The sequence below is a fragment of the Gossypium raimondii genome, chromosome 13, assembly GCF_025698545.1.
Source record: "Gossypium raimondii isolate GPD5lz chromosome 13, ASM2569854v1, whole genome shotgun sequence".
NCBI lineage: Eukaryota > Viridiplantae > Streptophyta > Magnoliopsida > Malvales > Malvaceae > Gossypium > Gossypium raimondii.
This window is the reverse complement of record NC_068577.1, coordinates 58450001-58586575: the sequence shown is the minus strand read 5'-3', so window position 1 is coordinate 58586575 and position 136575 is coordinate 58450001. Positions and strand designations below refer to the sequence as shown.

General features: G+C 33.9%; 23 protein-coding genes and 1 pseudogene across 36 annotated transcripts in view; 11 read left to right on the top strand and 13 right to left on the bottom strand.

Moving 5' to 3' along the window:
* LOC105782717 (ran-binding protein 1 homolog a) overlaps positions 1–1212 on the bottom strand; it is a 2486-nt gene extending 1274 nt beyond the window's left edge. Inside the window, exons 1-3 of the mRNA XM_012607648.2 lie at positions 931–1212; positions 676–827; positions 452–577 (exon numbers count right to left, since the gene is read on the bottom strand). Coding sequence (XP_012463102.1) covers positions 452–577; positions 676–827; positions 931–1085 — 433 coding nt within the window. The 5' untranslated portion in view covers positions 1086–1212. The remainder of the gene's footprint in view (positions 1–451; positions 578–675; positions 828–930) is intronic.
* A 3821-nt stretch (positions 1213–5033) lies between these two features.
* On the bottom strand, positions 5034–6625 carry LOC105782715 (mitogen-activated protein kinase kinase kinase 18). Its single transcript, XM_012607645.2, has one exon. It carries the CDS (start codon positions 6474–6476, stop codon positions 5034–5036), a length of 1443 nt encoding a protein of 480 aa, XP_012463099.1. The 5' UTR covers positions 6477–6625.
* Positions 6626–9772: 3147 nt separating this feature from the next.
* Positions 9773–11423, bottom strand: LOC105782716 (probable protein phosphatase 2C 25). Its single transcript, XM_012607647.2, has 3 exons — positions 10838–11423; positions 10415–10756; positions 9773–10317 (listed from the first exon to the last, which is right to left on the bottom strand). Exons 1-3 carry the CDS (start codon positions 11291–11293, stop codon positions 9973–9975), a joined length of 1143 nt encoding a protein of 380 aa, XP_012463101.1. The 5' UTR covers positions 11294–11423; the 3' UTR covers positions 9773–9972.
* Positions 11424–18275: 6852 nt separating this feature from the next.
* On the top strand, positions 18276–20632 carry LOC105783273 (probable glucuronoxylan glucuronosyltransferase IRX7). The gene is made up of 4 exons (XM_012608631.2): positions 18276–18928; positions 19026–19390; positions 19469–19719; positions 19836–20632. Exons 1-4 carry the CDS (start codon positions 18697–18699, stop codon positions 20299–20301), a joined length of 1314 nt encoding a protein of 437 aa, XP_012464085.1. The 5' UTR covers positions 18276–18696; the 3' UTR covers positions 20302–20632.
* A 7627-nt stretch (positions 20633–28259) lies between these two features.
* LOC105781918 (transcription factor RAX2) lies at positions 28260–30426 on the top strand. Its single transcript, XM_012606442.2, has 3 exons — positions 28260–28447; positions 28527–28656; positions 28814–30426. The coding sequence occupies exons 1-3, from the start codon at positions 28312–28314 to the stop codon at positions 29439–29441; spliced, it is 894 nt and encodes a 297-aa protein (XP_012461896.1). The 5' UTR covers positions 28260–28311; the 3' UTR covers positions 29442–30426.
* Positions 30427–31167: 741 nt separating this feature from the next.
* Positions 31168–34308, bottom strand: LOC105783636 (lactoylglutathione lyase). Of its 2 annotated transcripts, XM_012609208.2 has the most exons (9): positions 34112–34306; positions 33904–34026; positions 33753–33814; positions 33538–33598; positions 33295–33374; positions 33120–33190; positions 32314–32403; positions 32074–32201; positions 31168–31402 (listed from the first exon to the last, which is right to left on the bottom strand). In XM_012609208.2, exons 1-8 carry the CDS (start codon positions 34232–34234, stop codon positions 32101–32103), a joined length of 711 nt encoding a protein of 236 aa, XP_012464662.1. In that variant the 5' UTR covers positions 34235–34306; the 3' UTR covers positions 31168–31402; positions 32074–32100. The 2 variants fall into 2 exon arrangements, with proteins under 2 accessions (XP_012464662.1, XP_052482092.1); XM_052626132.1 differs by lacking the exon at positions 31168–31402 and having other exon boundaries at positions 32073–32201; positions 34112–34308.
* Positions 34309–34999: 691 nt separating this feature from the next.
* LOC105783644 (probable CoA ligase CCL7) lies at positions 35000–37946 on the top strand. The gene is made up of 6 exons (XM_012609216.2): positions 35000–36108; positions 36449–36638; positions 36865–37010; positions 37310–37377; positions 37469–37571; positions 37641–37946. Exons 1-6 carry the CDS (start codon positions 35092–35094, stop codon positions 37752–37754), a joined length of 1638 nt encoding a protein of 545 aa, XP_012464670.1. The 5' UTR covers positions 35000–35091; the 3' UTR covers positions 37755–37946.
* Positions 37947–41372: 3426 nt separating this feature from the next.
* Positions 41373–44118, top strand: LOC105784315 (uncharacterized). Of its 3 annotated transcripts, none has more exons than XR_008192695.1 (4): positions 41373–41530; positions 41621–41777; positions 42034–43229; positions 43630–44118. XR_008192695.1 is itself a non-coding variant. In XM_052626264.1 (3 exons), exons 2-3 carry the CDS (start codon positions 41628–41630, stop codon positions 42322–42324), a joined length of 498 nt encoding a protein of 165 aa, XP_052482224.1. In that variant the 5' UTR covers positions 41373–41530; positions 41621–41627; the 3' UTR covers positions 42325–43339. The 3 variants fall into 3 exon arrangements, 1 of the variants encoding a protein (XP_052482224.1); XR_008192694.1 differs by having other exon boundaries at positions 41977–43229; XM_052626264.1 differs by lacking the exon at positions 43630–44118 and having other exon boundaries at positions 41977–43339.
* LOC128031975 (uncharacterized) lies at positions 42593–44105 on the top strand (annotated as a pseudogene).
* Positions 44119–46823: 2705 nt separating the features above from the next.
* LOC105781826 (protein SMALL AUXIN UP-REGULATED RNA 51) lies at positions 46824–47472 on the top strand. The gene has a single exon (XM_012606344.2). It carries the CDS (start codon positions 46917–46919, stop codon positions 47337–47339), a length of 423 nt encoding a protein of 140 aa, XP_012461798.1. The 5' UTR covers positions 46824–46916; the 3' UTR covers positions 47340–47472.
* Positions 47473–50328: 2856 nt separating this feature from the next.
* On the bottom strand, positions 50329–55206 carry LOC105784019 (dolichol kinase EVAN). Of its 2 annotated transcripts, XR_008192478.1 has the most exons (15): positions 54926–55206; positions 54680–54792; positions 54379–54585; positions 54137–54241; positions 53977–54047; positions 53800–53880; positions 53510–53724; positions 53183–53372; positions 52995–53060; positions 52644–52732; positions 52445–52559; positions 51656–51707; positions 51449–51549; positions 50683–51133; positions 50329–50550 (listed from the first exon to the last, which is right to left on the bottom strand). XR_008192478.1 is itself a non-coding variant. In XM_012609767.2 (14 exons), the coding sequence occupies exons 1-14, from the start codon at positions 55108–55110 to the stop codon at positions 51020–51022; spliced, it is 1704 nt and encodes a 567-aa protein (XP_012465221.1). In that variant the 5' UTR covers positions 55111–55206; the 3' UTR covers positions 50589–51019. The 2 variants fall into 2 exon arrangements, 1 of the variants encoding a protein (XP_012465221.1); XM_012609767.2 differs by lacking the exon at positions 50329–50550 and having other exon boundaries at positions 50589–51133.
* Positions 55207–56258: 1052 nt separating this feature from the next.
* Positions 56259–59000, bottom strand: LOC105784112 (SNF1-related protein kinase regulatory subunit beta-3). Of its 3 annotated transcripts, XM_012609907.2 has the most exons (4): positions 58694–58913; positions 58442–58469; positions 56843–56931; positions 56259–56757 (listed from the first exon to the last, which is right to left on the bottom strand). In XM_012609907.2, exons 3-4 carry the CDS (start codon positions 56867–56869, stop codon positions 56431–56433), a joined length of 354 nt encoding a protein of 117 aa, XP_012465361.1. In that variant the 5' UTR covers positions 56870–56931; positions 58442–58469; positions 58694–58913; the 3' UTR covers positions 56259–56430. The 3 variants fall into 3 exon arrangements, with proteins under 3 accessions (XP_012465361.1, XP_052482066.1, XP_012465360.1); XM_052626106.1 differs by lacking the exons at positions 58442–58469; positions 58694–58913 and adding an exon at positions 58935–59000; XM_012609906.2 differs by lacking the exon at positions 58442–58469 and having other exon boundaries at positions 58694–58912.
* A 486-nt stretch (positions 59001–59486) lies between these two features.
* On the bottom strand, positions 59487–64459 carry LOC105783967 (P-loop NTPase domain-containing protein LPA1 homolog 2). The gene is made up of 8 exons (XM_012609694.2): positions 64211–64459; positions 63965–64109; positions 62871–63199; positions 62294–62375; positions 61771–62196; positions 60955–61689; positions 60762–60872; positions 59487–60183 (listed from the first exon to the last, which is right to left on the bottom strand). Exons 2-8 carry the CDS (start codon positions 64106–64108, stop codon positions 59872–59874), a joined length of 2139 nt encoding a protein of 712 aa, XP_012465148.1. The 5' UTR covers position 64109; positions 64211–64459; the 3' UTR covers positions 59487–59871.
* A 1762-nt stretch (positions 64460–66221) lies between these two features.
* Positions 66222–68082, top strand: LOC105781743 (uncharacterized). The gene is made up of 3 exons (XM_012606251.1): positions 66222–66278; positions 66357–67030; positions 67614–68082. The coding sequence occupies exons 1-3, from the start codon at positions 66222–66224 to the stop codon at positions 68080–68082; spliced, it is 1200 nt and encodes a 399-aa protein (XP_012461705.1).
* Positions 68083–74922: 6840 nt separating this feature from the next.
* LOC105782695 (ruBisCO large subunit-binding protein subunit alpha) lies at positions 74923–78259 on the bottom strand. Its single transcript, XM_012607617.2, has 8 exons — positions 78044–78259; positions 77760–77943; positions 76950–77071; positions 76620–76827; positions 76393–76538; positions 76004–76310; positions 75464–75915; positions 74923–75381 (listed from the first exon to the last, which is right to left on the bottom strand). Exons 1-8 carry the CDS (start codon positions 78095–78097, stop codon positions 75094–75096), a joined length of 1761 nt encoding a protein of 586 aa, XP_012463071.1. The 5' UTR covers positions 78098–78259; the 3' UTR covers positions 74923–75093.
* Positions 78260–80194: 1935 nt separating this feature from the next.
* On the top strand, positions 80195–83854 carry LOC105783170 (RNA polymerase I termination factor). Its single transcript, XM_012608453.2, has 3 exons — positions 80195–80350; positions 80454–80538; positions 81449–83854. Exon 3 carries the CDS (start codon positions 81507–81509, stop codon positions 83589–83591), a length of 2085 nt encoding a protein of 694 aa, XP_012463907.1. The 5' UTR covers positions 80195–80350; positions 80454–80538; positions 81449–81506; the 3' UTR covers positions 83592–83854.
* Positions 83855–85784: 1930 nt separating this feature from the next.
* On the top strand, positions 85785–86593 carry LOC105781863 (uncharacterized). The gene is made up of 2 exons (XM_052627182.1): positions 85785–86328; positions 86370–86593. The coding sequence occupies exons 1-2, from the start codon at positions 85785–85787 to the stop codon at positions 86591–86593; spliced, it is 768 nt and encodes a 255-aa protein (XP_052483142.1).
* Positions 86594–89341: 2748 nt separating this feature from the next.
* On the bottom strand, positions 89342–93084 carry LOC105784050 (OVARIAN TUMOR DOMAIN-containing deubiquitinating enzyme 10). 3 transcript variants are annotated; one of them, XR_008193002.1, is made up of 9 exons: positions 92993–93084; positions 92834–92888; positions 92461–92535; positions 92262–92336; positions 92133–92181; positions 91776–91876; positions 91276–91334; positions 90564–90678; positions 89342–90163 (listed from the first exon to the last, which is right to left on the bottom strand). XR_008193002.1 is itself a non-coding variant. In XM_052626974.1 (9 exons), exons 4-8 carry the CDS (start codon positions 92294–92296, stop codon positions 90600–90602), a joined length of 300 nt encoding a protein of 99 aa, XP_052482934.1. In that variant the 5' UTR covers positions 92297–92336; positions 92461–92535; positions 92834–92888; positions 92993–93019; the 3' UTR covers positions 89342–90163; positions 90564–90599. The 3 variants fall into 3 exon arrangements, 2 of the variants coding, with proteins under 2 accessions (XP_052482934.1, XP_012465278.2); XM_052626974.1 differs by having other exon boundaries at positions 91776–91853; positions 92993–93019; XM_012609824.2 differs by lacking the exon at positions 89342–90163 and having other exon boundaries at positions 90444–90678; positions 91776–91853; positions 92993–93020.
* A 16-nt stretch (positions 93085–93100) lies between these two features.
* On the bottom strand, positions 93101–93731 carry LOC128031982 (OVARIAN TUMOR DOMAIN-containing deubiquitinating enzyme 10-like). Its single transcript, XM_052627181.1, has 2 exons — positions 93428–93731; positions 93101–93330 (listed from the first exon to the last, which is right to left on the bottom strand). The coding sequence occupies exons 1-2, from the start codon at positions 93729–93731 to the stop codon at positions 93101–93103; spliced, it is 534 nt and encodes a 177-aa protein (XP_052483141.1).
* Positions 93732–97732: 4001 nt separating this feature from the next.
* Positions 97733–99109, top strand: LOC105784392 (uncharacterized). 4 transcript variants are annotated; one of them, XM_052625989.1, is made up of 3 exons: positions 97733–98410; positions 98447–98533; positions 98606–99109. In XM_052625989.1, exons 1-3 carry the CDS (start codon positions 97877–97879, stop codon positions 98969–98971), a joined length of 987 nt encoding a protein of 328 aa, XP_052481949.1. In that variant the 5' UTR covers positions 97733–97876; the 3' UTR covers positions 98972–99109. The 4 variants fall into 4 exon arrangements, with proteins under 4 accessions (XP_052481949.1, XP_052481950.1, XP_052481947.1 ...); XM_052625990.1 differs by having other exon boundaries at positions 97733–98362; positions 98507–99109; XM_052625987.1 differs by having other exon boundaries at positions 98447–99109.
* Positions 99110–108447: 9338 nt separating this feature from the next.
* LOC105783278 (lysM domain receptor-like kinase 3) lies at positions 108448–110129 on the top strand. Its single transcript, XM_012608637.2, has one exon. It carries the CDS (start codon positions 108644–108646, stop codon positions 109985–109987), a length of 1344 nt encoding a protein of 447 aa, XP_012464091.1. The 5' UTR covers positions 108448–108643; the 3' UTR covers positions 109988–110129.
* Positions 110130–110541: 412 nt separating this feature from the next.
* On the bottom strand, positions 110542–114887 carry LOC105783277 (uncharacterized). Its single transcript, XM_012608634.2, has 10 exons — positions 114755–114887; positions 114606–114656; positions 113961–114077; positions 113338–113658; positions 112488–112921; positions 112305–112404; positions 111763–111822; positions 111585–111677; positions 111390–111503; positions 110542–110939 (listed from the first exon to the last, which is right to left on the bottom strand). Exons 1-10 carry the CDS (start codon positions 114821–114823, stop codon positions 110625–110627), a joined length of 1674 nt encoding a protein of 557 aa, XP_012464088.1. The 5' UTR covers positions 114824–114887; the 3' UTR covers positions 110542–110624.
* A 1561-nt stretch (positions 114888–116448) lies between these two features.
* On the bottom strand, positions 116449–124304 carry LOC105783276 (ABC transporter G family member 28). Of its 3 annotated transcripts, none has more exons than XM_052626287.1 (15): positions 124126–124304; positions 122428–122575; positions 121391–121467; positions 121007–121288; positions 120827–120890; positions 120594–120740; positions 120438–120472; positions 120110–120183; positions 119007–119899; positions 118529–118825; positions 117942–118436; positions 117500–117648; positions 117130–117419; positions 116921–117054; positions 116449–116838 (listed from the first exon to the last, which is right to left on the bottom strand). In XM_052626287.1, the coding sequence occupies exons 1-15, from the start codon at positions 124133–124135 to the stop codon at positions 116682–116684; spliced, it is 3252 nt and encodes a 1083-aa protein (XP_052482247.1). In that variant the 5' UTR covers positions 124136–124304; the 3' UTR covers positions 116449–116681. The 3 variants fall into 3 exon arrangements, with proteins under 3 accessions (XP_052482247.1, XP_052482248.1, XP_012464087.1); XM_052626288.1 differs by having other exon boundaries at positions 122428–122572; XM_012608633.2 differs by lacking the exon at positions 124126–124304 and having other exon boundaries at positions 122428–122720.
* Positions 124305–126998: 2694 nt separating this feature from the next.
* LOC128036237 (glycine-rich cell wall structural protein-like) lies at positions 126999–132864 on the bottom strand. Its single transcript, XM_052627180.1, has 3 exons — positions 132742–132864; positions 128015–128585; positions 126999–127915 (listed from the first exon to the last, which is right to left on the bottom strand). Exons 1-3 carry the CDS (start codon positions 132862–132864, stop codon positions 127134–127136), a joined length of 1476 nt encoding a protein of 491 aa, XP_052483140.1. The 3' UTR covers positions 126999–127133.
* Between the last annotated feature and the right edge of the window lie 3711 nt (positions 132865–136575).

The following is a 136575-nucleotide window of genomic DNA, read 5'->3' as shown; positions in this document are numbered from 1 at the left end:
ACATGCAATTACCCATAAAGGAACAAAAGGAAATTTTCAATAAACCTTTCTAGCACTCTATAACCACAAACAAGACCATCTAGAACAGCTATTTTTATGTTCTCCTAACACAGCCATATGGAGAAATAGAGGGGAAAAAATCAGCAAGAATCTGCCTCAAAGTTTTTCACTTCATCAAATATAATTTTAAATTTCAATTGCTTGGAATTGAAGTATACACCTTAGAATTTTGTTAAACCAAGCACTCAAACAATCAATAAGAGAAAATGCTAGTCACTAGCTACTTGAAGAATATACCAATGCTCGACTCTCAAACATTCTCGAGTTACTAAAAACCTAACTTGCAGCTCCAGATCTTAGAGTAAAACAAATAATTGAAACAAAATCCATTCGATTTCATTTTGCAAACAAAAGGAAGCAAAATGGTTTACTGTAAAAAAAATATACATACTTTCCACAGATGCAAAACGAATGCAGAACAGTTCATCTTTCAATTCACCATCAGCGTAGTCAGAAGCGTGCCACAGGCACGATTTGTCGTTCCCTGCGTGCTCCTGCACCGTCATAGTCGGCAACACTGGACAAATATTTTAGTTAATAAACATTATGAAACAAGTAAGAAAAGAAATCTAAGCAGACACCGAATCGAGGAAGAGAAAAACAAAGAGAACGAACCTAAATGATTGGCGCAGATCTTGAGAGTCTTAGATTGCCTCATAACAAGGCGAACTTTTCCAGTCTCTTTGTGCTTCAACAGCTTCACGGTACCAGCGCCTCTCTCTTTCCATTGATTGCCTTCTTTATCAAATCGGTAGAGCTTCGACTTCCTAATCAATAAAATAAATATATTCAGATCGTTGGAATTTGTAGAAAAATCGGAGAACGTTTGAATCGGAAATACAAATATAAGTAAAAGAGAAGAATACAGACAGATCGAGCATCGGATCTTCGTTTTCCTCGCCGGTGCTGACGGCGACTTCCTCGAGCTTGATGATAGGGGCGATTTGAGCTCCGGTGTCTTCTTCCTCGGCGGGGGCGGCATCCTCGTCTTCTCTGTGCTCGTGATCTGGTTCTTTGCTTGCCATGATTGCTTTGTTCAGAGTGAGGCGTTGGAGGTTTGCTGGCGGTAGAATATTTTGGGGTATAGGGTTTTTTATATATATTAGCGATAAGGAAGTTGTTTGATGGTAAAATTCTTTTTTGATGAATTCAGTGTAGTTTAATAGTTTATTAACCTCTCAACTCAAATCGCCTCTTTCATTTCTTTTAAATTATTATTTAAAAACAAATTTAATTAATTAATTATTTGATTTAAACTCCTTAACAAGTAAGAAATGAGTCACTAGTCTAGAAAGCGCCATCTTTTCTTTCGCGCCACCTCCATGCCACTTTCTTTCTCCGCCGGCGCCGCCCCCTATGACACTAATAACACACTAAAATTACACCGATCAATTCGAATTATTCATAAAAGTCGACAACTCGTAGCCACTTAATTCTTTCGGCCAAAATATCACCCTAATCCTGACTACAAATTATCGAAACAACTTGAAATGACTTCAGTCTAGTCAAAAATGATCGATCTAGAAAATTTGAAATTTTCAAACTGCAAAAGAACTCTCTCGAAGCGATTCAATCTACATTAATTCGATCCAATATCAACAATTTAAGAATAAAAAGGACAAGATTTTGCTTCCAGAATGACAAATTGTTCAACTTCTATTCCGCTCGAAATTTCATCGTCATTTTCGTTTTCACCCATACTAATTTGTAAATCATTTTTTTATATTTTTAAAAGTTCGGGTTAAAAAGCACTTACAATTGAAAATTAAATACCATTATGAAATCATAATTATATAAAAGTAAAATGATCGAACAAATTTACAAATGGAGAAAATGTCAATAAAAAAATAGAAAAGCGTTTATAATTTTACTTTTTAATGCGAATTGAGAAAAGCAAAAGTCACAAGTGTATATCAAACCTGGGGAATGGGGAGACAAATAACGAAGAGCTTAGCGGAGAGTGAAAATGAAGAAGACGAGAGAGAAGAAAAAAAGATAGTATAGATAACAACAATAGAATAATCCTTTTTCAATCTTATTCAATAATAAAAACTTCATCCACTTTAACTCAACCTATACTCAATCTCAGTGAAAGACTAAGAAAACATGTCTATCACCACAACCCATTTACTCAAATGGAACAAGAAATCAACAAAAACATATAACTAAATCAAAAGATAATTTGAGGGACACATTAGTTCCTTATTGCATCCTTTACCTTTCCTAGAACTGCCACTTCCTCAGCAGTCTGTGGATAATCCATATTAACCAATTTATCATCTAATGCATTCAAAAGTCGATAGTGTGACACGAATAGCATAAACCCAATCATCAACATTGTCAAGTTTTAATCGAATAAGAGTAATAAAATCATCGGGTCAATCTTGAGTACCCAAGTAAACGGAGAGTTATGTTCAATTTTATTGAGAACAATAAAAAAAATTATTGTGTTAAAAAGCAGGCGATAGTCAGCCTAGAGGTTGATACTACCGCGTACGCAAAATAAAAGATAAGAAGCAAACAATTTGGAAAAGAAAAAACAAAAATAGAGTAATCCCTTTCAATTTTATTCATACACTTTAAAGAGTATTCATAATGTTTATACTGTCATTGTCACGCAGAAATAAGAAAGATATATAATATATTCCTAAATATCTGAAAAATATATAATATATTCTTAAATATATGCCTAAAAGATATATAATATATTTAGATATTTTTAAAAGATCTGTAAAAATTTAAAAAAAGAGTAAATTACAAAAATAATCATTTTTGTTTGCTTCAGATTATATTTTAGTCACTTATGTTTGAAATATTACGTTTTAATCTCTTATATTATCATTTTGTTACGAAGTGGTCACTCTATTGTTAAGCTCTGTTACCTCCCTAACAATGGTCCTACATGGTAGTCCAAATTAAATTTATTCCATTAAAAACCTGTTTTCATCCTAGCAACTGAACATCCAAGTTGGCATTTAAAGTCCATTTGGACTGTCACATAGAAGTGTCTTTAAGGAGGTAAGAAAGTTTAACAGTAGAGTGACTACTTCGTGACAAAACGATAACATAAGTAACTAAAATGTAATTTGAGGCAAACAAAAGTGACTATTTGTATAATTTACTAAAAAAAAGGGATTTTTTTGAAATCTTAATTGTTAAGCCATCAATTTAAAAATTAATAATAATTTGCCTAATTTTCAAGGAAATGGGGGCAATGCTCAATTTGTCTAATTCAAATTTAATAGGGACCTAAGAGACGCTTAAACCAAAAAAGCTAGGGGGGCAATGCTCAAATTGTCTAATTTGAATTTGGCAGTGACCTAAGAAATAGTTAAACCAAAAAGAGTTAGGAGGGTCAAGGCCCCTCCCACCGTTCATGGCATTACAGCAAGACCATGAAGCCAGATTAAGTCGATAGAGAACCATTTTTAGTGGAATTAAATTGAGAATTTACCATCTTATAATTTCAAAACTTTTAAAAAGATTATAAAGCAATTTTACCATACTGGGGGCAGTTATCTCTGCTTTCAGTGATAAAAAAGTAGAATGAAAAAGACTACGTACAAGAAGCTCAGGAAGACGAGTCGCATATTTACAGAGCCGAACAAAAGAGAGACTCTGTACAAGTCTAGTATCATTATTATATCTGAAACCTGCCCTTATCAATAAATTAAAAATAAAAGGTAGCCTTATCTTTACTACAATTAACAACGAACCTTCCAACACTAGACCCAACAGCCATTTTATATTAAAACTAATCCATGTAAGAAACAGAGAACAAAGTCGTGGGAACCTTCAAATGCAAACGAAGAAAAGAATCTAACATTGTACGTACATGCAGTGATTTTATTTTATATATATATATATATATGATAATCTATTTATTAGTTGGCAATTTCTTAATTATATGGGAAATCTCCGATGTTGTCTGTTACCAGACACCATAATCTTCCTGGCCAGACAGTGAAGAGGGGATGTTTCGACAGCAAGAAGCATCCAATCCAGCTTCCATTTAAGTGTTCAATTACTTTGGAAATAGTACCTACCATGAACCTCTATGTGGGAAGAATACAGACTCATCGTTTAGTTCCAAACCAATGTTTTGTCTGTTCTTTGACTTTTGTTAATCTCTCTTCTTACCATTGTTTCTTGACAACCAACCATATCTTTATTTCTTAATATTTTAGTAAATTGTCAACTTCAGACTATATAATTGGCGAGTTGTTGAATAAAAAGAAAGATTATCATCCCACATCGTAAGCAACTTGTACCTTGAACCTAGTTTTATCATAACAGCATTCCAACAGCCAAGGTCGCAACACACTAATAATTAATCACTCTACTTTATAAAAATTGAGAATATATTTTTCTTATTTTAAACAAAAATCAACTATTCAACCACCAAATTAGCAAAGACTAATTTCTCAAGTTTTATAAAATACAGGGTTGAAATTTAAATTAAACCCTCCTAATAATTTATATTTTGGTTACTCAACTTTAAGATGTTATAAAATGGTTACTGAACTATTCAAAAGTTTCTTTTTAAGTACTCATCAGTACAATGCATCAGTACTCATCGACAAGTAGAATAACATACCATACATCCAAGTTGATCTGATGGCTAGTGTCAAAGATTAAAAAAAAGAAATTATTCGGATTTTGGTTCACAAATTCGTAATATTCAAGGTTGTTTTATGAAAAAAATTATACTGTAGAAGAGAAGGAGAAGAGCTTTTGATTGATACAAGTGGTGCATACAATAGTGATTTTAACATCCTATTAATGAAAACTTTCGAATAATTCAATGACCATTTTGTAATTTTTTAAAATAAAGGAGAGAGGGGTTAGGTTTGTGCATGAATCTTTGAATCCTTGACCAAAACTTGTAATTAACAGAATATTTTTTGCTACTTAACTATAGTGACTAAATTGAATAACTAGCAACAATACTATTACTCATTAAGTAAGGGGTTTTATGCTTGTGTTGACTGCGAAAGTTTGGGATTAATTAAATTACTCAAAAATAGTTGTAACAAAGCAGTAATTAGAACAAATATAAAATATAAAATATATCTGAATATTCTTAAATTACTTAAAAATAATTGTAATAACAGATTACAATATCTGTAGAACCTGAACTCTCCCTTATCCACCGCTAACTCCACATTTTCTGACCTATACCCATGGCTCCTAAGGGCGGAGAAGTCGCACCTTAGCCCAACACTTGACGATTTTAACCCTCTAACATCCTCGGAGTTACCACACTGCCACTCAACTGAATTACTAACATCAAAACAATCGGGAAATTCCAAACCTGTCCTCATCGACTCTAGATATTCCGTATTTATCCCTTCCTCACAATTCACACTCGATGCACGAAGGAAACTCAAACTCCTTACCGCCATCCACCCATCAGATTCCCAAACTACCCCTCTTACAGTCGCTAATTTACAAATCCTCTCCCTCGCTGAATCGTCAACATTCTCTGTATTTTCGTCCTCTTCGAAATCCGAGTTGGCGAAATCAAGCACGCAACGTGGAGATGATCCCTTGGTCGTATTCGGCGGCGAAGCCGATGCTAAAAATGGATGCTGCAGCAGCTGATCGCAGCTCCACCTTTGATTCCGATCCCTTCTCAAACACTTCTTTACGAAATCCTTACCGAGTTCAGATAACTGAGTCGGTAACTCAGGCAATTCATCCGAGTTAGCAATTCGACTCAGTGAATTAAACCCCTGGTCCTCCCAAGCTGGTTTCCCTGTGACCATCTCGATGACGGTGCATCCTAAAGACCAAACGTCACTCTCCGGCCCTTGATACTCGCCGCGAATCACCTCCGGTGCCATCCATAGAGGGCTTCCTCGTGGCGTGATCAGGGACATACACCTGTTTCCCGCGCTTTCCCTTTTAACATCAACCGCCGAGCCGAAATCCGCAAGCTTTACAGTAGCCAAATCGGAGCCCACCAAAGCATTCTTCCCTTTCACGTCACAGTGTACAATGCCTTGACCGTGCACGTATTTCAAAGCCGAAACCAAGCACCGTGTTTGCCACCGTAAAATCCGCTCGTCCACGTCAGCCAACCGGCGTTTAAATGCCCCAAAATCAACAACGGTGCCACCTTGTAAGTACTCCATGTGAAGATTCCGGTAAGACGTCGTCAGAAACTCATAACTAGTAACGTCATCGCCGAGATACTCAACGACAAAAGGAGAAGAAAACGAACGGAGGATCCTAATTTCATTCTCCAAAGACTCCAACTGGTTTGGTAAACACGTTGCTAAATCAACACATTTTACTGCAAAAACAGACCCATCTAATTCATTAATCGCCAAGCTTACAGTACCAAAGGAGCCTTTACCTAAACACTTCCCTTTAGTCCAAGAAATTTTCTGGGTATTGCTCTGTTTCCCCATTTTTGAAACTCAAAAACCTTGTTTTTTTTTTTCTTCGATTCACTTTAGCTTGTTCTTTTGAGGGCCCAAATGGGTATTTAAGTAGGTGTGGAATATAGAAATGGATAATTGGGTAAACTGTTTGATAATGTCAGTATAAAGATATTACTAAACTTGTTTGTGGGGGGGGGGGGATGATTCTGGGTTTTATCCTTATCTGAGGGCGGGGGAGCAATTATTTACTTGCAAGATTTGTTCTTGCCATTGATTGGTTGTTGTTAGGGACAGTGGGAGCGTGTAGCTGTCATGTCATGGCATTAGCTCACACGATTCATGGAAAACCAAAAATTTATATGAAAACCATGCCTAAAACGTGTCCGAATCATTTGTTTACTTGTATAAAATTGGCACGCAGGCAATTTATTATACTCTGCTTAAGAAATGAGTTGTTATCCTAAAAGAAAAAAGAAAAAGGTAAATTACACCCCCAAATTCTTTGTAAATTTATATTTCGATTATTTAATTTTAAAAAATTACAAAATAATCAATGAATTATTAAAAGTATTTATTTAAGTCACTGGATTTTTTTTTTAAGTTTGGCTAGCAAGATTCAAACGACGCTTCAATGATTAGTATCTAATAACAAATAGGAGAACATATTTTAGATCTAAGTCGATCTGACGATCAATATCAAATATCGAATAAAAAAATATTTAAATTTTGGTTTGTAAATTCATGGTGTTTAAAGTTGTTTCATGAAAAAATTGAACTGTAAAAAAAAAGGAGAATAGAGAGTTTTGATTCGTACAGATTATACAAATAGTACAAGTCATACAACAACGATTTCAACCATTTAGAGATTTAAAATAATTGAGTGACAAATTTATAATCTTTTAAAGTTAAATAATCAAAACATAATTTAGTCACATTAGTCGTAATTTATTAAAAAATTAAAGACACGTGGTTGTGAAGGGAAACAATGGGACAAAAATGGGAAAAGGACAAAGTCCAGTGCAGAGATGGTTAGTTTGGTGTTGGGAACAAAAATATATAAATGTAGGGTGTAACGACCAGTTTACGTGGCAGAAAATGGTGGGTACACGTTGTAAAACCAAAGAACTTGAGGTTGTTAGTGGTTAAAGAGAGGGACAAAGATCCCCAAGCTGTCTCGATCTTGCTATGAGGCTGCCGTTTTGCGCTTTGTAGCGAGAGTTTTGAGTAGAAGTCTGTGTCTGTTGACGTGCACCCACCAGCTTCAATTAATTAATTAATTTATTTTATTTTATTTTATTTTATGTTAATAGAATATTATTAAAAAAGGAGAGTAAAATATTTCGTAAATGACAACTCTATGTCACAAGGCCATATCTCCATACGAATCTTTACAAAGATGAGTAGTTTTGGGACACCCTTACGTGACAGTCACAAACTTCCTTAAATATAATCATCAATTTGGCCCATTTGTTATAGGGATTAGGATAAGATTTTATGACCAGAAAAATGGTACTTATTGGGAACTTCACACTAAATTTCAAGTATGGATATTAATATATATATATGGGTAAAAGATTATTTAAGGGTAAATCGATTATTTTTATCTATTTGTACTATTAAAACGTGCATGATTAACGAAATAACTATACAATGACACGTATGCCTTATGTTGATATGCAATAACCGATTTTTAATAGTAAAATGGGTGAAATTTTAATGAATAATAAGTTTTAACATATTTTGTTTAAAGTAAAAGTACCATGAAGGCATTTGCATTAGGAGTTATATTACATTTTACCTCTACTCAAAAAATGAGTAAATTAATCTCTATCGTTAACAATTTTCATCTATTTGTACTGTTAACATTTAATGTGGTTAATAGAATAATCATACAGTGATATGTGACTAATTTTTAACAGAATAAATAGTTCCTCCTTGATCTAACATATATAGATTAATTTACTCATTTTAAAATAAATATAACAAAATACAACCCGATTCATAAAATTGAGTCTTTAATACTTTTACCTTATTCAATTGATTTAAGTAGGTAATCACGCTTACATAATGGGTTAGAAGTCTAATATGGTTTCAAAATTGCGATTGGATAAGCTTAGAGCAATTACCTTTCACAAAGGGAGAAAATGAAGTATTTTTTACGTAAAAGGTAAAGCTGAATGGGGAATAACTTTTGGTTACTAAAAATGAATGTATGGCTGAAATCTGATGTTTTGTTCATTGAATCTCTGTATGTACGTAGAAGACATATATTATAGATATAAAATATAGATGTTGGAGTTTAGGAAGTGCCTTTCTCTAAGTTAATATCACGAATCTCCCTAACCCCATCAAGCCTTTTCGTGTCTCACGATTTATTTGCGCACGTGATAGTAGTTGTTCCAAGGCTAATATATATATATATATATATATGGGGTGGTCGGCAGTAGTTTATGGTTGCATGCATCTTCCATTTGGTGTGGTTGGCTCTGTTGAGTTTCATATTAAAATATTAGTTGTTGTTGGTTCATGGGAAGTGCATGTAACAAAGATGAAACCAAGTCCAATGGATCTTCTTGTCCTTTCATTTACTTTGCATGTGTTTTGGTTTTAAGACAAACATGAATGATGCGATACCAACAAACCCCAACTTGCTCTTTCCACCATGTTTCCAGGAAGATACGACAAAACAAAAGACACAGTACTGGACACTAATTTTGGTCGTTTCATGTGTTATTTGAGTGAGTCAAATCATTGAAAGGGTCCTAATTGGACAGCTGATAACAAACTTAACTGGAGGAATTGACATGATTGAAAATATATTACATGACACATAACACATGTACCAAGCTTGCAAGGACTGAAACAGTAAGAAGATGGTTGACACCGTCAAAGTGGTCAACAATATTTGTTTTATTCCAATTATATAATGGATTAGGTAAAAACACCTTCCCAATCCCTCTTGGTTAATTTATCCATTTTAAAATAACTAACGAGAATTAACCAAAACGTTAATATTTTAAGTTAATTGTATATAATTTTGATTTTTATAATAATTATCTTTATACAATGGATTAGTACGGTGGATAGAACAATTATTTTTTTAATTTCATAAATGGACTTAAAAGATTATCATGTGTTGAGCCTCGTTTGCTGACTTGATGGTCAAGGTATCCACCGCCTCAAGTGTACTCTAAGTTTGAGTCGTGCTACTCACCTTGTTATTAAAATTTTGTTATGAGATTTTATGAGACACTTTTCATTACCTTAACCCTATTTGTTGAGTATAAAAACTCAAATATAATTATTATTTTTAGATAAGTGTGTGATACTCCATTGAAATTTCATTTTATGAAGAATTTCATGATATACAACCCTATGAATAAAGAATGTGATACATATAAACAAGTTTACAACTGAGGCTCCGTAATCTCTTCTTCAGCCGTAAGTACAAAAATGATGCAAGTAAGCATGAGGGTGGCGACACTATAAGGCCAAAGCCAATGGTTGGAATTGAATGGGAGAATCAAATATAGTTCCTCAGCTGAATGAGCATGACACTGATATCATCCGACGAGCCTCTTGAAACAGAAAGTTGTACAAGTTTTTTACAGGCAACCAATGGATCAATTGTCTTGTTGATAGCTAAACCTGTTGGACGAGCAATGTCAACTGCTTCTTGATTGCTAACCTTGTCCCATAAGCCATCGGAGGCTAATATTAAGAACTCGCAATCGGATTCTATGTTAATGATGTTTGTCTCCGGTTCAGCTATTACCCATTGTTTAAGATGCTTGTCTCCTATCCCTCTAGACACAGCTAAACAACCTTGAATTCTCCAAGAACCATGGCATAAATCCACATACCCACCCTGTAAGAAACAAATTCCACACAATATGGCATCAGTCAAAATGTTCAGAACAAGTTCCTAAAGGATCCATCATTTGGTTTATTGAGAAACTGCTTACCCAAGTCTCGATTCGGTCCTTCTCGTCTTCCCTTGAAGGTCGGTGATCGGAGGTGAGAGGTTCCGCGACACCGGCTCTGCTCAAAACGGCACGACAATCACCGGCATTGGATACAATAAGGTTACCATTTTGTATCAAAGCTGTCACACAGCATGTGCCACCGGCTACATCTTGTTTAAGAAATTCAGCATCTGTCTTCAAATAACCTTGTTTAACAGCTTCCTTTATCATTGTTTTGTCTCTTTTTCTATCAACTTCATCTAATATGTTCCTCCTCAGTTTCTGGGCTGCGAATTCTGCAGCTTTAGCTCCTCCATGTCCATCAAAAACACCAAAAAATGCCTGCAAAATCATCATATTCAATCAGACAAACCATTCAAGTTAAGACATGATTTGAAACAAAGAAGCTGTAAAAAAATTTACCTGTTTGGAGTCTCCTTGGAGTTCAACAGAAGCTGAGAACCTATCTTCCATGGCTTCTTTCCTTCCTCTTTTACAGTAAACAGAAAACCCATCTCCCTCACTCTCCAACTCTCTCCTCACTTCACACGGCGTCTTCGGAGCTCCAAAACTCGTCGTCGTTTTCGCCACCGGTATGTCCAGCTTCGCCGGCCTCTTCCTCTTCAATATAGTCTCAACTGTTCCCGCTCCCATACATGCTGTTGGCGACGTCGAAACAGATGATGATGATAACAAAGACCCAGTCGGCGGTTTTTGAAGCCGGAGCATGAAAGGCGATGACGGAGAGGGAGATGGCGGATAAGACGACGGAGGTATAAGGTGAGTCAACTTCAAATTCAAGGCATCGTGAGACGGACAGAAAAGAGGCGACGACGGAGAAAACACCGGCGAGTTGGATACGGCGACGGAACACGACATCGTATTTTCCCTCAGTTTTCTCTTTTGTTCTTCCCTTTTGATGTTCTTCTGGAACAAGTTACAACGTAAGATTTTGGGTTTTGCTTGTTTTGGTTTTTGGTTTTGCGGTTGTTGTAATGAAATATGAAGTGTATATATAAAGGGCGGAGCGTGGAAGGTTCTTGGCTAGCGTGTTAATGGCGGATTGTAGTTAAGGTTTAGATATATTGACCACATCGCGTTTGATTTTGGGGGCACTCCTTTGATATTTGTGGAATGTGTCCTTAGCCAATTACACATTTTGTTTTTTAAGATTATTTTTGCTCCCATTTTTAGACTTTATGAAACCATAATAAAAAACAACATTATCCAATGTCTAGTTGTTACCTAATATTTCTAAATATATATATTTTAAACTGATTTTAGAATTATTAATTTTTTATGATTAAAAATATTCGATTTAGTTCTCGGTTGAGTCTTAACTAGATTGACATCGACATTGTTATTAGTGCAGGAGGACATGGGTTCGAGTATGCTAAATCATATTATACTTTTATTTTAAGGGTTGAGAAAGAACTATGAGTAGAACAAATATAATAAAAAACTATAATGAAACTAATATTTTTATATGCATAATAATGACAAACATTTGAAAAATAAGGAATTAACTTTTCATAACATTCCTTCAAAGAAAAAACTTTTAATCACATCTAATATTTAACTAGATTAAAGAAATATGGGAAGAAAAAGAATGGGGCAAAAGAGTAAATAATAAAAAATGAAGGCGTGGTGGGAGGGGCGAGATGGTGAGTGTCCCCATGAAGTAATAAAAGGTCGAACACGTAATAGACTAGTACGTTGACTCCATAATTCTAGATATGTTCAAATTTTGCTATTATTCGTTAATTCATGGATTTAATCTTTGTATTCTGATTTAGTATTTTTTAATATTTATGCTTATTAAATTTTGAATAATATTGTTTGAATCGAATTAGTTGATCGGATTATTTGGATCAAAAAATGAGGAAGAGTATCGATTTTCATGAGATGTAAAAGAATTGTTTAACCCACAGATCGTTATAGGTGGATTGAACCGGACAAAAACTCAATCAAATTACCTAAATCTATTTCTATGATTCTTTGAATTTTTAATAATTTATTTGCATTAAACCATCCAAACTGATCAAATCAAAAATTAATGGTCCAATCGGTTCAGCTATCAATTTTTTGATCATCAAAAATATTGATTTTAAACTCCAACCCTGAACAAATGATATCCAATAAATTTTTTAAATCAATTTTTATTATTCAATGTCAACTTATTATTTTTTACATAATACTTACAAAAAATCATATCGTTGAGCCAATACTAAAGATTTTAAAAATATAATTAAAATAGGTGATTAAATCCGTAACGTATATAAAGCATGTGTAAAGAGTGTGGGTTGAGTGTTGAGTCGACTGAGGTGTTAATGGGTAAGAAAAGAAAAAGCTGACGTGGTCATATGGTAGAAGTTTCGGTGGCAAAGACACATTCCCACATGATACGTTGCGGCGCTAAATGGAATGGCTATTACGGCGGCCGCACCCGGTTTGCACCATGTCAAGAAAAGCATGCACATTTGATCTTACCATTTCTTTAATGGCTGGCTGCACTGACTACTTCTACTTCTACTCCAACTCCATTCATCCGCATCTTTCTAGTAACAATAGCTTCTTCTAACTTGGACTTCATCATCATTTAACTCTAATTTTTTATTAAAATTTATATGGATTTTCTTATCTCTATATTTGATAATATTTCTTAATTAAATTAATTTAAAGAGGTCTAATAACGCCCAAATACAAATACTACATAGTTGAAATCAATTTCACAAGGTTTGAATGTATGCTTTATAAACACCTCAACTATATTTTTTTTTTAAAATTATAAGGGGAAAGTAAAATAGTAACAGCGACTAACACGACTTAAATCCAAGCCACATCTGAGACGGTAAATACCCAACTATTATATCAGTCATTTACCCATAAAATAGATTTTAAAAACACTAACATCAATTCAACACTTCAATCCTTCCATCAAATTAAACTCTCATTCCCCATTACCATTGTTATATATTCACAAGGTTAAGAGATGTGACATTAAATTGGTCTTTCTGTTAAAAATTCTATCTATTTTTGGATCCTTGTACATCAGCATGAGGTACACATGGCACGCCATGTGTAATTATCTAATTATTTCGTCAACCATGCTAGTTTTTAACAATATAAATGGATGAAATTTTTAATAGAAAGGATCAGTTTACTCTTAGATTAAACATTAAGGACTAATCTGCCCATTTTTTGAGTAAACAAGAAAAATACAATTTGACTCTTAATATAGGGATCTCCATAATACTTTTACGTCTTATTTTTATATGCTCCTCTAAATTGATTTATTCTTAAATGAACTTTTGTTGTTTGGGTTTAGAGTTGATTTATTATTTAATAGACTTTTTTTATTTTGCTTGGGTTCATCAAATTCTATAGGAAATTAAGCCTCAAAATGATTGGCAATGTTTTATTGTCCGTTGCCCATTGGCTTCCATCTAAGACTAAGATTGGGCATGTCTTTCTCTTTTTATATTTGCTACAAAAAGGTCCAATATAATTTGAGGTGGGCTGGTTTTGTAAGAAGTTCATTCAAGATGGGCTCACGTGGAAAAAATATTAGATCACAATAAAACAGACATAAACGATACTTGCATAACTCATGCCCTGCGACCTTACATTGTTTTCTTAAATTCTACTATAGATTGCCTCAACCCTAACCCCTGCAATGAATAGGGAAGAGCATGCTATCATTAGAACAATGCCAATCAGTATGGGTTCTCTGCAACTATTACAGAGCCACTTCAGGGCAAAGTTAGAAAACTTTTTTAGGTCGAGAGTAAGTTATATTTGTATGAGAGTTAAAATACAATTTCATCATTGTATTTATATATACATCTTTATAGTTTTTTAGAAGGACTAAATCAAAGGTTCATCTTTAAGGGTCAAACTATAATTTTACTATACTTTTATTTAAAAATTATAAACTTTGAAGAGACTAAAACTGAAAATATCCATTTTAAGGGGGATAAAGGCCCTTGCTTATCCCTATACCTTCGTCCCTACATTACTTCCCACATTCGTATTCATACTGCGACACATAAATGTCCGAATTTCGAACCCTATAACACGATATCAATAGTGTAACATTTCAATTTTGATACTGATCCATTACAACCCCTTATATAAGTCATAAACCCCTCTAGTTGCTCCTTATAGGATCACCTTTACCAACATATATGATACAATGCTTTACCATTATTAAATGCTTCAAACAATGAAATAATAATGAGTTCCATGTTCCAATACCTTGATCACATGGAAACATGACAATATATATGCTTTATAGATTATCCCCCCCCCCCCTTTTGACAAAAGGTTGCTTTTACCAATAATTTAGCACATTCTTTTCCATGTCCGGACACAAATATTTGGCCTATCATGTGCTCGGACAGCTCACACTTCAAAGCAGTAGGGTCAGTGCCCAAAAAATAACAAGTTTTTGTTTGAAATGCTCCCTAATGGGTCCATTGAGAGAGCAATAAGATGCAAGGATTGTAAATGCAAGGCCGAACAGAAAAACAAGAAATTCTCGTCCTGGATATCATAGTTTGGTGGATTGAATGTTTGATTCATACAAATATAAAAATATTCTATGAGGGGGATTTTTTCAGAGTGGTCCCTATGGTTTCATAATTTTCCCTTGTATTTCTTTTGGCTTGCACGAAATATATGATTGAATGGGCCAAAAGACTTCAGATCAAGTCCTATTCTGACAGCAACTTCAACTTATTTCTTATATCCCTACACCAAAACATTCCTATATTATGTTGCGATATTAAGCAGGCAATGTCACAGTATCATTCACACAATCCTATCAAGTTTAATTTCATTTAATAATCTCCCTTAAAAATTAGACCCGTAAGTAAATTATCATGAGAGATGTTGTAATTAGTGCAATTAATTTCGATTAGGTCAGTTTAGATTAAGTTAATTTGGGTTTTACAATTCTTGAATATTTTGACTTGTGTCAATTTCAAATTTCAAATTTCGGTTCAAATCAAAATATTACGGGTTTGAATCATTTCACATTTTGATCTCTCACGATTCGAGTCATTTTTATAGTATTTGTTCGAGTCATTTCGAATTTTAAGTTTTTTGGGATTCAGTTTTATATTGTGTTAGCTTTAAGCATTTAACATTAATTTAAGAGCAATCAGCATTAGTTTGAGAGTAATAAAGTAATGATTTGGGGAATGGGAAATCTTAAACTTGAAAAAGTATGATAAGGGATGACTCAATGAGACCCACTTGCTTAAAAAGAGAGTCATCATCACTGCCCTTACAAAGTTTACATTGACCCCTTTGTTTCTTTTCAATTTTTTGCCTAATCTCCACTCTCATTTTATATGCTTTAACTCATATTCTAACATCAAGATTTGGTGAAAATTAGCTAATAGATGTCATGTCATGTTATATTAGATTATAGATTTAGTCACTATTTTGTTAATTTTAATCTTTGTATTTTTCAATTTTTAAAATTTCAATCATAAACCACCCGATAGTAGTTAAATTTATTTGATTAAAATATGTTATTAGTATTGTATTATCTGTAAAGTTGTAAATTTGTTCATTCTTAATCAAGGACAAAATCAGAAAATTGATTTAGGGGCAGAGACGAATTATAAATTACTGGAAAGTCAAAGTGCAAGTTTACCATTATACTAACTTACAATTTCACAAAGGTTTAAAGAGCTAAATGGAAAATCTACCATTTCTGGGGGCTTGCCCCTTCCCTCTTCTTAATCACTATACTTTTTGAATTTGAAAAATAATCGTTTCAATCTATTAATTAACTTTTTTTTTGTGAACAATATATAAAAATATCAACGAAAATATATTTGTTACGTAAGATTTTAGAAATAACAAAACTTAATTAAGTATTGTTTGATTAGAATTAAATATTCAAAATTTGATAATCCTTGGAAGACAAAAGAATCAAAGTAAATATAGAAGCAATCCCTTATTGTTATTGATGTATCAAATGTTGGTCCATGGATGATTAAAAGTGGATTCGAATGGACGATGCGTTTACTCGCAGTTGGTGTAAGAACAGTAGTGACAGTAAAATTAAATATTGTAACGTAAGATAAAAAATAAGCTAAACGCACTACACCGCTTCCCCTATCTAAACCCACGCTAAAAATATAATTATTACCTTTAATTATTAACTAGTTTACTTCCAAAATCTTTCTATCGCCTTTAGAAAACATCCATCCAAAAAGATAATGTAAAACTCCCCTTAAAACCTCCCATAATTACACACAATGATGGTGAAATAACATCAATCTTTAGTTTGTCCTACCATATAATTTAATCAAGAATGACTTTTATATTTTATTTTGTCTCACTGTCATGTAAAGTTTGATTGTGGGGTTGCCATTTGGACTTCAAATCAAACACCTCACCAATTTTACAGGTTTCTACTATCAGATCATCCATTTAAATAGTAATCAATGTCTAACAAAAATCCATGTAGAGCAATCTGTTTTTCAAATCAACTAAAAGAAGAGAGAATGAAGATAGAAAGCAGGATCACACGTGTGCCACTAACTTCAATCTTCTACTTGATAACTACACTAAGAATGGATGGGTAACGTAGGAGAGACGCACCCAATGCCCCAATCATGATCTCCGTATCTTGGCAAACCAAATACCTACAAATTTAATCACCAACCAGTCTTCTTCTTTAAACCTTACCAGTTTCAGCCAAATCCCTACATATCCTACTTCATATATTATATGCTGCTGTAATCTAATTATTTGTGTAGGTAAGATGTCACTGTGAAGCTCTAAGATATTGAGTATTTTGAAAGACTAGCAAACTTGTCTGAAAATCATTTGCTTCTAATGCTTGTTGGTGGTGGTACCATAATATGGTTGCCATTTTAATTTATTTTGATGCTGCTATTCTACCTCTAATCTTGTTTCTTCAATCATCTTTTTCCGATTCAGATTTTAACATTAACCTCATTATTGTTTCTTTAATCTAATTAAGTTCTTTTAAAATAAATTTAATCCTACAAATATATTTTATACGTATTTAAACATTAACAATACAAAATTAAATATTAATGTGTTCGGTCATTGAGTTTAAATAATTTTGAATCATACAAAAAGTTCAAATTTGGATTAAAAAATGAATTAAAATTGGTAAAAGTATCGTTAAGGCTTTTGTGGTAAGAGTTAAATTACATTTTGCCTCATTTGTTAAAAAATAGACAAATTAATCATGTATATTGGATCAAATAACAAATTAGTCATTTTATTAAAAACACCGTCCAATTCTACTATTAAAATCGATCTCTGCTTGTCAACATGAGATACATATAATACATCACGTGTACCGGTTAATAAATAAAATTTTTAACAAAAAAAAGACTTGCTATTTAAATATATAAATTAATTTACTAATTTTTTAATAAAACTAATATAAAAAATTTATAACGCATTGATTTTTGTTGAAAAAAGAGAACAAATGCAATAATATCCAAATTGAAGAACCCAACTCTCAACCATTGATGAAAACCCCCAATGGCCCCACCATATACCTTAATTAGCAAGCACCACCACTTTCATTAATACCAAGCAACCAGAGGTTTAAATTTAATTATCATTCTCACCTTAATTAATCCATTACTTACCACTATCTTTTCATTTTTACCATACTTCGCCAAGCCCATTTTTGCCATTTTAATCCTTCACGGGACCAAAACACACAAAACATAGAAACCGAGACCTACACTGAGTTCCATTCTGCAATTTCTGTTCCACCACCATGTGACCTCTCTGAACCTCTCTTCTCTTTCAAAAATAATAAAAAAAACCATTTTTTTATTTTTTATGTTTTTGCCATTGATGAAAGCTGAGTCTAGCCAAACATGTTGTGTAATAAGATAAGCAAAGTTAACCTTTTTTTGTTGTTTTTCTTTTTCAAGACAAATTGTTTAAAAATTTTGGTGCAAAAAACCGAAATGCCAACCAACATGTATCTATCCATCTTTTAATCACTCTAAACTTAGTTTCTAATTTATCGTTTAAAACCAGAAACCGAAAGCTCCGTTTCAACTGCTCTTTACCCTTTAGCGAAAGCTAGGCTAAACCCTTTCAAGAGAAACAACAACAACAACAACAAAAAAAACAGGCTTCTGCTACAACTTATTGTTACTTCTGTCTATTTTTTTTTTCTTGGTGGGGTTGTCTTTTTAAATGGGATGGCTTCAGAGCTGCAGATAATACTCACCAAGACAAACAAAAGGGTTCTTTGTTAAAAGATGAGGACATTACACAAAGGCAGACAATCTGAAAAGAGTCTCTTTTTTAAGTATTACAAATGGGTTCTTTGGTTTTCATTTACTCTTTATTTTCTAACATCTTTCTTCATTACCAACAAGCCGCTACCTTTGTCTAAAACCCGTGTTTCTGGTTCTAAATCTTCCCTTGCTTCTCGTGTTCTGTTCGAATCTGTCAACAAAACCAGACATAAATCCAAACCCAAAAATCCTGGTTCTTCTTCTAATCCTTCCACTATTCCTTTTTTCCCCCACTCTTTTATTGAAAAGGCAAGGTTTTTGATGTTTTTAATGTTTATTTTTGTGGACAGCTGCGTTTAAAGATTTGAAGATATTCATCTACGAGTTACCATCAGAATACAACGAGGATTGGCTTTCGAACAAGAGATGTAGCAACCATTTGTTTGCCTCCGAGGTTGCCATTCACAGAGCATTGATGAACACCTATGACTTGAGAACATTCGACCCTTATGAAGCTGATTTCTTTTTTGTTCCTGTTTATGTCTCATGCAACTTCAGCACCGTTAATGGCTTCCCTGCCATTGGCCATGCTCGTTCTCTTATATCTTCTGCTATTCAGCTTATTTCCTCGAACTACCCTTTCTGGAACCGAACACAAGGTTCCGACCACATCTTCGTTGCTTCCCATGATTATGGAGCCTGCTTCCACGCCATGGTAAGCCTCAAGAATCTGATATAAGGGTCTGTTAAGAGTCCTTAACATGGTTTTTAATTTCTGTTTTGCTCCTTGTAGGAGGATAGAGCTATTGATGATGGGATTCCGGATTTTATGAAGAATTCGATAATTCTACAAACTTTCGGTGTTAATTTCAAGCACCCATGTCAAGACGTTGAACACGTTGTTATACCGCCTTATATACCGCCGGAAAGTGTACGGAATACCCTGGAGAAATCTCCGTTGACCGGGAACAGAGACATCATGGTCTTTTTTAGGGGGAAAATGGAGGTCCACCCCAAAAACGTTAGTGGAAAATTTTACGGCAAGTAAGTTCCAAAATAAACAAAGGGGTCACAATCATGTTCATTGCTAAGCTTTAAATCATTCTATGATGGAGGAGAATTACTTGCTTATCCGTGGTTATTGTTGTTTTGCCTATCAGGAAGGTGAGGACGGAAATTTGGCGGAGATATAACGGTGACCAGCGGTTTTACTTACAAAGACAGAGATTCGCCGGTTACCAATCAGAAATCGTACGGTCCGTTTTTTGTTTGTGCCCACTCGGGTGGGCTCCATGGAGTCCAAGGCTTGTCGAGTCCGTGGCCTTGGGTTGCGTGCCGGTGATAATAGCCGATGGTATCCAATTGCCATTTCCCTCCGCCGTGAAGTGGTCGGAGATTTCCCTCACGGTGGCGGAAAGGGACGTGGGGAAGCTAGGGAGGATCCTGGAACACGTGGCGAAGACCAATTTGTCAACCATCCAGAAAAACCTGTGGGACCCTGCTGTCAGCAAGGCCCTACTGTTCAATGATCACATGCAAGAAGGAGATGCCACGTGGCAGGTTCTCGAGTCACTCTACAAGAAACTGGACCGGTCGTACAAGAGATCGAGGGTTTCAAGCCAATAGGGAGCGAACACGTGGAACTGTGTTGTGTGGCGCCAGCTAAGGTTTGTTTCCTTCCCAACGTGGAAGACAGCTAGGAATGGTGTTTGAATCCTCAAAAAGAAAAAAAACGAGAGATGGGAATTTTTATTTTTATACGGTGGGTCGGTGAGCCCACATTAACCCCATTCCTTTTTTTTTTTTTTTTTTTTAGATATTTAGAGGCAGAAAAAAAAGCAGTATAGTTAGTTAATTATATGAAAATGGGCTCTATTTGTTTGTTTGTACATGGAAAAAAAAGACAAAATAACTGTTTTTTTGGTAAATAATACAAATGAAATAGTTCGTTTTTTTATTACAGTGAATTTTTAAGACCAGATCCATGTTCAAGTTTTTGAGCTGTTTCTCTTGGAACTCGTTTAGGGTTTTTTAATGGACTTATAACTTTGAATAGAAAAGTGTCATTGAAAATGATAATTAAAAAAAAACCCAGTTTTTGTTTAAAGGGGAAGAAAAGTCTGAAGTTTTGTCAGAGTGTGAGGCGACAGGGAACAGTGAAGTTGTCAGTGTCTTAAAGAAGGGATAGTGGGGAATGAAGATAAGCAGTTAATTTGAGCTGGCTATCATTAAATATTGCAAGTGGGACGGTTTCTGTTGTATTTAAATTACATCACTTCATAGACTATAATCTTAAAAGCCGGTAAACTATGGCTACAACCGAAGGTAGTGGCCGTCAAATTGTAGGCAACCCTTCACAACGCCAGGATACAAGAGACGTTGTGGAAGCTAAAGAGTATGTTTGCACGACAAAAGTGGAAGAGATGAACCGAATCCCAGCTGTGCGAGAGATTCAAATTCCCAATTTTGTGTATGATTTTTCAATTTCCGAAAGATCACACCATTTGAGCGACACCAGCGACAATAATGTCTTCCTTCCGCTGCATGTGCTAGAAGTGGGTTTTCATTTGTCTTTCATCCCTTTTTTTCACCATCTCCTTAATGATTACAATATAGATCCCGACCAATTAGTATCTAAACAACTCCAAATATGGGCAAATTTCATTTCTTAACCTTAGATATGAAAGTAAATAACAATAAGGCAGCAGCAGATTTTCACCTCCATAATGTTGTGCATGTATGGTTAAAAATGCAAATAAATTGAAGGTAAGGAAAATAGGTAGGCGTATTGAAGTGAGTGTACATAAATAAGGTGATTCAATGCCACCCCATTAAAGCATGTCATAACTTGGTTGATAAGCAGTTAATACATGGTGGTAAAAATAAAAATATATTGTAATTTTTAATAGATTTTGAAAAGATTAGATCCCGTTTGGTTTCTAGAAATATTTGTATTTTTTATTTTGTAAAAATAGTTTTCATTTCCTAATTTTAAAATTTGAAAAACATGTTTTATAAATAAAAATAAAAAATTGTTTTCAATAATGAAATCATGTTTAGCATCTTTTCTCTACAATAAGAGCATGAGATATAAAATTAAAATATATATATGCATTTATATCGATTCAAACCACAATACTAGATTTAACATTTGAAAAACTATTACCGATTGAGTTTTAACTCGATTGGCATGGGTATTATTGTCAATACAGTAGGATGTAGGTTTGAGTGCGTTAAAACACATTATCCTTCTATGAGTAGTTCTAAGCATTGTGTTAAAAAGAGTTGATATAATTACAACTTATAATTATATTGTTTAAAAAATCTATTAAAAAGAGAGAATATTTTTACCTTTATATGGGCTTGAATACATTTTAGTGAAAATAATGAAATTTTTTTTGTTATTTTCTAATTTTCACGTTTTTCATTTACCTAAAATTATTTTTAAAATTTTCGATCAAACATGTTTTTTTAAATGTTTTTCATTTTTAAGAAAATGAAAATGTCCTTTATTTCTTGAAACCATACGGAGCCTTAGTTTTTTGAACAATAAAACCGAGATAGAAGACATGTTTAAAGAGAAAATGGTAAACTACATTAATAGTTAATCAACTATGGTTTTGTTTTTTTATAACCAAACTATAAAAGTTAGAAAATGATCGCCTAATTATTGGTAAATTTCTTTGTTGGTCACCCAATTATCTTTGATTTTTTGGACTATCCATTTTTACGTTAGTCAACTAGTGCCTAAAAAGGACAAAATTAAATAATTAGATGGTTATTTTTATAACTTCTCATACTTGTGTCATAAAAAGGAAAAAAAAACATAGTTGAATATCCTCTAATGTAGTTTACAAAAAAGATAGAAGAAAAGTGGTCTCTAATATTCCACACCATAATGGGCTAAAGCCTGCATTGCTTTGGACTACGGATTAGGCTCATATTTTGGTTCATCCATCGGCTTGACAAGGCAAGGTGCAGACCCTCCATGAAATCCAAATTTCCAATGCAACATTTGTGTATGATTGTTGTTTTTCGTCTGCTAAAACAACTTTAAAAATAGATTAAAATTATCGAATTTAATTATTTCTTTGACTAAACTAAATTTTGTTACTTATTATTGCATTTGTAATAATGTCTAACTTACTATTTTTATATATTATTTTCAAAGAAATCAGTCGATAGATTTCAACAGCAATAGTTTGAGTTAAGATAATTTCAAATTTTAGAAAGTATAGAGAGATGAAAGTAGAAATTATGGATTAAATCTAGAAATTCATGATGAATGCATTCAGAATAGTTTATGGAGGTCAATTGATTCAATGACGTTCATTTAATCTGCTTGAATTGGTCCAATTTGTAGAACATACGGAGAGAACCATCTACTCGAAGTCTCGGTGGCTCAGTGAAAACACTTTAATAATTTAGAGTTAGCATGATTTAAGGGATAAGATTATATAGTGTTTAAATCCCTTATGTCTCTCATATTGTAAGTAGGCATTACCGTTAAATCTAATAGAGCTTTCACCTTCATTTGTATTCATCCCATTAAAAAATAATTAAATATTTTAAAATATTTATTCAAACACTTTTGTGCGTGCGTAAATTTTTATAACATTTTCCGTTCATTTATTGTTTCATCACTTAAAATTTTGTTTTCTTTAAATATTTAGATTCATTTAAAACCAAATTCCCATTTAAGGCTACGCTGTTTGGTTAGTGTAAGACTTACATCTATTTCGAAAGAAATTGACACCATTTTAAACCAAAATTTCTTACCAACCATATCAAATGCATAGATCTTGTAAGAAAAAAAAATACTAAGTGACCTATATCCAAAATTATAATATCTATTTCAGTAAAAGGGTGGAAAATTAAAAAAATCATTATACAAATATTTTATCAACAAATGTAATTTCCGGCAAAGAAAATAAAAGGAAGCTAATATAATTGAAATTAACAAAACATATATTGTCATGGTTAGTAAACTATCATAGAGAGTTGTTATCAATGTAGCAGATTATTAATCTAATTATTTTTTATTTATGAATTCAGAAAATATTATGGATAATCGTTTGCATTGCGTGACAAAAAAAAACAAATATAATCATAAAATTTTTTAAAAAATAAATAAATTACTCATGAGAAATTAAAGAATGCAATTGCATGAGTTGATTGATTGATTGTTACCGTCTGATTTCTGAGCAACCCTCATCTCAGCCAACCAAACCGCCACTTCATCCCATCACAGTCCACCCTCGAGGTAGGAAAATATAGGTACTTGCCATATTATTGGCCACAGCTGATTTGGAAATCAAAAATGGATGAACTGACACAAAGCCTGGCAGAGAGTAGGGAAACGCGCGAGTGAAGCCGCCCGCACGTGGGACCAGTAAAGAAAATTGAAAAGGAAAAGAGGAACGGGGGACACGAAGCTCAAGGCAGAAACGGACACGTTTCGACCAGTTAAAAGCACGAATCTTTAAAATGATGTGTTTTTTAAAAAGGAACTATCAAATTCAGTAAGTAAAATAAATAAATATATTTTCTGGGATTGTAACATGGCGAACGCAACATGTTACGTCATTGGGGACAGCTTACGAGAAAAAGAGTTTTGTCTTTTCTTCTCTCACAAAACCCCTTTATTTCTTCTCATTTCGAACATGAGACCTCTTCTGCTTTTGCTTAATTACACAACTGGTCCCCAGACTATACCATTTCTCCTACTAAGGTTCTTCAAACTATACCCTCTTTATCTCATGAATTATTTCATCTTAGAGACTTTATAATTTAAAAAATGATAGTAACATTGTAGAGTGGAAAATACAATTAGTCAAAGACTTGATTATACTACAAGACCCATCTTTCTTTTCTCCAAAGAGAAAGGATGGATCATCTTTCAATCTCCGAAATGTATACTGCAATTTGATAATTCTTATTTCAACCATGATTTTATAGAAATTTATTTGCGGATTTATTCATGAGTTAGATTATAGTTTAGTTTCAAAAGAAATTTTCAAAGTTTGTCTTCAATTTGACTCAACTTACTCTAGTTCGAGGTCGAGGTTGAGCCAACTGGACGGACATTCGAACTATGCAGAGGTGAAGTCAGAATTTTTTTTTTTGGTGTGTTGCAATAAAATTGTATAATTTTACGATAGTAAAAATGTAATTTTACCATTTTAACAACCTATATCTTTATACTTTTTAAAAATTTAAATCAAATTTTTATCATTTTGGGGGACCAAAGTACAAATTTATCATTGATAATTTAAAATTATGTAAATTACAAAAAAAACCTAAATGAAAAATTTTTTATTTTAGGGAAAGTCGAGTCCTGCCAGCCCCTGAATTCGCCATTAGAACTATGTACAAGTCTAATTACAAGCAATCAAATATAATTGAGACATCTTAACTGCTAAACTTTGAGGAGCACTTAGAGAATTGAACACTAATAACAAAGGGGGCAACGGTGCAAAAAGTTGCAACGAAGAAAAAGTCTTAATATCTCTACGCTCGTCTAAATAAATTATATTATATTTAATTTCTGATATAATTTGATACCCATTTTTTTTATAATATTATTTTTAGTTTGTTTAAATATTTTATTCTAATTAAAATATTATTATGCTCCATTACAGTATTAAATTGGGTCTAAACATTTATTTTAATTTCAATGCGTCACATCATAAAAATTATTTAATAGCGTTAATAAAATTAACTCATGAAACATGGGTGGAATCAGACTAGTACCCAATTATTGTTAGGTTTTATTATAAAAATGAAAGGATGCAAAATTTTCTACCTTAGTTTGCCAACCGTTGAGAAAATTACGCAAGCCTTCACATATCGACACTTGTGTTTTTTACTTTTTATTGCCATCCAATCACATCATAATTAATTTACCCTCCATTCTTCATTTTGTAGGAAAGCCCCAGTAAGATCTCAATATTAATTATAAATTAGTGCAGTTTTAGGGTTGAGGTGATTTTCTTCAAGTATATTATGATAATTTACAAATTTGTTATATTACATAATATCTCTATGTTTCTATACAAACAAGTGTTAATATTTTACCAAGTTTTGGTATTCCCGGTCAAAGGTAATTATCTATAATTTCTATGAATAGGTTTTGTTTGGTTATATTTGTTATCTTGATTTCCAATTGTATCTACTTTTGATACTCATAAACAGTATTAAACTAAAAATAATAATCTCTAAGTTATCAGCAGGAAAATCCATTCTTAAACAAACAGCTAAATCCTTATTAGTTAATATAATCATAATTAATTACCTTTTTTATATATATTTAGATAATGAGTTTTACAGAGCAATCTGATTGCACTGTTGGCAAGAGACAAAGATAAGAGTAGGAAGCATTTAGTGAACGTATTATACATGATTATCTTCCTTTCTTGTTTTATTCTACTACCTTATATCCAAGGATTAATTTATAATTTCAAACTTTTTTAAGGGATTAAAATACAAAATTATCACATTTGGTAAGGAGATTTTCTTTTTCCTTTTCAACCCTAGACTTGGAAAAAGCAACTCATTGAGTCAATTGATTTTACAGTTTTACATTGGGATAAGATCAATTGTAGGTTTTAAGTCAAAGCCAAGATGAGTGACCTATCATAGCAATTTATTTTATTAAACATTAATATTTAATAATTTATTTTGTCTAACTCACTGTATGTGGTCATATCGAACGTAACATGCAGATTCATTTATTTACACAAAGAAAGCCAATTTTAGCTGGAATCATAATATTTCTAAACCAGGCAATCTATATATACGTTTATGCCGTCAAAAATACATGTATGACCCATAAGGAACTATAACATGAACAGAAAAATTAGCTATACTGTAATTCTTTAATCTGGAATGAATACATGGATGAGAGTATATCCTAACTACTTAACAGATTGAATAACCAACTAACCACCTTAACAATCCAACTGTACTTTAACATTGCTTTACCCTATTATATCACCTGATTTTGATTACACTAAATGAACGTAGATTTACATCTGTTCGTATCCTTTTGTATAATTTATCTTTGAATTTATTGTACTGATCATGCATGTAAAGTTTTGAACTAATTTGTTATCTCGATCATATCAATCTAAAATAATATATATTAAGATTTATATAAAATGAATAGTATGACATTTGTTATATACAGACCCCTAAATTATATGCAATCTCACCCTAATACCTACCTTATATGGCAATAATAATTTGTAGTTAGTATTCCGATTCCAACCCTGATGGCAACTTATCTCCGGATTTTGCTACGTATTGTACGCTTATGGAAACAAGGAATAATCCTGGGAAGCATAATACATATCAGTACACAAAAAAAGACCAAATATTTCTGTTTTTAGAAATGAGCAGTTGAAATATGATTATGAACCTACACTATCCATCCAGTAGCAGAGCTTAGGGTTAGGGCTCTATTCACTTGCCTACATCTTGTTTTGCTCTATAATTTTCTGCAACTCTGATGATGCATCAACAGGATGGAAAAAACACCTGAATCAGTAATTATGAAGACTCTACATGTATAGATAGAGTCAATGTTTACGATATTAAGGCAACTGTTAATAATCCAGATGTCTTCATTGTTTATTTTTTGGTAACCAAACCTTTACTAAAGTGGAGGCCAGTTTGTTGTTTTGTTTTACATGGGAAACAGTCTGCATTTGTGGTGCTGATGCTGATGGCTATTTTATTTTTGGGTTACTATAATTTCTGCCCTTAATTTTTAAATTTGACAATGGTTTTTAAATTTAGATAAATGTACTTATCACTCTAAGTTAGATTGCATTTTACCTTATTTACTTAGAAAATGGGTAAATTAGTTCATTTGTGTCAGTTTAAAGATCAAACTGGTCTTTTTTTTTGTTGTTAAAAATTGGTATGGCACCAAATAGTTAACACGTATATCTTATGTTAAATCAATTTCTAACAGTAAAAATAAGTGAAATTTTTAATAAAAGGACCGACTTGCTCTTTGATCTAACGATAAAGACTAATTTACTATTTTTTAATAAAGGCAAAATACAATACTAATTCTAATATAAACATCTTTATGATACTTTTACCAATTAAAACAGACGTAATTGTTAGGTTTTAATATCAAAGCGAACTAAAAGAAAATATAAATACTAAAATAGATATAATTGTCAAGTTTAGGAGGAAAATTTCATTAACCCATTATTTTATTTTATTGTTACTTTTTTATTATCTATCAAAAGCATTGGTATTTCAGTTAATGCACATTGGATTCCTTGGAAAAAAAACATAGAGGTGTAGGAGTTTAAACATTGAGAAAGGAAGTAGGAAATTGAGATGGAAAGTTCTATTAGCTAAGCTAACTAAAGCTATATAGGAGTTAGAAATAGAGTGATATAATGTGCCTATCATTTTGACTTTTAAGTCTACCTTTGAATAAATTCATTACAAAGTAAAAAAAAATTGTTATTTATTTACTTTTTCCATTACATAAAGTCTTTGTTCTTATTTTAAAAGAAAAACAAAAACCAGGCACCACATCCATCCATCAAAGTTTATAAAAAGGGTGAGCCTTTGGTTTCATAAAAGTCAGCAAAGAAGAAAGAAAATAGAGAAATGGGGAGAGCTCCTTGTTGTGACAAAGCAAATGTGAAGAAAGGGCCTTGGTCTCCTGAAGAAGACTCTAAGCTGAAAGATTATATAGAGAAATATGGAACTGGTGGTAATTGGATTGCTCTCCCTCAAAAAGCTGGTATGCATCACCTACATGCATCCATACACTTATATGTCAATCTTCTTGTCTAATTTGTTGTTTGTCTGTGGAATATCAGGTCTGAAAAGATGTGGGAAGAGTTGCAGATTGAGATGGCTTAATTATCTGAGGCCAAACATTAAACATGGTGAATTCACTGATGATGAAGATAGGATTATCTGTACCCTCTTTGCTAGCATTGGAAGCAGGTTCACCTACACTTTCTTCTTCGTATAAACTTGTCTAGATTCAGGAATCTGATAGTATTTGTTGTCTGCATGCATATGTCTGCTTAAGCCTCTTCAAGCAAAGATCAGACTTGTAGTAGTATCAGTATTTCTGATGAAACTTTCTTTTTTATTGCAGATGGTCAATAATAGCTGCTCAGTTACCAGGAAGGACTGATAATGACATCAAGAACTATTGGAACACCAAGCTTAAGAAGAAGCTCATGGCCATGAATGGTATTCCTTCTCAACCACAAAGAAAACCACCACCACCACCACCACCATTTTCTCATCAACCTCAACCTGTTTCATCACTATACGAAGACAGCACTGCTTATTATTACACACCTTTTGAACCCATTATGTCATCAGCCCAATCTGATCTTTTGAACAACACTAACTTGACCAACAATTCTTCTCTCATTCAAACACCAGAAAGCTTGTTCAGTCACATGCAATATCATCCAATGAGAGACAATTTCCTCATGTTTGGGGGTGAACCAAGCTGCAGTTCATCTGATGGTAGCTATGGCAAAGAGATGAAACAAGAAGATCATATGGGTTTTCAGGGTTTTGGTGCTTCATTAGACTATGGTACCAACAATGGAGTTAACCAATGGATTGAGAAACAAAGTGGGTATAGTGGAGAATGCCCATTAGATTATAACCCTGAAGATGTTAAGAGACTGATTAGCTCTAATAATAACAGCTTCTTCATAGATGAAAATGACACACAAGATAAAGCTATGTACTGCTATTACTACTAGTGATGGAACTGCTTGCAGGAAAGATTTGATGGGGTAAGGCCCAAAGCTGAGGGATTGAAAAGAAAAAAAGAAAAAAGACTTTCAGTTTCTGGGGTAATGTGTACTGAATCTGATGAAATGAAACATATTTTAAAATTTGCCTTTTTTATATGTATTTGATGCATTTCTTTTTGGGAAATGATGATAATTCTTGTTTGTACGGATCCTTCCACTGCAAGAAATCAATGTTTTCATGAAAACAATAAGTTTTTAATCATCATTATATGAACAAATGTCAACCTAAACCAAGCTTGCACTGTAGCTCAATCTTTTTCTTTGTTTTTTTAATGAACTTTGAAGACAATTGGCAGTCATTTACTGGGATTCAAGAAACAACTTGAAAAAAAAGCCAATTATAGCCCCTTGTAGTCTCTCTCATTGTACTGTTTGTCATTGAAGGTCAACAACTCTGTATGTATATGTGTTCATCATTATCACGGTAACCAATTCAAAATGTTTTGTTTGATCAAATCTTTTTGATTGGTTTTGAAGTATCCAATAGTGTTTTTATTTGATTTCACGAATTTATATCCTGTTCCAATACTTTTTTGGCCATGGTGTTACCTTGTAAGCCTATGCAATGGCAAGCACACATCACACACTTATTGTCCTTAACATGACAACTCAAATCTAAGAGGAAATAACGCAAATAGATCAACTGAACTCCAAAAAATAAAAATAAAAAAGTAATAAAAGAGTGACATATAATGTCTTGGGAATGATTAATAGCACTTTTGATAAAACCCTTCTAAACCAAAGAATAAGAACTTTTTCTCTCTCTACTCCCAAACTCTCATCTTCCTTTCCCATGTTGCATCAATCAAAAGTAATAATTAAACCATTAATTAATACTCAAGTCTTGTTAACAATGGCATAATTTAGCATGTTTTGTTGACTAAATTTGGTCAAATTTGATGGATAGTAAGAGAGACAACAACATACTTAGCCAGCCATTATATGTATACATTAATCATTTTCGTGGATTTGTTGTCAGTGACTTACACATGCAAGTCTAGTTTAAATCCAAATATATTATGCAGGATTTGCCTGTGGAACACACATTCTTCTATGCATGAAAAACAATTCATGTGCTTCACTGATAACACATATTTTGTTAAAAATAAATTGGGATGGAAAATGAATTGAAGAAAGATTGAAGTTTATATTAAAAAAAAGTGTATGTTTAGAGATTGTAAGGTGAGAACAGAGAGGGAATCCCCATTGGGAAAAGGGAAACAGCTTCTCTCCTCCAAAAATTGCATGATCACAATATCTCTGTCAGAGATCCACCCTTGTTTTCCGATACTCAACTTTCTTTTTAATATATTCATCAAAACAAAACAGTTTGATTAACACTTTTTTGAAACCCTATTTAAACAAAAGTTAAAATCTTGTACAATTAAATTAATCTCAGGAAGATGTATATCTTCTTTTTCCCAAAAAATTTAAGATAATGGAAAGCATTTCAAGGACTGTTCTTGTGAAGGTCAAAAGAGTTTGGTGCCCCACTCACTCTCTCATCATACCTTCTTTTTCCTTTTATCCAACTTACTCTTGGACAACATTTTTACATCCTTTTTTCTTTCACTGTCATGTCACTATTTTTTCTTTTACTGTGATTGTTGTTTTTTTATCTTACAAAAAATAAACGCATGGCCTATCCAAAACTACAAAAGCCTGGAGAAAATGGAGCAGAGATAAATGATACTGTCCATTACCATGACAACAATCCGCATGACTGTTTGAAATATCATAAGAAACACACACAGCAATACAATATGCTTTAACAAAAACTCCACAGGCCTTTTTTTTCTTTGGTCTAAAACTCCATATGCCTAATTTCTGTCTCGACTACGACCAATATAGACCATACTCTGAAACCAAGACAATGAGATAAAACCTTCACAAGCCATCCTTGTTTCCTGTTCCAAAACACCAAACATCTATCAGTTTGGTTTGCAATGTTCCAAATCGAGAAATGAAAGAACTAACCTTCATTACCTGCTCACCATCCCCGTTTCCTCTACTTACATTTACAGAGACTACAAACTTTGAGTTCAAGAAATGGAAACAATGGTGGGGAGGGGAGATAGTAAGGTGAATTGTCACGAGGCCATGACTGTTGATTTCCCGGTGTGAGATCCTATAGTTCTCTTTTAACATAAATCTATGTCTACAAGTTGCTGAAATACGTATTCCAGCATATCGAAGAACTCTCTGGATCTGGAAATATAATCTGATACTAAGGATTCAAACAGTAAAAGAAGAATCTTGTACTAGAAGTCAGATTGCATTTTGCCCCTTTTACTCAAAAAATGAGCAAGTTTGTCCCTGTAGTTAGATCAAAAAGCAAACTGGTCGTACAAAGACCAATTTTTAATAGAAGGATCAATTTGCATTTTAATCTAACATCCAGGGACTAATTTGCTATTATTTGAGTAAAGAGCGAAGAATGCAATCCATTCCTAGTACAGGGGCCTCCATGGTACTTTTACCGAATTTAGACATATAACTTTCATTGAGATAAAAAATTCAATCACAAAAGAACCTAGTTTCGATACAAGATTAGCAAAATATAAGCTCAAAAAGCTACCTGAGCAAGCTTCAAGATGTGCTTAACTCAGGAACAACGGCTAATAACATCTCCGATGGTTTTCAAATCAAAGATTTCAATCCAGTAACCATCAGGATCCTTAATGAATGCAATCCCTTTCATCTTGCCTGCAAATATGATTCAATAGATTACAAATATTCCCATACATAAACGGAAATCGAACCATCCACTCAAGCATCATATCATTCATGATAAATATTCTAAGTGAGATTAGCTAACCTGCATCTAATTTCTTGACAAATTCTACTCCCAGGCGTTCAAATCTCTCGCATGCCTTATTCACATCATCCACCGTGATGCCAATATGACCTTAAAAGCACAAAAAAGGAAAGGTTGGCATTTCAAAAGTTCACGTAAACAAGATTTTTTTCAGTAAAAGTATCATTGTATTAGAAGTTGGATTGCATTCTCTACTAAAAAAATAAGCAAATTAGTTCTTGTACGTTAGATCAAAGAGCAAACTGATCATTTTGTTAAAAAAATTATCCATTTCTGCTGTTAAAAACAAGTCCCTGTATGTTGACATGAGGTACAGTGGCACGCTATGCGTAACTGCTTGGTTATACCGTCAGCCAGGTCAGTTTTTAACAGTGGATGAAAATTTTAACTAAAATGACTATTTTGCACTTTGATTTAATTTATAGCAACTAATTTGCTCATTTTTTGAGTACAGAGGGCAAAATGCAGCCTGATACTTAGTACATGAGCCTCCATGGTACTTTAACCGGTTTTCTTCTATGAACTTCAATGTGGAAATGAATCCACCCCAAAGTAGCTATTGGTTTGATCAATTACAGCATAGTTTTCAAGATAAACTAGAAGGTTAATCGAAAAGAAACGGTGAAAATTCAAGCTAAACTACGGAATAACAAACATGAAACCAAGCCTTTCCCACTATCATTAGTGAATAAATTCAGTAAATACTAAAAACCACTATCGCAATAACAGCAACATGGGATGGACACCAACATCAAGGTATTCGGGGTTTATAAAGTTCAACAAAAATGAGACAAATGTATTCGTACCAAAGCCACGAGGTTCTGAATTCCCGGTGTGATATCCTTTGAACTCAGGGTCACTTTCAGTACCCCAATTACTGTAATAAACATTAAACTGTTAGACATGCTCGGAGACAAGACCTATGACTTGGTAAATACAAGGGAAGGGTTGGATTTAATAAAAATAATAATGAATTCTTACTGTGTTAATTCAATGGTAGCTGCCCTTCCAAAGGTCCAAACTGTTCTACCGTATGGATCACTTGGAGCTTTGGAAACATCCTACATCAAATCAAATATACATCTAGAATGAACATATCAGCTAAACGGTGACCCGTAAAACTGAGAACTGAACACCGAGATGCTACAATACTCCGTTACAAGCGACGAGCCAATGACTAATACTACAAAATTACTTGAAGCAATGTAATTATAAGGATTTTACCTCATAGCCCATAAAGTACAAGGTAAACTTCAATTCTGGAACATCCACTCTCTTAAGCAGCCTAAAGAACAGTAAAATTAGTAGCAGTAAGCTTTAAATTCAATTGGAAAATGCTAGAAGAAAGCTTTGATTCACTTAATAAATAAACAGCTAATTAATCAAAATAGATAACCAAATAAGAAAAAAATAACCAATAAATTATATAATTAACTTACGACATGCCCAACACACGAGAGTAAAAATCAAGACTGGCTTTTGGATCCTTAATTCGAAACATCTACAAAAAAAAATATATATATAATTATTAACATAAAATCCCTTAAAATAAACATAAACCCAAATTTAAAAAAGAACAAAAGAAATTACAGTTTGCTGCATGATGTAGTCTTTGGTAGCTTCATCAGGGGTAGTATGAAGCCCAGGGTTATTGGCAGCTGATTCTTTCAAGTCCGATGATGCCATTGAATACAATCTGAAATGGGTTCGATCCTACAAAAACGAAATCCAAACTTTTCGATTAAATTCCTCAAAGGAAAATGATGTGAGAATTGGGTCTTAATATTAATGGATAAACCTTTGGTTTATGGGGTTTCGAGATATAAGAAAATGGGAGTGAAGAAGGTGAAATGCAGGGTTTTCTAGAGAGGTGAAAGAGAGAGAGACGAGATAAAGCGGCGGAGAATGAAAATGAAGCCATTTTTTCGATAAATAAATAGGAAAATTTTTAAGAGATGGCAGTGAAGCAATGGCTAGGCAGATTTTTGGATTATTATCAACACCAATATAAATAATACACATAATATTTCACAAATAATATTTAAAAATGGATTATGCGGATTGACTCTATTCTTTACCTTTTGTAGTATTAGCTCAAAATGTTATCACCTCTATAATTATTAAAAGAATAATAATAAAAGGGTTAATATACTATTCGCTACCTATATTTGGTTTAAATGTTTAATTTAGTACTTGAGATTTTTTGTCCTAACTTGGTACTCGCCTCACTTTGGCTTCAAAGTTTAGTTTGGTACCTGAGTTTTTTTTTTCAAATTCATACTTGAGTTTTCCTTTGTCTCATACAAGTTCATAAGTTTAACTTTAATGTTCAATTTGGTACTTGAGTTTTGCTTTTGTCCCACTTATATATATAATTTTAATAGAGTACACATGTCAAATATTTATTGGGCCACATGATATTGTTTAGTTTGGGTATCAAATTGAACATTGAAGCCAAACTTAGATATCAAATTGAGAAAAAAATTTAAGTATTAAATTGAACATTGAAGCTAAATATAGGTACCGAATGGAATATTAACCGGAGTATGAACAAAATACACCGCTGATCGTCTTCCTATCCTTCCAATTATACTGGCAAGTGGCAGCACTACCCAATCATGAACACAACAATCTGATTAAATCTTAGCCGCACAACGATTGCAAATAAAAACTTCGAGTCGCCCCACATATTTTGTCCTTGCCTTCACCTCTTTGACACTCCCAACCTTTCGTTTTCAACCATCTCAAAGAGACCATCATCAAAAGCAAAAAGCTTTAATGGAGAAATCTGGGTATGGAAGAGATGGGATTTTCAGGTCTTTAAGACCTCCTTTGCTTCTTCCCAAAGAACCAAACTTATCAATGGTTTCATTTCTATTTAGAAACATCGGTTCTTACCCTGAAAAACCGGCTCTCATCGATTCCGATTCCGATGAAACACTCACTTTCTCTCAGTCCAAATCCACCGTCATCAAGCTCTCCCATGGTTTTCTCAAGCTGGGTATTAACAAAAACGACCGTGTCTTGATCTTCGCGCCAAATTCCATCCAGTTCCCTCTTTGTTTCTTCGCTGTTACATCCATAGGCGCCATTGCTACAACCGCTAACCCAATTTATACCATTAATGAACTCTCGAAACAAGTTAAAGATTCAAACCCCAAGCTTGTCGTCACCGTCCCTGAATTGTTTGACAAAGTCAAGGATTTCAACCTTCCCGTCATCTTGCTTGGTCCTAAACGAAACCGACAACCGTTCGACGTTAAAAATGTCCCAAAGATCCTGTCTTTTCACGATCTTCTCGATTTAGCTGGTGATGTAAAAGAGTTTCCTCATGTTTCTGTCAAACAAACCGATACGGCAGCTCTTTTGTACTCTTCAGGCACGACGGGGATCAGTAAAGGTGTCGTTTTGACACATGGGAATTTCATTGCAGCTGCTTTGATGGTCACTATGGATCAAGAACTAGCTGGGGATATGCACCGGGTTTTCTTATGTGTATTGCCTATGTTTCACGTGTTTGGATTAGCTGTTATTGTGTATAGTCAACTACAAAAAGGGAATGCTTTGGTGTCAATGTCAAAGTTTGATTTTGGGTTGCTTTTAAAGAATGTAGAGAAGTATAAAGCAACTCATTTATGGGTTGTGCCTCCTATTGTACTTGCTATGGCTAAACAGAGTATTGTTAAGAAATTTGACCTTTCTTCAGTGAGGGAAATTGGTTCTGGTGCTGCCCCTTTAGGTAAGGAATTGATGGAGGAATGTGCAAGGAATTTTCCACAAGCTGTGGTCATGCAGGTACAGTGGTTTACTTTTGCCTACTGATGTATATTCTTGAATCCATATTCATCTTTGGGTCTGGCCTAGCCAATTACTGGGGTTGACTTTTGCCTGCTGCTATATATATATGGTCCGATATAAGCTCACAAATTTGCACCAAATATCAGTTTCCTGTTAATCACTGTGCTGTCCAATCCATATTCATCATTGGGTCTGGCCTATATTCGCGTTGCAGGTCATCCATTGACCTCTTGGTATATGTGAAGTAGGCTTTTAAAGTTTTGGAACTTGTTTCAATTCATGCTTTTTGAGTTTTCGGAATAGGCGTTTAAAGGGTATGTGACACTGTGGTTTTCAGGGCTTCGGAATGACCGAAACGTGCGGCGTTGTCTCGATGGAGAATACTTCAGTCGGTGTTCGAAACACTGGTTCAACGGGGATGTTGGTTTCAAACGTCGAAGCCCAAATAGTCTGTACAGAGAGTCTAAAGCCTCTTCCTCCTAAAAAATTTGGCGAAATTTGGGTTCGAGGTCCTAATATGATGCAAGGTAATATCATATATGCTTGTTTTATCATGAGGAAATGAAAGAAATGTGCATAGTCAAGATGTTTAAAGTGAGCAAATATCTAATTAGCTCTTGACTGCCATATCTAATTGTGTTAAATAACTAGCTCTATAGGTCAATTATCTCGAGTTTTGTGTGTTATATACTGCATCCTCTTTGCATTTTCTGCTGTTCTTTGTGACACTGCAATTTCGATAACCATTTTCAGGTTACTTCAACAATCCACAAGCAACAAAACTCACAATAGATAAGAAAGGTTGGATGCATACAGGAGATCTTGGATACTTTGACGAGGACGGGAATCTCTATGTCGTCGACAGAATTAAGGAGTTGATCAAGTACAAAGGTTTCCAGGTAACTTACAGACAGGTTCCTCGATCTCAAATAACAGTAATGCTAACACATATATGCATATACATATGTTGGCAAAATTTCCTAGAATGTAGTTGATGATCTGGTCCATGCTTTCATGCTACTCTAGTAGGTGGGTCAATGCTTTTTATTATATCAATAAATGTTGACATCGAGGGATGGAATCTCCTCGATGACATTAAAGTGGTGATCATAAAAATGCTATATCGGTTTGGTTTCGGTTTCCTGACCCGTATATATTGCTAAAATGCAAAAGCCTATCTACCTATTACCTGAACCAGATTGCACCAGCAGAGCTTGAAGGACTTCTAGTATCTCACCCTGAAATATCGGATGCTGTTGTCATCCCGTAAGTTATACCCGAAAAATTCCCATTTCCACTCTTGCATTATCTTAAATCCGGGAAATACCCGTAATCAAAGCTCTGCCTTGTAAAACAGATACCCTGATGCTGAAGCTGGTGAGGTGCCAATCGCATACGTAGTTCGTTCCCCTAACAGTTCGTTAACAGAAGAAGATGTTCAAAAATTTATTGCCGAACAGGTAAGATAGCCGTTTTTGAGTTTATCTTCGTGTGATTATTTAACCATTTGCCATAATTTTTCCTAACAGGTTGCGCCTTTCAAAAGATTACGGAGGGTGACATTCATAAACAGTGTCCCAAAATCGGCTTCGGGGAAGATCCTGAGAAGACAACTTATAGAGAAAGTACGAGCCAAAATCTGAGATTCTATGGTTCTGGTTTATTTTTAGCATAACAGGAACATGAACTAGTGATTGTTAAGTTAAGAACCTGTCCTTTTATCTTTCTTTTTTTGCAGCAATCTTATTGTTCTAAAATTACATATATAAAAGTGAATTTGAACATGAATATTCCGATTGGAAACTGGAAATTATAAAAAGACCATCTCATATAAACATCATTATAGCAATGCTTTAAATATTTTCCCCCTAAGCTACTGGTGACATCAAGTCAGTCATGATCATATATCCACATCATAGCAGCATTAACATTGAAGATATCACATTCACTTAGGTTAATCCTACTAACTTGGACAGTAGTGAATAGTTCGATGCAGAAACCAAAAGCCAATATTATACTTGGCCTCGAGGGATAATGTTAAATATGGATACTGGGAAAAATAACATTATTGCCGTAAATACCAAAGCACTGATTATGGTATAATAGATTTGTAATTCACTAATTATTTTAGATGTTCCTTAAATCGGAAACTCCCATCTGCATTGCCATTCAAGATTTCTTGACCTGCTGTTGGCTAGGTCCAATGTGAATAGGACCCACATTAACATTCAAGATTTCTTGGCTTACTATTGGCCAAACCACATAGGCGTTAGGTCTAATGTGAGTAGAACCGTTGAGCCATGCTTCATAATTGAAAAAACAAACACCCTGAAAACATACCCCTAAAGATGATGGAGAATCAGCCAAAATGTGCACTTTCCAAATTCAAGTTGAGAACTTTTTGAAGAAAGATCATATCCTCATAAACCCATGTTTGGATACTAATATTTAAGAGAAAAAATGAAAACGTAAAAGCAGTATATAGTTTGACTTTTCTCCTTTATATTTTTGTAACAAGACATGGAAGAGCTGAGAAGAAAAAAAAATCAAGACATGGAAGAACATTGACATCAACAAAGAAGATGGATCTGCAACATTTGTATAAGAACCAATTGAATCAATATGCAAATAACCATGAAAAAGTTTGGGGTTCATACATACATATATAGTTTCTAATTTTCAATGGTAAAATACATTGAATTCTTAAATTAAAAAAACATAATTTCGAATCTTAGAAAAATATGATTAAGAGGGCAATTATAAACTTCGAAAAATATTTTTCGTAAAACATAAAAATTATTCTAAATATTGAAATACAGACAGGAAACCTAGGAGTTCTCAAGATTTCACAAAAAAAAAAAAAAAACTGGTAAAGCTGTATATCAGCAAGCAAACTAGCTAAAGCTACAATGGTAGATAGCTAAAATGGCATTCACCTGCAACTGCATCTGCACCTCTTTGTTTGGTCTCCAACCACACCACACAAAACATATCTTACAGTGTTTTGTTTTTCTGACATAGCTGAAACAAACAATAAGGTGCAGGTGCAAATGCAGATAAAAGCTACATCTTAGGGAAGGCCTTCATTTGGGTCTCTAAATTGCCATTTATATACTCAAGTTGTAGCGTTTTAACATATAGAAAAATTCAAGACCAAAGCTTCCATTAAACAAAGGTCGAGGACGTGAAGTGAATTATGTTTATACGTCCTGTCTGTCGTATGAATCAGATAGTGCTTGTGGTGGGCGGGTGTTGTTCTAAGGCCACGTGATGCATGCTGTGAGTGCACGTGGATGTTGGGATTCCCTGCTAATCATCAAATGCCACGTGTGTGACACGTACTGTAGTTCACTTGAATGACAACTGTTACCCTCGTGGGCTTGTAGGACCTTGAGAAAAAATGAGTAACGTAAATAGTCTTTACCGTTATCACTTTACATGCAATAAATATAAACCTAAATATATTAATATCTAATTTAAGCTGTTATTTGAGAACTTAATTAAATTAAATTTATTATTTTTAGATATCGAAATATAAATATTTTAATAAAATAATAATACGTGATATTAGAAAATATCAAATTCAAGTGTAAAATATGATAATAAAGATAAATATTTTAAAATTTGGGATCAATTTCAACGTGCGATATGCATTAAACTAGTACAATGTTATGCATATATTGTTGCATACACTGACTCATTATCGTGTCGTTTACTTTATAATTCAAAGTAATTAAGGGGACCTATGGTCCAATAAGGTCCCTTAGTGCCCCTCTCGAAATGTATATAAAACAAGTAGAAAATTGTTGAAAGTGGGGCCTATAATCTGAATCCTCGTACAATTCCAGCTAGCTCTCTTGTAATTTTCCATCAATCTACGTGTAGTTTTTATATATCAACTTTGATTCAATTATACATGTTTTAAAAAAATAAATATATACATTTATTTTTATATTAGATTAATAAATGTTTGTATATGTAATATATCAATAAAAATTGTGCTAATTCGATAACAAGGCTAGTGATTTGTGAAAGTTAAATTAAAATAAAATTGTACAGTATTAATTTAAACACTCAACAACCATAAAACAATTGATCCCTCAACCTAAGAGGCTAGATAAGGGTCTAATTGAACCAAATCAATTTTAAACTAATAAATTTTTTGACCCATATAAGTTAAGCTTTCAAATTTCTTATTGTTTTTTCTTTTCAAATCAAACTCAAAATGGTTGCGAGTTTTCCATTGATGATAGATTGGATGGGGCCTTGGCTGAATCTTGGAAACCAACCATATTTCAGATATTCGGGGAAGATCAGATTCGATAGATGGTGCTAGAATCCAAGTCACATGTATATATAGGTTGGATATTCAAGCTCCAAGTATATATATTTAGCTAGGCTGGCTATATTTTTTTCTGGTCCACATCAGTTTGACAAAGTTGACACATTGTTATGCAACTTGTATAGCCGCCCATCGACAAAACAACTATTGTCGGTTACTTTATATTGTTCCTAGTACAGATCATAACATGAGGCCTTTATGCTTATGTTTTCAACTCGGGTCACTGCCATTTTTTTTGAATTAGCCACACACCACAGAAGAAATAGCAAGCACTAAAACATATACCTTGGCACAGGTGGCAAACACCTGAGCCTCCGACCTTGATGTCTCTCTCCCCATCATATACTCAAAAACTAAAGTTTAAGTTGAAAATATTAAAAAAATTTAATATTAGAAATAATTAGCAAAAATTAGGTGTGACGGGATGGAAATAGATGTATCTGACCTTTATGGAGATGAATAATAAATTTAAGGGTAAATTAGGGTAAAACTCGACTAACTATGAAAAGTTATAAAATAGTAATCTAACTATTAGTAAATTTAGTTTTTGGTCACCAATTGACTAATTTAAAAGTATAAAAAAATATTTAAAAGTTTAAAATAATTGAGTGACAACCAAAATTGAATAATTAAATGAATATGTTGTAAACTTTCCTAATTATCCCTAGATTGCATCGGCAATGAGAGACCCTGATAGCTGGGCTGGCCCAAAATAGGCTTTGCATTTAATACAGAAGCCCAGAATTTAAGACAGAACACCTCCCCCCAAAAGAAAATGAAAAGGTGATGGAATTGATGACCTTAAACGACTTCGTTTGATTCATTGTGTATTTTGCTCTCTCGTAGCCTAGAAATGGGATATTCGTTTCACCTCCTCGTTTCCTCTCTTTCATATAAATAGTTACTCAGAAACTCGCTCTTCCACCGTTTCGAAAGCTCTCTATCTCACAATCCTTTTTTTTTTTTTTTCACTTTTCTCCTTTGTTTTCGAGTTTCTCTCGAGTAACACACTGTTGCACATAAACTTCGTACCTCTAAACCCTAGTTCCTCCTTCACCTTCTCTCATCTTCCCTCAGGTAACGCTAATTCCTGTTATATACATATATATATTCTAAGGTTTCACTTATTTATTAATGATTTTGCCTTGATCTGTTGTGGCCATTAAGGTTGAAGATGGTGTCGGACGCCAGAAAAAAGAAAGCAGCACAGAAGAAGGCGGATAACGGAGTGGATAATGTTTCCGATGGAGATAGTGCGCTCCAGATATCTGATCGGACATGTACTAGTGACCTTTGCTCTCATCCTGTTTCGAGAGATATTCGTGTAAGTTTGAATATGATTCTTCGTTTGTGAGCTTCATTGTGATTGCATTTCTTTTATTTTTGAGTGATTTTTGCTGGAAATGTTAGTATCAAGCTTGTTTTAGGTTATTGTTGAACTTGTTATCTTCGATGGATTATGTTATTAGAGATGAGTCATCTAGAAAGAATTTATAGTAATGGTGGATTGGCCTTCGTTGCAGATTGAGTCCTTACCAGTTACTTTCCACGGACATGATCTTATTGTTGATTCAATACAGATTGCGCCACCTCCTGCCATACCCAACCAAGCTTCAAATCGAACGGACTTAGCGCGTATCGCTGACTCCCTCGAAGATGTGTATCATATTGGCTTCACGCGCCACCGGCCACCCTGCCACCCTGCCACCGACGCTACACCGTCTTACGATCAAACGAGCTCTTTAACCGGTTGTGTGTCTTATACTTCAACCACTTTCGAGCTACCTACCGCAGCTTCAAGAGCACCATTGAAGCATTTGATGTGCCAGCTGAAGCTCCCCAAGGCACCACTCAGCTACAGTGTGCAGTAGATGCTATATCTCCTCCTCCTTCTGATATTTATACGTTTCGATTCGTAAATCAGTGAATAAGCTCTCCCACACTACACTCTTGCGGTACTACTCTGTTGAGCGAGATTACTCTCAAGATCGCCACGATCCTTTTCTTCACCATCTCCTCTCCGTCATCAAACCCACCCATCTCTTCGGTTCACTCGAAGATGTTTTATTTATACCTTTAATTTGTAATAATGTTAATTTTAACAATGCTGCTAATCCGTTCAGCATCGCTAGATTTATAATGAATGACGCTTTAGTCCAGGGTCTACTTGATTGCATGGATGCGAAGAACTCCAAATGGCGTACTGTCCCGCTACCCCACGAGACACTTGGACGTCCATTCTGGCTCCTGGACTGGAGGCTGAATCAGGCTTATGCTTGGTTCCCGCAAGAAGGTCACTTCTCCAAAGAGGACCTCATTGCTGCCCAAATCCTTGGAATTCCCTGCACTCCAAGACTTGGTCCATGCGAAGTAGACGATTGGCAATTCTTTGCAGGCAATGCCCTCCCTGCCCAACTCAATGTCGCAAATTACAAAAGGGCCACTCCCCGCCGCTTTTACGGCGCTGCTGAGTATCACACTATCGCTCACTGACAATGGCTTGTACCACAAGCTATCATCGAAGGATGTGCACATGCTGGTTCTAAGCGACCCCAGCCCGAACCATCATCAAGCTCAGGTGGAACCGGACATATGGAAATTACTCCAGCCGTTGAACCTCAACAGCAACAACAACAGTAGCCACCCACTCCTCCAAGGCTAACAAGCTTTTACCAGTATCAGCTCACTGACTGGTGTTACCATGGACTCGTGGTTTTCAGGCTCAGCGAACAGAAACAGAATGAAGCTTTTCGCTCCTTTCTTTTCACAGGCTCTGGTTAGTTTATTGTTGTTCATTTTATTTCGATCGGGTTGTAAGGAACTATTTAATCATTGAACTTTGAACATTTAATTTTAATTGAATGTCATTTTGTTCTGAAAAAAGAAGAAGCTCTGATATCATATAAGAGTTTTAATGAAGGGATAGAAAACTCATTAAATATTATTGATATTGTAATAGTATTTAGATACTCAAAACATAAAAGATAAACAACATTACTATCAAAATCTATCAAAATAACAGGAGATAAAGATAAAAAGAGAAACCAAATCAAGAGAAGTAGATAAAAGATAAACTTCCTTAATTATGGCAGGTTTGTTAACCTTACCTATGTTGCGTGGGGTGGGAATATCTATAATCCCCGTTTGGAGTTTTATATCATAATATCTATATGCAGACGCTATGGCTTGCTTGGATTAAATGGTTGTGGGGAATCCACATTGCTTGCTGCTATAGAATTGCCTGAACTTCCGGTTCCAGAGCACATGGATATCTATCATCTCACAAGGGAGATTGAAGCTTCTGATATGTCCGCATTGGAGGCTGTCATAAGTTGTGACGAGGAGAGGTTAAAATTGGAGAAAGAAGCAGAAATATTGGCAGCATAGGTTTATTCAGCTAACCGAGTATTATACTTATGCTAGACGATGTTCTTCAATAACATACATTGTAACACTCTTTTAGGATGATGGTGATGGGGAGCAACTCGAACGTATCTATGAGAGGTTGGATGCCATGGATGCATCAACTGCTGAGAAACTTGCTGCTGAAATTTTATTTGGTCTCGGTTTTAACAAGATGATGCAGGAAAAGAAAACTCGACTTGGAAATGTCTGCCCTCTAGTATATGATAAAGGAATACCCTGGAAATGAGGAAGAGCGGATGAGAGCTGCAATTGGGAAGTTTGGATTGTCAGGTAAAGCACAAGTAATGCCAATGAAGAATCTGATGGACAACGGAGTCGGGTCATCTTTGCATGGTTAGCATATAGACAACCTCACTTACTGCTGTTGTATGAACCAACAAACCATTTGGATATCGAGTCGAGACCATCGATTCACTGGCTGAAGCATTGAATGAGTGGGATATTGGTGGATTGGTACTTGTTAGTCATGATTTCAGGCTCATAAACCAGGTAGCAGAGGAGATTTGGGTATGTGAGAATCAAACCTTAACACGGTGGGAAGGTAACATTATGGACTCCAAGGCCCAAGCAACATCTCAAGAGTAAAGCTGGTTTGTCAGGTTGAAACGCCATTAATTACTATGACTTGCACTTAACCCGGAGGGAATGACGGCTTTGTTATTGCTTGAAGCCATCGGTTTTGATTATCCTCCGATGGTTATTCAACCATAATTTTGTTTTAGGCTTGAATTCACCCTATCATATATGTATATATGAAATGAAACTATGTTGTACTTAGAATCTTGGCTTCCATAATGTTTTGAAATGATGCAAGTGATTGGAATGAAACTGGCATATTCTGCTACACTCAAGCCCTATTAGTCTTCTCTTCACTTAGACAGCTTTTTCTTTTGGGTTAAGTAACGCAACTCATAGCCAACAAAGCTATAATTGTAGTGTCGCAACACCAGCTCATAAAGAAAATCAAAACAACAAGAAGTTGTAAGACTTGCCTGCTCACTGACCGATGTGTTCACCGTTATACACTCATGTCATAAGTTTAAGTTGTAGCTGTTTAGTACAGTACTAAATTTACATTTCAGTCATTTAATTTTAAAAATATAAAAATAGTTATTGAATTATTTTTATGAAATAATTTTCAACATCACGTATTTATTAATTAAAATTCAAACAATTTTCTTCTCTAATTTTTAACATTAATTGTTAAATCGACTTAGATTAATGTATATTTTTTTATTCGTTAATAAATATTAACTTACCATATCGATCGTCCAATCATTATTGAACGTAAAAACACTTTGGCATGGGTTTCTACAATTTAAGCAACGAAATATTAATATTTTTAGTAAAAACTAAACAACATGTGGACGGGACAAAGAAAATGACATGATTTTCATTGCACATTAATATCCATTTCATATTTATCGTCTTCTTATCCATTTGCACTTTCTCATTCCATTTTTTTTAAATATAAAAATTTCAAATGCATAAAGCATGTGAAAAATAATCAATAGATTGGATGGGGACAACTACTGGACATATCATAGGGTCTATGTTGTCTTGTTCCAAAACTATTCCCTACACCCTGGAATTAAGAGAAGCAAAGAAAAGGTTTATATTTGCACTGATGTGTCTAATCAAAGCATTTAGTATAAGGCGATGGAACAAGTCATTCGAAGATAACACATACATATATGTGTATGAATTGTCAGATGTTGAAACCCTAAGATGCCATTTTGTCTTTGGAACTATAAAAGAAAGCATGTTTAGTCTACATCCAAAATGTTCCATGAATGACTGATCCCTGTTTTCATTAACACAAAACTCAACACCATATAGAGCAAATTTTATTTATTTTTATTTGTTAAAATGAGGTATATATGACACATTACATGTGACTATTTGACTATTTTGTCATCCCCATCATTTTTTAATAATAGAATTAGATGAAATTTTTAATAAAAAGACTCGATTTACTCTTTCATTTAATATATAAAAACTAATTTACTGCAACTAATACGAGATAAGAAGGCAAAGGTCAGTATGCCTCCTTAGTGCCACCCTTGATTGGAGCTGTGTAACTCATATTGCTGTAATAATTATACATTACCAAAAAGAAACACTATATTATTACGATACTAGTTGAGAAATAAGTGGAAATAATCATATAACAGAAGTGAAATCAAAATAAGTATACGTTGATCTTTTTTATTAAATAGCTGTGGGTCATCATTATTATCAACAGTTTTTTATAATTAGATTATTGATCATCTTTTTGTACATGATGAATTGACTAACGCATAAACCTATCCAAATATCACATGATGAGTTCATAATTGTAGCTGCCACTACAGATATAGTAAGGACTAGAAAAGTACTTGCTTTGCCAAATTAGGTACATACACTGTGGTTTTTATTTCCCTTTCTATTTGAAGGGATTATGTATAGCAATATCTTCGTTAGGCTCCCAAAAACTTTAGATTCATCATTAAAGTGTATTGAATTTTTATTTAAATCTATCAAAATTTTTAAATATTCTCGATAAATCCTTCTTTTTGTAAAACCCCTCAACTTTAGCACCAAGATATGTAAGAGCAACTAAGTACTAGAGATAATACACATGAGGAAAAAGACTCGGATTCAAACCCCAAAGATTAGTCACCACCTGAAAAGAAGGCAGTTAAAGAGGGGGAAGCACTCAATAATTTGAAGGCAGACAGAAGTGTGGTAACTGAAAACGACTGTTTAATTGAAGGTAAGAAGTCACTTATTCACATGACTGGTCTTTCCAATTAACTCCAGAAAGCAAGCAAGCAAGCAAGTGACCATGTCCTTTTCAATTCTACTTTATCTCTTTTTATTTTTATTTTTATTAGCTTGAGGTCTTGGAATGGAAATGCAAAATTTAGCAACCATCCAAACTTTATCTCTCACCCTACTGGCCTACGCCATCGTGTCTAAACTTGTATAAATAGATACTGTCTCTACTACGAAACCGTATCATCAACACTTGAGTAAAGCAATAACACTAGCAGGAATGGCTAAGCTCAACTACAAGAAGAATGGGATCGTGAAGCTGAAGGTAGTTGCAGAGATGTTTCACAAGAGTCTTCCTTTAAAGAAGAAATGGAAACACAACGAAGCTCGCCGTGGTTCAAACAACGTGCCTGATGATGTGAAAGAAGGTCACTTCGCTGTGGTTGCCGAGCACGGTGAAGAACCGAGGAGATTTGTGGTTCCGTTGAGTTACTTGACGCACCCGAGGTTCTTAATGTTGTTGGAACAAGCGGCCGAAGAGTATGGCTTCGACCACAAGGGAGCGCTTACGATTCCTTGCTGCCCAAGCGAACTCGAGAGGATATTAGCTGATGAACAGCAGCAGCAAGGGCAAGAAAGGGAGGATCCTAATGCTAATGTCACTTGGGCTACTTCTTATGAAGCTATGATCCAAAGCTATTGAAACACTTAAAACTGTTATATATATATATATATCTTATGTTTAGGAATTTAAAGGCGGATGTAGTTTTTTTGAATTCATGTTTTCTACTAATTTCAATAAAATGAAATGAAAAAGAAAATCCTAGTTGAAATTATTTATATGCATTCTCTCATGAAGGGGTTAATTGTTGTTGGAAATGGAAAAAATGTTATTAACTAAGCAGAGATGTATGTCTTTGTAATTACTAATTACTATGTAAAGAAATATATATTTTTTAAAACGATCTCTCAATAAGTTTGATATTATTTTCGATAAAATTTTTGTTTTTAATCGTGTCACAATTCTAAGTGATTGAAGAAAGAACAAATTCACCCCATTGAAAGCAATATCAAAGTTGTCGAGAGATTCATCACAAATTTCTCCTTAAAAAAAGATGGAAGATACCTCAATAACATTGGCTCTCTTAGTATAATCACTTTTGAAAAGGGTTTCGTTTAATGAAATATGCAAAAGAGGAGGAGAAGTTCATCATTCTTTACCCCCAAAGTCTCCGAATTGATATTGCACTTCAACTTTTTAGTTAGACATTTCTTTCCAACACGAATAAAAATTGAATTATCACTTATTTTACTTATATCACTGGAAGAGGAAATATTAAGCTTTTAAATTCCCTCAAACCTGTCACCTCCTTAATTTGTCTGCCATGCATGTTATGTAAACTAATACTTAGTTGTCATATATATATATATATATATGCGCTTTAAAAGAACAGCTTCCTGATCTAAAACCATCAAAATTATAGCTAATAACTGCGGTATAAAATGGGATCGATATTTTTTCATAGGAAACTAAACTAATATCACAATATATTTTAAGGAAAGGAAATAAATTTAAATTTTAAAGACGATATTATTAAAAAAAAAAAACTTTAACCATGAATATGGGTAATAAAACTCGACATAAAAATTCTAAAAAGAAAAATAATTTACCCTAATCTTTCAAAAACACTAAAGCCAACATTCTTCTCTTGCAAGAACATATAGCCAAAAAGGCAAAAAGGGATTATATGTTGAAGCATATTGATGATGGAACAAGACCTATAAAGTGTCAATCTAAATGAAAACCCTGTTTATTTTAATTCCTGCATAAATTTCCAATTACATTTCTAGCATCTTCTATGGGATAGGTAGCTTTCTAGAGTGTTATAATTTGATAACAGAATGTGACTGAAACCCTGAGGGGGTCCTCCTACTAAATGAGCAGATTATTACAAGCAAAGGTCCACACGACAGAATTTTGCACATGAAATTGTTTATTATGACTCGGTCAGATTTAGATTTTGAATTTTTTTGCTTTTGGATCCCCACATAGAAATGAGCTGGAATGGAAAAAGTGCAAAAGTTCATATCCATTTTTATAAAAAGAAAATGCATGGGATGGGATGGGATGGGATCCACCGAGTATCAATATCTGATTTAGATATTTTGATGGGGCAAACATTGTCTGTTAGTCTTAGCTTCTAGCATATATTCAAGGCTCAATAACTCGTATTTATGTATCTCTAGTACTGTTATTAAATAGTCCCTCAAGGACTGTCAACAGTTAGCAAATACATATAATTTTGCAAGACTTGCTGGGGCTTTGAAGCACTAAACATTGCCTTGCTTAGGGTAAGGAATGTAGTCGAGCTAAGTTCGAGCTTGAACCCGAACTCGATTTGAAATTTGCAAAAGATACTTGGCTTGAGCTTGATTCAACATTTAATTTTAAATTTGAGTTTAGTTCAAAATATAATTGAGCTACTCAAGCTCGTATATATTCAAGCTCGAACTCGAACTCAAGTTAAAATTTGCAAAAGATACTTGGCTTGAGCTTGATCGAACATTTAATTATAAACTTGAGCTTGGTTCAAGATATAATTGAGCTACTCAAGCTCGAGCTCAATTAAGCTCATACATATTCAAGTTAGAGCTCGACTTGATAATTAAGCTTAATATTAATAATATACATTAAAGGTTAGTAATATAAAAATATTTAAACTATATATATATTAAATGAGTTGTTTAAGATGAGAATTATTAAACTTAAATTTGATTTGATAACTGTTGAATCAAATTCGAATTCTTTTCAAGTTTAACTTGAATAATTTGAAAACATATCATTTAGACCCCTTGCTACTTCTTAGTCTTATGGCATTCATTATCATATCTGATGTTATATATATGTGTAAGTATGTTGGCTGCAAAATGAGTTCAAAACCTGCACTATTGACTAGCACTTTTACCTTGTCTTTCTATGAAGATGAAGAACCTTAATTATCAACCTATTCACATGCACATGTTGAAGACTCAAAATAAAAATTAGGGTTTAAGGTTTATTTTTTAAGTTTTTAGAACCCAACCTTGACCAAAGCTATCCCAACAGTAGGAGGGAACAGAGCTTTAAGCAGCCTCACTTACAATAACATTTGATAGGGGGGATTTAGGTATAGCTGTCATCAGATATTTTTGGAGGCGATTTGAAATTAATTTGGACCCCTTTTTCTCTGTTTGATGGTCCACCCAACACTTAATGTTGCATATGCAGCACACATTGCCCTTGCCTACCACACCAAGCCCCAACCTTTCTTCAAGTTGTTCCTACTTCCTTTTCTGTAACTTTTTTCTACCCCCACGAAGCTTGTCAATGGGTAAATATGGATTCACTTATTTGTTCCATATACAAAAACATTTTACCATCATTTTTTTTTTCATAAAAAATCTTAACCAAATAAAAAGTATTATCAATCACAATAGAAATTCCAAGGTTTACTATGGATACAATTATATTGTTAATATACCAGTCGTGTAAAAAGCATATGAACAGGTTTTATAAACTTATTTTTAGATTTTGAATTTAATGTTGGACTTATTTAGAAAAACTTCAATTAGCTTCAATTAATTTAGTTTATGTTTAATCCTTTTGTTTTTGTTTTGCTAAACATCCATTAAAAAAACACCTAAGATTTGGATTAAAAATTAAGTACTATCAATATTCTTTCCATATATTAATATGTCGGCAATGGCAACATACATTTAACGAATTTGAAAATAAAATTCTATATGAAGCACAGACACGCATATGAGTGAGCATTTGGGGGTTTCTTAGAAATTACCATTATGGATATGCTGCCAAGACCCATTGAGCCAAAAAGAGCTAGCCAGAAGACAATGGAAGCTCAGGGCCCCCCTCCCTTCAATTTTTGAAAACCCGATCATTTCCAACCAATAATTTGTGTATGACATAACAGGCATATTATTAACATTGAAAAAAATGGTACAGACAAATATAAACCTTGTTTGTAAGCAAGATTTAGAGGTCGAACCTGGATCTAAGAAAAGCCCAAACGCCATTAGGTTGGGAGTGAGTGAACTACCAAAGATGAAAAGCCTATGCTTTAACGGTTGGGCTTCTGCAGGTTAACCATCATGTAATCAACTACACTAAACAATCACTATCTCTCAACTAGCCAATTCCTTCATGTTCTGTGGTTCACCTCACCTATCAAGGTGTAAAACTAATTCTACCAAGTACAACCAAACAAACGTTATGGTACATTACAGGCTCTTTCGGCTCCATGAATGGAAACATTTGTGAAGGATTTTGTTTGAAAATATCAGTGTAGAAACTATATCTTTTTCGGAAAAGGTTAACGTATGCATTTACAAACAGAGAAGGCTGTAGAAGACGAGTGGTATAAAAGCATTATCGAGTTGTGCTGTGTAAGCCTCCAATAAACCACTTGTGGTCACGGCAATGAGAAGAGGGAACCAATGCTGTGGAAATTGGAATTTAAGATATCACTATATGTAGATGTATTGATAACCTGAACAATAAATTTGGTCCCTGGCACTCATCCTGGAGAGTCAAGTATACATTTATGATGCCAATTCAAAAACACTTTAGCACTTTTTTTTCAATAAAGAAACCAACTTAGCCAGATTGAACGTTTCAGCAAAAATCATTCCCAGCTAAGTTGCCACAATTGTGCTTGTGATAAGCATCAGTCAACATCTTGGAGTATCAGTGTGCACAGGCGCACGCATGTGTGTGAGAGTGAGAGAGAGAGAGAGAGAGAGAGAGAGAGAGACCTGAGTTGCAATGTATCTGGTGGATGCCAGAAGTGGAAGCAGAATCGAGCAAGCAGCAAGGACAGATACTATACCAGCTGCAGTGCCTTCAATGGTTTTCTCTGAATCGTAAGAAGTTTGTTATTGTTAGCAGGTAAAGTTCCTCAAAAAAGCTTGAGCATTAAAAATTAATAAAAAGAAGAAATGAGAAAGAATGAAAACTCTTACTGCCAGTTTTGCTCCACCTAAGGACACCATACTTGTGGCCAACCATAGATGCCTAAGCATAAAAGCAAAACAATTACAATTTTATGATCATGGACAGAGTAAAAGGCAGCGATTTGATTACTTTGTAGACCTTTTCATAGTTAACCTCTAGTACTAGTTGATAATCACAAGGTTTCAAATTATTGTTAATAAATTAGTAAATTACATGGTAATATAGTCATAATAAGTAGGACTCCTGTGGTTACTTCGTAAGTAGTGGTGGTGGTGGGGTCATTATGGCCTTTTTAATCCTAAACAAAGATGGCTAAGGTTTTCTCTTCTCTCTCTTTCTGGATTGGCTTGGGGTAGAATGCTTGTCTAGGTTTCAGAACTTTGGCCATGTTCACATGGGCTGTCAAAACTATTTATTTGATAGTAACTAAACCCAAGTATAAAATTGCATAAATTTTTAGTTTAGTTCAAGAGCAAATTTGACATCAAACAAAAAAAAGGAAAGAGCAACTAGTGACAACATCGTAAGCATAGTGATATGTGGAACAAAATAAACAAGCATGATAATCGTGTAATAACACTTTTTTCTTTATTAAAGGAAAAAGTAAAGAGCCTGCCCGCAAAATTGTGGGAAGGGGGACCAGGAAGGAGTGGGGTAATAATCTTTTGGAGAACAGATGTTCTAGTAATATATGAACGTCAATTTCAAAATATCTAGAAATTAAGGCAAGTGCAAATGTGAGAAATTTGAAATGGAAAGAAATTGAAGGCCCAAATAGAAACAAAAGGTGCACTTACCATCGTATCTCCAATGCCAAGGCTTAAAATTCCAGCAAAAGGGATAAGAGGCCGATCATTGAACCCAGAGGACATCCAGATAGGAAGCGCACATCCCAATAAAAGTGAAAAATGGCTACATAAATAAAAAGGGATCTGATTTCAAAGTTCTTGCAACAAGTATAAGCATTTTAGTTTACATAATGGTAACATGCCATACCTTACAATAAGGATATCTGAGTCACGATGATCTGTAAAGGCACTCATGAATTGATGCACTAGTTGTCCTAAAGGCCAAATTCTCCAAACCTGGCCACAAAGGAAAGGTTATGCAAAATCAACCAAGAAATTTAAAATAAATAATCAGTTTTCCAGCATGTGAGAAAACATAGACCTTGCTTATAAATCATAAATCAAGGATATGAAATATTAATTTGTGACACTTGCAAAAATGTCATCCTTCAAAAACCTTAACTAGTGAACACTTGGACAGAAATTCAAACTTCAAATAACATGATTACTTGATAAATTGTCAACATCTATCAAATATTTGCAAGTTTGGTGAACTTACTCGAATAATTTCTAATACCAAAAAAATTGCCAAAGCTGCACCAAATGCTAGATCAAGAAATTTTGGCTGGACAAGGAAACTACAAAGTCAATATAATATCCAAGCAAGCCATTGCTAGAATTAAAGGTGAAAAAGAAAAAAAATTGTTAAATAACTGATACATGATACTCAAGCAATACTTAGATCACCTGGTAAATAAGAGCAGGCAGAAACATTGAAACAGCCAGCAGATGGTAATATTTCCGAAGAAGAATCCTCTCGATCTTACTATTCTTAGAAATGTTGTAGAACCTCAAGACAGATGCATATATCAAACCCAACCAATAGATACATAGTGACAGTCGTTTTAATGGTTCCGATAAAACAAACTGGAATATCCTGTTAAAAATGAATGATGTAAAGATAAGACACTTGCAAGATGTAAAGAGGATAGATAAAAGTCGACGAAACAAGATATTGATAAACAACATTATAATAAATATCAAATTGAAAAAAGTGTTTGTTCAAAGATATACCATAGTATAGGATGTACATCAAAATCTAGGACAATCATCATCCAAGATGGGGAAACCACAATCATGGTAAATCCAAGTGAAGCAAAGAATATAAGAGATCTCCTGATTTCTTTGTTTTTCCTTGACTCGGAGTTGTCAGCACGCGAGAAGTATTCCCATAAGTGGATGACAAATTTAAAGACTGCTGAAAAAATAAGAAGTCCAAGCAGCACACCCTACATAGAAAAAAGCAACTTTTACAATCAAGCTAGATCATTTTACAAAGAATTTCATCACTTGAGGATTCATACCTGGATGATAATACCTATCTCACTTCTTTTAATTCCATAACGTATAGACACCAACTCTGGAGAAACCAACAATCTACAAACCTGTTCAAACAATATAGTTAACACTAAAAGGCTAAACTGCTGACCTTTTCAGCCAAAGCAGCCTGAGTCCAGTGTGATAAAGCAACCCTAACTAACCTTTGAAATGGTACATGCCAACATGTCACCAAAATAGAGTACAAGGCCTGAAGTCAACAAAAGTGCTTCTCCTGCAATTTGAGGGGTATTAAAAAATTTAATCTTTTCAGTGAGTTGGGTAAGAGACATTGTCAGATAGAAATTGCAGCACGAAACAAACCAATTGAAGCACAACAAGGGAACGTATTGAGAAGATGTTGAATTAATTTCACTGCAGCAAATCCATGACATAGCAACCACAGTAACTTTAATGCTGTGTTAAAACCTATATGCAGAGGGGAAAAAACAAGGTTACTAAATGCAAGAAAAAATATATCAAATTTTCATCTTCACAGCTTACTCAATGCACGAGACAGAAAAAAAAAAAAAAGCAATACCATAATAACAAAACAACCAACTTACCAGTATGAGATATTGTAGCAAGCGATATACAGCAAACCACCGAAAATAAAATGACACAGCTTAAGCTAAACTTTGCATCCCAAACACTACAGGAGAAATGTGGATTCTTATTGTAGGCAGCGCACCACATAAGAATGGAGAGAAATATTAGCACACCGCAGCAACAAGCCGATGCAGCCCAAAATTGCATCGTCATATGTTCAAGCTCTAAAAACAAAATTTAAAACAAACATAAAAATAAAAATTATTTGCTTTGCTAAATCCAACTAAAACAACATTCCTCAAGGCGAAAACGAGGTACCTCCAATCTCGATTTGTTGCAAAGAGAAAGCTCTTGAAAGCTGAATCAACTTCGACAGCATCACAGTAGGCAACGTAACTGCACCTAACATAATTCCTGATGAAGCACCTGGCCTATTAAAAAAAACAAAGGTTCATCGAACTTTCATATCAAAATTCTTTAATTTAATGAATTAAGATTCTCTAAAATCCCAATTCTCACACTGAAAGTGAAAAGAGAGAGAGAGAGAGAGAGAGAATAACTTACCTGGTTTTGAAGAGGGAGAGAGAACCATCGGCGCGGATCTCGACGAAGAGAGAAAAAACGGAGAGGAGAGAGAGGGAAAGGGCATGAGGGAGGAGAGAAAGGGGGAGAGAAGAGAGAACACGGAAGACGAAGAAGAAAACCACGGCTCTCTCGCCGTTCATCGCCGTCAACGGCGAGGCCACCATGGGTAGCGGGGAAAAGAGGGTGATTTACGCGGGAAGGATTTGACCAAATAGGAAAGGTTTTCAACTTTTATTTTTTTTTTCCTTATATATAAAAAAAGAGCTTCGAAAAACTAAAAGCCCAATTTTGGTCGGAAGTTAGTTAGGTGTGGGCGTTCTTAGAATATTCTTTCGTATTTATTTTACTTATTCCGCACGTTTTATGGCTTTACGCATGAATGAAATGAATATAAAATAAATATCTGTTATCTATGGATATTTTAATTATTTTATATTAGATAAAATAAAAACAATTAAATACGAACGTGAAAAGATGGCAGTCGGCAGTTTTCTGTATTTAAAAAAAGTAACAAATGGTAAAAGTGCCACAGAAGTCCCTATATTAGGAGGCAAATCACATTTTGCACCCTTCACTTGAAAATTAGGCAAATTAATCCCTATACATTAGATTAAAGTTGAATAATTGGATGACCACTTTGTAAATTTTCATAGGTGGGTGACCAAAAAAGAAATTTACTAATAGTTGGATGACCATTTTGTAACTTTTCATAATTGAGTGACTAAAAAAGAAATTTACTAATAATTGGATAACTACTAGTGCAATTTACTCTATATCCTTTTAGACTAATTTCAGTAATTTAATTGGTTTTTTATTTGATGTTTGTATTAGACCATTAATCCTTCTCATTTAATATTTAATACCTAATAATCGTTAGGTGCAAATGCGACATAAATCCCTATATTTTTCATAAATTTGAAATTTAATCCTAATTTTGTTAAATTCAAGTTCATTAATACGCATCTTTTTACTTACGTTATTACCAAATGAGTTTCTTTTTCAAAATATCACACCAATAAATTTAACAATGTTAATAATTGGACTTAAATTTTTAAATCAGAAAAATAAAGAGACTAAATTCTAAAAATAAAAGTATAAATATTTAAATTTAAATTTAAATTTAAATTTAAATTTAAATTTGTGGAAAATAAATTTAAATTTTAGACCGAGCTTTGAAGCTCACATTTTGAGTCGAGCTCGAACTTTCTACGGCTCGAGCTCGATTACACCCATATTCAAAACACCACAAATACAGATTAACAGACTAAAGTGAAAGGTTTATATGTATAAAGCAAACTCTACCCTCAAAGCATAACTGAAATTTCATGTCAAATATCATAACTTTCAGGTTCAACAATGGCTGTGAAAACAAAATAAATACTCTTTCAGCTAAATTCAGTATTTGAGTCTATTGCAAACTAATTTCATCACTATGGCAAACCGAGTGACCCGACAGGGAGCACTGTTACCGGTTCCCGTATGTTTTAAGTACCAGTACTCCCTCTTCTTGGAACCGGTTTGTATAGTATGACAGTAACATACTTTGAACGGAATCGTTGAGTGAATCCAAGTGCCACTACCGATCTTGGTGCCTCTCGGTTTTCAATGTAAAGATGGTTTAAAATCACATTCCCAGGTAAAGGAAGACTCCCAGAAGCATTTATGCTTGCAGGGCAGCTAAGCATGGTACGATGTAGGTGCGGAGGGACAACAGGCGGGTCACGTGCATCGTCTTCATATCCGGGGTACACATTATTATAACTTGAATCAGGTGATCTAGGCACTTCAAACCCCATAACAGTGGCTTCATCCTACAAGAGAAAGAAAGGAAGATCAAATGTTTTAAACTCGGTAAAACTTTAGCGGTCGGAATAGTCACCAAATTCTGTAACTTACTCCATCTTCACCATATTGGTTGTTCATAATGAGAAGTGATACTCAAGGCTAATAGGGCTAAATCATAACCGAAAGAATACACAGGGAGCCTGAAATAAGACAATTATTCATATTGTAAGTAAGCATTTGAAAGCTTAACAAAACATGGAGATTATTAACAAACACTTTTGATGCTACAAAGAAAAACAACCAAGAAAGATTGAATTTAAACGCAAATGAGCGTCCTAAAACATTATTGTATGAACAAAAGTTTGCCACAGCCAACTAAACCTAGGTCAAAAACAAATATATGAGCAACAAAGAATGGTACCATTATAGGGCAAGCTCGAAAAGAATGGTGCATGTTGCAAAACAGACTGTTGAGAAAATAAGAAAAAAAAAAAAGAGGCATAATTTCAGTAACATCGGCCAAAACGCGGTAAAAATCTCAAGGGTATGTCCTGATTTTCTAATAGAGAGCAGAGGACGAATCATTAGCGATGGTGAGTGGTACTAAAACATTATCGTATTAACTGAAGTTTGCCACAGCCACTAAACCTTGGTCAAGTACAAAAATATAAGCAACAAAGAATGGTGCCATTTTGATCCTTTGAAGTATGCAATATGGGGCAAGCTTGGAAAGAATGGTGCATGCTGCAAAACAGGTTGTTGAGAAAATAGAAAACAAAAAATGAGGCATAATATCAAAAATGCCAGCAAAAAACGCGGTAAAAAGCTCAAGACTATGTCCCGACTTTCTAATAGAGAACAGTACTAAAACATTATCATATGAATGAAAGTTTGCCACAGCCAACTAAACCTCGGGTCGAGAATGAATATACGAGCAACAAAGAATGGTGCCATTATAGGGCAAGCTTGAAAATAATGGTGCATGTTGCAAAACAAATTGTTGTGAAAACGGAAAAACATAAACGAGGCATAATATCAGTAACATTGGCAAAAAATGCAGTAAAAAGCTTAAGACCCTGTCCCAACTTTCTAATGAGGACGAATCATTCGTGATGGTGTAGATAGTAGAATTAGAAGGGGCCTCGATCACACAACCACTATTCAACTTTAGCATCAACAACCATCGCAATATACAGAACATGGATCAAGCATGCTTCGACCAAGGTAACCGTACAAAAAAATAGATAACCATTGAACTAAAATGCCTCCATTTTTAAACATGTATATACCCTTGTATGTTCATTGATATCAAAGTTCATAATTCATTTGAAAGATATTATATATGAACAACAAAGAAGCTATTTGCATCAACAAGCAAAACCCAGAATGGGATTTATGAAATTCAGTTTATATAGCATGATGAACAACAAAATACCCACAATTAACACTCACTAATACAGCATCTTTTTAGAATTCACTACATTAATCCCGTCTTTATAACAAGAGTGACCATAACATTTAAAAACATAAATTAGCTTTAAAGCATACAATTCAAAGCATCATAATCCCCACTTATTAGAACCCAAAGAATTAAGCTAGATTAGAACATTCAATGAAACAGCAGAACACAACATAAAATACAAGCTAATTGTAGAGCAACATTAAAACCAAAGAAATTAATCTGTTAAATGAAAAAAAAGATTCACTCACCAAAAACCCCAGCTTTTCAATTCCAGTTCTATCATTACAAAAAAAAAAAAACAAACAAAACAGTAAAATAGTTTAATTTTTTTAATGACTTCAAGAACTAAAGGAAACCCAGATTAATTCAAACGAAACCCATTAAAAACTTGGCCAAGAAAGAACCCAACAATTTAAACATAAGAATCGATGATAACAAAGCAATTAAAATAAATAATCATAAGAAGAAGAAGAGAAACAGAAGAATAATGATTAAATTACCTTTTTTGTTCTTTGAGAACTCTCAAAAAAAAATCTAAAGAGTTAAAATTTGGGAGAATCTCAGAGGGTTAATGAGATCTTCAAAAGAATTATATTTATAGGAATTTAAAAGGAAAAAAATTCCCAATAAGAATTTAAAAGAGAAATATTGAGGCAGAGACAAATTTCAGGCGGAATTCAAAATTGCAAAAAACAAGACACGACCATGCACAGCTATTTTCTACTATGTTTTAAATGTTACCTTTTTTTGTCCTTGCTTTGTGAATAATGCCCCCGTCTTTTTTGAAATTGAAGTTTGACTCCCTTTTTTTTTTCTTTGGACTTTTCTTTTGCCCCTCATTTCGTTTTCTCTAATATTTCAATTCGTTTATTTTCAAAATAAAAATAATGCCTTTGTCGATGTTGAATTGTTTTCTATTTATTAAAATTTACTCTCTTTTTTCGTAATCTGTATGCTTTTATATATTTTAAATATATGTGAAAAAATATACTAATTTTTATCAATTTATAAACAAATGAATAATTATATTAAACAATATTTTCTTTATCAACTCTTTAAGGGAATGATGTATCTCTCTTTCTTCGCCTGTTTATCAATTTGTACCAAAATCAAAATATTTTTAAATAAGCAAAATTAAGGTAAAATACTTTAAAAGTTATCATACTAACAATCAAATTATATTTTATCTTTTTTCATTCAAAAAAATAAGAAATTAGATCAAACTTTTAATAATTATACCATTAACAGACAGTAACATACCTCATATCATCAAACATTTTTAGACGCCCACCCGGCTCTATCGAGCTATAGCGTACAACCCTTCAGTTCTCGAGGTCCTGAATTGTAATCTACTAATTAATAGAGAACTATATACTAAAATATAAATGTTGACATAATCTTTAAAATTTTAAACACATATCCCATAAATTTGTATGGAGCATGATAGCATCCGGGTCGAAGTAGTAGACATAATCGTGACTTCATCGACCAAACATAACTTATTACTTCCCTAATTCGGTCATTCAGACACGACCAATTAAGAACCCTGTATTTTGTTCATAATGGTATTGCCAACCATACCAAAGCATCACTATACATGAGAAGAGAGGATGGAAAGGGTTGGTTAGCAACTTGTATTAGTTTACCACCGTCAAGAGAAAAAAAAAAAACTGTATTGCTATCGCTCGGGAGTTCTGGAAAGTATGCAATCGTTGATTATTGATACGTGCTTCTTCATGTCCGGATTGCTAAGGGAGCGTTTCCTCATTCTAGCAAACCCCTTCTCGCTTTTCTCCCTAGGCACAGATAACTGATCACTCTTGCTAGCTTTATCCCCTTTTGTGGGAGTTGCTTGGTCCTCGGAACTTGCCATTAACTTACCACGACGGTCTTCGTCCTCTAACCGGTCATCATTCTCCACCATATCCTCCATTTCCAGATCATCGTACTCTTCATCCGACTTTGTTGAGCCTTCATCAACGGAGCCTACCTATAAAACAGAAACGGAGAAAAATTAGACTCAAGTCCAATTAGCATGAAGCATGAAAAGGTATACGTACTAGAAAGCAGAACCTATTGCCACTTCAATCATCCAACATCTCACTGAACCAAGCTAACAATATGGATAAATGGAGTTAAACTACTTAGGAGGTCCCTGTATTATAAGGACTGGATCAAATTAGTCCCTCTGTTATTATCACTTGGCTTGCGATATTGGATCAATTACCTACAACAAACAGGAATGATTCCTTTATATAAAGGGTAAATGTTAACTCTATTTCAATTTGGCCTTATTTGATTCTTTTTAACTAAATTGATCCATTTAATAGTAGAGGGACTAATTTGATGAAGTCCCTATAATAGAGGGACCTCTCAGATACATTCACCGATAAATGGATAAGCCCATGTCATAAACATCAAGCACAACAACACAAATAATAAAAACTCGTAACTTGTTTGGGCCCAATTGCATGGCAGGTTGAGCTGCCGGTTGCAAATTGATCTCTAAAGTCAAAGTGACAATGATGCATATTTTCACCTCTTGTAGAATCTAAGAGGTGTTCATACCTCTTCTTGGAACTGTTTGTGACGGTCGGCAAAATCTTCATCACTGTCCACCTCGGGTGGATCATCAACTTCTTCATCGTCACTGCCAAACTCTGAAGTTTCTTCTTTTAGCTGTGAGACAGAAAGAGAACTAATAAGCCCAACATAGGCACAGCATTTCCGCTCTCATAAAAAAATCATAGAAAGATGCTACCTCCTTTGCAGGACCATCGGACATCCTTGGTGAACTGCCACAAGAAGAATGATGTCTACTGCCTGTATCAGCTGCATCGCATCTCAAGTCATCTACGCTTCCAGCACGACTAGTGCCACCATCACTAGGCCAGGCACTGATTCCGAAGTTACCAAATTGAAGATTAACAGGTTCAGCCTTGCCAATTTGTAAAGGTCCATACAATGGAAGGCCTACTCCACCCCGACACATATGGCCAGAGATGGGCCTTCCATTACTATCAACTGGTTTAACCGGCCAAGCTTTTGCCACAGACCCATCAGTGTTGAGAAGAGCCATCAATTGCCTAGAAGAACCTTGCCTCTGGATCAACTGAAACATTCCCTTGGAGCTCAGTGAATTGGCAGCACACTTCTTGTATTCGTCATAAATAACACCAACTGTATTTGCTACAGGATCATAAAGTGGCTCCCCAGCTTCATGCCTGCGGAAACAACTGAAAACTGTAGCATGTATGGCTGCCACACTTCTGTCGACATTTGTGTTGTTTATTTTGGGAACCAGATGCTTGTCAGCTCGTTTACATAGATAATCTTGTATCGCCCTGATATTCTTTATGTATTTCACATACTTGTTTTTTGCAGGGTCCAATGTCATGTACTTCGCACGAACTGCAAATCTTTCCAAGTGTTTGTCTTCATTCGAAATGTATATCATGAATGGTATAATTGAGGGGTGTTTCCTCATAAGCCCCATCTGCACACGAAGAAAAAGTAAATCGGTGTAATAATAAAAGGTGTCAACTTCGGGAAATGAACAAACCAAAAGTCTACTTACAACAAAAGTAAGGCTTAAGTGAACACCCTCAATAATTACAGACTCTTTTCTCTCTTCCCATGCAGTAATCAATCTATCTAGACTGTCAATGACCATCTCACTTTGTGCCTTAAATCCTTCAACTGCTATCTGTTTGGGACCAATCAATTCAGTACAAATAGAACCACTCTCCATTGGTTGGGCATCACACTTGCTAGCTGAAGAACCATCAGCTCGCTCACCCTTAGGAAATGATTGTGCAGTGCCTGCCAATTTTTTTGCCTTCTTTTTAGCCTTCGCTTCTGCAACTGCAACAGGATCCAAACACTCCCCAGCATGGTAGGTTGAAGCCCAAAGTAAAGGATTTTCCTTTTCATCTACAAAACTCCTCATCATGTGACGAATAGAGTCAGTTGAAATTACAGTAGTAATTCCCAACCTGCTAGCCTGACATTATCAAAAGCACTAAGATTAGCTATTATGGGAAATGCAGTTACAACCATTACTGCCACACACATTAAAATGCAAAACAAAACAAAAATACCAGCAAAGCAGACAAAGTAGATTTGCCACAACCACTAGTGCCACACAACAGCACGGTTATAGATTTCTTCCTCTCCCGGATTCTGCAGTGAAGAGCAAGAACAGTTACAAGAGACAAGCTGGTACTTCCATCTGATTTGAAGAACCCAAAGCAGAGGATATTGAACAAGATTAAATACTATTCTAAAAATATACGTACTTTGTTACGAGTAGGCATGAAAGTCTATACATGTTACATTAAAACTTTATGGGTACTTGTGACAATAACTGTCCTTTTGTTGGAAAAGGCACTAACAAGTTAGTGAAAAAAAAAGAGGCAGACAATTGAACAATCCTCCATGGAGAAAATAATACTCGAATAGCCTATCTCTAGAAATATTAAAAGAAAATTTGTCATGTGAAATTAGATAAATAACTATGTGTGAATTACCATTCTCCAAGCTACCAGTAATACAGCAAGAAATTGCCAAGAAATGATGAAAAATAGAAGGAATGTGTGTTGATTCTAGATGCAGGCAATTAATTATATGCCATGTACATTGCAAACTTTTTGGCAGGTATAAGATGTCGCACGATACCTGCATGCCAAAATCAAGTCAGCCCTCTCGCTTGGACCCACATATTTATATTCATCAAGAGCCTGACAAACAACATCTAAGAAACATTTCCTTTTAACAACAATTGATGTGCGCCTTTTGTACAACTCAAAAGGTATACTCTTATCTCTATTATCTTCCCCAGAAACTAAACAACTGCCTGCCTCTGCTCTATAAAAGTTACTAGGATGGATGTCTTCCTTCTTGGTGTTTCCTTTCAAACCGTCAGAATTCAATGTCTTACTTCCCTCTTGAAGTAGAGAGTTGTAGGAGGATTTTCTTGTAATCAATTCAAAAGTCCTCTGGCTAATCTGGTAAGAAATACAGAGAGGACATTAAGGAAAAGGATCCAATTGCCATAACAATTAAAGAAACATGAGAGTAACTATAAAATGGCATATCATGACCATGACCATGGACAGTACCATGAATTCTTGTTAGGCATCTAATTGAGGAAAGAAACCAAGTCCCAAACTCGAAATGCATTCTTAAACAAGGCACTTAATTTAACCTTAAGCCTCTTCCTAAATAAAATTATTAATATCTCCATAAGCCGATAAGAACAGAAAGGTTTCCAAACTGAAACTTAATCGGTTAAACCGATAAACTGAACATTATTAGGCAATAAAATCACCATACGCTAGAACAAAATTTACAATGCAAAGGTGCCAACGGAAAATGGAAATGGATCAACACTAATTTCATCTTGATTGATTTCGATAATTTCCATTGATCTGGAAGCTATAGTCCAAAAAACTAAGCATCAAGCATCTCGTTCTAAAGGTAAACTAAGAAAATGAAAATTCTATGACAACGACACAATAAAGAATTTAAAAGAAAAATGTCACTATCAATTTCTTAAATTTAATATTCTATTCACTCAGCAATTAAAGCAGAAAATGATGTTATATCGAAAAAGGATTTAGAAAACACGTTAGAAACAATCCAGATCTATCAATGCGTCAACCAAACAGTAATCGAGATTAAATCACAAATTCATAATTAAGCGAAAATCAAACCAAAATTCATCTAAGCAAAAAAAAAAAACACAAGAATATGATTTTTTATTTTTAAACCTTAAAGGCATGACGAGCTTTACATCCCATGAGTTGAAGAGTGCCTTGAAGAACAGGACGCGTGTATCGAAACGACAGCGTTTCATCTCCTTTCTCACCTTCATCCACCACAACTATATACAACACCTTCGCTGACTCCCCCATCCTTTTGGCGCCAACAAAACCAGAAATCAAAACGTTAAAAAAAAAGTCTTGCAATAAGGCAATGTAGAAAAGAATCAATGAAGAAGATATTAGAAATTCTACCTGAATATATTTACAGCGAAAATCAGCCAAAAAGAGAGGGAAAAAAAACAAAAGAAACTAGAAAGAGTAAAAGAGGAGAAAGGTCGTTAGGGTTTGGCTATCGTATAAAACGCCATTTTTTTCTGAAGAAGAAGAAGAAGAGAGAATGAATTGGTAGCCACCATTTTGCTTGGCGGTGTCAGCACCATACCACGCATCACACGGGCAGAGCTTCCACGAGTCTTTTCTTCTTTTCTTTTTTTCTTCTAATTCTACGGAAATACCGCTCGAGGGAAGAATCGCGGGGAAAATATTATATATAAGAAGACATATATCGCCTTGTGTTGGCCAAGGAATAACTGTAATACAAGAGACAAGGGGGTAATCATACAACTGGTAAAAAGTAACATGGATTCTCCATCTTTGTGTTAAATTTTTATTCACTTTTATTATTAAAATTTTACGTGATTGTGAAATAATCAGATAGTAACATATGATTTATTATGTGTACTTTATGTTAATATATAATGATTAATTTTAATAATAAAATAAATAATTTTTAATAGAACGACCAATTTACTCTTTAATTAAATTTATAGAAATGGGTAAAATATAATCGACCCTTAATACATGAGTTTTATAATACTTTTACTCATAAAGTTTGTCTTATAAGTAATTTTAAATTTTGAAGAATTTATAATGTGAAATAATTTAAAATAAAATTTATAAAAATGAATATTAAAGGATAAAATGCATTAGTAGTCACCCAAATATGTTTTTTTTCTTTTTGGTCACCCAATTATGAAAAGTTATAAAATGATCACACAACTATTCAAATTTGTCTTTTTTTATCACCAGCAGATAACATAAAAATAAAAGCACCAAAAATCTAAAATAGTTGAGTGACCAAAAAGAAAAAAATATATAGTTAGGTGATTATTTATGTAGTTTACCCTTTAAATTTTAAAGAATTTATAACGTGACATAATTTAAATAAAATTTTAAGAAAAAACTAATCTTATAAAATAGATGTTTTAAAAATATTAGTTTTAAGGTTTTCAAAGTTTTTGTAGAAGTTTTATAGTCATATATTTAAAATGTATGCGATAATGTTCAATTTTTCCTTAAATTTTTCATTTTAAATTTAGTTAAATAATATTTGATATGCATTTAACAATTAAATTAATTATTTTAGTAACGAATTTACTTAATCGATATAATCTTAATAGTTTAAGGATGGAGTTAGAATAATTTAAAATTTAAGGACCAATTTAAAATGAAGATATTGTTTAAGGATATCTAGTACAATTAATTTTTATTATTTTTCTTGAAAATGTTGAGACAAGTAATGGTCATAATTTGGGAAGTAAATCCGAATACATATAAGTGGCTAATAATTTTCAATTTAATTTAAACTTTATATAAATGAAATTACCTAATTAGCTCCTCTCTTTTTTTTTTTTTTTTCTTTTTAAGTTTACAGAAATGGAGTGAAGCTTAATTATAGCTTGAATTCGAACATAAATAATTTAAAAATAAAATATACAAATTAATTTCATTTTTATTAATTATTGAGTATATTTTTTAAAAATAAATATTTTTCCTTTTGAAATTAATTAAAAAATTGTTTGAATGTTAACCCGTAAACAAGCAATTAATTTTTCCCATATTTATCTCATTGTTGTGGTTAGATAAAACTAAAATCTTGATTAATTAAATCTATAAAAGGAATCGACAATTAAATTGTGTTTTAAAATCATTGGATTAAATGCCGATCGAATATGAATGTGATTCGAAGTTGGGAAAATAAATAATATTTTAAATAATTATTTGATATATTTATTAATATTAGTTTAAAATTTTACATGGGGATTAAAATTAATATTTAAAATAAATAAATGAAATATATAGTAGTTTTTTAATTCCTTTGTGAAATTAAAATATTCCATGACTAGTTCCTTTGTCAGGATATTTTATCCATTGTTTAATGTCATTTTCGGGAGTAAAAATAAAACTTTGATAACTCTGCTTAATGTATGAAAATTCTGGTTTCGAAAAATTCATTGTGGAGGAGTTGATTCTTAAGAAGGTTAGATTTAGACATAAGGAGGAGGAGACGAGTAACGGCATGATGATTGATATGTCCTCAGATCAACCTACCTCTTAGAGGGATAAGCTCGTTGGCCATTTTTCAAAGGATGTCTTTAACAGCTCGGAAGAAAATGAAGTTATTGATATTTTGGAAGGGGACATTCAGAGGACTATTGTGAATGGCATGCCTTCTATAACCTTTTCGGATAGGATTCACCAAATCCTCATTCAGGGTATGGATAATACTGTGATCTTAAAACTTCTAGGTCGTAACATTGGATTTTCGATTTTGCAGAATAAAATTTACAACATGTGGAGACCCTCAACATATTTGCACATGATGGATATTAAAAATGGCTATTTCCTAATCAAAATTCAAAACAAGTTGGATTGCGAAAAGGCTCTTTCTGAAGGACCGTGGACCATATTTGGTCACTATTTGATTGTTCAGCCTTGGACAATGGCTTTCGACCCTACACAGGCTTACCCAAGTGTAGTGATGGCATGGATCAGATTTCTTGCTTTACCTAGTTATTTGTATAACCGTAAAGTCATTACAGAAATTGGGAAACTGGTTAGAAAAGTGGTCAAGTTAGATATGAACACCGATAGTAGGGCGAGGGGACGTTTTGCTAGAATGGTGGTTTATGTTAATTTGGAAAAGCCATTGGTTTCCCAAATCTTGATCAATGGTCGATCACAAAAGGTGGAATATGAATCTTTATCTACAATATGCTTTCACTGTGAGAGGTATGGTCATGTGGAAAACCTTTTTACCTTTAGAACTCATGGCCACGGTTGAGGAGAACATTGACTCGCCTGAAATGATACCGAAAAATCAAAATCTGGTCGTGGAAGGATCGGCAAAGAAAGACGAGAATTATAGGCCGTGGATCCCGTTTTAGTGGCCTAAATAATAAGGATTTAAATAAAAGAATTTATGATGGAGATTTGTCTAACTTTAGGAGTTATAAAGGGAAAGAAATTTTAAATGGAAATCAACAAAGAAAGGATTTTGGTCCTCAACATAACGGTTAGACAGAATTAAATAGAAAAAAAAACAAGGGCAAGCTTAAGGAGGTGGGCTCTAAGACTGGTCTAGGCTCGGGCATCAAAGAGAATGCTGGACCAAAAGTGGGTTCCAGTTTGGTCCCTAATAGAGCTAATGAGAAATTACAAAATTCAGAAGAACTTACCACGATTCTGGGCCTAGGGGACATTTTGACTAAACAGGCCCAGAATCTGATGACATTTCAGTTAAATAGGCCCTTGATCTGATGGATCAGGATGATTAGGAATGAGTGGCCCAGCAGTGCTCTGTTGCTCCTGGTAGCTGCAGTCGAACCCTAGCGGCGGAAGAAGTGCCAAGCAATTCCATCAAAGGGGTAGTCCTTCATGTCGAATGTGAGCCTTCAGCATATCGTCCAGCCTTGACATTAAAGGGGTACGACAAAGAAGAAGTGGTGATGGAAGTGGGTAGTCTCGACTCCGGCAAGCACTTGGCAGTGCTCTTTCTTGGGAACAAGAATGCCAATAATATAAACAACACTCTCTCTATAAACAACTCTTTGGTTTCGGTTCAGGAGGGGTTTTCCAGTTCGGGAAAGAGGAACAAAATTAGAAGCAAAAGTACTGTTAATAAGCATAATAAAATTCTTCATGGTAGAAATGTTCGCTTTAAAAACTCTGGATCTCAACATGTTTCAATAAAAAAATCCATGGAACAATTAGCAAAGAGTATATCGGCTTTCTTTAAAGACAATTTTGATTCTGGGAATTCTACCATAAATGATGAACAATAGGAAGGGGTTAATCTCCTTTGACAATAAAGCTGTTGCTAATAGTTTGTATTGTTCCTTATAGGTTTTATTTTTGTTATTTGGGGTTTGTTATATTTTATTTTCTTAAATCTTAAAATTTTTTCATGGAATTGTCAAGGGTGTGCTAGTAGGAATTTTATTCGAGCTTTTCAAGAATATAACGCGGAACATAGACCAAATATTGTTTGCTTGGTAGAACCAAGAATAAGCGGTAAAAAAGCTAATTTTATTATTGAGCAACTGGGTTTTAATTATTCTCATCGGGTTGAAGCTGTTGGATTTTCAGGTGGTATCTAGGTAGGATGGAAGGATTTTGTTCAAATTCAAATTATTAGAAGTCATCCCCAATTTATTTTTCTTTGTGTTAATAATTTTATTCCTAATAAGTTTTTTCTTATCTTTTTGTGCATGGCAATCCTGACAGGTCGAAATGAAAGTTTCTTTGGGAGGGGTTAAAATCTGTTTCCCCAACTCATTCTATTCTTTGGTTAATTATGGGAGATTTCAATGCCATTTTATCACCTGCGGATAAAAGAAGTCCCTTTACTGTAGGTAAGTGCTGTGAATTATTTGGTAATTTTGTTGATTCTTGTGAATTGCAAGATTTAGGGTATAGCAGACCCTTTTACACTTGGCAACGAGGTGGTACTTTTATCAGATTAGATCGGGCTTTAGCGAATGACGAATGGATGTCAACGTTCCCGCAGTTTTTAGTCCAACATCTCACTCGTATTAAGTCTGACCATCGTTTTCTTTTACTGTCTACTAGACCTGATCTTGGCATGCCTAAAGGAAGACCTTTCAGATTTCTAGCAGGATGGACGTAACATAATACTTTTCCCACTTTTGTCAAAGAAAAGTGGAATTTTGCAGGTAATATGGTTGATTCGTTGACTAATTTTACTTCTTCTGTTAAAGCTTGGAATAGGATGTGTATGGTTTTTTGGGTACCTGTAAATGACATCTTATGAGTTCGCTGAACAATATTTAAAAGACCATAGATCACTTCCCCTCTAGTCATTTAGCTCAGAAAGAGTTGGAAGTTCGGGATGAGTTGGAAAACATTCTTGATCATGAAGACTTACTTTGGAGACAAAAGGCTCGTTGTGACTGGCTTCACTTGGGTGATAGAAACACAAAATTTTATCATAGTCGTACGATTAAGAGAAAGAAATTCAACCGTATTACAACCTTACATATCGACAATGGGGAATGGTTTTCTAATCAAAATATCTGGCAGACTAAGGTGGTGGAATTCTTTGAAAGGCTTTATGGTGAAGCTCCCAATTCCTTAAGAAGCATTCTTAGTTTTGGTTTTCCTATACTTATTTATTCGGAGATTACTTTTTTGGAAGTTGATATCACCAATGAAGAAATCAAAAGGGCATTATTTGACATGGTGCCTCTGAAATCGCCTAGTAGTGATGGATATCATGCTCATTTCTTCCAAAGTCAGTGGGATACCCTTAGCGATGATGTGTGTCAATGGGTTAAAGATATCTTTATTGGAAGGTCGATCGAGCAGGAGTTGAATAACATGTTGATTGTTCTAATACCCAGAAAAGAAAGTTTTAAATATTTCAGTCAATTTCGGCCCATTAGCTTGTGTTATGTGCTTTATAAGTTGGTGATGAAAGTGATTGCAAACTAGTTTAAGGTGATTTTTCCTAAAATGATCTCTTAGGAACAAGCTGGTTTCATAGCTGGCCGAAACATATCTGATAACATTATTCTTGCGCAAAAAGTCATTCATTCTACGCGTTGCAAGCGGAAAAGAAGAAATTGGATGGCTGTTAAGTTGGACCTAGGGAAAGCATATGATAGAGTTAGTTGGGATTTTATTTCTACCTCGTTGAATGCGGCTAAGATCCTTGTCTTTTTACGAAGAGTGATTATGTCAGCTATATCTTCCTCTTCTATGCAAATCCTTTGGAATGGCGTGTCTACTCAGAAGTTTAAATCGATTAAAGGAATCAGTCAAGGATGTCCTTTATCGCTTTATCTCTTTATTCTTTGCATGGAATGGTTAGGGGATATAATTCGGGCTGAAATGGATATCGGTAAATGGGAACCAATTCGGTTATCCCGTATTGGCCCTGCAGTATTACATTTATTTTTTGCTAATGACTTGGTGATCTTTTGCAAATCCCAACTGGATCAAGCACTGTTGTTAGATTCCATTATTAATCAGTTTTGTGAGACTTCAGGACACAAAATCAGTGTTAGGAAGAGTAATATCTTATTTTCCTAGGTTACTGAAGTTGATGCCCGTAATCAAATTACTCAAATGTTTGGATTTCAGGAAGTTTAGAATCTTGGCACTTATTTAGGTGTTCATATTCTTCATGAAAGGGTAACCAACAATACTTTGAGTTTTTTTGTTGATAAGTTAAGGCAAAAATTACAGAATTGGGATGCGAGGAAGTTATTTATGGTGAGGAGAATCACCTTGGTGCAATCAATGCTTCTTTCCATTCCTAACCATTTTATGCAGTCTTTGATGATTCCGAAAGTTGTGTGCTCAGATATGAGAAATTGGTCAGACAATTTGTTTGGGGTCGCACAGATGGTCACCCTAAAATGTCTTTAGTAGGGTGAGACTTTATATGTCAGCCACGGGCTCGAGGTGGCTTTAGTTTTAGACACTTGAATGACCAAAATAAGTCATTTCTTATGAATATTGGCTTTAGCCTTGTTTTTAAAAGCAATGCGCTTTGGGTTTGTGTCATTCGCTCTAAGTATGGATGGAAAGAATAGCTTCCAAACTCTATTAGCTGAAACCAATGCTTCCATTTATGGAGAACTCTTTCTAAGATATGACCGTTATTCCGTGAGAATTTAATTTGGTCTATTGGAGATGACGCTACTGCCCGTTGTTGGAAAGACCCTTGGATTCCAAGTATGGGTTCTTTAAAAATTCCATTTTTTACTAACCTTGACTTAGACTGTTGTGTTAGGGAGTTTGTCAAATTGGATGGGAGTTGAAACTTGGACCTGTTTCGTGTATGGTTACCTGAAGATGTGATTTGTAGGATTACTAGTATCCCTCCGTCACATTCAGATTCTGGTTCAGATAAGGTGATTTGGGCTCGATCAACTTCAGGCGCCTTCTCTGTTCGTAGTGCTTATTGGACTTTAAAAGAGACCACTTGGAATTCTCGAGATGAATATTAGAAGTCTATTTAGAAATATCCGGGACCACAGAGAGTAAGAGTCTTTCTTTGGTTAGCTTTTAAGCAAAGACTCCTTACTAATTCAAAGCGTGTAAGAAGAGAATCAGTCACAGTAATTCGTACACCTTATGTGGACATATGTTTGAGGATTTGGCACATGTTCTTCATTATTGCCCTTTTCATAAGGATGTGTGGATGTTTTTCCTTCTAGAACAACTTAAACAAAGGTTCTTCTCTACCTTATTTCCGGATTGGCTTTTACTTAACCTTTGTTTTCATGAAAGATTGCAAGGTAGTGGGCTCACTTGGTCATTTTTGTTTGGATTAATTGCTTGGCGTATCTGGAAGAATAGAAATCTTTTTATCTTTCAGAATATTTCTTGGGTAGCAACTTAAGTGATTAAGGCCTCTAGCTGTTGGGCTCGACAATACGAAACACATATTGGTTGCTGCAAAAGGAATAATCTCAGTTCGAATTTAGCAAATAACTCGGATGATACATGGGTTTTTTATCCACGGATGGAGTTGTGGCTAGAGATTTTGGATACGCTGCTACTGGAGGTGTGGTTAGGGATCATAATGGAAATTGGATAATGGGATTCACTCGCTTCTTAGGAGTATGTTCTCTGTTTAAGGCTGAAGTTTGGAGCATCCTTAATGGATTTCTTATTTTGCTAAATAAAGGCTACAGACTGGCCATTATCTTGACTGATAATCTTAAAGTCGCCCAAATCTTGACTGATTTAGATTTGGAAGATTTCGGGATTACTATGCTCAAAAGGACTCAGCGCATCATGAGGGCGGAAGGGATGTGGAAGATTAAGCACATTCCAAGAAATCGAAACTTGGTAGTGGATCGTCTAGCTAAACTTAGTTTGAGCTGGAAATCAAGCTTACAAGTCCTTAATGAGGCTCCTAAGGAAATAATAGATTTTTTACAAGAAGATAAAGACAATGGTTGTTTTATGTAGTTGATGTTATTCTTTTTCTCACCAAAAAAAAAACTCCATAACTAATATATTAAATAATAATTTTAATAATTTAATAAATAAATATAAAATAATTTTGCATAAAATCTCAAAAGAGTGGAAGGATAATATAGCTTTATGGCCATTTTTATTTTCTTTTTAAGATGTGGTCCAATGCTCTAAGAATTCATTAACTTAACTAACCAATAGTTTTTGAATATATTATTATTTTATAAAAAATAAGGGTTTAAGTGTAAATTTACCAGAATATTAGATTTTATAATATTTTATTTTGATTAATAATTGTCATTATATGTTAAATAAGTGTTGGGTGGTCGAGTGAGTCTTAACTCGGTTGGTACTGATATTGTTGTCAATGCAAGAGAGCGTTAAATTGAGTGCGCTAAAAAGTATTTGTCCTTTTAAATATTGGGAGGGATTATGGATAATTGTAGATCATATTGTGTAAAAAAAGTATTAGATACAATGTAAGTCACATTACATTGTCGAAGAGAGAACGGCAACCATTCTAGGGTGCTAGTATTAAACCGATGGGCAACTCAGGTTTGTAACATATTCATTTTTCTTTTCACATTATAGATCTAAAGACCATGGTCTTTTTTAACAACTGCATTCTTCTAATTCATCAACTTGCAAGGGCAAATCTGGAGTAGGTAGATTGTTCATTTGTTGGTTTTTATGTACATGTACATGATCTTCCATCATGTTATGCTATGGGTTCGTTTATGAATATTATAAGTCTTGAACATCAAAATAAAAGAATCATGATAGAATGGTAAATATTAGTTTAAGACATTATTAGAGTCGATTTAAAGGAACAAGCGTATGATAGATATAATGGATTGATGGGCATCATCAAGAATATTTTTTCAATATATTTTCTAGCCCATTAAACATGATATTTAGGCAAAGGTGAAGCAATGGTGAACTTGTGTGATTAGGTCCTTAGGGTAGTTGGTTGTCCTAACGAAAAGGTTTAAGGTGGAGGTATAACAATATTAATTCGGGTTTAAGATAATTCCCGATCTATAAATAAAATATAAATGTAAAACAATTTAATGCATCCAAAATTTCATTTTATGACTAGACAAGAGTGTTTATCATTTGTTAGCAAAAGGAAAAAGTTGAAAGATGGAAGTAAATTACAAGTTGAAGGACAACATCCATAAATATACATACAATCTTGTAAAATTTCCTTCACTTGCACAAACGGTGGAGAATCGTTGTTGCTTAAATGCATACGCGGCTTCAAATTTATTGCTAGCCTGAATAGAAACCAATGAGATGGATTGACTTCCTTCAAATAAGGAAAAAGAAAAGGCATAATATCAAATTTAGTCCTTAATTGTTTACATTGATTGTTAATTTAGTTTTCAAATTTTTAAAGAGTTAAATTTAACCATCAACCTTTCTAAAAGAGTTAAACTATTTAAATCGAACATCAAACCCATCCTATTTTTTATAACATTACAAAAATATATTGTGATTTTAATCTATAATTGAGTTAAGATTTGTTATAATTTTAAAATAAGATTAAAATTCCATTCTGCATGATTTAGAATCAGAGTTAGGCCACAAATTATTTTATGCAATTAATTCTTACATGTAAATTTAATTATTATATTATAATTTCATCAATTTTAGCCATTATATTCTTTTAATTTTGAAATTTTAATCTAAACTTAAACCGTAATAGATAAATCTAATTGATTAAAATTTATTATTAATCATGTTCTATAAGTAAAGGTCTACATTTAATCAATCTTATATAATTGAATCATTTTGTCTTTAGACTTTTCAATTTTAAAATTTTAGTTTTGACATAAAAATATTGTTGTAAAATCTATTAAATATGTTTACAAAATCAAATTTTAAAAATAATAGAATTTAATAAAATTAGTAATTACAGTTTGATTAAGATTAAGATTTTAAAATTATAAAAATATGTAAACTAAAAATAATTGGATTGAAATATAAATTTAATAATTATGATTATATTTATTTTTTTGATATAATGTCTAGAACTACCGATAACCCCTTCTCAACCTATAAACCCAATTCTCTTGCATTAACAACAATGCTCATACCAATCGACTCAATCCATAACTTACATAAGAACAAAATTTGTGACATAGTTCACTACAAATAAGGAAAGGATGGTAATCTACACTTAAGTCATTAAATTATTAATAAGTTTACATTTTAATCATTCAACTTTTAAAGATTACAAAATGATCAACGAATTATTCGAAAATTTTCATTTAAGTCACTAGATTGTTAAAACCGTTTCTGTATAGATTTCTCTTTTCGCATGGCCTATATCGACAAAAGATTTCCTTCTCCTCTCTTTTACAGTTTAGTTTTTTTTTCATAAAATAATTTTAAGCTTTTCTTTTTGGAATTAAACTTGAATTTAAAATATATTTTTTACTTATTGCTAAAGGCTTATTTATCATACCCAGTCGATGAATCGTTAAACTCGCTTACTGAACTTTTGAAAAATAGTTTAATAACCCAACAATTCAAATAAAATTTTCTTTTTAAGGAAAATTTTCTTTTAAATTTAACCATCAAAAGGAAAATTTTCTAATAGTTTAATGAATTTTTTAATATAATTTGCCTTATTATTAACTGAAACTGAAGATTAGAGATGGTAGTCATAGTGGCAAGACATTTTTTTTTTACTGCAATGTCTAATCAAACATTGTTCAACATCCCTTACCTTACATTGCATCCACAAACCATTCTTTTATTAAATCCAATACAAAAATAGGGCACCAAACCTACATAATTGCTCATTCAATCGCTGAAATTTCTTAAAATCCTAGTGATTAAATGGTAAGACCTTCAGGAGCAGCAGCTGCAGGAGCCTTTGGCTTGGGTTTCTCAACGACAATAGCTTGAGTCGTAAGCACCATTCCCGCAACCGAAGCTGCGTTCTGCAACGCACATCTTGTCACCTTTGCCGGGTCAATAACTCCAGCTTCCAGCATGTTCTCATACGTGTCTGTCATTGCATTGTAACCGATCTCCCATTCGCTGTTCTTTACTTTCTCCACCACTACCTCACCTTCCATTCCTGCATTTTGAGCTATCAACGAGGCCGGTGCTACCAAAGCCTGCATGGAAACATAAAGAATCACGTTTACAGCAGTTTACAAATAGTTGAACCGAGGGTTAATTGTTGTTCGGGAGAGTTACCTTCTGCACAATGTCGGCTCCTATGCGCTCTTCAGAGTCTTCAAGCTTATCCTTAATTGCAGGGACGCAAGTCGAGAGATGAACTAATGCAGCACCACCACCAGGTACAATACCTTCCTCTATGGCAGCAAAGGTAGCATTCTTGGCATCTTCAATACGTAGCTTGCGATCCTCGAGTTCAGTCTCAGTTGCAGCCCCAACCTTAATGACTGCAACACCACCAGATAGTTTGGCAATCCTTTCTGCCAGTTTTTCTGTGTCGTAAACAGAATCTGTCTCGGCTAGTTCTTTCTTTAATTGTTGCACCCTAGCTTGTATTTCATCCTTCGAAGCGGCATCAGCAATTATTTGGGTTGAATCCTTGGTGATGATAACTTTCCTGGCTATACCAAGCTGCTCAACAGAGGTGTTCTCGATTAACAAACCCAGATCATTTGCTTGGAACTCGGCACCTATGGTTTTGATAATGAAACAATCATTAAAAAACCATAATGGAATGTTCTAAAAATAATTATAAGAAACCGACAACAATTTGCATACCAGTAAGAATGGCAATATCTTGAAGGACAGCTTTTCTTCTTTCGCCGAAACTCGGAGCTTTAATGGCTGCAACATTAAGGATACCTCGGAGTTTGTTCACTACAAGTGTAGCAAGAGCCTCTCCGGTAACATCCTCAGCAATTATAAGCAATGGAGCTCTTAACTGAGTAGTCTTCTCCAAGAGGGGAATTATGTCCTTAATAGCTGTAATCTTTTGATCGGTTACTAGCACCCTTGCATTCTCGAATTCACAAATTAATTTCTCGGGATTTGTTACGAATTGCGGTGAGATGTAACCTCTGTCAATCTGAAAAGAAACAACCATAAGAACAACAAAGGTTTTAAGTGTTGAAAAAAAAAACAACGGTAAAAAATGAAGCATCATATACCTCCATTCCTTCCTCAACATCAACGGTGGTCTCAAATGAAGACGATGACTCGATTGACAAAACACCATCGGGACCGACTTTGTCAATAGCATCAGCTACCATTGTTCCAATAAGGTCATCATTTCCAGCAGAAATGGAAGCCACAGCTGCAAAGTAAAACCGTAAGTATTGTGATTAAAGGACAATTCAGCTTGCCTAATTAGATCTATTATTTTTCTGCAGAGTACCTTTGATATCATCACGGCCTTTAACAGGCCTAGCCTTCTTTTCCAACTCTTCTATTAAACTTTGTACGGTTTTATCGATACCCCTTTTCACTGAGACCGGATTTGCACCCGAAGTAACAGTCAAAAGTCCTAGTTTGATGATTTCCCGTGCAAGTACCGATGCCGTAGTCGTCCCATCACCTGCAGAGTCATTAGTTTTACTCGCAACCTTCATCATCAACAGCCAAAGAACAAACAAACAATGTCAGCGTAAACGACCATATCACAGCAAGATTAAAGGCTTATCAAACCAAAAAAACAACAACAAACAAGATTAAAGCACGAACCAACCTCTCTGATAAGAGCAGCACCAGCATTTTCCATGGCATTAGGAAGCTCAATAGCTCTAGCTATTGTCACCCCATCGTTGACTACTTTCGGACTTCCGAATTCATCCAACACAACATTCCTCCCTTTTAGAACAGCAAAAACAAATAGCAATTAACATACTCGAAGATCATCCATCAAATCAAGTACAAATACACTACGGCTTTGTAAACCCAAAAACACGTAACTTTTCAAACCAAAGCTTGATTTCTAAACCGGGATTTTAACCCAATCCAAAAAGCCAAAAAATTTAGCTTAAAATTACCTTTTTTATCTTCTCAAAAGTAATGATAAATACATTCAAATTTTCCAAATACACTTTTACACCTCAAGTAAACAGCTCCACCGCACTTTTCAACATCAAAGGTAAAAAAGGCCCTAAATGTTCTTTCAGAGGCGAACAATTTTTGAAAATTTGCTTTAGACCCTTAAATTTTTTTTAAAAAAATAAGCAGCCCCCCCTAAAATTCGGAATTTCTAATTAAATTTTTCAAAATTTTTTGTTATTTAAAAATTTCTAAAGTTTTAATTAGACTTGCCAAAATTATCAAACATTTTCATCAAGTCCTCCAAAATTTTAGCTAGACCCACCAAGCTTAACGCCAAGATAAGCCACTGTGTTCGCAACTAGCATCATTTCTAAACTCTAAAATTAATCATACATTACAAAGCATTGCAAAATAAAGCCAAGATAATATTTTCAAAAATTAAAAACATAAATGAAGAAACAAAAAAATAAGGTGATAAAAGGAGAAAATTAAAAATTAAAGTTACCCCTAGGACCAAGTGTAAGGCCAACAGCATCAGCTAACTTATCAATGCCAGCCTGCATTGCAGCTCTTGAACTCTGGTCAAAAGCAATTTCTTTAGCACAAGCCTTCACACCAAACCGGTTGTTTCCTTGCCTATAATTTACCCTTTGGTTCTGTCTCTGATTTCCCTTCCTCCTTAAACTCCCCTGAAATCATCATCAACCATAAAAACTCTAAAAAGAAAAAAACCAAATTTGCAAAAAAGAAGGGGGGGGGGGAAGAAATGAAGGCATTGAAGGAAAGTACCTTGTTGGGAGAGCAAAGAATAGAAGCTGAAGAAAGAGCATTTGCAGAGGCCATTTCTTTTTATTGTAGTTTGATGAACAAAAAGGATAAGTAAAACAATAAAGAAGATAAAGGCTTTGTTTTGGTTTCTGGGTTTTTGGGAAAGAGTGGATAAGGGGAGGCAGGCAGAGAGTGTGTGTAGAAAGAACTAAAGCAAAGGCGTTGAGGGCTTTAGGGCTAGTTTTTTGTTCCTTTAATATAAAGAGTTAAACTGCTTCCAGAACGTTCTTCCATTTCGTAGAACCCTTTTGTTTGGCTCTTTGTTTGTTTGGTAACACCACACCACGGATTCAATTTAAGCTTGATTGAGTATCATGTTATCTAGGTTAAATTCTACTCAAGGTTACTAAACTATCAGTATGTTTACATTTTGGTCACTCAATTTCAAAATGTTATAGAAAATGTCATTAAACTATTTGAAAGTTTTCATTTAAGTCACTAGACTGTTAAAATCATTGTTACATGGCCTTATATGTTCAGACTGCCGACACCAACAAAAGTTTTATTCTATAGTTCAATTTTTTTTCCATAAAATAGTTTTGAACGTCATGAATCTATAAACCGAAATTCAAATGGCTTTCTTCTATGATCTTCGATATTGACCATCAAATTGACTTTGATCTAAGGTATGATCTAAGATATTGACCATATTAATCATCGAATCGTTGCTTAGAACTCACTAGTCGGGCTTTAAAAAAGAAAAACCTTAACAGCCCAATGACTTGAATAAAAACTTTCAAATAATTCAGTGACTAAAATGAAAACATTTGAATAGTTCAATAACTATTTTGTAACTTTTTGAAGTTGAGTGACCAAAATATAAACCTACTATTAATTTAGTGATATTGGATGTAATTTACCTTTTTATTTATGGGTAAAATAAATTCCATTGATATCGAGAAAAATAAATTATAAATTGATATCAATATCATCTCAATTAAAAATTATTGTCTATAAAAAAATTCAAAATATTATTTAAAATATAATTAATGGCTCATTTGGATGGGCGGTGCGTTTACTTGCACTTATAAAAATAACGGTGGTGGTGATATTAGATACTATAGCGATACTGTAGCGTGAGACAAACAATAAACTAAATGCCCTTTTGACCACTCGACTTTAAAAAGTTATAAAACAGTCACTAAACCATTGAAAGCTTTTATTTAAGTTACTAAATTGTTAAAATCGCCACAGTATGACCTTCTTTGTCCTCACCTCTAGCATCAATTGAAAGGGTAAGCTTCTCCTTCTCTTCTATAGTCTAGTTTTTTCACTAAACAACTTTCAATATCACGAATCTGCGAACCAAAATCTAAATACCTTTCTTCTTTGGTCTTTGACATTGATATCAGAACAACTTGGATTTGAGATATGTTCTACTCATCAATAGGTATTGTTTCATCATACCGATTGTCGAAACATCGCTTGAGCTTGCCAATTGGACTTTAAAAAAAAGACTTAACAGTTCAATGACTTAAATGAAAATATTTGAATACTTTAGTGACTATTTTGTAATTTTTTGAAGGTAAATGATTAATATGTAAATTTACTAATAGTTTACTAGCATCAAGTGTAATTTACCCAAATATTTTTAATAAAGTTAAAATATGTCATCCCATCTTGTACTTTGGTAAAATTTAAAATCTAGTCCATATACTCTTAGGGTGAGTTTGGATGGGCGGTGAGTTTACCTGCGGTTAGTGTAAAAACAGCGGTGGCGGTGAGATTAGATACTGTAGCGATACTGGAGCGTGAGACAAAAAGTAAACTAAACGCACCGCACCGCACTCAATCGCCCATCCAAACCCACCCTTAATCTAATAATGGACATGGATGGTATATCCTGTCAAAATTTTCTAATTTGTACATTGATTTTCTTATATAATGTAAAAAATTTTGATGAAAAATTAAAATACTAATAGTATTAATGATTGAATTAGATTTTTAACTTTTCAGTCTAAATCTCAAAATTTATCAAAATACAAGGACCAGCAACAAAATTGACCTTTACCAAAATAATAAAATTTTTATATGAGAATAATAATTAAATAAACTTAAATAATGAATAAAAACTCACCCAAAATTATTTTAATATTCCGAGAGATTAAAAATCCAACACAAATCAAGCGCCAGTTTATACATGTGGGACCAGAGGTAGCAAAGCAGGCTAAAACCTAATGCTCTTCGCTCTCCTCCTCTACTCTCTAATCTCAGTTCTCTCTCTCTCTCTCTGCTTACCTCCGCCGCCGCTTGCCGTCACCACTGACGGTGCTGCTCTTTGCTCCCTTTCGATTCATAAATTATATGCGATAATAATATAATATTTTTCGAGTGTTTTAAATCAAAATCATCTTCTTCTTTTTCTTTGCAGTGACCGTGAAGCTATTATAATTTAAGCGCTAAAATCTGAATCGTTACAAGAAAGGTTTTCGGAACCGATCCAGAGTTTTGGACCGGTAAGGATCTGCTGCTAATTTATTGTTGAGTTAAATATTATTGAGCAAAACGCTTTGGTACCTCTTTAATTGTTTAGTATTGCCTAAATATTGATAAAATCAGTGATGAGTCGGATCTAGAATTGGAATAGTGAACGCCTTTATCGTGCTATTTAGGAAGAAATCGCTGAACGAAAGATTATATGAGGAATCGCCAGAATAGTAGCCGGATTCGTAGCTTTATTTGAGTGTTCATAGTTAGAAAGAACAGATTTTATTATCTCAGTTCTTTTATATTGGGACTTGGGAGCTGATATTAGTGTCATCACAGTTCTTTTAATGGGAGTCTCGCATTTTAACTGAATCCTGGCAGCTAGCAATGTTTTTCTTGTTTGCCCTTCAATAACAAAGTAAAGAAAGCTATCCTAGAATTTTAAGATGCCTCCTCCCGTAAAACTTTGATGTTTCTTTGATTTGTTTGGGTTCAAGTTCAACGCCTTCATTGTTGTATCTGTTACTACACCGGTATGTTTAGTGTTGATATGATATGTGGAGGGGACTAAAGAAGTTGACTTCTTGAACACCCTTTTTCTAATCCCAAAGTTTATTTGTTTAGACTGGCTATGTTACTCGAACTTGGTGTGCGAGTGTTGGATGTTGGAGTGTTTCTGCTCTTTTTGAAGTTTTTAGATGTATTAGGTGGGTGTACTAATGTCAGCCACGTTAACTTTAAGAAAATAAAGGGTCAAACCAACATATGAAATTGGCGTAATTTATGTATATATAAATCTTTTGGAAGTGTTGTAGCTGGTTTTCTTGTTTATTAATATATGTGTAAATGTTAATTTGCTTCAAGATTTGGAATGAAAGTTAGGTTTTTACTAAAGTAGTGCCTTCTTAACATATTTCTATCCATGTTTCTTGCTCTCAGCTTTGCTTGAAGATTCGGGATAATCTAGAAACAATATTCAGGGAAAGCTTTTGTGAAAATGGGTAAGAAGATGCGTGAAAAGGATGGGCATAAGAGTGAGAACAAACAGACTGAAGAGGTTAACTCCATTGAAAAGGAAATTGATGTTTTGAATGGTGTTCCCAAATCAAGTAACAGAGACGATGACAACAATAAGATAAAGGATAGAACAAAAAAGAGGAAAACAGAGTTTGATACAGATAAAAAGGAATCTCAGAACACTCATAAAAAGCATAAGACAAGTAAAGATGCAGTTGAAGAGATTCCAATGGAAACTTGTTTGGGTGGAAAAGAGAACGCAGAACAAGAAAGTAGCAAGGCGATGAACTTGGAGAACAATGGGGAAGCAAAAAGGGTTAAGAAAGACAAACATAAGAAGAACAGGGATGAGATCAATGCAGTTGCTACTGTGACTGAAACCCTCAAACATAGTAAAAAGGAATCTAAGAAGGCTCATAAAAAGCATAAGAAAAGTAAAGATGAGGTTAAAGAGATTTCAATGGAAAGTTGTAAAGGTGGAAAAAAGAACACAGAACAAGAAAGTAGCAAGGTGATGAACTTGGAGAACAACGGGGAAGCAAAAAGGGTCGGGAAAGATAAACACAAGGACAAGGATGGGACTAATGCAGTTGGTACTGTGACCGGAACCCTTGAACATAGTAAAAAGGAATCTCCAAAGGCGCATAAGAAAAGTAAAGATGTAGTTGAAGAGATTTCAATGGAAACTTGTTTAGGTGGAAAAGAGAATGCAGAAAAAGAAAGTAGTAAGGTGGTGAATTTGGGGAACAATGGGGAAGCAGAAAAGGTTAGGGAAGATAAACACAAGAGGAAGAATAAGGACGGAATTGATGCAGTTGCTACTGTGACTGAAACCTTTGTACATAGTAAAATGCAAGAGCCTGTTGAAACTGAGGTGTGCGAGAAGCAGAAGAAGAAAAAAAAGCTGGAGAAAGTGAATGGTAATGTTGCTGATGATATTGCGGCAATGAGCAGTACAACTGATAAAAAGGGTACTGGTAAAAAGAATTCTGCTGGCAATGAGCTAGAACGCAAAAAGTTGCGAGATATTGGTGGTGATGACGAAGCTGGAAATAAACGCAAGAAGAAGAAATCAAAATCAGTGGAAAATGATACCGATCAGGTCGAAAATGCTACACTCAAAGAAAAATCTAAGAAAGTGAGTTTCAGTGATCAGGTTGAGGTTTTTCCTTCTATGGATGATGCAAAGAAGGACAAAGAAGGCTTCGTGAAAGGTAAGCGTTTTTCAAAAGAAGAAGATGAGATTGTTATGAACGCTGTTGCTGACTACATCGAGTCTCATAATCTAGGCGATGAAGGTTTAAACATGGTTCTAAACTGTGGATCTCACAAAGAAGTGAGAAGGTGTTGGAACGAAATTCAAGCAGCCATTCCTTGGAGGCCAGTTGAGAGCGTGTACAATCGAGCTCATGTTCTTTTCGAAAGGGACGAGAAGCGTCCATGGACTCCTGAAGAGTACGAGATGGTCAAGAAGTTTGTTGAACAACATGGACGCAATTGGAGATTGTTGGGTGATACACTTGGCAAGCATAGGCATCACGTAAAAGATACGTGGCGTAGAATAAGTGCCAATGCTAAGAAAGGTCAATGGTCTCAAGATGAGTACCAGAAATTGTTCGACTTAGTGAACTTGGATTTATGTATGAAAGCTACCCAAGAAAGAAAATCAAAGTATGGAATGTTGCGAGACAATATCTGTTGGACTGCAATTGGCAACAAGATGGAAACCAGGGCCTTTGTCTCGTGTTGCAGCAAATGGTATCGAAACTTAACGTCTCCTATGGTAGCAGAAGGCTTATGGGCAGATGTTGATGATTATCGCATGTTGGATGCTCTTTCTAGCTTGGATGCTTGTTGCATGGAAGATGTCAACTGGGACAATATTCTCGAGCACAGGTCTGGAGATTTATGTCGAAAACGGTGGAGCCAGATGGTTCAACGTTTAGGTTCAAACAAAAACTTGTCTTTTGCTGAACAAGTTGATATTCTTGCCGAACGGTATCGTCCAGACATGATTGAGGCAAGAGAGACCTTCGATAGCAAACAACCGGTTGATCTGCCGTAGCTGTGCTGCTATCGGTATCTTTTAAGGTATTGTTTGTGAGTCACAATACACAAAACAACATTTATTTAAAAGTTAAGTTTGAAGTGTGGTTAATGTGGGCTTGATTTAAAGCTTTTCTCGTCATAATTTTAGCTAATTCACTCCCTTGATATGCTTCTGATCCGAGCTTTGTATCTGTTGAAATTGGGTCTTCATGGCCTTTATATCATGCATTATAGACTTAAGCTTCGAATGGATTATATAGCTTCGTCATTTGTCAATAATCTCCTTACTGTTCTGTCCCCGCTCTATACAATGCATGACGTGATGTTCATTTCCAGTAACTTTGCGAGTGCTAATCGTGTAATGATTAGTTTGCTTAATAAACGATCTTCTAATGCGAAATTAACAGCCTGCAACCACAACATTTCATTAGTAATGGATTTAATAATAAAAACTGCACCAGTCATACTTTCCAATTATTTCCATTCCAATATGAGATGATGATTGTTCCACTTGGGACAGTTCTGGTACTTTTTCTTTGTTCTTTTGGCAGACAAGCTTGCTTGACCAGTTGCAGTTGATCAATCACTTGTTTTATACTGCAATAGGGTTTGGATCTTGTCCTTCGAAGACAACCTTATTTCTGTGAGCCCAAATTCCCCACACCACATATGCCATTGGGATCGGGCGCAAAGTATCCTCTTGTTTGTGTTCATCCCATGTATTTGATCTCATGCTCATGACTGCATCATGGATCTAATTCTTCACTGAGTTATTTCTTATAGCATCACCCCGAATTGCAAACGTTGATCCTAACCAGACTGCTTTAGCAAAAGGACATGATAGAAATAGATGATCTACACTTTCATCTTCCTCATGACAGATGACACAGTTTGTCTCAGTTGATCCAATTCTTCTTTGAATTTCCACTTCACATGAGAGGCATGAGTTCATAATTTTTCAGAGGAACATAACCAGTTTGAATGGCATTTTAAGAGACCACAATTTGACAAAAAAAATCTTAAGTTGGTTGTCATTACCTTCCCTTCTTTGACTTGCAAATCAAGATCAATGGCGTAAGCCCCCCAGTAACAGAGTAAAAAAGACTATCCTAGAATTTTAACATGCCTCCTCCTTTAAACCTTTGATTTGTTTGGGTTCAAGTTCAAGTTGCGCGATCTCATTACAACGCTGGTGTGTTTATTGTTGATTCGATGTGCTTGAACCTCTCTTTATTTATCCTAAAAGTTACTCCAACTTGGGGTGTGAGTGCCGGATGCTGTTCTTTTTGAAGGTTTTACGTGTATTTCGTGGGTCCTAATGTCATATACCCCTACTTATATCAGACACTTTTAACTTTAAGAAAAATAAAGGGTGTGACCAACATATAAATTTGGTGTAATTTATGTATATATAAATCTTTTGGAAGTATTGTAACAATATACCTGGTTTTCTTGTGCATTAGTGTGTTAAAATTGATTTGCTTCAAAATTTTGAATCAAAGCTAGTTGAGTTAGGATTTTACTCAACTACTGCCTTCTCAACATATTTTTATGCATGCGTCTTGCTCTCAGCTTTGCTTGAACGTGGGTAAGAAGATGTGTGAAAAGGATGGGCATAAGAGCGAGAACAAACAGACTGAAGATGGAAAACAAACAGGGCAGACTGAAGATGGAAACTTTGCTGAAAAGGAAATTGATGATTTGGTTGGTGTTCCCGAATCAAGTAATAGAGATAAAAGAAGATAACAATGAAAAGAAGGATCCAACAAAAAACAGGAAAACAGAGTTTGATACGGATAAAAAGGAATCTCGTAAGGCTCATAGAAAGCATAAGACAAGTAAAGATGCAGTTGAAGAGATTCCAATGGAAACTTGTTTGGGTGGAAAAGGGAATGCAGAACAAGAAAGTAGCAAGAAGATGATTTTGGTGAACAATGGGGAAGCCACACGGGTTAGGAAAGATAAACACAAGAAGAAGAATAGGGATCGAATTGATGAAGTTGCTACTGTGACTGAAACAGAGAAGATTTCCAGCCCTCAAGCATTAATAAGGTGGTGCATGGAAAAGAAGAAGCATATGAGAAGAGGAAGAAGAAGGACAAGGAACAAAAGCTGGAGAAGGTGAATGGTAATGTTTCTGATGATATTGCAGTAATGGGTAGTATTGGTGTGGCTGAAACCGCATAGTAAAACGCAAGAGCCAGTTGAAATGGAAAATATCTGCAGCCCTGACGGCACTAATAAGGTAGTGCATGGAAAAGAAGAGGCATACGAGAAGCCGAAGGTGGATGGTAATGTTGCTGACGATATTGCAGTAACGAGCAGTACAGCTGATAAAAAGGGTACTGGTAAAGAGAATTCAGCTGGCAATGAGCTAGAATGCACAAAGTTGCGAGATATCGGTGGTTATGCTGAAGATGGAAATGAACGCAAGAAGAAGAAATCAAAATCAGTGGAAAATGATTCCAAGGATGGACATCATAACGGTGATGCAAGAACCCCAACTGTTGAAAATGCTGCTACAATTGAAGAGAAATATAAGAAAGTGAGTTTCGTTGATCAAGTTAAGGTGTTTCCTTCTACGGATGGTAAGCGTTACTCAAAAGAAGAAGGTGAGATTGTTATGAATGCTGTTGCCGAATACATCGAGTCTCGTAATCTAGGCGATGAAGGTTTAGACATGGTTCTAAACTGTGGATCTCACAAAGAAGTGAGAAAGTGTTGGAAGGAAATTCAAGCAGCATTCCTTGGAGGCCAGTTGGGAGCGTATACCATCGAGCTCATGTTCTTTTAGAGAGGGATGAGAAACATCCATGGACTCCTGTGTTGGAAGGAAATTCAAGCAGCATTCCTTGGAGGCCAGTTGGGAGCGTATACCATCGAGCTCATGTTCTTTTAGAGAGGGACGAGAAACATCCATGGACTCCTGAAGAGTTAGAGATGGTGAAGAAGTTAGTCGAAAAACACGGACCGAATTGGAGATTGTTGGGTGATTCACTTGGCAAGCAATGTGAATAAAGGTCGATGGTCTCAAGATGAGTACCAAAGCTTATTCGACTTAGTGAACATGGATTTATCTATGAAAGTGACTGAAGAAAAGAAATCCAAGATGAGTACCAATACTTGTTGCATAGATAAGTCGACTGGGACAATCTTGTCGAACACAGGCCTGGAGATTTATGTCGAAAACGGTGGAGCCAAGTGGTTCAACATTTAGGTCCAAACAAAGACATGGTTGAGGCCTATGATAGCAAACGTCGGGTCGATCTGCAGCTGCCATCTTTATAATATTAACCTTTAATTTTTGAATTTGATAAATTTTTATAACTTAGTTCTTCCATTGTTTTGTTGTCTACAAAATTTAGTAATTTCTCTCAATTTGTTAAAAAAATAAAAAAACTTATAAAAATATTAAAAAACAAAAAATTCAAAAATTTTAAAAGTTATGTTCCTTCTAGATGATAACTGGATACTTACGTGTGTGTTTTTAATCCATAGGATCATTTATTATTACTTAACAGTCTTTTCTCGTGAAAAGAGAAGACAAACAAAATGGCAGGTTTTGTAGTAATTACCATAATTACAATATGTATTAAATTAACATTTATTTTTAACCAAATAAATCCACCTTCTAATCATAATTACATATATGCCATTTAAATTTTGTGTAAAATTATGAATTAACTCATTATATTTTAATTTAATAATTTTTAAAATTTTAATCTTAATTAAATCAAAGTACAAAGACTAATAGCAAAATTTGATCGGTATTTTTAATATTTCTCTAAAGCCTATATTTGTAGACTTAAAAATATACATGACTATTAGAGTCTTAAAGTACATAAACTTATCTTAATCTTGACGAACATTCACTTAATAATAAAATATTTATAACACTCCTTCTTGGATGTCTATTGATAGATAATGTGTCTCGTTAAAACATTACTAAGATAAAAGAATACACATATCTATAACATGTTGTCTTATTAAAAATCTTACCAGAAAACCCAATAAGACAATCTCGATTAAGAGAAAAATAATATAGCCCGTATTTGCTTCACCTTATGACAACATCACATAATATCTCAAATTCTTACCCAATAGATATAAATTAATCGTCTCATCATCCACAGTTTTAACATGATATATGTTATAATGTATATCCTTTAAAATCAAAATACTTTATTTGAGGTGACTAGAACATAGTGTATTAATTATTGTTTTGCTTCTTCGGATAACAATGTATTAGCTCTTCTAGAGCCTTAAATTAATTTTGTACTATGAAAGATTAACATGTTCTATTATCACATTGAACATAGTGTAACAATATATTAACTCTTTTGGAGCCTTAAATTAATTTTGTACCACCAAAATTGGTTCATTCATTACCAAACAAGAAATACATGAGCGAAGTTAGAAAAATATTTTTTGGGGATGAAATTAAATTGTAATTTTTAAATGATTAAATCAAGATTTTATCATTTTTAGGGGGCCAAAGTGCAAATTTGTCTTTACTAATTTAAAATTTTAAAAATTTTAAAAGACCATTTTAGAGGGGGCTCGGGCCCCTGCCAGCCTCCCTAGATTCAACCCATGAAGAAAGATGCTTCTTATCCCTAAGAATAATATGCACTGTTGTATGTTTCCTTTCCTTTAAAAAATATTAATTGAATAATAAAAATTTTAAGGGTACGACCAACACATAGCCAATATTTTTTCATAAATTATCTTTTTTTGAAGGGTTATATTGAGAACTCTTGTTCTATTATTTATCTCTACATCTCTACTTCTAGTGATGAGAAGAATTATTACTAGTAAGAAATCTAATAATTATGTAATTAGCGTCGCAATCCACAAAAAATAGGCGTATAATAGGTACACAACTAATGACCTTTCATACAACATTGATAACATAAGTTATCTTCACTCCTTAAAGGGTTCTCTTGGGAATTCTTGTCCTCATATTTATCTCCATTAATATGATCATCCCTTTTACAATTATTATAAAACCACTTACGTCCACGTTAAACATTACGTCTAATAATTAACTAATATTTTTCAATAGTATATGAAGAATATAATTTAAATTTTAAAATTATTATTAAAATAAAATTATAATATTAAATAATTTATTATATTATTAAACATAAATAATTAAATATTTATGTTTAATAATATTGAGAATTATTGATATTTTAATATTTTAAGTATTTTAAAATTAAAATTAAAAATTTATTATTAATATAATAATATTAAGCTTGATTCAAGTTAACTTTTATATAAAATGAATTATACATAAAATTTAACTCTCTACATTTACGTATTTTCTGTAAATTATTTTCGATGAAACAGACACGCCCTAATCTTGATTCTAAAAATTTTAACTCTCTGTATTTACCAATTATGTAATTTTATTTTTGTTTTACACTTTTGCTAAATATTTTATCCTTAATTATTTAATTCATAGGATGATTAATAAGACATTATTACTTTAACAATATATTCTCTCATGAAAAACAAAACAAACAAATGACAGGTTTTTTATATTAAATTTCACAACTAAACAACGTATTTTCGTATTTGTCTCAATAATATTGGTGTTCAACAGATGACGTCATCTTCATGCAAAACCAAGCCCAACTCTGGTAAAAAAAATTACTCTAAAGAATAGCCATTTTATACATTCCCCAAAATCCATTTACAGTAAGTAATTAATTATTATATATATAAAAAAAACACCTTCCTAAGACAGTACACCACAGTAAATATCCTTAAATATGTATATGTATCTGTTAATCATATATTGGTTTTCTTGTTGCTACCCTTACATCACCATTGGCACGTTACAAAGAAGGAACTTCTGGTTTTTGGTTTACATTTGTAAAAGAACCAGACAAGTTGCATGTTTTGTCAGTTGAAATCTTTTTTCAAAGTCATCTTGTTTCTCACTTTTCATCAAAAGCATACATATCTGCCTATTTATACATACATGTTCATAAGTGTACGAGTGTGTGTTAGTGTGAGAATCAATGGCGTCATCGAAGAACATGGGGTTAGAGATGGCTTTATCAACCAACCCTTCAACGAAGAAACCGAGGACTGGTTCTGCAAACAAGGCAAGTACTTCAAAAAACAAGAAGACAACCACCAAAGACCGCCATGCAAAGGTTGATGGTAGAGACAGACGGATCAGGTTACCAACTGTTTGCGCGGCTAGGATTTTTCAGCTCACAAGAGAACTTGGGTTGAAAACTGATGGTGAGACCATTGCATGGCTGTTGCGTCAAGCTGAACCATCGATTGTTGCTGCTACTGGTACTGGTGTAAGTGAAACATCAACAACACCTGGTCCGACCAACAACAACAGCACCAACACTGGTTTGGTTCCTTTCTCAACTGGTTCAGATTCCCCTTTGGCTACCTCGGATTATACCCCTTGTTTGACCTTTCTTCAGGAACCTGATCGTATGTTGTTGAAGAACAGTGGGGATGTTTCAAGGGGTGAACCAAGTTTACCACCTTTGGAGTTTGATTTTGATTTGGAATTTTCTGCTCATGAGATGGCTATGTTTCAATCGGTGGCAGCAGCTGCAAATCATGATAAAGAAGGGAAAATTTGAGTGTATTTTTAGTTACTAAATTGTAAGAGAAGAAAAAAAAAAGGACTTGCTTGTTGTATTAAATAAATACATTAGATATGCTGTAATCTTAAGTTTTGTGTAATGGGGCTTTGAATGTGTATGTTAATGGTTTTCTTTTAACTGAATGTCGGAATATGTGTACAAATTCACTACTTTATTATTATTATTTAATTTTATCGCTACAGCGACTGGAAACATCATCGGCACAACCAACGGACTAGCTTGCATTGAGAAAGTATGTCTTTATTATTTCAAGATTTGGGATTCAAGAAATTTACAAATCAAGATGATAATGTCTTTGCTCTTAAAAATAAAACATTGAATCAAATATGGTAGAAAATACGCACTCCAAACGTTTTCTCTGAGATATTCATTGATATTCATCAGGTGACTCGAAATGCTTGTTCTGAAACATTCGCCCTTTTTTCTTCTTCTTCTTCGTTATCCCAAATCCCGGCACATCTGAGAACGAAGGCAACATTATTTATCAATTTGCAACAACATGAATAGAGATATAAAAAAGGATATGTTTGATGACTGTTTCTCAATTTCTGCATACGTGCCCATTCTTGGCCCGTGACACGTGCAATTCGCTACTTACGAAATGTTCGTTCCGTTCCAGAGACCTTGCTTGCGTTGACTAGTATCCCCATCGGAACATTGTCACTTATGCAGCAAGTCAACAAATCAAGCTATGCACCTAAAATCCTCTCAAACCCAAAACTTAAACTGTCTGATAAATTATCTCAATGTAATGACATTGAAAACCTATGTCAGTTCATCTATGTTGCAAAAGAAACTGTGTTTCACCATTAGCAAAACGACTACATCAAATCTCTTTGGCAAGAAAGAGTTCAAAGCATGCAAACTATGACGCCATATTCGAGCAATATGGAATATATTTCCATGTCTTTTATCAAGTTGTCGACTAGCGACGCATTTAAGACATAATGAGTGAAAAAGTTCTCGAGACAGTAACTGGCCAACTCAAACCCTCCACCAGTCCACTGTCCGGAAAAAGTTATACAAAAGAAGTAACTTCCAAGGACGGATATTTACCTCCAAATGGATAGATTGAGTTGTAATGCACCTCTGCCCAAAAGCTCAAAAAAAAATAACTGCACAGGACAAATTAAGCCGAGTAATTCAATGCAAAATGTCCACCGAGAGTTGTAATGATTGAACTCTTGTCTTTCTTCTCTTGAGAACGACAAGACGGAAAGTGAATAACATAACCTAAAGGGTCAAACCAAATGCTACTTGGACATGGGTACGAGTGTTAGATAAAAGTATGTATTCAACACGGATATGATCAGATTTTTGTAAGTTTTCCACGTGTTAGGAGTATACTTGAAGGTCACAACCCCATATCTATATGTGGGACACGGATACTTCAAGAAAAATAAAGAATCTGAGCAACATATTTAAACCCACACGACAAAATGCTAGAAGGAAGGTTTAAAATGGCGTTCAAGATATTGATTTAAATCCACCAAAAAGAATTTATTCATAGATTCTATAAATGAAACTAATTGAAGCAGAAGTGAGAGTAATTGTACCTCATTTCGACTTTTTGACATTCGGGAGAATCTCAATGTAGCAAGTGTCCTTGAAAGACACCCAATATTTGCATCATACTGCAACACATTTTAACACCATACTGCAACACGTCACTAGCAAGTATTAGACACCCAATATTTGCATCATATATTTTTAAGATAGCCAATTCTAGTTTTTCCGACTAAAACAACAAGTGTATACTTCAAAGCAGAGAACGGAGATATTGGCATCGATTAGTCTTTCAAATCTATAAATTCATACTGCTTAGAAGGACAAACTAGCTGAATGATTTCAATATGCAGGTCAGGCAATTAAACAATTTAAACCAAAATGAAATAGACATAGCTGGAGCATACCAAATCCACAGCAGCTTGCAAAGTTACATGATCACCCCATTCACCACTCCTATAAGCATCCGCATAATGAAGAAATAAGGTTAACAGAAATCAAAAGAAACAAGTTCAAGTGAAGGAATAGAAAAATACTTGGACATCTTCTCCAGATAGTCACCATATGCCATGAGAACGTAACCCTTGTCTATATCTGGATATGATTTAAAGCTGATTGTGCATGATATTGCAAGACAAGAAACATTAAACATTGAAATTCAAAAGCAATGCACAATGGTTTCAATGAAAGACTATAACACAAGCTCAACAAAAATAAAAAGGCTGAAAGGCCAACCTGATTTACGACTTGCTGTCTCAAAAATTCATGATGCTCAGGAGATCGATAAAATTGATCAGATAGAGCACGGAACTGGAAACATCATGAAATGAATGAGACATTAGATGTGTAATTTGTATTAAGCAGTGCACTAACAATTAATGAGCTTCCATGAGCCTAAAGCCACGTAAGATATCATGCAAGTGTATTTACAATAAACTACATTATACGAGGGGAAAGGTCAGACGTAAATGAAGAAATCATAAAGTATTTACTTTACCATCTCTTACTAGTACTTTCCTAACATGCATTATTCTGTCTACACATTAAACTTCCATAATGTAATCGCATTAACCATGTTAGCTTCGTACTTTCAACTATAAGAACTAACCTGACAAATACCATCTCCTTCAACTTTAAGCTCCACCAAATTATAGACCTGTAGTCTATTATAGCAAAAGAATTTCCAATATATTCGAAAAATAAGTCAACCAAAGAGGAAAATGAAAACAATAGAACCATATAAGCAGAAACAATAGAACCATAGAACCTTTCTAGTAGCCTTTGATGATCTAAAGTTGCTTCATCAACTGAGGGTATTTCACCATTGATTCTCGGAACATGCCATACACAACAAGAAGAAACAGAAAATCATAAACTATAGCCTTTTTTGAATTGTCATAATCAGTGATCCAAAGCTTATAGTCACACTTACAGGAACAGGAACCATCTGATTCAGCCTTTTCCCCACTTCACGGTCAAGTGCATACTCATCTGCTAGCTCCAATGAATACAACCGATCCACCTCCGATACCAATTTTTCTTCGGGGCTAGAGCACGAACTCAAAGGACCTGTATCATCTTGCACTTCCTGACCACAATTCTGTCCTACAAATCACAAAATATAAACACAACAATGCAACACATTAAAAAACACACAAGCAATATCGAACATTAAACTTGAATATCAGAATTTCGGTTATACCAGAACTAAAGTCTCCAATGGACTGATCAACACAATCTTGTGGATAACCAGACACTTTGTTCGAAGATTCAATAATCGCACGTTGTGACAGTTCTTGCAATTGAACAGTATGAGCAATAGCCTCATCATTTTCAACATTACAACATTCTCTGGCACCGTAATGATCCTCGAAGTAATTTACAGGGTAATGCTCCTCATCTTCTTGAGTTACCACACCATCATATCCACAATTAGCATAAGGATCACTATTGAATAGTTGCAATCCCCAATAAACAAAAGCATGTTCTTGTTCATATGTAATCATTATCTGTAAATATAAGATAAATCTCCAAAACCCCCAAAATGTGCTTCCTCCTGAAAATGCAAAACCCAGATTCATTACTGGATTTGCAGCTAAAAGGTGAAGTAGATTAGCAAAGATTTTACACCCAAAAAATCAAATAAAATTGCAATGGCATCGAAATAAAGAATGAATAAACAGAAAAGAAAATTGAGATCATAAAAACTAAAATGTCAGATCAAACAATGGCATTATACAACATTAAACAATAACTAAAAAAAGAAAAAGAAAAAAAAGGACTGATTTTCAAACTTACCAGACAAGCTGAATAAGAATGGAGGAAAATTAAGTAAGTAATTATCCATGAAATTAACAGTAATAAATATAGAGAAAAGAAAAAGAAAATGCCGCAAAAACAAAAATGAGAATAGTGCAGTGTAGTGTGGGAAGTAATTTTTATTTTAAAAGAAAATGTTTAATTAAAATAAATAACGGAGGGAAAAGATGGACGTCACCAGGTTTATAGCCCACGCTTTTCTTCCGTGAGTTAACGGACACAATTTTCGGCACTTCTACTATACTATACGCTCCTACTTAAAATGTTTAATTTTAAGAATTTTGGTAAACTTAGATATATTGGAAAAACCATACCAAAATCGATAAATTGTTAGATATTTTGGTAAATCTTTAGAAACTTCGATAATCCGTTAGATATTTTGGAGAATTCTTGGGAATTATTAAAACTTGGTATATAATTTAGAAATTTTGAAAATATTGATACAATATTAGAAATTTCGTAAAATTTTGATGACATCAAATACAGGTCCTTACTCCTTTGAATTTCACTACACTTATTAAAGTATATCATGTAATTCATATCAAAAAGAAAGACAAATTGGAATATGAACTAAGATAAAAATAGTAAGAGTTAACATCAATAATTAGACAAGTACTAAGTTTAATATCAATAATTAGACAAAGGGTTTAGAGGCAAAAGTGCACTTTGATCATCATTTAAAAGACGATTGATCTTTTGCTTAGCGAAAAAAAGCTAATTATTAAAATCGAATCTTAATCAATGATTCTTTAACAAATGACATGAATCAAACTTCATTAATAAGATAATTTCTATATGTTAAGAAACATCTTACGTGAAAGTTAAATGAATAGGGCTAAACTTAATAAATAGCTTATCTATGTTCCGTATCTCTCAATTTATTTATTTGAAACTAAAAATCTTTTATCAATTAGTCATGTACTCATCAGTTTAAGATGCAGAAAAAGCGACACATATTAGGCCGTGTGAATCTCGAATAACAACTGTGTACCCAATCTCCCCTCCTCCAACCAATTGTACCACATCAACATTACACTTGAGCCACCCCAAAGAAGGGGCCGATCAAGTCGTAACAGAACCACCCCACACCCCATGATGCCGTGTCCCAACTCCCAACAGCAGCAAAAACAGTTTTGGCATCCACCCAAGCCCGTAAAAAATCATGAGCAAAAGCAACAATACACTCCGCTTGAGCCTGCACCTACTGCCAGTAAAGAAGATTGCGATGGAACCAAAGGGACCAAAGCAACATGAGGCCCCTATACTATTGCCGCCCACTAGGCAAATCAAGCAAATTTCCAACAAAATCTGCAACAGTAAGCCCCGTAAGTTGATACCTGGCCAGCGACCAAACAGCCTGCACATACTCGTACCCCAACAAAACATGTTCCAAATCCTCTGCTGATGAACAACGTGTGCAAGTGATAGTCAACATCATCCCTTTTCCAACCAATCTAACTTTAGTAGAAACAAAGCGCCGCAAACATCGCCAAATGAAGTCCTTAACCTTAGGCGGCACTTGACAGCCCCAAAGTTTCAACCAGGGTCCCTCAACAAAGCAAGACTCTATATTCGAATACATGACCATACCTAGTCAATAACTGAACCGAACAAATTCCGGACATCACACAACCAGGGATCGTTAAATACCCCAATGGAAGCACCATCCCAAGACACCAACGAGACCCTCTAGCAAATAAAGAGCAGGCAGCGAGCAAGCTTTTCCAAACATATGACGGATTAGTACCATTAGGTGCCTCAAAGAAGCTAGTGTCATGATAATTGTAGCTTTGAAAATGCGGCTCACCAAGCTATCGGGTCGCAAGATCAACCTCACAACTTGTTTACCAAGCATAGCCAAATTGAAACACCTTAGATTATGGAACCCTAAACCCCCATACTTCTTAGGGACACACAACTTGTCCCATGTCGCTCACCGAACTCCATGTTGACCGTCGGTGCCAGAACCTCACAAGAAGGAGTTCATCATTTTCTGCAGCTCACACAAATGTTAAAAGGCATGAGAAAAACACTCATGCTGAAAATAAGAAGAGACTGAGCCACAGTTTTCAAAAGTACCTCTTTACCAGGACGAGAGTGTAGCCTCTTCTTCCAACTATAGAGCCGTTTACTTAAGCGATCCCGCACAAAAGAAAAAAAAATATTGCTTCTTGTTTCTGCCAATCAATTAAGGGAGGTCTAGATAACGCTTATGATTCAAAGGCTCACTAACTCCCAAAGCCGTCATAACAGTTGTGCCTGCCAAATTTTGCTCTTCTTCTTCTTCTTCTTCTTCTTATTATATACAACAAATTTGTGGATAAAAATAAATAGATTGTTTAACTAGTGTTTTGAGGTCATTTTTTTTACTATAAATCTTTAAAACAACATTTCTCATATTATTAAAAATAATAAATAAAATTATCCATTATTGTAAGGCATATTATTAAATTTAACTCTTAATATTTACATTTTTTGTTAATTTAGCCTTTATTATTTTTTGGAGTTAAAATTAACCCTCAACCTTTCAACAAAAAGAGTCAAATCACTTTTTTTAACGAAAATATTGAAATATTGGCATGACAACCTGTATGACAGCCAACTTGTACTTCTTGCTCACATGACACTATTTATCTTATATATGTCATGCCAAAAATTAATTTAAAAATTATAAGAGTATTCAAAAAAAAACTTAAGAAGAATTCAAAGTTAAAAAAAAATATATAAAAAGTTTATACAAATTTTAAAAAAAAATAGTATGGAGTACATGCGGATTGCTATGCATGACTATGTTTAAAATTTAAAGTTTTAGTCAATATTTTCGTTAAATAAACAACAATTCAACTATTTTTAAAGGTCGATATGCAAATGTAGCTTTTTAAAAAAGTTGAAAGTTAAAATTAATTAAAAAGAATAAAAGTCAAATTCACAATAAATATACACATTAATAGTTAAATTCGACATTATACCTTATTGTAATTGTTAGTGCAACCCAAAATAGATGAATATATAAGCCTAACAAAATGAATTAAGGAAAGCCATTATTTTTCTATATGTGAAAACTTATTTATTAAAAATTGATTAAACTACCTTATAATTTATTGCAACAATTAAGTCATAATAACATTGTGACAGGATAAATCTCAAAGCTATACATGAATTATGATTTAACGAGTAATTGTACACATGAACTTTGATTTTGTGCAACTTTATACATGAAATTTTGATTTAATCCAATTCTTGTAAATTATTAACATCATTTTATGTTTATATATTGCATACATAAAAATTATATTTATACAATATAAAAATAAATTGATGTATTTATTTCTTTAAATATATATAATTAAATCAAAATTAAAGCTTCAAGTATACATTTGAACCACAATTAGAGTTTCACGTGTATAATTACACCAAATTAAAGTTCATATATACAATTGCACATTAAATCAAAGTTCATGTATCATTTTGAGATTTATCCCATTATAAAAGGTAGAAACTATTGAAATTGAATGCATTATTCAACATATCGTAGAAGATTAACGTTGTGATAAGAGGAATACTTCTCTATTTTAAATTCGAGAATTAATGAATTATATCAAACTTGCATTAATAAAATGTAATTATTATTATTTGGTAGAGGGTTACATAAGAGATTGTTACCAACTTAACTTTTTTAGTGAGAATATCCTTATTTTTAATCAAATAGATTTTTAACCATTTTTGACATATTTATGGATTTTTACTAACGATCATGAATACATAACTTTTCTTTTAATGAACCTTAGTTAATGCGTCCTTGGTGGTGGAGGTGGTGGTGTCCTCCTTGGTAATGGAGCTGAAGGTGGAGGTGGTGGTGGTGGTGTCCTCCTTGGTGATGGAGCTGAAGGTGGAGGCGGCGGTGGTGGTGTCCTCCTTGGTGATGGAGTTGAAGGTGGAGGCGGTGGTGGTGGTGTCCTCCTTGGTGATGGAGATGAAGGTGGAGGTGACAAGGGTGAAGGTGATGGTTCGTTCATTGGTGGTGAGAAAGATGGAGGTGAAGGTTGGTCCATTGGAGGTAAGAAAGGTGGAGGTGATGGTTCATTCGTTGGTGGTGAGAAAGGTGAAGGTGAAGGTTGGTTTATTGGAGGTGACAAGGGTGGAGGTAAAGGTTGGTTCATTGGAGGTGACAGGGGTGGAGGTGAAGGTTGGTTCGTTGGTGGTGAGAAAGGTGGAGGTGAAGGTTGATTCATTGGAGGTGCTAGGGGTGGAGGTGAAGGTTGGTTCATTGGAGGTGACAGAGGTGGAGGTGATGGTTCGTTCATTGGTGGTGAGAAAGGTGGAGATGAAGGCTGGTTCATTGGAGGTGGCAGGGGTGGAGGTGAAGGTTGATTCATTGGAGGTGATAGGGGTGGAGCTGAAGGTTGGTTCATTGGAGGTGACAGGGGTGGAGGTGATGGTTCGTTCATTGGTGGTGAGAAAGGTGGAGGTGAAGGTTGGTTCATTGGAGGTGACAGAGGTGGAGGTGATGGTTCGTTCATTGGTGGTGAGAAAGGTGGAGATGAAGGTTGGTTCATTGGAGGTGGCAGGGGTGGAGGTGAAGGTTGGTTCATTGGAGGTGATAGGGGTGGAGGTGATGGTTCGTTCATTGGTGGTGAGAAAGGTGGAGGTGAAGGTTGGTTCATTGGAGGTGGCAAGGGTGGAGGTGAAGGTTGGTTCATTGGAGGTGACAGAGGTGGAGGTGAAGGTTGGTTCGTTGGAGGTGAGAAAGGTGGAGGTAATGGTTGGTTCATTGGAGGTGACAGAGGTGGAGGTAAAGGTTGGTTCATTGAAGGTGGGGGAATTGGAGGTGGTGGAGGCGCCCTCAAAGGTGGAAGTGAGACTGGCGGAGGTGTGTTTAGACGTGGTGGTGGTGGAGGACTCCTTATTACTAAGCAAGTTTTGTTGATACTTAAAGGATTATCAAGACAGATGCCATTTAAACAAATGAGTTGGGTAATGCAATCTTCTCGCCTTTTACATTGTTTAAAACAACCCAAGAGAGCATTAGTAGGTAATGAAGAAGATGTAATTGTAAATGCTAATAAAACAATAAAAGAACTAAACACCAATGCCTTGGCCATAGAGAAATGAAAACTCTGAGGAATATGAAAGGTGTTTAGATTTAGAATGGGATGCATTACAAACTAAAACTTATGCTACTATTTATACATAACATTCACATCATTACCACTTCTATTCTTTCTTTAATATATAATTTATCATTAAAATAAAGCTTTTAATATAATTGAATGAGAATATTAATAATGCAATTCATACAACATTAATTACAAATCAAGCACATCAATTTAGTCAACTTTTTATGTTTATCTATTAATCCCCTTAATTTCATTTTATTATTTTTACTTAAATCTTATGGTTATGTATAATTTCCTTAATTTCCATTTCTATCAATCAACTTATGTTTTATTACATTATTACTCACCAAAATAGTGGGTTAAAAAGTTGCTTGATGTACAAATTACTTATATAACCTTATAAATATTTATATCTTTTAATGAGTTTTGTAACATTAGTGAAAAATACCTATTGAGTGCAAAATTTACCAATGTACTTTAATAAAATTGTCAATGTGTATTTGTACTTTCAATTTGTTTGATTTGGTATTTTTATTTTTGTTTTGTCCAACCTTTTAGTACTCTGGTCTAAACATATATTGACACATGGACCACTAAAAAGTATCACGTGGCACTGTGGATCATATGGAAAAACTAAATGGTCAAAAATAGTATAAAATTTTCCTATTCTTTTTAAAGGTAAAAATATTAAATAAAATATGATTATTATTTTCTCCCAATTTATAATATCTTTGTCTCTACAACCTTGAAATTCTTCTCCTCAAAAAGAGAAATTTTTTTGTATGAGATTTTTAATATTTTGATGGTTAATAATTTTTTCGGTTGACTAATACAAATCCTTAAAGAAATTAGGATTAATTGTCTCTATAATCTTAAATTTGTGAATGTGGGTTAGAAGTTTAACATTTTATTTATAAATTGTTGTTACTAGTGTGATTATCGAGAATCCAACTCGAAAAACGGAGTTTAGCCTTGAAAATCTTACAACCAATATTTAGGATTGAGAACTAAGATTACATATTGTCATCCAAATGATAGAGATAATATAGGAAGGACATACTTGCAAAAAGGACATTATCAACCTAACAATTACAACTTTGTAAATAACTTTTATAGTTTTGTAATAGTCTTACGTTTAACCATAGTACGCATTGATCCATCAATGACTCATATTATACATTAGATTATATGATTTTTATAAAGGTTTTAATTTTTCAAAATTTAACCCCACAACCCAAATTTCTTAGCTCCACCTCAACCCTTATCTTTGTAACCCCTAAAAGGTTGTGCCTTAATTTGAGCATTTAACCTATTATATATATAAACTACACCCAAGGTTACTAAACTAGTACTATTAGTAAATTTACATTTTGATCATTAAACTTAAAAAAGTTACAAAATGGTTATTGAGCTATTCGAAAGTTTTCATTTAAGTCATTAGGTTGTTAAAATCGCTGTTGTTTGGCCTTTTTTGTTTGCACTGTTTGCACCAATCAAAATTCTCTTTCCCCTTCTCTTCTACAATTATGTTTTTTCATAAAACATGTTTGAATGTCACAAATCTACGAACCAAAATCTAAATAGCCTTCTTTTTCGATCTCTGGCACTGTTCGTCAGATCGACCTAGATCTAAGGTATATTCTTCTACTCGTTAATGGGTATTGATCCACCGTATCGATTGCCGATTTGTCGCTTGGAGCTTGCTAATCAAACTTATTAAAATGGGTTGGGCTTAAGACTCTTAAATTTTAGTTAAGCCTCAAATTAGAGGCTTTTGTAGTGGTCTATGCATAGCTAGGTTTTGAGTTGGGTGGATATTAACAACCATTAAATATTAAAGTACATTTAGGGTGTTTAAGAGCTTAACATAAATTATAATCAACTTTTATGCATGTAATTAGAGGTTTATAAATCTACTTGTGGCTCATATCATGGTATAAAATGGCAAAAATTAAAATTTCCCACAAATTGAAATTAAAAAATAGTACCAAATTGTACCAATTACATATGTTCCAAACTACATTTTGCCTAACTTGTATTAGGGGTGCTTTAGGGCAAAGTTTGATTTTTTTTGGGTAGAATTAAGTCGTATAAGATTATATCCTTATAATTTTTAAAGAATTAAATCAAAATTTTATCATTTTTGGAGGGCCAAAGTCAGGGGAGAAGTTAGAATTTTTTTTTTGGGGGCCAGAATTAAATTGTATATTTTTACGGTAGTAAAAATTCAATTTCATCATTTTAATAGTGTAAATTTACCATAACTAATTTAAAATTTTATAAATTATAAAGGGCCTAAATGGGAAATTTTCCATTCCCAGCCCCCTGGCCAAAGTGTAATTTTAGCATGTACTAATTTAAAATTTTTTAAATTTTAAAGGGAAAAAATTTTAAATCTTAATCCTCATTTTAGGGGCCGGGGCCCCTGCCAGCCCCTGCTGCTGCCCTTGGGTGCGTTTGGACACTATAGAGTAATTAGATAAAAGTGTAATTATTAGGGTAATAATGTAACAACCCGTTTTCAGTTAAATCGAAACAATAGTTTCGGGACCACAAATCCGAGTCAAAAAGAAAATTTATTGTAATATTATTGCATGGTCTGCATTATGATAGGAAAGATGTATGAAAATTTCGATAAGAAAATTTTACCGATTTCATGTTTAATTGTTAGTAAGGACCAAATTGCATAAAGTGCAACAGTTGAATTCTAGTAGCTAGAGGGATTAAATAGCTATGAAATTCAAAATTTGAGCTCCTTGTAAGGCAAGTAGACCATTAAGAGAAGTTAGTAGATATTTATGATGATTCATCCATGGAAATTTAAGAAAAGAAAAGGACTAAATTAGAAAGGAGAAAAATAAAAAAATGATAATTAATTAACAGATAAAAATATCATCTTATTTCATCATCTTCCCCAAATTTTTCTATGGAAACCCTAGCTAAGAGAGAGAAATTCAAGCAAGCTTAATTGGGAAAGTAATCATGTCTCATTTTAGTAATTTTTATATTTCCTAGATCGTAATAACCTAATCTATCTATTTTGGGGATCAATTTGTAAAGTTATCAAAGTATTAAAATTTTTCATGGATGGGTATGCTGAAATTTTGAAATTTATGGTAGAAAATGAAAGGTTGTTGATAGATAAACAAATTTTGTAAAGGAAATTTTCATGAAATTGTGATTTAGGGACTAAATTGAAAAGATATAAAATTTATGGAAAATTTCTAATTTTTGTGAAATACATGGACTGTTATTGTTATATGAAAAATTCAGCTAGGTTTGGAATAAGGATTAAATTGCATGAATTTCATTTTCCGAGCCTAAGGACGAAATTGAAATTAATCAAAAGTATAGGGGCAAAATGATACTTTTTCCTAAGATGTAAATTGGATTGAATTAGATATGAAATGTGTTAAATTGATGTTAAATTCATTTGTATAGATTCGAAAAGATCAAACATGAAGCTAGATAGAAGAAAAGAAAAAGTGTCGGATTAGTAGATTTCTATATACGAGCAAGTGTCGAGGTAAGTTTGTCTAACTAAATTGTGTTTATTTATATGCTTGAATTGAATGTTGCATATATGAATTGTATAAATGCCTTATGTATGAAATTGATCACATTTTCGATTATGTCTGATAAATAATGAGTCCCGTTTGAATAAATGAAATTCGATGGATACAGGATTTCCCGTATTGGTTGTGGTCCTGCATATGTTGCAGACACACCATAGCTCGAAAGAGCGTCCTATTATAAGCCCTCTCGAGCTTCCTGTTATATGGTTCCTACAAGCATCCTGATCGGTATTGATCCTGTACGTGTTGCGGACATATCGCAGCTCTTTGTGAGCGTCCTGTTATATGATTGGTATTGATCTTGCATATATTGCGGACATACCGCAGCTCTTTATGAGCGTCCTGATATAAGGTTCTTAATGAGCTTCCTAATATGGCTCGCTTGAACTTCCTGATATATGGCTATTCGAAGCTTCCTGATAATAGCTCTTCGGAGTTACTGTTAAGCTCACATAAGCCTTCTGTTTCAAACTCTTATGAGTTTCCTGTTATAGCCCGGATAAGCTTCCTGTTACATGGCTTACATGAGCTTCCTGTTATATAGCTCGAGAAAGTGCTTCCTGATTATGTACTCTAATGAGTATCCCTGAATATGAATTGACGGATTACAGTTTTGTACACTTCGAGTGTACTACATGTGTATTCATCAGTATTTCAGAAAAATTCAATGGGCAAAGTTATGCCATGGTTAAATTGTATTTGAGATAATTTATCATGGAAATATATATGTTATGTGGAAATATGTCATGAAAAGCATATGTATAAGAAAGTTATTACATGATGAGCTCATTCATGTTCTTGGTATTTGTGTGAATTACTTAACTAACATGATTAGTGAAATTGTGTGTTTTAGGCTTTAAGCCAAATTGCTTGGATGCCAATTATATATTTATTTTAATGAAATAAATGGTAAGTTAATTCCAATTATACGAACTTACTAAGCATTAAATGCTTACTTTATTTTATTTTCTCTGTTTTATAGTACTCAGAAGCTTGTGAAGGTTGGAACTTGGTCGGAGACATATCACACTAACCCTCAGACTTCTCGATATATAAAATAAGCTAACTTTTGGCATAATGGCATGTATAAGCTAAGTTAGACATAATGATGAAATATTTTCGTTGTAACTAGCCATTGGAATGGCTAGTGTAAGACATATTTTGATGTAATTATATAAAGCCTTATCAAGTTTGATGTGTGATAAAATGGTGATATGATGAGAAGTATACAAACCTATTGATGAATACTTTAGAATTAGCATAATTGATAAAGCATGTCTATGAGCATAAATGTGTCTTTGATAAGTTTAAACGCCACTAATGTGCCCTATTTATGTTTGAGAAAATAATAAGACATGTTCAATCAATTATTGTGGGGATCGACTCATATAAACAATGAACAATAAGAAATTTAAAAGATCAAACACACAAATTTTACGTGAAAAATTCCTTCAAAGAGGATAAAAATCATGGGCAGAGGAAACTTTAGCTTTTCACTAAATGAGTAAACAAACAAGAGTACAATATGGAAAAAAATAAACCTAAATGTACTAAACGTATAAACCCAAACTCCAAAAACAAAGCCCTAACTCTCATAAATTCTTCTAAAAAGGGATACAAAGTTCTCTCCATAGCCACCACGAAAACTCTCACCAAAACTCATCTGCGACTACATTTTGTCGTTCCCAAAGAAAAGCCTTGTAGTACTATATCTTTAATTGCCTTATCAAAATAGGGATACAAAGTCCCTTTAAATAGGCTAAGTTTAAAGCGCTACAACGACTAAAATATCCCTAAAGTGATCAGAGTTCGATCGAGAAAAGATAGCAGAGTTTAACTAGGAGAAGAAACCCGGTTTTTATGGGAAACACGTCACAACGTCCCCATTCGCGTCGTTACGACATTGTCTGTCGTCGCAACATTGGGAAGTTTCTCGTCATGAGATCGTCGGCTGACTTTGGTGTTACGATACTGAAGTCCTTGTGTCGCTATACGGGCTGCAATATGTGCCTGCAAACTGTCTGATTAACGTGAGGCACACCCCACAATTATATTGTCCCCCCAAAAAAAGTCTTATATGGTGTGTATGCATAAAGTACATATAATTTGTGTATATTTGTACTTAATTTTGTATCTCTGGTTTCAAATTTACGTATTTTTCAAATTTCATTACAATTAGTTGTTTTTACTTAAAACATGATAAAATTTTAGGCTAATATTCGAGTTTGGATAGGTAGTTCGGACTTTAAACATGTATGTTTCATATGAGTAATTTAATGATAAATTTTAACAATATTACTTAATTTAACTAACTCTTTAATTTTTATAAATTACGGAATAAATGATAACATTTTAAAGTAAAAGAACTAAGTCTTCAAGTTTTGTAAAAAAAAAACTCATAATTAAATAAATTTTTATAGTTTTATATAACTCATTTCCCTATGTGTATATTTGCATTTGATTTTGTGTTTATGGTTTCAAATTTATGTCATGTATTATTGTGGAGACACTAATGTTGAGAAGATATTAATTTAAAGATTAACAAGTAGAGGTCTAGTTTATGCAAATTCCTTTATAATTGACTATTTTATTTTTATTTGTAAAATTGTAATATAATGGAAATATTAATGTATATAGTATTTTAGATCAATATAATGTAAATATTGGATCGGTTTGAAAATTTACATGTATGAAAAATATAATTACATCAATAAATTCAATGTTAAATTTTTTTTTGATGAATGATGAAGTTCATTAATTCAAGAATGCAGTTAACTGCTACAAAAGAACAAAAAAAATATTGTACAATAACTTTATGCTATACAAATAAATTAACCAATGATATCCCAAGAAACACAAAGTGAAGCATTAACAGGATCAGTTTTATTGGTTGGTTTTCTTCCTAAATGAGCCCGCACAATCTCTTTAATCTGCACCAAGATAGCATCTTTAGCCAAGAAAGATGCACCAAAATACCTCTTGTTCCTTTGTCTCTATATCACATACAAATATGCACTAGTACTCCAAGTAAGCTTGAGTATAGCAACAAACAAGGACTTCCCTTTTAAGTTTCAATATCGCTCAAGCTAACTTTTGCCTCTAAGTTCCCACAACCCTATGAATGGAGCAAAGGCGCAAAATTGATTGCCACACATTTCTTGAAAAACTGCACTCAAATAAAATGAGATCACGTCTCTCTGCCCCATCCATACAACGTTAAAATACTAATCGTACAAAAAAATACAAAAAAATATAAACCTGTGTAAGTGAATTACTCCTCATATGTATTAAAGAAACCTTATCCTGTAAAGCCAGATTTGCCAACCCTATATATTTTTGCCGACCCTGTAATAGTTGACTGCAAATTGCAATTAATTTAAAATATAAATAGCAGCACTTGGAAACAGATGGATATAACAAGAGAAGTAACACTAAACAAAGAAACATGGCAAACATATTTTGTAGTTCTTTTTCTTTTATGTTCATTACCATAATTGTCTTGTCTCATGTTTTGTTCTCAAATGCTGTCTCCAACTGCAATGAACCATGCCAGAACCCTAATGACTGCTCTGGTCAGCTTATCTGTCTTAGAGGTAGATGTGAAGATGATCCTAATGCCGGCACACAGATTTGCAATAGGTACAGGCGCCCCACCATTCCGCCAGTGCTGCCCCCGAGGAAACAGCCCGCACCGGCTCCTCCATCGTTTAGGGCTCCAATCTTTCGGCCACCACCAGCACCTCTTCCATGATACTGGTGTATGCATTAAAGACACCTTGTAAGAACAATATAATTGATGGAGGGGTCTGATATTGTAGTAGGAAATTAGGGTAGGTTGAATAAAAATATCTAGGGATCGTATATGTCACCTGGTCCACGGCCAAAGGTTTCATTTAATTATGGTCAATAGATACAATGAAATAAAACATAAAACCTTTCTTAAAACACATGAAAGTAAGTGGAAACTAATATAAATATATATGTGCATTAATGTATCTGATTGAAGGTGATGAGATTTAAACCAATATGATACTTTATGATTTTATTTCAATAATGATGATGATATGAAAATGTAGGAATTCATCTGTATAGTTTATTTTATTAAGAGTATGAAAATACTTCGATTTAGGTCCAATGTTGTAGATTATTTGACTTTTCTGCATTTTCTCTCTCATATAAAAAAAATGGATTGAAATGAGTATTTGAATTTTTTTATATATAACTGAATGAAAAATTCTGACCAAATTGCGAGTAAGCTACAAGCATTTACCTTGGCGAATGGCAGTTCACCTGGTGCTGGACTCCGATAGAAGGTTTCAGCCATGGGGCATTTGTGGGGAGGATGAGATGAACTTGTAGTTTTTGCAGGGGGAGTTGAGGGCAGCGCTAGTGGTGGAGGCTGTTGGGGCTGCTGCGGGAGGTGGAGTTTGAAATTTACAATTCAAATAATTATATATTTAGACAACAAGATAATAATTAATGCATATATGTTTAAAGAACTTACGTATAATATAGCCACTTGTGCATACATGTTTTTTTTTTTTCCTTTTCCACTCAAACAAAGTCGTAAAATAATGTCAACTAGGTTGTTTTATACTTGCTTAGATTAAGAGCAAAATTATGGAAAGACATCAAAAATGGCAGCCGCAAAGAACATAAGCTTTCTTGTTTTTGTCCAAATTTTGACGTTCTAACAAGTCATCATTCCACACCCATATTTAAATTAACACATTCTAACAGTTTTTGCAGATACTGTAAAAAGTGTGTTCAAGTTATATACAAGTGTCTGAAAATATCACAATCTGTGAGTTCACTCTACTGTGTGAGCAAATGAGGAGTGGTTAAATTTTATTATTGTTTCTTCTAATCTCTTAATATTATATTGATAAAGGCATAATGAAAATATTGATTTTAACGACATTGACGTGGAAACCTAGATGGCAATCCACATGTACTTCACAATGGCATGACATTATTTGTCTTTTATATCACATTAATAAATAATTTAAAAATTATAATATAATATATATAATATAAAAATTTCATAAAATTTTAAGAAAATAGCATAGCGTACGCAAGAATTGCCATGTGGGCTGTCATGCTTAGAAATTTAGTATTTTAATAATTACTTTCATTAAAAAGTAACAATTAAACTCTTTTGAAAGGTTGACCAAGTATTTAATGAAAAATAGTAATCAATAATTTTGGTCAAATCTATGCTAAATTGTGAGTTTAGTTCCATATATTTTAAACATGACTCAAATGGTACCAATTAAATCTATTAAGTCAAAATTCTATTATTAATCTCATACTATGCGTAAATTATAAGTTTAACGTTTGTTTTCCAATTCAATTATTTTTAATTTCTATATTTTTCGAACTAAATTTTCAATCTTGACTCAAAACGATAATGCGACGTTTGTGTGAGTATCATACAGAAATAATAAGATGAGATGATATTTTATATAGTATTTTAAAAATAATAAAATTTAACTGAAATTTCAATATTAAAATAACATATGAAATAAATGATTAATTTTCACTCTAATGATAATTGTTTTAATCTGCCGAAGAAGAAAAGGTCCAACAAGCGTAGGGTCAGTCCCTTTCTTTCGGCCTAAAAGGACAAACGCGTTGTATTTCGTCTTCATGTTACATCAATTTCTAAACTTTTAAATAATTGTTTTAAAAAAATTCATATTTAAAAGGACTAAACCAAGAATTTTCCACAAGTTTCCTACCAGGGGAGTGTTCCCACTTGCGCAGGTTCACGGCGGCGCCCCTCTCTATAACAAATAATCATCGCCTGTTTCGCTATGTTTTCTTTGTTCATATTTCCGACTAATTAACCCCAAACTCATCCATTTTTTGATTTTTTTTCCAATTTGGTCCTCTTCCTTCAATTCTATGTGCAAAACCAAAAAGGCAACCGACGCGTCGGAACCTCGACCTGTTTTGTCCAGATCTCAACGAACTCGCCCGAGTCACTCCCCTGGAGCTCAGTCAAGTAGCCTGAGTCATTCCGCGATTCCTTCCTCTTCTAATCCCACCAGCGACCTTTACACTTCCTCTTCATCGTACACCAAAGCGACGTCATCTGGGACCGGAACATCAATTTCAAGCCGTACTTCACTTTCAAGCCTCCGTGAATCCCTCCCTGAAAACCCTCACATCTATCACGTAAGTGAAATCAGAGCTGCCACTAACAATTTCCTAGCCAAACGGTACTCTTCCTCCTCTTCCGCCTCCACCGCCGCTTGTTGGCGTTGCAACCTCCGCGGCCGTGACACCGTTGTTTTCCAGCGCAAGTTCCGCCATAAAATTCAAACGTCTCAGCTAAAAGAACGATTATCCGTCATTTGTAGAAGCCATCACATGAGCATAATTAAACTCCTTGGTGCTTCCGTTTCCGGAGATCATATTTACCTTGTTTATGAGTTCGTCGAAGGATCGAATCTTGTTGATTGTTTGAGAAACCCTAGAAATCCAAGCTTTACTGTTCTTTCGAATTGGATGTCAAGAATGCAGATTGCTACTGATCTCGCCCACGGCATTGATTATGTTCATAACAAAACCGGATTGAATCTCAGTATCGTTCATAATCACATTAAAAGCAGCAGCATTATCGTTACGGAGCCCTCTTTCAATGCAAAGATTTGCCATTTTGGAACCGCACAGCTTTGCGGCGAAACGGAAGAGGAAGTAGCGGTGGAAACTGATACCTCGAAACGCGAAACGGAAATCGAAGAAATAACGGAAGAAGCTAACGCCTCGAGTTTAAGGAAATTGAAGAGATCTGATAGCGGAGATAGACAATTCGAAGGCGTAAGAGGTTACATGTCACCGGAGTTCAGATCTAGCGGCGTCGCGACGCAGAAATCCGATGTCTTCTCCTTCGGAGTGGTGGTTTTGGAGCTGTTTTCAGGGGAGGAGGCGTTAAAATACCGGTTCGATAAAAAGACAGGTAATTTCGTACGAACGTCTTTGATGGATACTGCGGAGGCAGCGACGGCGGAGGGAAGTGATGGGCTGAGGAGGTGGATTGATAGACGGTTGAACGATTCATTTCCGGTCGACGTGGCGCAGAAGATGATACGTCTAGCGTTGGATTGCGTACACGTGGATCCAGATAAACGGCCAGATATGGGACGCGTGGCGGGGAAAATTTCGAAACTTTACTTGGAATCTAAAAAGTGGTCGGATAATGTAAATATTCCGACAGGCATTTCTGTCTCACTGGCGCCCAGATGAGATGAGCTGGAAAAATGGCGGCTTTCTTAGTTTAATTTTAATTTGTATTTCTTTGTTGATTTTGAAACAAGTGCAAAATTACCAATTTTTTAATTATTTTTTCTCCGTATTCAACAGCAGCAACAAAAAGCCTTTAACATAATTACTGTAATTTTTTGTGATTAATTTATTGGAAATACATAATTTCAGTTAAAATTTTAAATTTTTAATTCATATTTGAATTAAATATTCATATCCACAAAAACCAATTTCAAGATTTAAATATATATAAAAATCTTTTATATATAATCAAAGTTATAAGTATTTTATAATTAATGATTTAAATATCTGAAACTGTATCCATTATCCAAATAAGTAATAAAATTGAATAGTTTAGGGACTATTTTATAATTTTTTATAATTAAGTAACCAAGGGAGACTTAAAAAGGTTTGGCTATTTCAAAGTCTAAAGACTTTACACACGCGGGGGGGTTCGTTTAATATCTTAAATTGCAAGATAAAGGGAAAGAAAAAGAAGCAGAGACTAAAAAGCTATGCTTACCACTCCATAACAATGGCGCCAACAAGAAGCTTAAATTTTCTCAGATAAATAATCTCATATTTTCTTTCATGCCAAACAAACGAAAGGAAAATTTGTTTACATAGCTAGCAGATATTGGAATTCAAAGTCATATGGTATTTTCTCAACACTAATGGAAGATGATGTTTTGCCAGCATTATGGTTCCTATAACAATCCACCATTGATTTCCTTAACGAACCAGAAGTGGGTAATTGTTGGCAAACCCATTGAACCAATGAGTTCATATCCACAGCAAAATCAAACATGTTGTTCAGCAACAGTTCTGGGAATGCAATCTTTTTTGTATTGCTCACCATTATTGATGCTTGCAAGTACTCCTGTTTTGATTTCTCTAACTCAGCTGAAACTCCATCACCGGTGTATATTCTCACCTGAAAAAGAAAGGGCTACCTTATTGATTTATTTTGGCTAAATCCTCGAATTGGGGCCTAACCTTTTAGAGGTTACTCATATAAGGACTAAATCTTTTAAAATAATCACAAAAGTGTTCAAATGAAAGTTATACCTTTCAAAATAGTTAAATAAGGGTCAAACTTTTTCTGATGTATTGCTCAAATAAGGGCCTTTCTTTAATTTTCAAGCATTTTTTGATTCAATTGTTATGTATTTTGTTCTAAACACATCAATATTCACTTAATTTTTATTACAAATCGGGCTAAAGTGCATGAAAAGCCCTAAATTGAGATTTTGTAAAAATTAGGCCCTTATATGATCTTTATATGCGAGCAACCCTTAAAAGATTGAGTCCTAATACGAGGATATAGCAATTTATTTGCATAGTTTGTTTAAGATTATAGGTAGATTTTTGCCATGGAACTTACTGCTGGTGAAGATCGAGTTCCGCAACATAGAGCGAACATGACGTTTCGGTCGGTCAATTCAAGTCCGTAAAGCTTCCGAATGGTGGCTTCTCTGTCGTCTTCTTTGTCACTACCCTTTGGATATGATCTTGTTTTAGGATATAGCCAAAAACCAGAACCTATATATGTATAGAGACAGTACTAAAAAAAAAATACCTCTTGTATCTTTAAACCTGTTGATTGTTTCCCCAAAATGTGATGCTCCATTGCTTGAGCACTTATTTTGTTACCTCCGACATCGAGAGTTGCCTGAAATTCGATAAGACATTATTACTTAACCGATGTGGGATAATACTACTTTTAACACCCCAAGAAACTAAATTGGAAGATGTACCTTGTTCGTCATAGCCAAAAGACCTTCAGAAGTATCAGGTAGACCATATTGGAGGTATCCCTATAATAACGAAATGATCATTTAAGCACACATAATGCAATCATGACTTCTCTCAAAATGACATAAACAAAGGTAAAAGCACCATAGAGAATTATGTACTAGGAGTCAAATTGTATTTTACCCATTTTACTAAAAAATGAGTAAATTAGTCCATATATGTTAGATCAAAGAAAAAACGGATCCTTCTATTAAAAAATTCATCAATTTCTATTGTTAAAAACTAGTCTCTATACGTCAGTATGAGGTACACATGGCACGCCACATGTAACTGTCAGGTTACTTCGTCAGTCACGTCAATTTATAATAGTAGATGGATGAATTTTTTAATAGAAATGACTGGTTTGCTCTTTGATCTAACGTACATGAACTAATTTGTCCATTTTTTAAGTAAAAAAGGTAAAATGCAATCTAACTCTTAGTCACAAGGGTCTCTATGATACTTTTACTGATAAATAAAAGGAAGCTTCATTTCCATACTATACATGCATAATACAGGCGTTGTACATGTTGATCCAAAATGCCAGTTTCTGCTGGTAAGTTAATACCCTTAAATCCACTTTCTGGAGATTGCTCATCAAGACCCTGGAGATGGAAAAACAATATCAAAATTTGTGTAAACAAAAACACACATTCAAACACTTGGACTCGAGTCCATGTAATACTACCTTAGCTTTTTAAGTAAAGGAATAGAACTCGAAGTCGAAATGCAGTTCGGGTCCATAGAGCTTGATGTGAACATGGCAAGGTTCTTATAAGGACCAATGTCCCTTGGAATAGACCCTTCCATATTGAAAATACCATAAGGATCTTGTTGCCTTAATTTCTTTTGTGGATTTGACTTGGGATTCAAGGTATTTTCTACCCTAAAGCTTCTTGAGCTTAATGGAGTGTTCATAGACCTAGTAACATTGCTTGACTTCTCTAGCTCCATTGCTCTTGATGTTCTAAGTAACCTCACAAAAATGAAGTGCAAACATTTCATGATGTTCTCTGATAACTTGTTGGGATGCCAATTTTGGCTATTCTTTTCTACAATAAGTGCGCTAGATGGTGATTTTGGTGGTAGGTCCAAGTTGGCCTCTACAATACTTTCCCTTGTCTGAAAAAAGAACAAAAAGGGTTAATTGCATCAGATATCTTCAAATTATGGCTTAATTCTAAGTTGCCTCTTAACTTCTGAATGTTATGATTACATCTCTAAACTATTGATGTTATATCAACTAGATCCTTTCGCTGTTGAAACCTTTAATTTAACCATTAAATGACACGTGAAATCTTATGTGACATAATTTAAAATAAAAATTTTAAAGAAAAATAAAATGTTTCCAAGAAAAAGAGATAGAACTATAGTTTATGTAAAAGTTTTGAAAATCTCAAAACCAAGATTTTTACCGCACCCATTTTTACAATATTCATTTTCTTTATTTTTTTTTATTTTAAATTATGTCACTTAATATCTAACGTCTCGCTTATGATTTTAGTAATGGAAGGACCTTCATATGTAAAAAGCCTTACCTTGAAGTAACCACTTTTCTTCGGGATCTTCTCTTGGAATAGTGCTCCTGAATTCCCCATTGTCTCATTTAGGCTCATGAAGTCACTAAGAGTATAATCACCTTTCATAGCTTTGCTAATGAAATGCAAAGCCTTGGTCTCAAAAACCACATTTTCTTGTTGATCTTGCATTATGGGATTCTTTTGTTTTGATGGCGTCTTTCCCTTTGTGATGATGACTTCATGTTCTTGGTTTAGACCATGTTTAAGCTGGCTTATTTGGGTTTCTAAATGAGCTATCTCACTTTCTACCATAGCCAGCTCTGTTAATAGCTCCTTCATCTACAATATTCAAACAATATGGATATATAACACAAGTGCATGGTTAGTCACTGTTATTTTTTGTCCATAACACGTTGAATATGTATCGTATACGAGTATGCTTGATCTTTAAAGCGCGAATAAATTAAAGAAAATAAAGAATCCGAATAATGTGACAAGGAATTTAGGGTAGAACCCAATCTCTTCTAGTGATCCTAAGAAATTCTACTATGCTAATATGCTGCTTCCATATATATATATATATGCATGCTTGTATGTATGTATGTATGTATAGAGAATAAAATGAGAGAGAAAAGGCTTACTTTTGGAGGGAGGAAATCTGGGATAGAGATGGAAGAGCCATCCTCTTGAAGCTGAAATTGTGTAAGAATCTCATGCATTTTTTCTTCTTGATTTAGCATATTTTGAAGCATGGAAACCTATATAATAATGAATTCAAAAAATATATAACATATAATCATCTTTAAACCCATAAATAAAAACTTCAAAAAGTAATTGAAAAATACCATTTCTATTATGAATCATATTACATTTTGTTCTCTATTAAAAAAAGAGATAAATTAATCATTCTACGTAATATCAAAAGGCAAATCAGTCCTTGTGTTAAGAATTCTATTTATTTCTACTGTTGAAACCGGTCCCTTTACATCAGCATGAGATACACGTGATACGTCACATGTAACTATTTGGTTATTTCATCAGCCACGTCAATCTTTAACAATAAAAATTGATGAATTTTTTAATAGAAAGAACCAATTTACTTTTTGATCTAATATATAGAGATTAATTTACTCATTTTTTAAATAAAAAAGAAATAAAATACAACCTAACTCCTAATATTAATACAATTACCCATAAAATATCATGTTACTTCTAACATCAATGGTTAAAAAACATATACACATCTTCATTCTTACAAATGCACGGTACTCGTAATAAAACGATACCTCTTTTTCAAGTGCCTCTCTCTTTTGCAATCCACTAAGCTTCGTCTTCCTCTAGAATTTATAAAAAAAAAAAAATTGACATATAAAAAAAAACCCATAGCCAAAAACCAGAAGGCACCATAAACATTATATGGTTTTTCAGAACTTACAATCTCCAATGACAAATCAGCTTGGCTGTCCATGAACAACTTGAAACCCACCCCACCATCAAATGCCATGGTTGAAACATTTAAAAGAAAAAAGAGACCCCCAAAGCTTAAAACTAAAGGAAGAGTGTTGAGGTTGTTGGGTTCTTTTGTTGTTGCTGTATATATTTGAGAACATATTAATATGAAGAATTGAAGATGGTGAGGAGCTTTCAATGGGTGAAGGTTGGTTTAAAGGTATTGGGGAGGACTAACCGTCTCTTGGTATGTGAATGGGACATCATGCAAAAAGAAGCCATTAACGTTGCTTACAATATTGGGATCTATTTAAGGATTACTTTGAGGTTATACAATTACTATTTGAGATTTGTTTCCATAATTTTTATATAAATTCATGCAAAGCTATCATTCTAATCCATTTTGCTTTAATTGTTGGCTTAAAATTTAGGTGATTTTTTGGTTAGAAATAAAAAATTTTCTACCATTCACTATTGGATTTTGAGTTTAGGGTTTGTATTGAGTGTTAAATTTTAAATTTGGATTTTGAAATTTGGATTTATCTTAAATAAATTTATTAGTATTTATTTATAAACTTTTAATTATTATTTTATTCTTTTAGCGATGAAATATCATATTATTATTGATTGACAATGCATGAAATTTATGTATGGAGTTGTATTAAATATTCTCATGAAGATATCATATAGTTTTTGTGAAAATTCTATTTTAAAGTGCCATTAAAATGTATTTGAAAAATAAATTATTTTATAGAAAATAGGATAATCATTTAGTATATTAACGGTGAAGTTTTTAAATTTTATCTGCGAAAATCGTAAAAGAAAATAATAAAGAAAGCTTGTTTCTTGAAATAAAGAACAGTTAATGACATAATGCATGAATAATAATGCAGCAATAACTTTTTCTTTTTGAAGTAAAGATTAGTTTTTCGTAACTTTTTAATGTTATTTAATGACAATAATACATGCATTATTATACCAACATTAGGGGTCTTATATAGGTCACAATCAACTCCTTTTTAGGCAAGGACGAACCTTAAAAATAATTTTAGGAGAGTTAGTATAAATTTTTACTATTATATTAATATTTTTGGAGGAAGGCCAATGTCACTACCTGCCTTCTTTTGTTTCGCACTTATCCTAGGTACCATGCGTCGTCTCATTATTAGCTCCGAGACCTTAGTTGATTTACTGATGTCCTTTTCTCGTAAATATGAGTTGTCACATTAAAATAATAGATGAATATAACATGTACATGACAGCCGTCATTCGCCTATCAAAGAAGCGGTTCTCATAGTGGGTGCCCACCTCACTGCTCGGTCCGCGAGGTAAGAGATTTTTAGAGAATCTCGTTCTCACGGGTCCATAACTCGCAAGCGCCATAGAATGAGCTCTAGTTCTGTGGATTGCGAATTAACCCGTGTATAACAAATATATATATATAGATCTGTTTTATCTTATATCATTTATTATTTATTATCCAAAGAACTAGCAGCAGAAACTCAGCTTAAATACACAACAGAAACAAAATATAACAGAGTAAAAGGGATTGATCCAAGTCCCCCCAAAATTGGTGGTGACTATATTTTCATTGTAATTGAATCATACATATATAAACAAGCAATGAATTTTTTAAAAAAAAAAAGGAAGATCTAACTGCAATCATTTTGCACATCTCAGCAGTTTCTTTTTATTATTATTATTAAAAAAAAAAAGCTAAACAAAACTGATCTATAGCTTCCACTCAGCTGTTCTCACTGTAGTTTCTTTAACAAAAGAGAGAAAAGAAAACACAAAGCTACTATATGTATAATGTATATATATGTATGTATGTATGTATGTATGTACGTATGTATGAACTAAGGAATAATGATAAATACAGTATGAAAGTAAGGTTAGCTTGATGATGGAGTTTATCGTTTTTGGAAGGTTACCATACTAAAGAAAGCAACAATACGGGTAAGTATACCGGTTAGGACAAGCAAGACCAAACAACGACCGTAATTCTTCAGAGCGTATCCGTATTGCAAAAGCGAACCGCATCGTGTTATCACCCACACTCCGGAATACCTGAAACCCGAAATGAAATGTTTGATCAACTTTCGAGAAAAATGAAAGGGTCGGAGCAACATTCTCAATGAGTAAAACTAACATTTTAGCGTTCGAGACCACAAAGGCTTCTAATGCCCACTTAGTGTAGCATAAGTCGCCTATAAAATCAACAGTCTTGCTGTCACCACCTTGAGTTGCTATTAGAGTCAAAACAACTGGAAGAAGCACTGACCACTGTATTGAAAGAAATGTGAGAGGTGAATTCATATACCTTGTAGTAATGTTAACATTATAATCCATAGTTCTTACCAGTTGAGCTTGACCTGGATCGAAAAGGATGGAGAGTATATAGGCTATGCCGGTTACGCAATATACCAGACAGACTAAAACGAAGTAATTGTCGTAAACAGATGATCTTGGATTGTTGAAGAAGTAGAACATGGAGAGATACACTAAAGGCTTGATAACAGTATTGAAATGGTCGATCGTATCCTTAGCTAGAAAGTAAGCTAGGCTGCTCATACCGGATGAACGTTCTCTCCAGTAGTGCAGCTTATCTAAACCAAAGCTTCTCAAAGCTGCAATCTTGCATAGGAGAGCTGAAAGCAATCGAGTTTCGGATCGGTGAGAAATGGTTTAAATCATTAAGAAGGTGAATTAAAGGGGAAATTTAACTTACAAACTCCAATAACTGTATATGTATAACCCATTGCACCAAATGTTTCATCGCTTACTTCAGCTAGTGTTCCTAAGCAAATTCCAGCAAGCAATAAAATTAAATAATCTACCACTTGTGTCCTAACTTCTCGTAACCGTTGCTTTAGGAGCCTGCAAAGAATCCAGACATTATAACAGGTTAAAAAAAAACATGAGTATTCACTATTTAATCAAATTTGAAAGAGATATGAGCATATATATGCTATGTAACCCAGACTTCTGGTGTGTGTCGGATAAAGGTATGTACCGACAGGGTTATGCTCTTTTTTTCTTAAGCCATAAACTTGTACGATCATACCTTGAGACCAATGTCCTGATATGTGTTGGACACAGGTGTCGGACATGAATCTTTTAGGAAAAATGAAGCATCCAGGTACATAGCACATAAGAACTTGAACATCTACCTTCCAAGATAGTATCTGTACTGTGTGAATACACCAGGCGTTTTCCTTTCTGACAAATCAGCTGACTTGAAGATATTATGTTGCAAGCGGTCCTTCTTTGTCTCAACAGAACATTTCACATCCTGCCACAACTCGCCAGCAAAGGAATTTTGTTCCGATCCGGTGGCATGAGCACTACTGCCTCCATGTGATGAATTTTCAGCAGATTTTCCGGACATTCCCTCAATAGAATTCAGCATATCCATGGGAACGGAATAGCCATTATGAAGCATCCATCTTACCGGCAGCTGTTTAACCGTTAAACCTGTGCCTGTGTTTAGCTTTGTAATACCTTCCAAAATGTCAATGAAGTAGTCTGGAGGATTAGCACGATCAGGTAGATTAATTCCAAGGCCAGCAAAATACTCTTCAGCTTTCTTCACTGGCCCATGATATACAGTAAGTCCACCCTTTGCTAGAAGTATCAAATCATCAAACATCCTGTACAAGGTATAGCTGAAATGCAACAACAGAAAATTGGCATCCATCAATTTCAGCTACTGAGTAATATTGGCGTACTAACATAATTGCCATGATAATAAACTTACCTTGGCTGGTGAACGACCATGCAAATGTTTACACCTTCAAGAGCTTCACGCCGAAGAGCTCGAAGTAGTAATTGGGAAGATGAACTGTCTAAACCAGATGTTGGTTCATCTAATATTAAAAGAGAAGGTTCCATGACCATTTCCAGCCCAACGTTTACTCGTTTCCTTTGACCCCCTGAGATTCCTCTCTTCTCCACTGTCCCTACTAAAGAATCCCTCACAGCCTGCAGTCCCAAGGACTCAATGACTCTTTCAACAACTAGAACCTTTTCTGGTTTTGCCAGATCGGCAGGGAGTCTAAAATAATTAGGAATCCAGTTAGTGATGAGGGGAAACCAAGAAACTGCTTTTTAGTGTAGAATGCTATGTAATGTAATGCAACAATTCGCAAGTGGAAAATCACACACCAAAAAAAGTAACACCATCAATGAATGAAAAAGTAAAGGTCTCCTACATGGCTGAAATAAGTGTGGCATACCTGCACCTAGCACTGAACCATAAATTTTCTGCCACTGTCAAGTTTCCATGCACAATATCATCTTGTGGAACAAAACCAATTATTTTCTTAAAAGCTTGGATAGACTCATCCTTCCCATTTATTTGAACCGAACCAGTCATGACACAACCTGGAGCTTTTCCAGTTAAAGCTGAAAGAAAAGTTGTTTTTCCAGCTCCAGATGGACCCATAACAGCTGAAACCCGACCGGGAGATAATTTCCCAGATACGCTCCTCATTAGATGTATGTTTTTTCCTTTCAAAGTGATGGTTAAATCTTTGAAGACAATCTCAATTGTAAACCTCTTCCTAATAAGGTCATCAACCTCATTAGCCATTGAAATCACACCTGAGAAGGTCAAGTTCTTGTTCTGCTCCTGGAGAGCTTTCTCCTTCTCGATTTGACCATAAGCATATCTGAACATTTGGCTCTGGGTATGCAAATCTTTGCCCTTTGGTGGATTCTTTTTCCCTTGTTTATCTCCAATTTCTATATTAATCCCTTCATGACTTTCAGGGTTATCTTCTATTTCATGTAACATCTTTGTGAGATTCCCTTTTTCCTTCTTTTTTGGCTGCTGAGATGTACCCGTAGATACAGTTAATCCAGCAGCATCTGCTGCTGCAGATTTAGCTTGGCTTGCTGGATGCTTTTGAGACTTTCTTCTGGAAAATGTACGTGAAAACGATGTTTGCAGCCCAATTGCATGCTTCTTAGCAATTTCTTTCGCCGAAGTCCATTTTTCGCGTGCTTGGGCAGTTTCTCTTACACTTTGAACTGCCTTCTCCCTGGATAGCTCTTTTTTCTTCTCTCGAGTTGCAATAACTTGATCAGAACAGTTGTATATAATGACAATTAGGAATCCTAGTCCAGCCTACATTGGCAAATTCAAGATTCAGAAATTCCTCACCATTGTGTCTGGCTTGATTTTTGGTTAATACTTCACTGAAGAAATTAGCCACTAATGAAGATAACATTCAGAAAGAGCAAAGGAACTTTGAAATTTTAATTTTAAAAAGAATGACATGTTCCAATGAATGATATGCCATATTGTTTATAATCAAAATGTAAGCTTCTCACTCACAAAAAGCATGAGGCCATATGCAGTGATGTTTTGATTTGCTGACTTTGGATTACAAGTTGCAAAACGGAAGCACACTGCAAAGTTCAGTTGGTAAAAAGGTTGGTTACCTCTTTCACACGTTGTGAAATGACACAAAAGAAAACAACAGATGAATATGACAGATAAAACCGTAACACGAGTCAGACTGTCATAGGAACATATATCACAGGGTATAGTTTCTTTGTATTGACCATGCTCGTGAAAATCGAGTAAATTTCACTCGAAAGCATTGTTATTTTTGAAGGAACAAGACTCAATTTAGCAGTAAATTATTTGAGGAAAAACTTACAGAGTTCAGATGTAGAACCTGTCCTACAGTAATGCCTGGAAGGAACAAACAATCAAACAAACAAATAATGGTATTTCAGAAAGTATGAAGCAGATGGTATTGATGCATTCAAGGAAAAACAAATAAGTATGAAAAGTTGTGGGATAATATCAATACCCCTTGCTGCAAGGAATTTTTTGGATGGTAGACGGACAGTATGATCCACCTGAACAGAACACCTCACTGCTACTCATAACATCGGCCCAAGTATCAGCTCCTCCACATGTATGATCTGGATTATCAGGAGGTAGTTGATAACGGTATCTGCAAAGGAGTTCTGCTACTGATATTAGTGTATGCTAAAGCAGAACAAAGCCACGGATCAATGTTTAAAACAAGAATGAACTTACGGGTCACATACGCCGGTACTCGTATTGAGGTTCGCAAGTGGACAGTAAGCACCCAATGGACAAGCTTCAGTGATGAACCAAAAACAAAACAAAATCAGCCATCTTTATTGAGATATTGGCAGGCATTAAAAAAAAAATCATGTTCCTTGGTTTCTTAGCAGCAAAACAACGAACGCTTACGTATCATACAAGTAATTCCACGAGGGCAGAAGAATCCTTCACAACAAGCTGAACAATTTTGAACCCTGTAAGGTATCTCAGTGGAGTTTTTTAGATTAATTTTCTGTTGTTTACCAGCACTACAAGCCCATCCAGGCTCACACCCAGAAACCCAAGATGTTAAATTACAGTTCTTATTAGGCTTCAAAAAACTGGACTTCTTTGCTTCACCTCCACTCTGATAGAAACTACTAAAGTAGAATTTGACTTCTGCTGCTGTACATACGCGTTTCATCATGTCTCCTATTGAAAAAAAGAACCCCAAAACAAAATTCATTAAATCCAATAATCTCATCTTATTGATTTAACATTTAAAACAAAAACCCTTAAATTACTGATCTCAACCTTTAGTTGATCTGGCACATTCGGACAAGAATTTCGGGTTTTTTGAGAAATTAAATGCTGCATTCCAATCAGTTTCCCTGCAATCCAAGAAAAACAATGAAATAAGAATTCAGAACTAAAAATAACTATCGTGAGCACAAATTGTTCTTTCTAATTCTCAGCAACTACTCAAATACTCTCTCATAAGTAATCAAATGATATTCTAAGCTCGAATGTAGGAGGTAGCGAGCATTCAAAAAGCACAATATGGCAACGGATCATTAAAAAATAATAATAATAAACTGAGAGATTACAACGTACGCATCAGTAATTCAAAAGCTGAATTTACAACTAAAATAAACTACAACTTTTCGAGGCGCAGTTTCGTGAGCACAAATCGGTATTGTTCGAATCTGAAGAGCCGGCAAGCATTCAAAAGACAACAATATCGACTTGCGGTGATGGATCATTAAAAAAGAAAAAAGAAAAAATATTTCAAAAAAGAATAGAGAAATTAGAACGTACACATCAGTAATGCAAAAGCTGAATTTACAAGTTAAAATAAACTACAATATTTCTAAGCGCAGCTTCGTGAGCACAAATCGATATTCTTCGAATCTGAAGAGCCGGTAAGCATTCAAAAGACGACAATATCGACTTGCGGTGACGGATCATTAAAAAGGAAGGAAAAAAACAGAGAAATCAAAACGTACGCATCAGTAATTCAAAAGCTGAATTTACAACTAAAAATAAACTACAAATTTTCTAAGCGAACCTTCGTGAGCACAAATCGATATTGTTCGAATCTGAAGAGCCGGCAAGCATTCAAAAGATAACAATATCGACTTGCGGTGACGGATCATTAAAAAAAAGGAAACGTAGACATTAGTAATTCAAAAGCTGAATTTACAACTAAAAATAAGCTACTACTTATCTAAGCGCAGCTTCGTGAGCACAAATCGATATTATTCAAATATGAAGAGCCGGTAAGCATTCAAAAGACAACAAAATCGACTGGACTAGAAAACTTTTCAAAAAATAGAGAAATTAGAGCGTACACATCAGTAATGCAAAAGCTGAATTTGGCCCGTATATCGTCTTTCAAGCTAGAAGAAAGATTAGTAAATCGACTAGAAGCGTATTGAGAGAACATTTCAGTAGCGGCAGCGCTGTTTCCGAACTTATCACCGCTAGCTTCATCTTCTTCTTGACATACAACATGAACCAAAAAGCTAGATATCAATATTAAAACGTAAAGAAATTTCCATGTTTGGATCTTATTTTTGGTCATTTCAATGACTTATTTTGCAGAAAAAAAAAAGAAAAAAATATTTATTTATTTACATGAGATGAATTGAAAAAATAAAAATAAACAATCATTTTTTAGATGAAAGAGAGATGGGGAAAATGGAAAATATGTTTTGTTTGGAATTTTTTCAAGGGGAAGAAATGGTAGGGAGAAAATAGTGGGATGAAACCGTTAAAACCGTTAAAACAGGAAGCATTTCACCAACAATTTTTTAAATATAATTATTATTTTTGTTAAAAATAAAGAAAAATAAAATTTACAACTCAAAGTCAAAGTCAAACAAAGTTTGAAGAAGAAGCCGTTGAAACTGTGTCATCAGTGTTCCATACGTGTCAAATTTACCTTTTAGTCCTTATAATATGCATAAGTTGTAGATTTAGTCTCAATAGTTTAAATTGACCAATTTTAGTTCCTCTACTTTTTGAATTGTATAATTTTAAAATTTGAAATTATAGTCCTAACCAAATGGTAGCAGTTAAATCTGATTGGTTAAATTTTGTTATTAGTCCTATACTATCGTAGAATCATATATTTAGTCAATGTTCTTTAGTTGCCATATTTTTTTAATTTCGAAATTTGCGGTTAAACCTTTTAATTAGCTCTTTTATAAATAATGTTTGATAATAGTAAACTGACATAACATTACAAATACGATAATAAATTTATCATGTCAATTTTTAAAAATCATTCTCCCTCACATATACGGTCACCATTCTTCTCTCATGGGGTTAGGGTTTCTAGTTCTCAATTGCATTTCCGATCCAGGATAAAAAGGAAAAAAAATATAATAAATAAAATTAAAAATCAAAAAATAAAATAGTAACTACAGTTTGTAGATTAGAGATGGTGATCAAACGAGGCAAAGGTGGATGTTGCGAAGTCTATCACTATTGTTTTAAAGTTGACATACTTTACTTTTTCATCCGTCTTGTTTCACTATGAATATATAATTTTTTAAAAAAAAATTGATGTATTTTGAATTTATCCATTCCCACTTTACTCGTTCTATTATAATTTAATTTTTGCTAGTCATTTATAATGTTTTTTAATTTTTTAAAGTCAAATAAATATTTAAAATGTATTGGGTTGAAGCTTTTTCATCCCTAACATGGATAGTCAAGTATAAAAATCACTTTTGTTTTTTCCATTTTTATTAGTTTCCTTTCCGCCAAAAGAAGAAAAATAGAACACTGATGCGAGCCAAAATGATGAAATCAATGGTGTCTTGAAAATGGCAGAGAAGAATAGAGACAGAGAAGGAATTTTTGTAGAAGAACAGAAGAAGTTTAAAAGGATGAATGGACGAGGCTTTCTTGCCCAGAATTCTATTTTATTTTATTTTGCCAGGTACAGATAAATAGAGGAACTGAGGAAGACGACGACATGAAGATGAAACACTTAGCAAAAATCACAGTGATAGTGAATGGCAAAAGGAGCTAAAACTTACCGGAAAACATGTAGAGGCAATGACGGAGGCTGATAATGGATGCTGGCGCCGTTACTGACTAGCTGCCAGAAACTGAATTCGAATCATAAAATGTTTGGGTTAAAATTCTTTTTTAACCCGCAACCTATAAACTTTTTCTAAGCTTTTTATGTAGGAGAGTACAGTAGAAATGTCGGGATTTCACTTCTACAAACGAAAATATTGTGGGATTTGAGCTTCCATAATATTTTATTTTTAAAATTAAAATTAAATTGGTGACGGTTAATTTAGGAAATTAGCTCGATCAGGCATTTTAAGTCAATACACAAAACTACACATGAACTTTGATTCTATATGCATTTTAATACATAAACTTTGATTTTATGTAATTATATACATGGAACTTTGGTTGTGGTACAAATGTATAGATGAAATTTTAATTTTGATTCGATTATACACATTCAAAGAAATATATACATCAATTTATTTTATATTAGATATATATATAGTTATTTGTATTGCAATATATATACTCAAAATGGTGCTATATCGAAAATTTTGTATTGATAATTTGTGAAAATTAACTTAAATTAATATATTATATATAAAATTATACAAAATCAAAACTCATTATATTTTGAGATTCAACCCTAATAATAATAATAATAATAATAAATGAATGGGCTTTTATGATTCTGGTTAATGCAAGTTAGGCAAATGTACTATGACACGTATGTTCAAATGTAATAGGCCTAATTTGGTATATTTTAAAATTTCTAGTTTCGGCATTTTCTCATTTAAAATTTAAATGTTCATTTAGATTTATTAATTCACGAATTTATTCGGAAATAACGATAAATTTAATCTTTAAGGTTTATGTTTTTACCAATTTAAATTTTTTGAATTAAATTTGATTTTAACTTTTTAAAAAGAGTCGGATTTGATCATTAACTTTAAAAAAAAAATTTAAAATATACTGACTAAAATACGAATGACTGAATTTAGATGAAATTAATAAAAATATAAATATTAAAAATTAAATTCTATCATTATAGCCGTAATTTTGCATGCATACGTTCGAGTTATGTGCTTCAATTAATCGTTGTTAATGTCCGCCCAACCCAAAACCTAACTATGCATGGACCTACAAAGCCTTTAATTTGAGGCTTTATTAAAATTTAAAAAGGTCTTAAATTGATTTAAGCCCAACCCATATTATTAATGTCAACTAAAGACTATAATTTTTTTCAAAATTATATATATAAATATATTTATATAAAATTTTATGAAAAAAATTAAATAAAATTTTGATTAAAAGAGTAAAGTTAATGGTTTTAATTCACAATGTCTAAGGTTGAAATATTATGATTGTGTTATTTTATTGATTTTATAGAAAAATATTTTAAAAAGATAAAATACTTTTATAATAATATAACTTTGTAAAAATAAATAAATTTTTAATAATTTCTCAATTAAACTAATGTTCAATTGACTCGTAACATTAACTTAATCAAAGATTGAGTCTTAGCTTAATTGGTATCAACATTGTTGTCAATGTAGGAGGATGTGGGTTAGACTGCGCTGAAGTGCATTATTCTCCTGTTTAAGGATTAAAGAGGGGGCTATAGATAGTTTTAGACATTATAAAAAAAAAAGAGTAGATATAATAAGAACCTATCATTTTTTACTCATGATACCTAACTCAATAATGCTACGTTTGATAGAAGAAAAAAGTTTCGCTTATTTTGAAAAGATCTTATTTCTTATAATAGTTTATACTCATTTTTCTAATTCCAATTTTAAATCTGTACCAATTATTCTTTATTTTATGTCTAATTATTGAAATATCGATATAATAAATAAGTTTTTCCTTATGTTATTACGCTAGTAACCAAACGAGGTATAAGAGTATTGTAGCCAATACAATCATTGGTTCGATTTAACTCTATAAGCGAGTTAAAAAATTTTGTGTCCCATTTATTTTATATATCTTTTAGTTTTTACTATACCCTACATTCAATTGCCATCATTCTAATCCTACTCGTAGAGTTTTTATATAAGTAATTTCACATAGGATATGATTGTTTCATGGAAAAAATCGATCAATGGAAAACAACTTACAAGTCAATAAAATAAACATTTTTTTCCAAAAACCATTTTATTTTCCAAAAACTATTTTCATTGAAACAAACGTAACTTTAAAGTGAAAACAACTCCAATTAATTGTTTCTTGTGGGTGAGTAATAATCTAATCGTATATAATTTAGCTAATTGAATTAGCGTAAAAACAAGATAGTTAGCATCGTATTAATAGATGAGTTGTTTTATTCTAATATTGATACATATTAATTTAAGTGTGTATGCAAATATAAAATATTATAAAATTATTAATTAAGTTTGATTAAATTATTAAAATTTATTTTTAAATTTAATTATAAAAATAAAACACTTAACATAAAAAAATATTTAAACTCGATTTCAAATATTAAAATTTTGTATTGACTAATATGAGCCAATACATATATTAGTATTGATCAAACGAACTAAAATACATTAAAATTGTACCGAAATAAAACATAAAATTACATAAACTCAATTTAAAAATACATAAATATAAAACTTAAGTCATAATAAAAAATGAAATTAATGGTATTTGAATAAAATTTTATTAAGAAAAGTTGACTCTTGACATAAATTTTTATTAATATTTTATGAATTGTATTATTAATCATGTCATTTAATTTTATTAAATTTATACTTTAATGATAAATTATATTTTAAAGGAAAAAGAAGTTGAATGGTAAGTGAATTAAGTTAATGGAGAGATGTTGTCTATAAATAGCAGCATAAGCTATTGTGTGATGCATACCATTAACAATCTAGATGGTATAAACTTATATTTTCACCATGGCAAAAGCATTGGTGTTTAGCATTCTTGTTGCTTTGTTATCAATCATATTTTCTTCATTACCTACTAATGCTATCGTTGATTGCTTTAAGCCATGTCAAACACAACGGGAATGCGGGGGTCAACTCTTTTGTTTAAATGGACAATGTGTTGATAAACCTGATGCTAGAATCAAATTATGTACTTTGATAAGAAGACCTCCACCACCTCCACATCCATCACCAAGGGGACCACCACCTCCACCTCCGTCACCAAGGACACCACCACCTCCACCTCCATCACCACAGGGATCACCACCACCTCCACCTCCGTCACCAAGGGGACCACCACCACCTCCACCTCCGTCACCTAGCGGATCACCACCTCCACCTCCGTCACCACGGGGACCACCACCTCCACCTCCGTCACCACGGGAACCACCACCTCCACCTCCGTCACCAAGGACACCACCACCTCCACCTCCATCACCACAGGGATCACCACCACCTCCACCTCCGTCACCACGGGAACCACCACCTCCACCTCCACCTCCATCACCACAGGGATCACCACCACCTCCACCTCCGTCACCTAGGGTACCACCACCACCTCCACCTCCGTCACCTAGCGGATCACCACCTCCACCTCCGTCACCACGGGAACCACCACCTCCACCTCCGTCACCAAGGACACCACCACCTCCACCTCTATCACCACAGGGATCACCACCACCTCCACCTCCATCACCTAGGGGACCACCACCACCTCCACCTCCGTCACCTAGCGGATCACCACCTCCACCTCCGTCACCACGGGGACCACCACCTCCACCTCCGTCACCACGGGAACCACCACCTCCACCTCCGTCACCAAAGACACCACCACCTCCACCTCCATCACCACAGGGACCACCACCACCTCCACCTCTGTCACCACGGGGACCACCACCACCTCCACCTCCGTCACCACGGGAACCACCACCTCCACCTCCACCTCTGTCACCAAAGACACCACCACCTCAACCTCCGTCACCACGGGAACCACCACCTCCACCTCCGTCACCAAAGTCACCACCACCTCCACCTCCGTCACCTAGGGGACCACCACCACCACCACCTCCGTCACCTAGGGGACCACCACCACCTCCACCTCCGTCACCACAGGAACCACCACCTCCACCTCCGTCACCACGGGAACCACCACCTCCACCTCCGTCACCAAGGGAACCACCACCTCCACCTCCGTCACCTAGGGGATCACCACCTCCACCTCTACCTCCGTCACCAAAGACACCACCACCTCCACCTCCGTCACCACGGGGACCACCTCCACCTCCGTCACCACGGAGACCACCACCTCCACCTCCGTCACCAAGGAGACCACCACCTCCACCTCCGTCACCAAGGAGACCACCACCTCCACCTCCGTCACCTAAGAGACCACCACCTCCACCTCCGTCACCAAGGAGACCACCACCTCCACCTCCGTCACCAAAGAGACTTCCGTCACCAAGGAGACCACCACCTCCACCTCCGCCACCTAGGAGACCACCACCTCCACCACCAAGAAGGCCACCACGAAGTGCTAAAACTAGCTAAAGATGATAATCACTTCATGAGTGTCACTTGATCTATAACCTAATAAGGTTTTGCGTTATCTAAAGTTCACAGCAATAAAGACCATGATGTATTCATGGCATTAATACAAATCCTTAAATATGCTTAAAATAGTTTTAAGGAAACCTCTGCGTAAGATTTGGATAATGGAATTTGAGTTTCTAGCTTATGTAACAATCTCATATGTAAGCTTCTACATACTAATAATAAGTGAATGAGTTTTATGTCTTTTTAAATTTATATTTATATAATGGAAAAGTATTTATCCTATCACAATATTACAATGTGTTTGGTTTTAGAGAATAAAGTTTAGAAAATGGGAAATACTAAAAAAGTATTTGCTTAAAAAAAATAAATATATATGGCAACTAACAAATAAAAAAAAATACTTGCATGGATCCTTGTTCTCAAGACCTTTTTTTTCCTATGCCAAAATAAAGATAGACATCCAAAAACTTAAGAGATACCATAACACAAACTTAAGCATGCCATAAAATAAACCAAGGATCCAAATTACAAACCCGATTCATTAGCCATGGTGGATGCATCAACCATAAGACAAAATTCTAAACTTTTCGTAGAATGAGTATTGCCCATAGTTCTACCTGTACAACCATACTAATGCCAATGCTCCTTGTGCATCTCTTAACATCTTCAACTAATGCCTTTATGGTGGTAGTGTTTAGGGCTCCATCTATTAATCTTTATTCAAGCCACTTCTGATATAAAACGAGGAAGCCATGAACCCCTAACTCTTCTGTAGTAGACCAATGCCTAGTCGAGCTCAAGCTTTAAGAATGACACTCTCCAAAGAGTAATCTACCTACCTAAAGACAAACCAATTTTGTTTTCCGCATATTCCAACATGTCATCCCAAACAAATTACCCCATTTCACGCCATCAGTTAGAATGTTTAGCACATTTTTAATTTTGCTATTTAGTTAAGGAATAAAGGCAATAGAAAAGAACCTTTTGTTGAAGTTGGGCTGGTACAAGCTTCGACCAAATAACTGTCGCATCATGGCAATCGCATAACGGATCAACTCTTGTATTCCTCTATACACCAGGTGACTATTCATTTCTTTAGATAACGCTTTGCCTAACCCTTTGGGGCCCTTTGAATTTCCACACCAATAACCACAAACTATCATTTGCGTCCCATGCATGTGAGGATATTATTTTGGGTAAACTATATCGGTAGTCACTCGACTATTAGTATATTTCTATTTTGGTCACCCAACTCTAAAAATTTTCAATTTAGTCAAATTTAAGCGTTAAATACGTGTTTTAATTAATTAAATCATTAACGAAAGAATGACTAAAATACCAAATGTCGTTGATGTTAGTAACAAAGTCGGAAATTTTTAGAGTTAGGTAACGAAAATAGGAGCATGCTAATATATTTTAACAGTGGCTTGTTAAAGCAAGTCAACTATTAATATTTGTTGCACTTCTTGATGTCATGTCATGCTAATACATATGAAATATTTGGAAATTAATTTTGCACATTCTTTTATGGTTTTTTTTTTCTTTTATATAATTATGGATGAGGCTACTTGAGATCGAACCCAAACATTCTTTTATGTTATTTAGTTTGAATATTATAGTTGTAATTATTATAACATATATTAATTGAAAGTTTTTAGTGACAATATATGCATCGCTAGAAGATAATATTGATTGTGACATAATAAGAAAAATGCTAGTGACGAATATTATTGTCACCATTATTAATATTTTTCGTGTAAAAGAAGTGGTCACTAAAAAGTTTTAGAAATTGTGTCATTTTTGTGAAAGTACTATTGAAAATGATAACCATGTTATTTGTGATGGCTTGAGCGAATTCTTTGACTAAATAAAATGCTTTCAATCAGGGGTGAAGCCAGAACAATCTTTTAGTAGGGTCAAATTGAATTTTTATAATTTTAGGAGGGTCAAAGTATAATTTTACTTTTACTAATTTAAAATTTTTTAAAAAATTTAAGGGATTAAATAATAATTTTACATTTTAGGGGGGTTGGGGCCCATGCCAGCCCCCTCTAGACTCGCCACTACTTTCAGTGACCAATTTCGTCGTCACTAAAAATGCTTATTCTCATTAAAATAATATCTTAAATAATACTGGTTATAGGTTATAGGTACATACAACTTGATGTAGGTGGTCTTTTAGTATTTTTATTGCCTGAGTTAGTGTCAAGTTGACTCGTGACATCAGCTCAATCACAAACTTAAATAATAATAATATATATTTTCCATTTTCAATAGTTTTGGAAAGAAATAAAACCCAATAATTTTTACTTTAATGATCTAATTCTCATCAAACTATACAAAGCAATGAATTATTAGGCAAGTTTAATCAATTCATTTTGCTAGGCCTAAATATTTTGAGTTTTGCTAATAAATATAATGATTGAAAATTTTATTTATAATTTTTAATAAAATGAGAAAAGATATTATTTTATTTAATAATGATAAAACATTTACATGATCTCAAACTATTAACTTAAAAATCTTTTTTTTTTTTGTAGAGAAAAATAACACTCCTAGTAATTAGAAATGAATAAAAACAGTGGTCCCTTCATATAAGGAATTATGAGCATCCTCTTCAACCAGTCGTATAACACATAATGGTGGAACTGGGAAGGGAACTACTTGGTTTACCTTTCCTATTGTCGCATTTGCCAAACAATCAGCTACATTGTTGCTTCCTCGTAAGACATGCCTAAAACTTCACCTTCCAATCCTTGTTACACCATTCATGGATTAACCAGATTTTTGCAATGTTACTAATTGATGCGAACCCATTACGGATGGTATCTATAAGCATCGCATTGAAAATAACTTTTTATCATCGAGACTTTTGGACCATAATAATTAATATGTATATCAATTCTATGACTAAATTGAATGCCACGAGTTAAATGATACCAATTTAACTTTTGAGAATATGAAAAATCAGAATATAGAGATCATTATGTCATCTAAGCTTTTTATAAAATTATATATTTTAAATTTACCCATTACTCTAAAACTAACTAGGAAAAATCAATTTCTTAATTAAAATTACCCAAATTTTTTGTTTTAAATTCCTAACCCTCGTCATTACAAAAAATTATCTACACTTTTTAAAATATTATTATTTTTAAAATGTAAAATTTATTTTAAATATAAAATTAATATATATGGATACAATTTCTACTGTTACTATTCATAACCCCAAACCCTTTAAACGCCTTTAGATTCACGTCTTCCTAATTGCTGTAACAACAAAGATATAAATTGAACTAAAACTTAATTGATATTAATATATATTTTTATTTGGTGAATCACAATAACAAGGTAAAACCTGAACAACAAATGCGATTCGAACCCAGACCACACCTGAGACGATGAACACCCGACCATCAAATCATCACATGGGGAGGGGTTCAACATTAATATATATTTTTAAATGTGCAACAAATTCTAGTGATAATTAATAAAATAAATTAATTAATTACAGTTTAGTCCCCATCTAAGTGCCTACGTTATAAATTGTTCCCTTGCCTCTAACAAGGAAACGTTTTTAAGTTTTTGGTAACTAATTAATAGTTTGTAGTTAAAATTTAATTTCCATTAATTAATTTAACAATCTCCTCTCTTTTCTTTTAGACTAGTTTTTCTGACCACACGTGGATAAACACGTTTATTTATTAAATTAATAAAATTAAAAAACTATATTTAATGTAAATAATACTTAAAATAAATAATATTTTGTAAGTAATAGTACACTTATTTATATTATGGATGCAAATAATAATATTAATGCTTTTTTCCGTTATAAAAATTATTAATTGGGACGAATATTATTATAGATATATATTATAAAAATTATTTAATTCTTAATTAATTATTTTTAAAGAGAAGTTTTTGAAGCATTGTTCGCAGGGTAGTCGACCAATCCCCTAACAATTGAAGGTATTGCCTTTTGGTGGAGGTTTTATCTCTCATACTTTGTTAAGAGCCAGTATGTCGTGAGCAGTTGCCTAGAGGGCTTGGTTCACAAAGTCGGAAGTGCTTCAGTTGTGTTACCTGCAAGACTCACGGGATAGATGTTAATATAGGGTGTGAGAGTAATTATGTAAATAATCTGACCTGTGCATGAGGGAGGACTTGAACCACTAACTTGAGGTTTATAACCCACTTACAAGCAACCATGGTAACACTTTTATTGTTAACGAGGGTTGACTTTATCGGGAGAAGCCTTTGAAGTGTCATCTATTGGGCAGTCGACTTGTTCCTCAACAACCAAAGGTATTATCCAGGGGCGAGGGGTTGTTTCCCGTCTCTGTCAAGAACTAGCAAGTTGTGACCCGGAAGGCCTAGTTCACAAAGCTGGGAGTGTTTCGGTTGGTGGTACCTACAAGACTTACAAGATAAGTGTTAGTATAGGGCGTGAGCGTAACTATGTAAATAGCTTGACTTGTGTGCCAAGGAGGACTTGAACCACCGACCTGAAGTTTATAAGGCTCTTACATACAACCATGGTATCACTTGAATAGAGCACAACAAACTTTAATTTCACACAAGTTCTAACATTAGAAATAATTTGTTAAAAGGAATAGTCACGAACCTCGAAAAAATCAATCTTTATGTACAAAAAAAAAGGGACAAAAATATAGATAGAATAAAAAACCCTTGGGGGTAAAGCCAGATTTGCCAACCCTATATAATTATTTTTGCCAAACCCTATATTTGTTTAGCTGCAACTTGCAATCACCAGCAATTAATTTAAAATATAAATAGCAGCACTTGGAAATTGATCGATATAACAAGATAAGTAGCATTAAACAAAGAAAATGGCAAACATATTTCGTAATTCTTTTTCTTTTATGTTCATTACCATAATTGTCTTGTCTCATGTTTTGTTCTCAAATGCTCTGTCTTAGAGGTAGATGTTTGGATGGTCCTAATGCCGGTGCTACCCCCGAGGAAACACCCTGGCTCCCCCATCGTTTAGGGCTCCGATCTTTCGGTCACCAGCAGCACCTCTTCGATGATACTGATGCATGTATTAGAGACACCTTGTAAGAACAATATAGTTGATGGAGGGGTCTGCTATTGTAGTAGGAAATTAAGGTAGCTGTCTTTAAAGGTTGAATAAAAATATCTAGGGATCATATATGTCACCTGATCCACGGGCCAAAGGTTTTATTTAATTGTGGTCCAATAGATACATTGAAATAATACATAAAACTTGGTCCCTACAATGCATAAAAAATATAATATTCAAAGAGCTTAACAATATGCTTTCAGGTTAGAAATTTATTTTTCTTAATCCAAATAAAATCAATCTTCAAGATATGTTGCTATATATAGCTTGGATATTATAGATAAGCTTGCAATTAGGGGTGTATTTGATTTGGTTTGATTTTTGGACAAAAATTGAATTGACCTGCTCCATTCGGTTTTCTACTTTTGAAATCGAAATTGATATTTCCGAAATCGGTAATCGCGGTTCAGTTTGATAGTTTTTACCAAATTCGATTGGACTAAAAAAAATATAATATTGCAATTTCTTTTTTTTTTTCACAACAATCATAATACATACTCTAGATTCATTTATACATTTACAAAGTTAATAAAATAATTAAATTAATACCATAATCATCAATAAGATTATTTAAAAGTCATTTTAAGTTAAGCTAATACTTAAATCATCAGTATACCTAATGTTTTTATGTGTTATTATTTTAGTTAGTTAAATTAGTTATAACTGAGTGATTACAATATGTCATATAATTGATTAAATTCATAATTATCAAACATAATAATTGTGAAAAGTTGTTTCTTTTATAAATAAAATATTATAGAGTTGAATAAACTATTTTCTTAAAATTATAATTATGCTTATAGTTATAATTATTGTTAGAGTTGTGTGACTCGAGTCCCGTTTGATCTGACCTGAAAAGTTCGATGTGCAACTGATCACTTGTTAAAAAAACAAAATAGAGAGGCAATTTAGGGAATCTTTAAGGGCGAAGGACAGAGGGTTACTAATAAAACGGACCATGGCGCACAAGTTGAATCCATATAGGACTATACTTCTTCTATTAGACATTGATTATAATAGCGTTGTTTAACCCTTAAAATGTATGTAGTCGAAAACCTATTGTATTGTTTTTTTTTCAACATTAGTGAATTTCTCCTCCTCTGCCCATGGATTTTCCCGATAAGGGTTTCCACATAAAATCTATGTGATCTTATGTTTTTTATTACTTTGCGATCATTCCTGTTGTCATTATCAACATATAGTATAACAATTATTATATTTGAGAAATGGTTCACTTACTCTAATATAAAACTACACTTTTATAGCTTTTTTTATGAAATATTTTCATAACTTTATCTTTTTGCATGATCTTATCTAGTTGTTGTTGTCAATAATAATAATAATAATAGGGTTAAATGAATTAGTCCATATAAATATTGAAATGGTTAATTTATTATTCTATTAGGACTACTCCTTTAAATATATATTTGTTTTCATTTGGTTTAATTTAGATAAAACGGGTTTTATGTGAAAAAATCAAGCCCAAACTAAATTGTATAGTTTTGGTGATAACACTAACCCAAAATCAAATTAAAAATACAAAATTTGGATCGAACCAAACCGAATTCATCTATTAAAACCGAATTTTTTTTTTTTAATTTCTCAGTTTCTTTGCTCTGCCCTGCAAGGCGGGGTTTAATGGAGTTTTGCCATAAAATAATATTTCTCATGCAATGGAGCTGGCCATGCATGCATGCAAATTATCGTTATATCGTTCATACACATAACAACAACATATATATATATATATATATATATATATATATATATATAACACTAAAACCAGAAACAATCGTACAAAGGAACACACTACAATACATAAGCTGATTATTTATAATATATTAAACATAGAGTAAAATTATTATTTATTAACAATCGATAATTATTTATGATGCCATTAATTAGTTTACCCACGTCCATCGCCCCCATTCTCATATTTGCCGAATTCCTTCCTTGGAATGTAATGGTGGTTGTTGACACTGCTCGGCGGAGAGTCGTAATTTTCTGAACTGTCATCAAGCAACCGACGGCCATTAACGATGGCGGCATCTTCGAGCTTCAGCTTATTCGCAGCCGAGCAAGATCTCGCCGCCATCATTGATATTGCCAAAACAAGAACCAGAAACCTCATTTTTCCACCCATTCTATATCTACAATAAATCAAATTAATGAAAACTTCGGAACAAAAAATATCAAAGTTATTTAGAAATTTAATCAAAAGTACTTACCCTATAGTTGAGAGAATGAATTTAAGGATCAGGCTAATGATATTGTGAAGAGTACTTGAGTCTTATATATATAAGGGATTAGGGAAGGGTGTATGTGGATCGATATTAAAGTGAATTTATCGAGAAAGTCAATTTTCGATAGTAAATCGAAACAATAAATTATAGTTTCTATTTCGATGTAAATTTTGATTGGTATCGATTATATCAATACATTTAATTTGATCCATTTCGATCAATATCGATTTATACCGATACGTATTAACTTGTATCGATATAATATTTTAATATTTGATGATGAGATGGAACCCCACCAAATGAGGCAAGGTTTAGTGGGATCATCGTATTATATCATGAAAATTTTGATTTGGAAAGTTAGAAAATGATGAAATTGAAAGAGATATTAGTATTAGCAATAATTAGGAAGTTCCACCCAAAGAGTGGATTTATTCAGTCATGCAAAAGTAAATGAAGCATATATATATATATATATATAAAAGGGAGTGGGGTATTCTATTTAAGTTGCCTAGTGATGTTAAATTATCATTTGTTATATCAATTAGGTAACTTTGTTATTAAAATAGTTAATTTAACTATTAAATTACAGGTCGGGTAGAAAATTGGGGAGGGATAGGGATTGTGTTTGGGATC

Excerpts from the sequence above, each read along its gene's own strand:
- LOC105781918 (XM_012606442.2), top strand. The coding sequence starts at position 28,312 with ATGGGGAGAGCTCCTTGTTGTGACAAAGCAAATGTGAAGAAAGGGCCT. Across the intron at positions 28,448-28,526 it reads TGCTCTCCCTCAAAAAGCTG|GTCTGAAAAGATGTGGGAAG; the intron begins GTATGCATCACC and ends GTGGAATATCAG. Across the intron at positions 28,657-28,813 it reads TTTGCTAGCATTGGAAGCAG|ATGGTCAATAATAGCTGCTC; the intron begins GTTCACCTACAC and ends TTTTTATTGCAG.
- LOC105781826 (XM_012606344.2), top strand. The coding sequence starts at position 46,917 with ATGGCTAAGCTCAACTACAAGAAGAATGGGATCGTGAAGCTGAAGGTA.
- LOC105783636 (XM_052626132.1), bottom strand. The coding sequence starts at position 34,234 with ATGGCTTCATTTTCATTCTCCGCCGCTTTATCTCGTCTCTCTCTCTTT. Across the intron at positions 33,191-33,294 it reads GCTACCATTGAATTAACACA|TAATTGGGGTACTGAAAGTG; the intron begins GTAAGAATTCAT and ends TGTTTATTACAG. Across the intron at positions 32,404-33,119 it reads TTCAGAACCTCGTGGCTTTG|GTCATATTGGCATCACGGTG; the intron begins GTACGAATACAT and ends TGTGCTTTTAAG.
- LOC128036237 (XM_052627180.1), bottom strand. The coding sequence starts at position 132,864 with ATGACACTTCAAAGGCTTCTCCCGATAAAGTCAACCCTCGTTAACAAT. Across the intron at positions 128,586-132,741 it reads AAGTCCTCCCTCATGCACAG|CTAGTTTTAGCACTTCGTGG; the intron begins GTCAGATTATTT and ends TATCATCTTTAG. Across the intron at positions 127,916-128,014 it reads TGGTTCCCGTGGTGACGGAG|GTGGAGGTGGTGGTGGTCCC; the intron begins GTTGAGGTGGTG and ends GTGGTGACAGAG.
- LOC105783276 (XM_012608633.2), bottom strand. The coding sequence starts at position 122,660 with ATGACCAAAAATAAGATCCAAACATGGAAATTTCTTTACGTTTTAATA. Across the intron at positions 120,184-120,437 it reads AGGTTCTACATCTGAACTCT|TGTGCTTCCGTTTTGCAACT; the intron begins GTAAGTTTTTCC and ends TGAACTTTGCAG. Across the intron at positions 118,437-118,528 it reads ATGGTCGTTCACCAGCCAAG|CTATACCTTGTACAGGATGT; the intron begins GTAAGTTTATTA and ends GTTGCATTTCAG.
- LOC105784112 (XM_052626106.1), bottom strand. The coding sequence starts at position 56,869 with ATGAACAACCAATATGGTGAAGATGGA. Across the intron at positions 56,758-56,842 it reads ACCAATATGGTGAAGATGGA|GATGAAGCCACTGTTATGGG; the intron begins GTAAGTTACAGA and ends TTTCTCTTGTAG.
- LOC105783967 (XM_012609694.2), bottom strand. The coding sequence starts at position 64,108 with ATGGGGGAGTCAGCGAAGGTGTTGTATATAGTTGTGGTGGATGAAGGT. Across the intron at positions 62,197-62,293 it reads CTACTTTGTCTGCTTTGCTG|GCTAGCAGGTTGGGAATTAC; the intron begins GTATTTTTGTTT and ends TGATAATGTCAG. Across the intron at positions 60,873-60,954 it reads CCGATGGTCCTGCAAAGGAG|CTAAAAGAAGAAACTTCAGA; the intron begins GTAGCATCTTTC and ends TCTGTCTCACAG.
- LOC105783644 (XM_012609216.2), top strand. The coding sequence starts at position 35,092 with ATGGAGAAATCTGGGTATGGAAGAGATGGGATTTTCAGGTCTTTAAGA. Across the intron at positions 36,639-36,864 it reads AGGTCCTAATATGATGCAAG|GTTACTTCAACAATCCACAA; the intron begins GTAATATCATAT and ends AACCATTTTCAG. Across the intron at positions 37,011-37,309 it reads TCAAGTACAAAGGTTTCCAG|ATTGCACCAGCAGAGCTTGA; the intron begins GTAACTTACAGA and ends TACCTGAACCAG.
- LOC105781863 (XM_052627182.1), top strand. The coding sequence starts at position 85,785 with ATGGAAAATATCTGCAGCCCTGACGGCACTAATAAGGTAGTGCATGGA. Across the intron at positions 86,329-86,369 it reads TCAAGCAGCATTCCTTGGAG|AGAGGGATGAGAAACATCCA; the intron begins GCCAGTTGGGAG and ends ATGTTCTTTTAG.
- LOC105781743 (XM_012606251.1), top strand. The coding sequence starts at position 66,222 with ATGTATGAAAATTCTGGTTTCGAAAAATTCATTGTGGAGGAGTTGATT. Across the intron at positions 66,279-66,356 it reads AGGAGTTGATTCTTAAGAAG|AGGGATAAGCTCGTTGGCCA; the intron begins GTTAGATTTAGA and ends CCTACCTCTTAG. Across the intron at positions 67,031-67,613 it reads ATATGCTTTCACTGTGAGAG|CTGCAGTCGAACCCTAGCGG; the intron begins GTATGGTCATGT and ends TGCTCCTGGTAG.
- LOC105784019 (XM_012609767.2), bottom strand. The coding sequence starts at position 55,110 with ATGGTGGCCTCGCCGTTGACGGCGATGAACGGCGAGAGAGCCGTGGTT. Across the intron at positions 53,881-53,976 it reads TGGCATGTACCATTTCAAAG|GTTTGTAGATTGTTGGTTTC; the intron begins GTTAGTTAGGGT and ends TTGTTTGAACAG. Across the intron at positions 53,061-53,182 it reads TGCCTGCTCTTATTTACCAG|CCAAAATTTCTTGATCTAGC; the intron begins GTGATCTAAGTA and ends TTCCTTGTCCAG.
- LOC105782715 (XM_012607645.2), bottom strand. The coding sequence starts at position 6,476 with ATGGGGAAACAGAGCAATACCCAGAAAATTTCTTGGACTAAAGGGAAG.
- LOC105783273 (XM_012608631.2), top strand. The coding sequence starts at position 18,697 with ATGAGGACATTACACAAAGGCAGACAATCTGAAAAGAGTCTCTTTTTT. Across the intron at positions 19,391-19,468 it reads GAGCCTGCTTCCACGCCATG|GAGGATAGAGCTATTGATGA; the intron begins GTAAGCCTCAAG and ends TGCTCCTTGTAG. Across the intron at positions 19,720-19,835 it reads AGTGGAAAATTTTACGGCAA|GAAGGTGAGGACGGAAATTT; the intron begins GTAAGTTCCAAA and ends TTTGCCTATCAG.
- LOC105783170 (XM_012608453.2), top strand. The coding sequence starts at position 81,507 with ATGGGTAAGAAGATGCGTGAAAAGGATGGGCATAAGAGTGAGAACAAA.
- LOC105783277 (XM_012608634.2), bottom strand. The coding sequence starts at position 114,823 with ATGGCATTTGATGGTGGGGTGGGTTTCAAGTTGTTCATGGACAGCCAA. Across the intron at positions 114,657-114,754 it reads CTGATTTGTCATTGGAGATT|AGGAAGACGAAGCTTAGTGG; the intron begins GTAAGTTCTGAA and ends TATAAATTCTAG. Across the intron at positions 114,078-114,605 it reads GAGAGGCACTTGAAAAAGAG|GTTTCCATGCTTCAAAATAT; the intron begins GTATCGTTTTAT and ends ATTATTATATAG.
- LOC128031982 (XM_052627181.1), bottom strand. The coding sequence starts at position 93,731 with ATGATTACATATGAACAAGAACATGCTTTTGTTTATTGGGGATTGCAA. Across the intron at positions 93,331-93,427 it reads CATTGGAGACTTTAGTTCTG|GACAGAATTGTGGTCAGGAA; the intron begins GTATAACCGAAA and ends TGTGATTTGTAG.
- LOC105784315 (XM_052626264.1), top strand. The coding sequence starts at position 41,628 with ATGGTGTCGGACGCCAGAAAAAAGAAAGCAGCACAGAAGAAGGCGGAT. Across the intron at positions 41,778-41,976 it reads CTGTTTCGAGAGATATTCGT|ATTGAGTCCTTACCAGTTAC; the intron begins GTAAGTTTGAAT and ends CCTTCGTTGCAG.
- LOC105782716 (XM_012607647.2), bottom strand. The coding sequence starts at position 11,293 with ATGTCGTGTTCCGTCGCCGTATCCAACTCGCCGGTGTTTTCTCCGTCG. Across the intron at positions 10,757-10,837 it reads TCCAAGGAGACTCCAAACAG|GCATTTTTTGGTGTTTTTGA; the intron begins GTAAATTTTTTT and ends ATGATTTTGCAG. Across the intron at positions 10,318-10,414 it reads AGGACCGAATCGAGACTTGG|GGTGGGTATGTGGATTTATG; the intron begins GTAAGCAGTTTC and ends TGTTTCTTACAG.
- LOC105782695 (XM_012607617.2), bottom strand. The coding sequence starts at position 78,097 with ATGGCCTCTGCAAATGCTCTTTCTTCAGCTTCTATTCTTTGCTCTCCC. Across the intron at positions 76,311-76,392 it reads ATGTTGAGGAAGGAATGGAG|ATTGACAGAGGTTACATCTC; the intron begins GTATATGATGCT and ends GTTTCTTTTCAG. Across the intron at positions 75,382-75,463 it reads GAGCCGACATTGTGCAGAAG|GCTTTGGTAGCACCGGCCTC; the intron begins GTAACTCTCCCG and ends GTTTCCATGCAG.
- LOC105784392 (XM_052625987.1), top strand. The coding sequence starts at position 97,877 with ATGGAGCTGAAGGTGGAGGTGGTGGTGGTGGTGTCCTCCTTGGTGATG. Across the intron at positions 98,411-98,446 it reads TGGCAGGGGTGGAGGTGAAG|GTTGGTTCATTGGAGGTGAC; the intron begins GTTGATTCATTG and ends GTGGAGCTGAAG.
- LOC105783278 (XM_012608637.2), top strand. The coding sequence starts at position 108,644 with ATGTGCAAAACCAAAAAGGCAACCGACGCGTCGGAACCTCGACCTGTT.
- LOC105784050 (XM_012609824.2), bottom strand. The coding sequence starts at position 92,296 with ATGGCATATGGTGACTATCTGGAGAAGATGTCCAA. Across the intron at positions 92,182-92,261 it reads TATCTGGAGAAGATGTCCAA|GAGTGGTGAATGGGGTGATC; the intron begins GTATTTTTCTAT and ends GGATGCTTATAG. Across the intron at positions 91,335-91,775 it reads TGTCAAAAAGTCGAAATGAG|TTATTTTTTTTTGAGCTTTT; the intron begins GTACAATTACTC and ends TGTCCTGTGCAG.